Here is a 126778-nt window from a genome sequence, read left to right as displayed (position 1 = left end):
ACTGCTTGGACTCATTGGAGAAGATGTATGCAGTGTGGCTGCTCTAGCTCCAGGTATCACCTCACCCTTCCAGTAAGAATGAATGGCAAAAAGAGGAAGGATGAGAGGCAACTGCTGGCTGAATCTGTCCCATTGTTTGAAGAAACTAATGGCCGTTCTTGATATCATCACACCTTATCCTCACATCTCAGCCAGCACAGGATCACACAGGCACGCCTAGCTGCAAGAAAGGCAGAAGGGTGAGCCTTTTTAATTGGCACAGTGCCAGTTGTGGTAGACAGGAAAGAGGAGAAAGGGCGCCAGGTCAGCAACCAGTGGCTGCCTCTGCTCACCACGAGCATCCATCCGAGGCAGGGACCATGTCCCTCACTGGACAAGGAGCCAGCAAATGGCCGAGGACCAGCTGCAGTTGCCTGGGTTCGTCTGAAAGGTTTCATTGGGACAATCGTGGTCTTTGCTTTTTTGCTTACGTATTCTCTGCGGCTGATTTTCTTTTCCTGCAATGTCAGGTGAGAAGTCATGACCGGGACCTCGAAGTCCACAGAGCCAGAACAGACCTACAATCCCACCCTTTACAGGAAATGTTTGTCCAGCCCTGCGACCCACCTGTGGCTGGAACCCCCTGGGCCTGAACCAGAACCCGCCACTCCCGGGTGACCCCACGGTTTCCCAAACCTTCCTGCATCTCGGGCAGAATTACTCCTCTTGCTTATCTCCTGCGTGTTGCCTCAGAGAATCCCTGAGATAACCCACAGGAAGTGCCACATCCCTGCTTCAGGATCATATCTAATCGCTAGAGGCACAGGAGACATTTCCTCAGCCACGTGCAGTGGGACCTGCAATCCCAGGGCTGGGGGTGCTGAGGCAGGAGGATGGGGAGTTCAAAGCCAGCCTCAGCAACTTAGAGAGGCCCTGAGCAACTTAACGAGACCCTGTTTCAAAATGAAAATAAAAAGAGCTGGGGAGCGGCCCAGTGGATAAGTGCTGCTGGGTTCAATCCCCAGGACCAAACAACAAAAAGATATTTCCTTCTTGGGCACTTCCAAATTCCTCAGGGGAAGCAGAGCTGGCTCTGCCCGTCGGGGTGCCCGGATGGAAGTCTCGCGACTCCCGCTGGCATGGAGTTATCTTTGGGATTTTCACTCCGTATCAGGCAGGAAGGCTCAGCACCCGCTGCTCTCTGGCTAGTTCTTGCGGGTCCTCCTCCGCCTTCGTGGCTTGTTCTGCTTCCAAAACAGATAGACTTGTCCCTCTGACCCCTCTGAACTAACCCAGGAGCCTGAACGAAAGTGGCTCTGGACTGTACTAGGCCCTGCCCAGCCCGCGTAGCCGGCAGCTTCAGGATGACCATCCTGGACATCTGAACAGAGGACTCAGAGGTCACTCAAAAGGAGCTCCAGAACCCAGTCCCCCATCAAGATCTCCCCTTAGCCAATACAGGGACGGCCAATGCCACCCAGAACTGACTTAGAACATTTTAAATGACGTCTTTCGGGTGGTCTGCCCGAGAGATGATTGACACTGACCTTGTGGCGTGACCCACAGAGCTGGCCGCAAACCCCCACTTTCCCCTGTGACACCCAAGCAGCTCCCCTCTGGGGTAATTCTGCATCCGGAAGGTTCTGGAGGTTCACCACCAATGCCCCCGCCTGTTGGCACTTCTCAGCAGCAGAAAATCCTGACCACGGCGCTTCCAGGGCAGGCCCTGGACCTCCACGGTCCTCTCCTTCCTCAGGCATCTGCCCCGTAGGCACTGTCCCCACAGACGGGAGCAGCGTCAAACCAGCATCTCGGGTGGGGGCTCTGTGCACACAGAGGATCCCCCGAGCTCCTCGCGGGGAGATGGAGCTCCGGCTTCCAGGGGCTTCCGAAGGCTTTTAATAGAAAACACTTGGGCCTAATAAAAAGGCCTCTGCCTGTGTTTTGCTTCAGCCGTAAATTATCTGCTCCAAGGATCTGTCCAGACAGCTCTGCCGAGGCCAGGACTCGGAGACCCGGCTGGATTCGGCTTTGCTGCTGGGTCCAGATAGATTTTCAGCTGCTGCGTCCAAACTGCAGCCGGGGGACAATAAGAACAAAACTTCTTTTGTTCTGATGAAACTGTGTTTAATGGTCCCTTCCAGGCCGGGCCTCAGCGGACGCTCAACAAGGCCGCTCATTGAGACGCCCTGAAAGAGCCAAGCTGGGCAGGGCGCAAGGGAGCCCACGGGAGGGGCCGCGGCCCTTTGCTCAGCCTTGGTGGTCCCGCCACAGAGGAGAGCGGGCTCTTTTGTTTGTCTAAGACGGAAAAGGGGAAGGGCTTGGGTGAGGCGAGGACTGTCCCTCGAATTTCAATAATTAGTGCCTGTGAAGTGTTAGTGCCTTGCACGCACACACCAAGGCGCGCACGCACGCATGCCCGGTGACGCCAGACGTCGTCTGGAGGGACAGGGGTTCCCAGAAACTGCCCGGGCAGGTCCGTGAAGTGGAGCAACATGTGTGGCCTGCCCCGCTCTCCACCATGAGGGGAGTCACGCTGCCTCCTTTGTCTGGAGGCCTCGGGCTCAGGAAGACCCTGGAGCCCAGAGGGAGGAAAAGGCCCTGGGCACCGGCCACCCCTGCACTGGGCCAGGAGCTGGCCTCCTGCTCCACACCCCACAAAGCCCTGGTGGGCAGGGGTCCGTCACTGAGGGCCTCCAGGTGGCACCTGAAAGCCAGTGGCCACATGGACCAGAGACGGTCGCCCCTGTAATTGTCAGTGAGGTTCCGGGTGCACCCCGTGCCTCACAGGAGTGACATCTAGGTGGGTGTCCCACAGAGGATGTGTGGCAAGGTCTGGGGACGTTTCTGGTTGTCACGGTGGGAAGAGGGCATCTACGGGGCGGGGGTGGGGGCACTGCTAACGCACTGAGCGGCAGAGGACAGCCCCCAACAGCAGGGGTCTGCCCACAGGTCCACAGGGCTGGGGCTGAGAACCTGGGCTGGAGGAGGTGCCCAGACCCTTCACAGCACCCGCCGACCTCAGGGTGGAAGGACCTGGAGCCTCGGGGCTCGGAGGTCAGGGAAGGCCAAGTTGCCTTCTGACCCACAGAAGCCATCTCCCTCCCAGGCGCCTCGGGCCACGGGCAGCCTGTGGCTCTCAGAAGAAAGGCTTTGGGGTTCACCTGTACGTGGCACTAAATCTTCTTCAGTTACACAGGGAGACGGAGCCCAATTCACGTTACGATGTTTAACCGTCTCTGAGACGTGGAGCCGTGTCCTGTGAAGTCCGTAAGTGACGGGGGCTCACGTGCACCCTGCGGGGGCAGCGCTGGCCCCCTTCACCGGGCTCTGCTCGGGCTCAGCCTCCCCCGAGACCCCAGAGATGCACCTGCTTCCACCGCCAGGGACCGTCTGCAATGGAACGTGCGTCGTACTTGACACATTGATTTATTCACCACCCTCTGTTCCTCCAGGAAGCTCCGGGAAGGCTGTAGGGGAGGGTTTTGAACAGAGCGGGGTGAGATGCAGCGTCCAAGTCCCAGGCATGGGACCCCCGGCAGCCGCTCCCCTCGCTGCCTCTCGGCTCCACACCTGGGATCTCTCATCCCTTCCAAGGGAGTAAGAAAGGCCCCCCCCCCTGGGGTCCAGGGAGTGGACCACAGTGTCCACTGCTCTACGCACTCCTGGCCCCGAGACATGGTCAATGTGTGTTGGCTGCTTTGAGGGTGTAAGCCGCTCTTCTGCAGGCCCCAGGGGACCTGGAGTGCTGGGGACCACCCTGGTGGATTGTTGGGGCCCGGCCTCTCCACACCCACGGACCACAAGTCCCGAAGGCGCTGGTGAGGGAAAGTGGAAGGTGTCCGCCAGACACGCGGTAGTGCTTGATGGATGCTCGAGGAAGGCGCCAGGGTGAAGAGCACTTTGACGGTGAGGGAGCTGGGCTCCTAGAACCATCTCCGCAGTCGACTTGGTTTCTCTCCTGCATGTCGGGCCCACCCTGTCCTGCTGCCTTGACCTCAGGAGATGCTGGCTCCGCCCATTTCCTCCACCCACAGGGTTCTGGCTACCTCTGCCTAGACCACGGCAGCCAGGCAACCATCCCGGCCCTTCAAGTCCACACTGCAGGCCACACCTGCCCCACTGTCTGACTGCCCTTCCCTCTCTTGACCCACCCCAGATATCCAGCCGCCCTGACCCTTCCTCCAACGTCACCACGCAGACCACCCTATCAAAACAGCCCACTTCCCCTGCCCTCCAGGGGCCGCCCCTCTGCCCTACCTTTCCTTACCTGCTGGGCTCTCTCCAGCCCCAGCGAGTGGACAGTGACTTCCTCATCACCACATTTGTTAAAAACCTCCATAAACATTTCCTGAACAGATGAAGGCAGATACCCGATGCTTGACTGATAGATGGTCAAGGGCCCAGATTCCGAAGCCAGGCTGGCTGCTCTGGCCCCCCGGGGAACACGCCAGGCCCGTGCCCTGGGCCCCAGGAGCCTCGGTTTCCTGCTTCACACACGGGGGCAGCCCCACGGCTTCTGCTTGTGGCGGGGACTTGGGAGCACGCACAGATGCGCCACTGTGGCCTCGGTGGCTGCTGCGGAAGCTCCATTCGTGGGCACGTGCCCACCTCCAGCCCGCCACATACCCTGCTCACTGCCCGGCAGGGCCTACGGAAGTGCTGCCCTCCAACTGACCTTCCAAGGTGGTGGTGGGGCTGCCTCTACCTGGGCAGGTCCAGGCTCTGTGGGTCTTGCAGATAAGTAAGATTACAGTCCAGCAAGTGCACAGGGCATGTGCCCAGGGACACAGGACCTGAGAAGCCGGAGCCGGCCCTGGGTCAGAATCCTGCTTGACTCTCGCTGGGTCCCTTCGTCCCCTTAGACGTCAGCCCGTGAGGCCTCCTTCTCCCCCAGGGCAGGCAGGAGGCACCTGCCAACAAGGAGCCAGCCCAGGGCAATGCAGGGTGATAGGAAGAGGTGCCCCCCAAAACGGGCTGTCCACGGGCAAATCCCACGTTTCCTCCCTCCCTCCTTCCCTCTCTTCCTCCTTCTTTCCCTTCTTTCCCTTCATTTTTTAATTAAACAACGACAGGATTCCTTTCCTCCGGGCTCCACGGGGGGCGAAATCACTTAGCAACCTGAATTATTTTCAACTCAATAACTCCCCAGGCGTGGGGAGGCCCGCGCAGTGGGGAGCAGGCTGGCCAGCGCTCAGGGCAGGCCGGGCGCCGAGGCATCTGACCAAATGCCTCTCATACTTTCCCTCGCCCTGGTAAGGGCCTTTGTCTGGAGTCCACCTTCCTCTCCCTGATAATCCTGAGTGACTGCAGTCCACCGCGGCTGGCGGCTGGCTGGGGCTTCAAAGGCTCGAGGGCTTCGAATTCCAACCCTTCAACTACTCTTTCCTTCCTTTTGTGCCTCTCAGACACACCTAGAGAAGATAGTGGAGATAGAAATTCATCTCCAAATTTAAAAGAAACGGGGAGATGTGTTGCTGGCTGCAGTGATCAGTGGGTCAGGTCAGTGTGGACGGTTTTCAGCAGCGAAGCCGCATAGATCAGTGTGGTTCCCCGGGCAATGACAAGGTGGCCAGTTTGCTGCTGCCAAATGGTCCCCAGAAATGAGGCCCAACCCTGACCGTGGCCAGGCACTGGGCAGAGCCCTTCCTAGAAATACACACTCACTGAGCCTGGGACCACCCTGGAAGGCGGATGCCAAGACATCCAGTGGAGAAGCTGAAGCCCAGAGAGGTTAAGCAGCTTACCATGGGTCACACAGCTCCCTAGTGACCTGGGCCCCAAACATGGTTCGCTTCCAAAGCCTCCCTCCCTCCCCAAGTCTGTTCCTCCCACTGAAGGACTAACATGTTCTGAGCAAGGAGCTATAAATCAAGACGGAGTATCTACTTTGAAGTGCTGCCGTGGTGATTCAATGAGATAAAGGGCATGAGAGATTTGGTTCGTGATTCTGTAAGAAGCATTTGCCCATTCCTGCCTCTCCCACCTGGCAAGACACATTTGTAAATACCGAAGGCAAAGATTCAGACAGATTAGGGCTCAAATTGGACACACATCACTGACTGGCCGTGTGACCTTGACAGAGTCTCTGTCTTAACCCTTCCTGAGCCTCGCTTCTCCCTACCTGGGAAACAGGACCCTGCAGCCTGGGGGAGGGGAGGCGCCCAGGGTGGGACTCGGAGCTGGGCAGGCCCCGAGGCAGCTGAAGAGACCCGCAGGGACGTGACATTGGCAGGTGGAAGTCTGAGCTGCCCCGCAGGTGGCAGCTCTTCTCTCCCTGAACCCTGGCCACAACCCAGGATCAAAGTCCAGGTACGGCTCCACTTTACAGGTGGGTAAACTGAGGCTCGGAGAGGAGGAGTCGCTTCTCCGAGGCACACAGCAAGGGCAGGGCAGAGAGCGTGCCAACCCAGGCCAGTCCAGGGTACCACGACCCACTTTCCAGCTCCAGTGGTCAGTTGCTCCGAGGTGGTCTTTCTGCCCTGTTTCATTCAGTCTGCCTCCTACGCATCAGCCGCAGGGCCCCCAGCCCCGTCCTCAGACGGCACAGTGCTTGTCGGGCAGAAGATTCAGTAAGGAGCAGACTGTGGGGACCTCTGGGTTCTCCAAACACCCACACCCCACAACGCAGCTGGCCCACGAATACCCCCCAATAGGGAACAACCCCGATTCTTGGGCTCTCAAGAATGCCCGTCCCTCCGATGCTCCTGGCTGTGTGGCGGCCGGGGACTCTCTCACGCTAGTGAGTCATTTTAATCGTTGTCTTGGCAGAAACCCTCACCACCTCTGTGCACCGTGGAGGTTCCTGTAGTTCTACCTAAACGGCTAAGGAGGTAATGAACGCCTATCAGCTCCGCGGAGGCCTGCTAATCCCTCCAAACCGTAAATCATAGGAGGATTATTACTATCCCAATTAACACTGGGAGGAAATGGGGAGGCCAGGGGTGGCAGCTGTCCGTCCCACAGGCTGGGGCTTCTCCAGGGCATGGTGTCATTGATGGCCACCTCCCACCCAGGCCAGGGGCTGCCATGCCACCAGGGCTAGCAGGAGTCTCTTCCTGCAAACCCCCGCCATGCTTCTGTGAAGGTGCCTGGTGCTTCTCTGGGCAACAGGAGAGAAGGGAACAGTGGGCCTGCTCCCCCTCGGGACACTTCCTGAGGCTCCAGAGATCCAGGCCAGCTGTCCAGGTCCAGTCTGCTGCTCTGTCTCCAGGATGCTCGCCCAAGCGAGGAGCCACAGTGGCCCGGCCAGGCTGGGTGCTCCGAGGGACCTCTACCAGGAGGTGACTTCACCCGGGAGGCTGTGTTGCTTCTGATGCATCAACAGGACCAGCCAAACCACACTTCCCAGGGTCCTCTTCGCTAAGTGTCTGCTGTGACAGTTCCAAAAATGCAGGGGCTTAACCCACAGGAGTGTTTTTTCCCACGGTCCTGGAGGCTGGGCTCAAAATCAAGATGTTGGCAGGGCCGGATCCCTGCAGAACTCTGCAGGCAGGTCCTTCCGGCCTCTTCCAGCTTCCGAAGCCCAGTGAGACTAGCTGGTGGCTGCTGGCTCTGCCTCCTTCCCCAGCTGCCCACCGTCTTCCCTCTGCACGTGGCCAGGTCCAAATGCCCTGCTCCTCAGGAGTAACACAGTCCTGTTGGATCAAGGGCCGTCCTGCCCTGATTCTCCTCATTAACTCAACTGACTACACGTGCACCCAGACTACTTCCAAATCCTGAGGTTCTGGGGGTTAGAGCCCCAACATCTTTTGATGCACTTCAGAGAGATTCCTGGATGAGGCCTGGAGGGTGAAGTGGAGACTGGCTGAATTCTGTGGTTCCCAGCATCTCTGCTTATCCTTGACTTTACTTTCCAGTTTTGGTTACCTGCAGTCAACCATGATCTGAAAATACAAAATGGAAAACTTCCGAAATGAACAATTCACAAGTTTTCATTGCGAGCAGCTTGTTGACATCTCTCACCATCCTGTTCTGTTCAGTCCGAGAAGTGAATTGTGCCTTTGTCCAGCGTATCCGTGCTGTATATACTGCCTGCCCGTTAGTTGCTTAGTGGCAGTCTCAGGTATCAGACCGACTGCCCTGGTATCACTTGTGTTCAAGGAGCCCATATTTTACTTAATAATGTCTCCAAAGTGCAAGAGTAGTGATGTTGGCAATTTGGATATACCAAAGAGAAGCTACAATGTGCTTTAATTTAAAAAGATCAAAGATCATCAGAGGCATGTATGTACAGGAAACAGCATAGGATACATAGCATTTGGTACTGTCCATGGTTTCTGGCAACCACTGGGGCTCTCAGAGTACATCCCCACAGAAAAGGAGTGGTGACCATATCTGCTGGCCCAGCCCCTGGGTCCCCGGCAGCTGGGCTGATATTGATCTACCTTCTCCAGCTCCTCCTGCAGCTTTTCCAAACCCTGTACCGGTACGTGATGAGCTTCATGATGCAGGGGCCGGGACACCCTCCGCACCACAGTCAGAGGCCACAGGAGCTGACCTGGGCTTTCCCCCAATTCTCTTGGGCTGCAGCCCAAACCTGTAGACTGCAGCTTGTCCCCACTCTGCCTCTGCCCCCCTTTCCTGTCCGTGGTCTGGACCTTGAACCACTGTTCTGACCCGTGCTCTCGGAGACCCTTCTGCTTTGCACTCTCCTCCCAACACCTCCAGGCGCCGCACCTGCCCGACACAGCTGCTCTGCCTGCAGGTGTAGGGACAGAAGTACCCAGTGTCACGGCCCACAGTCTACCACCAATGATGGAAAGTGCAGCCCCTGCCTCTGGGCTGGTCCAGTTCTGCAGGGTGTCCACAGCCCGGAGCTCCTCAGGGGTCAGGCCAGGCTGGGATTGTGACTAGGGTCAGGCGGCATGGCTAGGCTTCCTCCTTTTACTGTCCTGTTCCCCGGCCCCAGCATGTGAACCAGGTGGCTCAAGGTCTGCTGGGGAACTGACTGATGCAGAGACATGCATGTCAGGAGAGAAGGGAACAGTGGGCCTGCCGAACAGCATGTCAGGAGGCAGACTGCGCTAGGTGTTTGGAAGCCAAGTCCAGGGGTATCCGTGAGCCAGTGTGTGCATTTTGGGGACTCACCTGGGCTGGGGCTACAGGACCCATGGGGCCAGTAGGTCTGGCCACCCAGGTTGCCCCGCCCACGGGACCAGTGAGGACTGGAATCAAGCCCACTGAGATTGTTGGGGGGTACAAACAACTTTGATCATTAACTTTTTATTTTGGAAACAATTTTAGGTTTACAAGTAAATTTGCAAAAATCATCTCAAGTTTCTGTGCACCCCTCACCCCCTTTCCCCCGGTTTGAACATCATCTCGTTCAAGGGCATCTGAGGCAGCTGTGGGAGCAGCTGTGCTCGGCCCCTAAGGAGCGGTGAGCTGGGGGGAAGGTCATCTCAGCTGAGGGGTGGGAAGGTTAGCCAGGGGGTGGATCCTGCCTCCCCCGGAGGGTGTCTGCAGAGGAGGAGCACCTGAAGAGAGCGGGAGCACGCTGTGGTCTGCTGGGCGCAGCTAGAGGTGGGATGGGGGGCGTGAGGCAGACCCAGCCTCCCGCAGGCAGGGGGACCCCTGGCCAGTTCTCAGGGTCCATCTTCATTCCAAGGGAATGAGTGAAGACGGAGTCCAAGAATCAACAAAGATACTAAGAACCTGCTGAGGACCCAGGTTCCCAGGACAGACTTGGGACAGGGCATGGGCTCAGCTCCCGGTTGCATCAGACCAAGTAGGTGTTCCTGGTGCAGGCACAAGGCCACCGGGAGCCTCGGGCCTTCCCGCCTTTCCTCCGAGCCATCCCAGGCCGACTCCACCGGCCTCCTTCTTCAGTGGCTGGGAACAAGGCCGCTTCCTGGTGCCGGGCCCTCCTGGAGGTGCCTTGGTTGTCACTCCCACTTGCTCCTTAGAAAGGAGCCTGTCTGCTCCCTGCTAAGCCTTCAGGGCGGGCGGTCCTCTTCCCAGCCCAGGTGCTCATGTGGATAGCCAGGGGACATCTGGGGAGGAGGGCTGATCTCATTAGCCAGTAAAGCAATTGGCACTGGGGTGTGAGTGACCAGGTCCCCTGAGGAGGGCCTACAGGCCACAGAAGAGCCACCGGGAGTCAGGGAGGGCAGGAGGGGACGGCCCCAGCACTGCTGGGACAGGGCTGACCTTGTTATCTCCAAGCACAGCCCCCGCTGCCTCCTCACCCTGCGGGTTCTCACCTGGCCTCCTCCGGCTGCCCCAGGACATCAGAGCCTCACCCTGGAGCCGTTGGCTGCCCAACTCTGACATCTGGGCCCAGCCACCCTCCAGGGCATCATCACCGTCATCCACGATGACCCCAAATTCCTAATGACAATCAGGGAGTGACAGAGGGAGGGGTGCTTCAAATAAATGGCCATGGACGTCTTATAATCACCGTCACGTAAAGTGTTTCTAATTTAGATATTAAATGGATGCCATACCCCCAAGTCCCCTTGTACCCGCTGGGTGGCCTTGAGCACTTAACTTCTGTGCCTGGGTTTCCTCCGAAAGGTGGGCTCATAACAGCCCCCACCCAGAAGGCTGGCTGTGAGGATCCCAATGGTCTGATCCAAACAGACAAACAAACAAATAAATAAAGGCCCGGTCACTGTGAGCTGCGGTTCTCAGTGCCCTGTTTTGATGGGGGGTGGGAGACGGGCCATTGGCAGAAGCACACTTGGATGCCATCTTCCTGGAAGTCTGTTGGAACGTGAGCGCAAGTCGAAACCTACCTTACCAGCTACGTCATCTCACCTGACCTCCCGACTCTGTGCCTCAGTTTCCCCCACTGTAAATGGGGCCAGCAGTACCTCCTGCCCGGGGCGGAGCAAGTGCTGGGTGAATATCATCACTCCTACTTCACCAGGGACTCTATTTTTCCAATTCTGATTTCAGCGTTACCTTTTCAATTCCTCAAATACTCTCTAACACAGTATTAGGCTGGCCGGTGTGGCAGTGCCTGGGCGAGCAAGGCTTCGGCACCACCTGTATACCTACCCCTAGGGCCGTGCAGCTCCTCCACACCCCGGGATTCTCTGAGCTGTTGACAAAGAAGGTGTCAGTTTGGAATGACATTCGAGGTGTGCCTGGAGTGAAAACAGGAGGAAACCAAGCAACGTGCAGGTGTCGTTCCCTTTTTTGTTTTAAAAAAAAAAAAAGTCATCAGGATCGGCAGGAAAATTCCCAAACAGCCCATTTCTGGAGAAAAGGATCTGCTTCCTACATTCACATTTCCACAGTTTTATCAGGAGGACATAGGACTTCTGTAATCTAAAAATAGCACCATCAACACAGCGGACAGGAGAAGGGCTTCGGTGGTGCTGCCTAGAGAGGGTGGGAGGACGCCTGGCCAGGAGAGATGGCCACAGAGGTCAAATTCCACTGCAGGGACCTGGAAGGGTTGTCGCGTACCGTTCAGAGGGACTCTCAAGTGCCAGCTGTGGCTTTACATGGGTGACCCGAGGGCCGGGAGATGGTCTGCTGGTCAGAGGTGCAGGCGATCAAAAGTGGGACCGCGGTGCCACCAGCCCACCTGGGCCACCTACTGAGATCACTGGACGCTCCAACCATGGTGTCTTTGGGGTTGGGAGGCGACAGATGGGTTCCTCCACCCTGGGGTGCCACCACCCGCCCCTCCTTCCCTGCCCCTCACACAGCATTCTCAGCCATGCAATGACACAGGCCCTCTGGGTCATGGGCACTGAGGATGTCATCGTGGGTCCCCCGGGGGCCGCGAGCGTGCTGAACCCTTGCTGTGTTCCTTACACCGCACCCTGGAACAAGCCTGTGGGTGGCGGTCAAGAACCTGAAGAGACTGAAATGACTCATCTCAAGCCACACAAATCAGAAATGGTGAAATTCACAAATCTGAATATCTTGGGGTTCCTGGTACAACTGTCAGAAACTGTAAACGCTAGAATTTCAACTCACTGTCTGTTGAAATCATCAATGAACAAGAATGTCCTTGCTGGAGAAGCTCTTCAGAGATTCATCTTGTTGCCCAACATTTTTACCAAGTGTCTTTGCCACCCAGCGACCTGTCCACCTGCTCTAGGTCCCGAGAGACTGCCAGGACTTGAAACAGCTCCAGCACCTCCCAGGACTTCAACTAGTGTTTTATTTATATCTTATTTTATTATTTTGTGTGTTTGGGGGATGGAATCCAGGTGGGTTCTACATTCCCAGCCCTTTTTTATTGTGAGATTTCTCACTAAGTTGCAGAGGCTGACCTCCAACCTCCAGTCCTCCTGCCTCAGCCTCCCAAGTAGCTGGAATTACAGGTATACACCACGGCTTCCAGCTTCAATCAGTGTTTTGAAGTGAATGCAAGAATGAGTGAGTGGCTGTGAACAAGGATCTTTCACATGCATTTGCCATACCGAAAGTTATACTTTAAAATTCCTGGGTCAAAGCCTAGTAGATGTATTTCGATGAGTTGGGAAAGGGAACACACTTGTCCTGAACATGTCTACACATTTTCAAAAACGTGGATGAGTGTACAGCAGACTCCCCCCCCCGACCCTATAAAACCTTAGTCTGCTGAGCTTCAGGTTTATCCGAAGCCTTTCACAATATCAAAACGATATTTCCTTATACTGGTGTCTAGAACTTATTCTGAAACAAGCCCAGAAGGTAAGATGGAGTGACAGGTGGGCAGAGAGATGGGGAGGGAGCTACGGGAGACAGCAACTAGAGTCAAATGTTCCTGGTGGAACCGGGGCTAGGGGGCTAGGGGTGTCGACGGTCTGATTTTTTTTTCCCACTTTTTTTTGTGATTTTTTTTCCCACTTTTTTATGTCTTTGAAATTGTCACCATCAAAAGAAAAAACACATGTGGACTTCTTTATGGAGCAGATCTTAAGGTGTGGCCTTAATGACTCATGCCGATGTCTATCTGTTAATGAGCTAACTGACCATAAACTCTGTGTTTCATCTTGTGACTCGAAAGAACGACAAAGGGAACCCATCCAGCAGGAGGAGGCCGGACCCAGACATCGAAGGGAACAAATCAGTTGTTCTTCTCTGGGCCAATGATAAACTTGGCGCCCTCGTGCGCTGGCCACTCCAGGGCGGAGACCTCGTCCCAGAGTTCTGCAGCCCAGTGAAGCTGGGGACCTGAGAGGCCCTCCTGGCTGGTCCTTGGCCACAGGGCCAGCCACCACCAGCAGCAGGACTCAGGACAACTTCTCTGTCTGTCAAGCTCCTCTCCAGGGCCCTCGCACCATGCATTGCCCAAGACTGGAATCTTCGGCAGAGAAGTCCACCCTTTCGCTTGCCCTGTGTCTTTGAAACTGGCCACAGATGACTGACTCCAAGACTCTGCTCCCACCCCCACCTCCTGGTGTCCAAGTCCTGTGTGACCCTTCCCCAGGGACCTGCTGGCTTGTGACTTACTTTTAACCAACATCAAGTGGCAGTGATATAGGGGTGTTCCACGCTGGTTGGGCCACAGGAGACCGTGGCTCTCCATGTGACCAGCTGCCCCCTAATGATGGGGACTTCTGGGGTTCTGTGCTTGGAAAGGTCCCACCGCAAGGACCTGAGGCCCTGGATTGCACAGCCTGGGAGACACCAGATCCCACCAACAACTTCAGGGAGCTAGGAACGTAGCCACACCCTCTGTGCTTTCAGATGAGACCTCGGCCCCAGCCAATGGCCTGACAGCAACCTTCAAAGAAACGAGGTGGCCGAGAGCAGCCAGACTGGCTGTGGACTCCTGCCACAGGCTGAAATCATACGCATGTGTGGCTCTGAGTCGTCCCATCTGTGGTCATTTGCTCTGCAGGAAAGCATGACTGATGCCTGGGGCTGGTTCATCTTCTGATTTTTAGTCGGTTTGAGCTGCTGTAACGAAATACCTTAGACTGGATTCTTTATAAACAACAGAAATGTGTTGCTCACGGTTCTGGAAGCAGAGAAGTCCCAGATGGAGGTACCAGCAGATTGGCATCTGGGAGGGCTATGCCTCATGGACAGTGCTTTCTGGGTGTGCCACGTGGGTGAAGGGGCACACACCCTCCCGCCAGCCTCTCCAGGGAGGACCCCAGCCCTGCGTGTCGCACACAGTTCCTCTAGCCTACGGCTCGGCTCTGCCTCCTGGGCCAGGTAACTTCTCCCCAGTCAGACCACAGCGCGGGCCTCACCTCCTCTGAGAAGTCAGCCCCAACTCCCTAGAGGAAGTCTCTTGAGGGCAGCCCTCAAGGTCCAGAGCACATGCCCGGATCTGGTGTGAGTGTGAGGATGGTCATCTGTGCACCAGGCCAGGCTGGACTCTTCAGGAGGGCAGGGCCACGTATCTCTGCTGCCTGTGGTCTCTCTGCCACCAAGCACAATGCCCCAAGGATGCTCACTGAGTGACCACTGCGGGAGCCACAGGAAACGTGCTGGAAAGCTCTGGGACATCCCAGAGGTGGAGAGGGGCTGAGTGGTCCCCAGCTGGGACACACGGGAGGCAGGGAGCCAGGGTCTTGCCGGGAGAGAACCCTGGAGAAGACGGGCGGGGCCGCAGGGCCATACTCGGAGCAAGGCCCCACTCACAGTGAGGCCCCTGGCCCAGCTGGAGGTGAGGACATGCGGGGCCTGGGGAGCAAGGCACAGCCCACAGGGCTCCTGAGGTGACGCTGGAAATGCAGCAGTGTGCACTGAGGTGTTTGTTTATTGAAAGTCCTAGTGGGAGACGGAGTCCTCGCCTTCTCGTCCTGGAGACTGATGTGGACTGAACATTGGGGTCACCCTGGTTCTGGAGCTCTGACCCCCAGGGGGTGGTGTTCAAAGAGGAGGATTTGGGGGAGCCGAGGGGCAGGGCGAGGGGAGAGCTGGTGGGAACAGTGCCCCTCCGACCTGCTGCCCACTCCCCACACAAGAGCCACACCAGCAGGCAGACGTGTGCTCCCACCTGGCAGAGTCCTCCCCACTCCCTGACCCCGCTGTACCCTGCTCCAGAACCTCCAGCCTCCAGAACTGGAGGTGCCCCTCTGTGGCCTGAGCCCCAGCCTGCAGCAGTGGGCTTCAGCAGTGTGGGGGGACCAGCATGGAGACCACCCTCCAGGCCAGCCTGAGGTTCAGGCGGGGCAGGGGCTCTGATTGTGCAGGAGCCAATCAGAGGGTGGCATCCCCACCCAGCCAGCCACAGAGACTGCTCAGCAATGGACACCGAACAGGCCAGTGAGTCAGAGCCAGTGCCACTCAGGCCTGGGCTGCTCTTTGGAAATCCTGGGAGAGGCATTTATTTCTGTCCCACAGAGTTGCTGAGAATATCAGGCACGAGGCTGCAGCCCTGACCACCGTCTTTCTGGGAGAGTGCCTGCCTGAGACGGCAGAGAAGAGCACTGTCCAAGCACCTGGAGACAGCCTTGCCTGAAGCATCTAGTCAGCAAATTTCAGTTACATGAGCCAATATTTGTTCTGTTGGGCTGTGCGATTAGGTTTTCTGTCACTTGCAACCTGGAGTCCTGCTGATATGCCGATACCCAAAGGCAGAACACACACACACACACACACACACACACACACACACTCACACTCACACACACACTCATACACACGGCCACCCTTGATTAACGAGAATGCATCACTGGGTGATTTTCCTGGTGGGTGGACATCCCTGGCACATCCCACCACCCACCTGGGCTGCAGGGATCAAGTGAGGTCTGCACAGTGGGTCGTTATGCAGCACGTGAGGGGCTGCTTTTGAAGCTGGCTTGGTGACCACACCTCCAAGATAGGCCCTCGAAGTTCTGCAGATGGCTATGCGCTGACCCTCCTGCCCAACAGGTCTGGCTCCTCTGGGAGGCCTGGGGCAGACCATCAAGGCCACCAGCTCACTCTCTGTCACTGCCATCCTTTGTCTCCCTTCGTCTTCTCCCCTTCTCTCCTTCAGAGGTGGTCTGGCTTCCCAAGGAGGAGAACCGTGGACCGGTTAAGGCTCAGACACGGAATCTGGAGTCATCCATCCCACCAGTGTGGACACCAAGCACCGACCTCCCAGCTGTGGGATCCAGGAAGGTTTCTCAACCTCCCCAGGATCCAGTTTCCTTTCCTGGGCTGTGGATACAATGATTCCTTTTCGTGGGAGTTTTGAAGAAGGGCCTGGCCCAGAGGAAGCACTGATGGCTACTGCTATAAACTTGACCCTCTCTCCCCAGGATGTTGCAGCCTGATTCTGCCACAGGGCCCATGGTCATGAGTGACCTTGAGGACTGAGGAGCATGCCGGCCCTTGGCCATGTCCTCGGGTGTCTCTGTGAGGTCATCTGCAGCATGCTCGTTGATGGCTTCACCCTCAAATGAGGCCTACCCCCAGGAAACACCGGTCTGCTCAGCCAGGTCCTCAGCCTGTAAACACCACCATCCGCAAGGTTCAAAGACCAGGGCCAGGTAATGACTACCCGTGGGCCCTTCCCAGGCAGGTTTCGGCTTGCTGCCCGGGCAAGGGCGCTTCTGCGGCGAGGCTGCAGCCCAGGTCTGAACTGCAAGGAGCGGTGCATCTCAGCCTTCGGCATAAGCAGCACGCAGGAGCCATGCTGTCTGGCTGTATCTCCAGGCTCGGCGTTTGTGAAGCAGGAAGGAACTGGCAGTCAGCGTGTGCCCTGCCGGAGGGCACGTAGAGAAGCCCTGAAGCTGCACGTGGCCTGCGAGCGAGTTAGAGCAGCGTGCCCTTGACACCGTCACCTGCATATTGCTGGGTAGGGATCTATATGGTTGGAGCTCTCCCTGTTCACGGGGAGCTCTTCAAACAGCCTAAAGTTCATGTAAAAAGCTCCACAGCACGTGACACCTGGGCACCACCCAGCCCGTGTCCTTGTGTGGAACCAGGTGAGTCAGCCCGAGGCTTTCAAGTCACGGAATACAGGTTTGGGCATAGGCTTGGGAGGGTCCTAGTGAAGCGCAGCGTCTGCACTTGACCTTTGTGTGGGTAAGGGGAGTGGTACTGGGGAGTGAACCCAGGGACAATCTACCACTTGGCTTCACCCTCAGCATTTTTTTTTTTTTTAAGATGGGGTCTCCTAAATCACTGAGTCTGGCCTTGAACTTGTGATCCTCTGGCCGCAGCCTCCTAAATGGCTGGGATTATGCGTGCCACCATGCCTAGCTTGCACCTGATCTTTTCAAAAGTGCGATGTGTAGTTCAGTTGCTCTTTGCCAGCCTCCTCTGGCACAGGAGACTGCAGGCCACGAGGGCTGGATGGGCCCTGATGGCCCCCTGCTGTGAGCACTCCACAGGCTCCTGCCGTGCCCCAGCTGCTGCATGGGGATCCTGACAGTCTGCTGTGGAGGTCGCCCAGGAGTGGACTCCTTACCCCACTCTCCTGGCTTTCAGAGCAGCACAGGGTGAGGGTGGGGACCAGCCCCCAGCAAGAACTGGCCACGTGCCTCTCTGCAGGCAGCTGGACGTCTTGGAAGGGGCCTCCTGCACCTGCATTATGCCTACTGTCCAGCCACTGGCAAGAAGACCACCATAACCTCAAATGTGACTTTATTAGCTGTGACCAGCACATAAGAAAATACAACCCCTCAGGTGGCATTCCACAGGGTGCAAGCACAGGGCCGCACCCCGGCAGCCGCCCAGTGCAAGACGCTAATTCAGAGGGGCATTTATCAGCACATGGCGAGGAGGACAGCCTTCCTTGCTGCATATGATGCCAAAGAGGGTGGGAATCGTGGAGCTGCAGATAAATGGATAAGGAGAAGGAAAACAGATCTGCGTGCGATTATCTCCCTGTCCTGAGTCACGAGGCACGTGAGTCCCAGGGTGGCTGTGATCTGCAGGCTGCTGGCCTCCGCTGCCAGCCTCCGCTGCTGCCTCCTGGTTTCTCTGCCTTCTTTGAAGACTCCAGGGATCTCTGTGGTGACTTAATTAGCGTCCAGCTCCAGTGCTCCACAGGGAATTGACCGTGAAGTGGCCATATGAAGCCGGCCAAGGAAATCCGCAGGCAGAGTCGGGCAGGGTCTCAGAGCAAACAGAAATGACCTTTTCTGTCCCTGGGTTTCCCCTGGCCTGCATTCTGCTACATAGGAGATGTGAAGGACGTTGAGGGGACCCTCCTCACTTCCCTCCCGCTTCACGGGCTGATCAGAGGGCAAGACCCCCAGAAAGGGTGTCACCCTACCACCACATGCTGCCCCAGCAATTGGGGTCTTGCAGGCTGACACTGAGAGAGAGTGGCCTCAGAAGAAGGGGACAGGACAGAAACAGGAAGAGTGTCCAACAGTAGAAAAGGCTCCCTCAGGGAAGCTGGACTTGGTGTGTGACTAACAGGCCCTCTCTGTACCCCTCCCGGAACCTGAAGTGCCAGGGCTGAGTGACATGCCCCTCTGTCCTGAGTATGTGGCCTGCTTCCTGACCAGAGCACTCTAATTCCCCAGTGAGGCCTCTGAGCCAGGGGCCTGGGGCTCTTCCCGCCTCTGCAGCTGAGCTCCAGGAGTGAGGGCCCCTCCACCCACAGGTGCAGCCCCACCTGCCAGTACCTCCACCTGCGGGGGAGGGCGGGGCTCCTGCCCCAGGGGAACACCTGGATAGATGGATGCTGGAGTGTTGGGGACAGGCCCACACTCGGATCCCATCCCCCCACCTTCTCGCTGCAGACCCTTAGACAAGCTCCTTAATGTCTCTGAGCCTGAGTTTCCTGGCACCTGAAGTGAGGATGAGAATAGTGCCAACCTCCAACGCCCTTCGCAAAGACTCAGTGAGCTAGGGCGCACTGAATGACAGCCAGCCAGGGCCAGCGGGAGCCCCGGGGCACTAGCTTTGCTGCAGTCACCCCGTCAGAGGCTTCTGTGCTCCCGCCACCATGTGGCCAGCCTTGATCCAGCCCACGCAGGCAGAAGTGCTGCGCTAAGTGCTCTGTAAACAAGGCTACTCGGCGACTTCTTGCAGCCACCAACGCCGAAGACTGTTGCTATTGCCCTCAGTCAGAATTCATCTCACGGCAGAGCCCAGGGGGCCTGCAGGATGGGGACAGAGCATCCTCTCCCAGCACGCGTCTCAGCACAGTCTTCAGGCCCTCAAACCCGCCCTTCCTCTTGCTCCCCATCTATGCAAACCAGCTGTCCTGAGTGGTGGCGGGAGGCCTGGTGGGGAGAGCCCATGCTCCTTACTCGGGAGAGAAGCCTCCCCCAGCCTGCGGCCCTCTGTCCCCTGGGCCCGTGCACTGGAACCTCGGACTGCACCTGGACTTGCCCCGACCCCTACTGAACTCCACTTTTATTCATTGGCGTCTGCGGCTGGGGAGCTGGCCCGCTCTCCAGGAGCCTGGAGCCAGTTTTTTGAAAGAGCTGCCAACCCAAGTCCCCACTAAACTCAGGAGCGGGAGGAGCCCTGTCACCGTGGGGCGGTCTCCAAGAAGCTCACCAGCAGCAGGTGTGAGCACTCCTCTTCCTGCCTGCTGTTTTCTCCCCCAAAAGTGACCTGTCTGGACTCAATGCTAATGAGTTCACGCAGAAGGTCTGAACCACAGAGCATGTTTCTTCACGAAACCGACGTGGCGCTGGCAGGCAAACCCAGGGACGGGAGCCTGCAGGGGTGTGGAGTGCAGGAATCACGCTGGAGGGACCATTGCATTGGAGGGGTGCGCAGCGTGGGCAGCACCTTCACAGGGAGGGAGAAGCACGTGGAAATGGCTTTCAAGGTGGGTAGAGGAAAGCACAGCAAGAGGTCGACAGATGCTGACCCACCGACCCACGCACGGCTGCTCCGGAACAGAGGCTAAGGGCCAGTGGGCATCTGCGCCACCACATAAGGCCACAGGTGGGCAGGGCATCTGCACACGGCAAGAGGAAGGCCACCACGCCCTGACGGCAAGACCACAGTCAAGCCCTCAAGACTTTCTGAACTCCACATTTATTCATCAGCAAACTAAGAGTTCCCAAAACACCAGAAACGAGGTTTTCTGTTTTCAGGATCCCCAAACTCTCTGAAGCTGAGCCAGGAAAGGTGGGGGAACAGACTCACAGAAATTCAAAGCTCCGAGGTGAATTCCATCACACGAAACTGGTGTCTCTTCCTGGTGTCTCTACCTTATAATACAAAAAACAAAAAACAAAAAAACACAGCTTATAAAACAGCTTAAACACTCTAGAAACACACAGTATGGAAGGTGAAGTCCCCAAAATGTAACTTACTATGTTTTTCTTCCAAATTCCTCGCAGGTACCACTTTGTTCCTGTCTTGCTGTGGCACTTGCATGTATGCAAAACACAGATTGAATCGATCTTATATCCCTGAACACTGAGTGTCCGCAATGTTTGTTTGTTTTTGCTTTTCCAGATAGTGAGGGAACGATGGTACTGTGCCCATTTTTATGGACACCCAAAGCTTTAGAAGAGGCATCGAGAGCCACTAGATCCTCGGAACCAAGGGTGCTATTGAGCACCTACTGCATGTCTTTCTATTGTCAATGCATTTAGGCCCTATTTTATAGGTGGGGAAACTGAGGCTCAGGGAGGCTGAGACATGCTCAGAGCCATGGGCTAGTAAGGGGTGGGGCTAGAACCGGGATCAAGCACCTGAAGAGGAAGGCCTGCACCCGATCTGTACACAATTATGCAACGATCCAGAGAGAAGGCCAGGGCAGAGCGGGAGAGGGAACAGGGACCCAGGCAAAAGCCAGAGACACACCTGGACCCCTGTGTAACCACGCACAGAAGAAAACAGAGACTCTCTCTCTGGGCTGGAGAAATAGAGTCACTCTGCAGCGACAAGGCTGCCCAGCTCGATGAAACATCTTGCACTAGGTCCCCATCACTGGGCTTCACGGTCAGGGAGGGAAAGTGGCTCCCACTGACTGGCCAGGGCCTCAGACTCTGGGCCGATACCCTGGCTGTGGGGTCAGCAGGGTGGCAGGGCAGCTGTGCGGTTAGTTCTCCAGCTCCACATCTGGAGGGCAAGTGCCTCAGCATCTCTGAAACATGAGCTGAGCCCTGGACAGCCATCAGCCCTCAGAGTCCTCCTCTGTTCAACGAGGATTTGAACAAACTTGCTCCGGTGATTATCAGGAGCATGAACTCAGAGGGTGCATGTGCCTCCCTTAGCACAGGGTCGGGTACTCGATAATTGGGGATTCTCTGTTTTCTGCCATTGTTACTTCCTGTCCCCCTGCATGGTGGACCCTCAGTGCTGTGCTGGGACATTGTGACTCTGTCCTACTGGTCACAACTGGCTGGGGCCAGAGAGCCTCTCAGAGGTCAAGGAGCTGGCTCTGCCCTTTCTTGCGGCATTGAGCAGAGGAGTGAGGGGCTGAGCCACAGGGCTGTGTGTGTTACAGAGTGCTGCAGGCAGAGGGGAGAGCATGTGCAAAGGCCCTGAGACAGGAGAATATCCGGTGTATTTCAGGACCAGTGAGGAGGCCATGTGAGTGGAGAAGTTTGAGCAGAGGGAGGTGGGAGAGATGGAGTCAGAGGCATGCCCTGAGAAGGAGGGAGGCTGGAGATGTCTTTACAGTAATTTGGAGATTACTGGTATCTGGGGAAGGGGCTCTCGAGCAGAGCCAACCAGTTCCACCCCCCCTGGAGCCATCTCCAACACTGCCCTTAGGAAACACCACGAGAAGGCCCAGCGGTCAGTACCTGCCCCCAGCCCTATACAGGCCGAGCATCCCCCGCCACCCTCCCGGCCCCCAGTAGACCTCCGATCTGGGGTCCTCACATTTGGCAGCAGGTCCTCATTTGTTTGGGGCTTGGACTGACTTTCTGAGCAGCTCCTCTCGGCAGCGTGTGCCTGTTTACCAAGCCTCAGCTGGACGTGCCTCCCAGGGCTGCTCCGTTTCCCCAGCATCTGTTCAGCCGATTTTCTCTATTTATTTCTCCAGTAGATGATCAGGGTAAAGGCAGGTTCTGTCCTATTTCCACGACTCCCGCTGTGAGTGCCAAGATCTCATAGAGATAACAAGGGGCGATCAGGGCACAGCAGAGCAGGAGGCTCCGAGTCTCCGCACAGCAGCCCTGTCGTCCCGAGGCGGGGACCTGTCTGGCCTCTCTGCAGGACATCTGCCGACGTGACCACCAACCTCTGTTCCCTCTTTTGCTGCTCATAGCCTTCCAGCAAACCTCACCCCCACAGGACAGCCCTTCACTTAGTCCCGGGGTTTCAAGGTGGGCCTACAGCCTCTGCCCCCACCCCAGAAACAGGTCCCCGGCCAGGGGAGGCCACCGACTTTGTTCTCTTCTCAGTTTGGGGGTTGGTTCTACAGAGGTCACGTGCCCCAGCCAGGCCAATGCACATGGTCCCCGAGATTTCCAGGACAACCACGGGGGGGAAGGCGGAGTCTCTGTTGGACTGCTATAAGGTGGCAAAGGGTGGACTCAGAGCGGCGGTGACAGTTGCAGTCACCATGGTGGGGAACCTGCCTGAGAATAAAGACACATGAAGAAAGCCAAGCAGAGGGCTGGGGACATGCAGACCCCCGGACCTGACAGCAAGACTGAGCTGCTGGCCTCGGCTCGGCCTGCAGTTCTCGGCCTGGTCTGTGCTGGTTTCCTGTCCCTCACTCAGCAGGGACAGGCCCTGACTGACTCACATACACACGAGGATTGATGGACAGACAGAAGAAACGGGGGTGTGATGGTAGCACAAAAACTGGGCAAGATGAAAAGCAAGAGCAGGGAAATGGGTGAGAGCCCCTGGGGAGGCCCGGCAGCTGTGTACTCTGGGGACCCCAATCCTCCCTGCAGCAGGGACGGCCCTGCCTGATCCAGCCACCACCTCTTGGTCCCATCTCCTCTTTCTCCCCCTGGGGCCCACAGCCTCTATGTCCGTTTCTTAGGCTGTACAGCCAGTTGCCCCAAAGACAGCAGCTGAAAGCAACCCCTGCCAGGGCTGGCCATTCTCCAGGCTGGAGCTGAGCCCGGCGGCAAGGCTGCCATCTCCGCTCAGGCCAAAGCCAAGGCATTGCCAGCCACGTTCCCACCTGGAACTGGAGTTCTGTCCCAAGTTTGTTCTGGAAACTGGCACGATGCAGTTGCTTGTGGTTGCAGGACTGTAGTTCCCGGGGTCCTTCGGGGCTGTTAACAGAGAGGCCACCTGTGTTCCTAGTCTCATGGCTCCCTCCCTCTCTAGCCAGGAGCCATTGATTCCTCCTTCTTCCAATTCTTCCAATCCCTCTGTTGTCGCTGCCAGCCAGAGACAGGGCTCTGCTCTTCAGGGTTGTCCTGATTAGATCAGGCCCTCCCAGGATCACCTCCATATCCTGAGGCCACCTGACCTGTGCCTTTGTTAAACAGCACACCTTTCACGGCAGAACCAACACACCCGACTGACTCAATAACCAGAGAATGGGAATCTTGGGGGGCAGCACTGGGATCCACCTCCCACAGCTTCCTGCGGTTCCTCAGACACGCCCAGGGGCTCTCCCGCCAGGCCTGGCACATGGTGCTCCCTCTGCAGGGGAAGCTCTTCCTGCAGGTAGCCCCGTGGCTCGTTCCCTCCTCCATTCCAGTCGGTGCTATTATCCCTCGTGGAGAAGGCTGCCGGAGCTCCCGGGGGACACTACTCCCCAGGCCTGGGCTGCTGTGCTCTCCTAGAGCCTGTGAGATGCTGCAGGCTTCTGTCTCTCCCCACGCTGGATGTGAGCCCTGGAAAGAGGCGTGTTGGTTCTCAGAGACTGGCACAGAGCAGGCACCCAGTAGCTCCCTGTTGGATGAGAGAGTGAGCACAGCTCTTGGGTTGCTTAACAGCCTTAAGTACGATTAGATCTTAGACCCTGGGTCCTCCTCGTATTGACTTGCTGGCCCTGGGCTCCTGGGAGGCAGAGTGAAGCGGAGACCAAGAGGCCAGGGGCGGGAGCAGACTGCCTGGCTTCACGTCCAGCCCTCTGCCTCCCACAGCCTGTTGCCTCACCTGCAAAATGGGGACCCCTGAGTGCCTCCCTCCCACAATCTTCAGGTGCTCACGAAAGCAACCCTGGTGCCTCGCCTGCCATCCTGACGAAAGCCATAAGGCGGCACTGCTTCACGCCCATCAGCTGGGCAAAGGACACTGCCAGTGGCAACAGGACCCTGGTGCTGGGAATGCATGGTACAGTCACTTCAGAGATCCCCGGGGCAGACCCTAGTGAGGCGGAGCCGCGCACTCCCGCGTGCTGCCTGGGGACAGCTCTGGGCTTCGCAGTCGCACCTACCAGCACGTGTGTGCTTCATCTGAGACCTGTGGGCACACTGTGCGCGCTTCATCTGGAGACCCCTGGGCACACTTAGCTTTTGCCTTTTTGACAAGAGCCACCCTAATTGGTGGGAGGTGAGGCCTCACCGTGGAAAGGCAGGATAGGAATCAGCGAAGTGTCCATCTGTGGGTGGGTGGATGGATAACAAACGTGGTGTAGTTGCACAACGGGGTACTGGTTAGACTTTGGAAGGAGGAACTCCCGTCACTGTGACAACGTGGATGAGCCTGGAGGGTGTCCAGTGAAGTGAGCTGAGCACAGAGAGACAAGCACGTGTGGTCTCCTCCCACGCCAGGGCTGAGAGACGGGCCCTCCTGGCTGGGGGCGGCTGCGAGACCCCGGGAAGAGGGGCCAAAGGACAGGGAACTTCAGGCAGACGGCAGGAGCGTTCCAGAGACCCAGTGAACACCAGGGCGACCACAGTCCCCAGGGGCCCTACTGGACTCTTAAAAAGGCCTGCAAAGGCGATCTCACTACAGAAAAGGTCAATGTGTGTGATGGACAGACATGAACTGCTCAGCGGGGCCCTTCTGTGGCACAGACATTTCTCAAGATAACGTTGTGCACAATAAGCAGACGATATTTAACTTCCCATTAAAAATAATGCTTTTTTTCAATGGAGGGTGATTCATGAACTGGGGAGACTTCCACAGAGAGCCCGTCTGCGATGTTAAACAGCCACGGGTGGCAAGCATCTTCCTGTATTGAAGGAATCCTTGGTTTTCACAGGTACATATTGAAAACGTCATGGATGGAATGATTCAATGCCGGGGGGCGGTGTGTGTGGCTCAAGACAACCAGGTGGGAGGGAAGCAAGTGAGGGGACGCATGGACTGAAAAGTGTGGCCATGAGTGGACAGTCACGGAGACTGTGTTGGGGACCCTGGGCCTGCATGTGGGCTCTCTCTCTCTCCAAACAAATGGACCCCATGCCTCTGTTCATAAAATGACCCAAGCTTCCAAATACATGGGTGATATTTTTTTAAAATTAGATTTAAATTTCCTTTATTGATGTGCTTGACGTCCCACATGCTATTATTCAATCGCTGGCTACGGAGAGTAGGCAGATAGATGGACCCATCAGTACGAATCACCCTGACTCTGGGGCAATATTGTGCAGCAGCCTAGACCAGTACTTTGTCACTCGCTTCTCTCTGAAGCCCAGGGATTTTATTTATACTACTTCTCAGAGCCTCAGCCTTCTCCCTTGTGCAAAAGGGAGGAGGTGAATGATATTTTGTGCACAGAGCAAGTGGCTCTGACCATCAGTGAACTATTTGCTGTTATTACCAGATGGGGATGAAACCCAATGACCAGGTCACAGAGATGACCCCCGAGCCATCCAGTCAGCCAGCCTCTCCCCTGCTGTCTGTCTGCCAGGGGAGCACAGCCTGCTGCCCTCCTGGGGCTTAGGGTGCAGGAAATGCAGACAGGTGAGATGGGGAGCCAGGAGGCAAGACCTAGCAGGCAGTCCAGGGACATGTCCAGAGGGCATCTGCAGGATGCAGCAGAATTAGCCAGGGTGGACAGGGAAAGGAGGAGAAGAGTAGGAAGAGCAAAGGCCAAAGGGTTCCAAGCTGCTGAGGAAGGCCAAGTGCTAGGCCCCTGGAGAAGGAGGATGATACCAGGGGTGGGTGACTGACAGGGGGAGCCAGGCAGCTGAGGGTGGAGCCAGAGGGCCACAGTTGGCGGGGCTTGCTTCCAGTCCTGTTCGGACACTCCCCAATCAGGTGGCTATTTTATGAGAGGCCTGTATCATTCTTATAATTTCTTAAAAGCCAAAAAGAAAACCAAAAAACCCACAAGAGAAAGATGCCTTGTAAACCCTCAGAAAGCAGAGAATGTATTATGGGGTTTTCTCTACTTTTCTTTCAATAATCCATAACATTTTAAATGTCACTCACATCTGCTAATGAAACCACCTCATTTTTTTAATATTTATTTTTTAGTTTTAGGTGGACACAATATCTTTATTTTATTTTTACGTGGTGCTGAGAATCGAACCCAGTGCCTCGTGCATGCTAGGTGAGCGCACTACCACTTGAGCCACATCCCCAGCCCTGAAACCACCTCATTTAAATGTAACCAGTGCCATGTCCTCCCGACTGGTTCGTTCCAAGGGCCTCATCCTTGTTGACCTCCTTTCCCGCGTGTGTGTTAGAGGTGCAGATGACAATCGGATAATTGTGCCTAATTTAAAGGCTTCCTACCCAAGCGGCCCTCAGACAGGGTTCAGGGGGGTGGGACAGAGGTTGGAGGACAACGGTCCCCTAGTGAGACTGGGGAGAAGCGCTGGTGGCCTGCAGCATGAAGGAGCTCCTTTTGGGGAGGGCGCAGCGGGCTGCGAGAGGCACGACGTGTTTTTTGGTTCCTTCTCACAGTCGGGGGCCCGGGCGCTGATTTGAAGCAGGGGTTGTGCAGCAGCCACTGGACTGGAGCGGGGCTCTGGAGTGGAGGCAGGACGCCTGGCGGGCAGAGGCCCTGCTGCAGCTGCTGGACGGACTTGCCAACCCACTCCAGTGAGGCCCTTTCAAGGGGCACCTTGCAGTCTCTCTGCAGGATGGCAGGTGTAGCCTGGGCCTCCTCCCTGTGCCCCCACCCACCGCACGTCAGACTGAGAGGCCGCAGCTTCTGGGTGAGTCTAGAGCTAATGACACCAAGGGCTCTGCCAGAGAAGAGGGGCCCAGAGATCTAGTGCAGGGAGAGGTGGGGAGGCCGCCAGCTGCCGAGCCCGCGTGTCACCCACTCGCCTCTCTCCTTCCAGGGCCTCTGTTTCTCTTTGGGGTGATCAGTGAAAGACCCCTGCCACAGGGCCCTCAGCTGAGAGAGGAGAAAACTGAGGCAAGAGGGGGTAATTCTGCCACCAAAGAAACCCCACAAAATGGCCACAACCATCTAACCCGACCCCTGGAGGTGCCTCGCACCCTAAAGTCAGGAGCATGAACCTGGAGTCAAGGTTCCCTCCCACGCTGACACTTCCTGGAGGTGCAGTCTTGCACAGAATCATGCAGTCTCCCCAAGACTCGGTTTCTGTCTGTGAAACAGGGATAATTCACGTGTGTGTGTGTGTGGGGGGGGGGTGCTGGGGATTGAATCCATGGATGCTCTACTACTCAGACATAGTCCTTTTCTATTTTGAGACAGGGCCTAGGATTCTAAGTCTTCCGGCCTCAGCCTCCTGAGCAGCCGGGATTACAGGTGTGTGTCACTGGCAATGGGGATAATAATGTTGACCCCCTCGGGTGCTGATTTATTCTAAGTGCACTTTGATGCTGCCAACACAGCCCAGAGTTCACCCGCTTGTCCTCGACTCCTGCCTGCCCTTAGACTGTGAGGTCCCTAAGTGCCAGGACTCAGCTCCTCATCCCCAGGAGGTGGCATGCTGAGTGCAGGACCGACAGTGGGGGGTAGCCAGATGGTGATACTGTCAGGCCTCAATACAGCACATGCACATGGGGACATGCGGGCAGACACCAGTACCAACACAGGGAGCCCATTGTTTATGGTCAGAAATCAGTTTTAGGTTCAAAACTATCAAATAACCAGGAATAGAAGGAAAGAAGAGTTCTCTGGAGTGGGTCTGTGGCCCGGTGGCTCTTCTGTGGCCAAGCCCAGCACTCATCCATGTAGCGTGGGGGTTTCACCTCTCTGTACTGTCTGTCCCCAGCACCAGGACTCCTTTCCTGGGTTTCAGAATTCCCACTTTCCGCTCTGAAAGTAGGTAAGGAGTGGCTCACCAGGTCTGCAAAAGAGGATGTGGAGTTGCTAGATAAGATACACCCTGCCTGGGTAAATATAAATTTCACATGAACAACAATATTATCATTGAGTAAAATGCTGTCTCAACGACTATGTGGGAAGAAGTTACCCTTTGAAAAAGCATTCCTTGTTTATCTGAAATCCAAATTTAACTGAGTCACTGTATTCATTGTGCTAGGTCTGACAGCCCACAGCATGGTGGAGGTGCGATTTTGACCCAGGCCTATCTGGACAGAGTGGGCCCTTCTATGTTCTTGCAAAATTAGGATGGCCGCATGAGGAACTTCCTGGGGTTAAGGGAATTAGAGGAAACGCTTAGTGAAGAGGGCTTGGTAAGCCCTCAACTACTAGAAACTGGAGTTGCATTTGCCTCACTTACAGATAAACCCAGGACTTGGAACTGCTTCCCGCACGAAGGTGGATCTTCCTGTCATTAGTTCTTGTTGTTGGGTGCTGGGTTGGAACCCGGGCCTCGCACACACGAAGCTAATGCTCTAACCAGGGAGCTACTTTCCAGTCTCATAACTGGTTTAATGAAAATTTGTGGAAAACACTTTCCCTAAATAGTCTCCTCCCCAGAAATAGTATCAGCTCAAGGACGCCCCAGTGGGCTGGAAAGTGCCGCCGCCCAGGTGCGTGAGTACACAAACACGTGCCACCGCCCTGCGCTGCTGCCGGAGCATGCGTGGCCCCGCCCCCCGCTTCCGCGGAGTGCGCATGCGTGGGCGCCCCTTCCCTCCAAGGCCGTGGGGTGCGCATGCGCTGCACAGAGCGCGGGAGCGGCCTGCTTGTGAGGCCGCATGGCCTCTGCGTCGGTGGGGCCTGGGGCTTCGTTCTTCGAGGTCTTGGACCGGCACCGGGCCTCGCTGGTGGCCGCCCTGAGGAGAGGTGGCCCGGAGGCCGGTGTACAGGGGACCCGCTTGGCCTCCAGGTAGAGGATCCCACACGGCCCGAGCCGTGAGGACCCGCCCGGCAGCCCGGCCTCCTCGCCCGGAGCTCCAGAGCCGACGGCCGGTGCAGGTCTGCTCTCCCGGGCGCTGCAGTGCCCGCGCCCCGCTCCCGGGCTGGGCACCCGGCCGGTGCTGGCTAGGGCCGCCCGCACCTGGATGGGAAGGCGAGCCACGAGGTGGCACCCGGCGAGCTAACGGCCCGGTCAGCGAGCCCCAGTCAGTGAGGCCGGCGGCGGCGTGTCCCGGCTGGGCAGCGCTGACCGCGTGCAGATTTAAACGAGATTCATTTAAAGTCAGCCACAGAGCTGGGCGCCAGCGGCGCGCACCTGACAGCACCGCGACTCGGAGGCTGAGGCGGGAGGACCGCCAGTGCGAGGCCAGCCCCGGCAACGTAGCAAGACCCTGTCGCAAATAAAATACAAAGAGCTGCGGTGTAGCTCGGGGTAGAGCGCCCCGGGTTCAACCCCAGTGTCCAGAAACCCCACGGGGACTGCACCCCAGTGGCCCTTAACAGGGGGCAGGTTCACTGGACCGGCCTCCTTGGAATCCGCTCCTTCTTAGCTTTCTTCAACCATTTCTTCATCTTAAACAGTTGCTTTTAAGCCCAAACCAACTACCAAAAACCCCACAAGCAAACTAGTTTTACCAAAGGACTTACACTGAGGGGGGGACTCGGGAGGGTCCTGCACTGCGGGCGTAGGTCCATCCCAACAAAGGGGCTCACAGTATCCTACTATGACTTCTTTGCCTTTCAGGCTCGAAAAATAAATGAGATATTTGGGGTAATTTTGACCTCAGAATCAGTATTAAATGTTTTAAATTTTACTTTCTGTTCTGAATTTTATTCTATGTATTTTCAATAAAGACTCCAAAGTTTCTGTGGAAAATTAAAGTTCTTCAACATTTTGCCCATTTTCTACCATTAATTTGATTCCCCTTTCTAGACAATATGCTAATGTTATTTCTAATAGAACAATTTTTGAAGCTGATGGCTTGTGAAATTAAAAGCCAGCTGACAAGATATGAGGCCGTGTCGTCTTCACATTTCGCTGTACAGTGGCATATAGTAGTTGCCAAATCAACCATTTAGTGCAGAACTCATGATTTATTCTTCTCATGGTAGTAATTAAACTTCTTTTTTCAAGCAAATTCAAAAGGGCTGATTTTAAGGAATGAGATAAATTAGGGAGTGTGCTACAAAAAAATGTTTCTTTTGAAATATTTTTGCATTACATTTTTGGGAAAGAAATTCTGAACCAATATTATATCATTTTAAAATAATGTATTTCAGGCCATTAAGTTTATATTTAAATTCAGCTTATATTTAAATGCAGATTAAAGTAGGCGAATATAAGTAGATAAAAATATACTTGTAAGTTATATCATTAATGAAAAAGGAAGAGATCACTTCAGTTGGTAATTTGAGAAATGAAATTACAAGCAAATGAAATAGTAACTATTGTAAATTCTATTGTTTTAATGCAGTATTGATAGGAGATTTAGCAGAAGAGATCATTACCGACATGGATTTCCAAGTCTTAAAAAACAACCAATGATCTGGAGGCTGAGGCAGGAGGATCATAAGTTCAAAGCCAGCCACAGCAAAATCGCAGCACTAAGCAACTCAATGAGACCCTGTCTCTAAATAAAATAGAAAATAAGCCTGGGGATGTGGCTCAGTGGTCAAGTGATCCTGAGTTCAATCCCTTATACCGCCCCCCCCCCAAAAAAAAGACAACCAATGAACCAAAAAGTTACTTTAGTACTAATAGAGCAAACATTACATATTGAAAAGCATACTTTACAATTAAAATTGAATCACTGTGTTTACTGTTTCAGTGCTGAGGTTCTCGCATCTATAGAAAACATTATGCAAGACATAATCACAAGCTTGGCAAGAAATGAAGCGCCTGCCTTCACAATAGACAACAGATCCAGCTGGGAAAATATAAAGTGGGCATTTTGCAGTTTTATTTTTAAATGTATCGGTGTCATTCTTTCAATGTATTTGATTTAGAATTCTAGTTATTTTTCATTCTTTTATTGCCTTTACCCAGCCAAAAAAATGGGAATACATATCATACAGGTAGGTTGCAAAAGCTATAAGTAGGTGTAAAAGATAAGGAAAAGAGGGGCTGGGGTTGTGGTTCAGTGGTAGAGTGCTCACCTAGCATTCATAAGAAACTGGGTTCGATCCTCAGCACCACATAAATGTAAAAGATAGTGTGTCCACCTAAGACTTAAGAATAAATATTTTTTTAAAAAAAGATAAGGCAAAGAAAAAATAAGGTTAGGAGGAAAACAGGCACCAAAAGAGGTTAGAATTTCAAATGCTGGGACCTTGCTGAAAATAGGCATCAGGCTTGGATCTAAGCTTCCCAGCAAGTGGGGAGGGGATATTGTGGGTAAGGTTCTCATCTGCACTGCAAAAGCAAACCCTTACTCAGAGCGGCCACCAGTCCTGAGCTCAGGCTGAAGTCAAGTGTCCTGAACGTGGAGCCCATTGACCAGGCTGCCTCCTGATGATCTACTGCTGAGTCCAAGGGCTCCATCTGAGTTAGCACCAAGTGATAGAGTGTTTTTCTTTTTCCCAGCCTGTAAAATCTTCTCTACTGAATAAGGAAAAGCAGTACAAGAATGGTTCTCACATCTGAAAGAGTTACAGAAACAGAACAAAGGGAATTTTGAAACTGCTTAGTTACTATGGCCAATATAATTGATGTAGACTGTATTCTTTTTTTTAGAGAGAATTTTAATATTTATTTTTTTAAGTGGACACAACATCTTTATTTGTATGTGGTGCTGAGGATCGAACCCAGACTGCATGCATGCCAGACAAGCACGCTGCTTCCTGAGCCACATCCGCAGCCCTAGACTGTATTCTTTTGAATCATAGTTTACATAATATTTGGAAAGATGGATCTTATCTAGCTTCAAAGCAGATGACATCTGGTGTCTTTGCTTGGTGCCTTCTGCCACCTTTGGAGAGGCTTGGTGGTTCCATTTAACAATCTAAGATAGATGTTATTTTATGTAATGTCGCTTTGTGGGCAAATTAGAAATAAAATATTTCAAAACTTATTGAGTCAAATTATTCAATGAATAAATTATTAAAATGAGTAAAATTATAGTCAAATTGTGAAATACTTGAAAACATTTTACATATACTTAATGTCTTCCCAAGAAAGAAGTGTACACACACACTCCATAATAAAAGGTTTTTATTTAAAACACTTTATCTTATTGCTGTATGTCACAAAGCTAATTACCTAATTACCACCTGGACTGATCTTAGCTCACAAACTAGGTCTATAAAATTTTAGTGCTTGTGTCAAGAAGAAATGTGGGGTTTAAATGATGTTCCCAGAAGAGAACATTAAATGTGTATTGTTGGGGGCTGGGATTGTGGCTCAGTGGTAGAGGGCTTGCCTAGAACACATGAGGCACTGGGTTCGATTCTCAGCACCACATTAAAAATAATAGAAAATGAATAAAATAAAGTTTAAAAATGTGTATTGCTTGGTGTTAAGAAGTTAAGTAATTTTCATTTTATTCCTTTGCTTTAAACAAAATTACAGGTTTGAAGATTCTGTTGGCCTTCAGATGGTGGCTCACTGTACCACAAGAAAAATCAAAAGTAATTCTCTAAAATCGGTTAAAAAATTTGGTAAGTTGATCTTTCTTAGCTTTGAGTGATGAATAAATAAATTTGGTTATTTTCTAGATTTTTGTTGTTGCTAGTTAAGGGAATTTACTTGGTTTATGATTCAAGATAAATGTATTCTCTCTGTTTTGCATCCTCAGAGCAATTAATTTTATATAATTTTTCAGGCAACTATTTTATACTTAATTCTTTATTTCAGAAAGATAATTTTTTAAATGTTAGGAATGGTAATTGTGGACAATTAAGATTCTTGATAGCAGTGTCTTTAAAATCAGTAAGATAAATGGCAAGCAAATTGTTTATTGCATTTTATCTTCCAGCTCTAATTCTTAAAATATTGTCCATGATTTATAAATTAGTACAGAGCAACACTTATGCAACTAAAAGGTAAGTATATTGTTCTGGTAAAGTATTTTTTAAATGCAACATGAGATTTAGTTGGATCAACTTTATTATCTCTTTTGAGGAGTCATATAAGACTACCTTCTGGGGAAGAAATTACTTTCTTTATATGTTGTGTTTCATTCCGTTAAAGTTTTCACAGATAGCACTCCAATATTTGTCATATTCCAAAAGTACATGGTTAATTAGAAATGTGTGTTTTAAACTTTCATAGAGACATCTATTATACTGACAGCCAGCTCTTTGGTACTCAGACTGTCGTGGACGACATTATCAATGACATTTCCTGTATGCTCAGAGTGCCAAGGAGGAGTCTGCACATAGTAAGTGGTACTCGGCACAAAACTTTTCATCTTTTTCTGTTTTACATATCTATTTGAAATAGTAAACCCATTATATAACATAAACATGATACTTAAAGAAAAACAACAATATTTTACAAGTTAAAAGAATGACGCTGTTTTACAGTTTTGCAGACAAAACCTTCCCATTTTAAAATAAGATATTTGTATAAAAATTACAATAAAAGTAATCTTTGCCTTATTTTGATATCATTTGATATTATATTTTTCTCATAAATTTAATCTTCCTTTTAGATGAATGGATTAAAACAGGTAAATTATCAAAAAAATTTAATTCCTAAATACCTTTACACATTTTCTCCATATCTAAATTTCATCTGAGGTAAAATACAAATAATTTAGAAAGTAACATGAAGAATGCTTAGCAGCATGAAATATCATAGTGGAAAAGTTTTCAAATACATCTATTATCTTTCAGTTATCAACATCCAAAGGGCTAATTGCAGGCAATTTAAGATACATTGAAGAAGATGGCACCAAAGTGCATTGTTCCTGTGGCGCAACAGTAAGCATCCTTAAGGCTTCAGGTCACTCAATTTTGAGATGTATCTTATTTCTAGCTCTGTTGAATAATTTGGAGCTTACGATTTTTAAATAAAAAAGGATGGAAGGATGAGTTAGGTACATGCTATATGGAGTTGCGTAACACATAATTGTATGCCAATTGTCAGATTGAAATAAACATACATATACATTCTCCTTAAAAATGTACTGTTAAGCTGGACATCCTAGTGGTTCAGGAGGCTGAGGCAGGAGGATCACAAGTTCAAAGTCAGCCTCAGTAATTTAGCAAGGCCCTAAGCAATTTAGCATGACCTGCCTCAAAATAAAATTTCAAAAGGTCTGGGGATGCAGCTCAGTGGTTAAGCACCTCTGGGTCCAATTCCCAATACCAAAAAAAAAAAAAAAAAAAAGAGAGAGAGAGAGAGAGAGAGAGAGAGAGAGAGAAAGAAAAAAAACATACTATGACATTACAGGTAGAGTGTGGCTTACCCATTTTAGCAAAGTTATTTACGTAATTTCCATAAAAAATTACTGGTTCTGAAACTAATAAGTTTAACACTAAACCTTTTGCTGGGCTCTGGTACATAGAAAACATGCAGTACTGAACCAGCACAGCAGTTTGGATGGGTGACCAATTAGGACAGCGGAAAGATGATGGCCATGAGACCCACATCAGGACATTTAATTTCCTCAGTCTCCGCTTAAAGTCACATATCTACAATGCTTCCCAGAAGTCCTCCCTGCTGTGAAGTATTGTAGCTTATGTGTCTGTTTTCTTATTGAGGGATTCATCTGTTTTCTACTGTTTCCTCATTGAGCAATAAGACTCTTGTGACTGGTAGTCAAAGAAAATGAAAATATAGGATTTTGTAATAAATTCTATCATTTTTATTATTTTCCATTTAAAATAAAACTTGTCTTTTATTTTAACTTAGGCTGTTGCTGTGCCATCTAATATTCAAGGAATTCGGAGTATCCTTTAAGTGGGAAAGTTATTTAAACTTCTGGAATGTTCATTCATTCCTTTGATAAACCAAGCCTTCATAATATTTAACAACAATGTTAGACCCTGTAGCCATCAAGATGAACACACACAGTCCCTGCTTTTTAGTACTGTTTTAGGAGCTCACCATTATGTGAGAGAGACATATCTAAATATATGGGAAGATATGTTTATATATTTAAAGGTAAAAATCAAAATATTCTTTCTACAGCTATTTTTTTAATTTTTTTATTAGTTGCTCAAAACATTACAATGATCTTGACATATCATACATTTGATTCAAATGGGGTATGAATTCTTATTTTTTCATGTGTACATATTGCAGTATCACATTGGTTTTACAGCCTCTACAGCTGTTTTTTAATTGATCCATATGGTACCATAAGATAGTTGATTAAATTGAAATACTCTCATCTTCAATTTATCAGCCTTAATTTCACAGATTTAATTACGGATGCAAAATTTCTGTTAATTGTAGAAAAAGATGCAACATTTCAGCGGCTCCTAGATGATGACTTTTGCAACAAAATGTCTCCATGCATCATGGTCACGGTATAGTAGCTACCTTTACTTCACTCCAGGACTGTGGTGACCCGTGAGGGATTCCTAACATTATCTGTGCAATTTGGGCCACATTCTATTTTCAGTACAATGCATTGTTTGGGGTCATAGAACAGGAATGTCTACAGTGTGTATTTAAACATCCTGAACCTAACCTGGAAGTGATGCTCCTGACCTGTTCATACCCATGATCTTGCAACACCAGGGTGAGCCTGCTGGACCCTCAGCCACCCTTGCACCAGTCTCACAGTGGCTGTCTGTCTGTCTCATGTCAGTACTGGGGCCTGGAGAACGGATGAATGAACTGGGCTGTTCTTTTTTTCCTCACACACATTTGTATACCATTAATTTCATGAATTTAGTCAAAAAGAGCTTGCTATTTTTAAACACCTCTGTGCTAAGAACACAAAAGCATATTTTATGATTCCCATGGGTGAGATAATATGCTGGGAACTATGGCATTGTTTAGCAAAAGGTGTTTGCTAGTCCATGCTGCCCTAACAGAATACCACAGACCAAGGGGCTTAAACAACAAACCTTTGCTTCTCATGGTTCTGGAGGCTGGGGAGCTCCAGATCTGGAGTTTGGCAAGGGCCTGCTTTCTGATTCACTGGTCAGTCATCTTCTCAACAAGTCAAGAGGAACTGTCTAGGCTCCCTTTCACAAGGGTATTATTCACATTCAGCCCATGGGAGCTCCATTCTCATGACCTAGTCAGTTCCCAAAGGTCCCACTTCCTAGAACCGTTGCACTGAAGGCAGGGGAGACAGGTAGTAAACATCCTGCTATAGGTAATGTGAGCGGAATCCATAAAACTGGAGTGATTTGATGAAAACTGCTGCAGTAGGAAGGCAGGAGGTGGAAGTGAAGCTGGGCTCTGCACAGGTGGAGTGACTGCAGGGGAAGAGACAGGATCATGTTCTGCTCCCTTATAAGCTCTTTTCCCAGCTTCTGCTTTTATAGATCTGTGTAAAATCCTAGTTCTTTGAAGAAGAAAAGAAAGCTCTTCTACTTAAAATTCTTCTGGCTTATTGGATTAACAGTAAGTATGGTGTTTGTGAGGTACGTTTGTGGGAGCAGTGAGGAGAGCTGCCCTGGAGAGGAAAGCAGGACTTTGGGCAGCTGGGCAGAGTCCTGAAGGCCTGGACAGTCCCAAGGAGGCATCCTGATTTAGTGCAGAAATACCAGGCCTCAAAAAGTTTTTGAACTGGCCAGGAGGGAATTGACAGGATTAGTGTGATAACGCATCTGTTAGATAGAGATGACAGGAGTCAGGGAGCTATCAGGAGGCTGAGTTATCTCATGTGAGGATGAAAGGGGCAGGACAACCGGGAAACGACTGGATCAGAGGACATTTCAAGGGACTTGGTGACCACTGGATGTGATGAGCCAGTCAAAATGGCTCTGGTATGTGGACCATCACTGTAGTATCACAAGGATAGCTACAGGACAAGAGGCAGGAACACCCAGCTGCTCTTCATGAGAGATCTTGATGTGATTTTAGAAATAAAAACTTGGGGTGACAGTTGAAACTCTTGGTGGCATCTGCCTAGTGTGAAGTTAAGGGACAAGAGTGAAGATGGAAAGTACAGACTGAGAGCTCATAAGCAATAGGCCATGTTATGGAGCCTGAGATGGACAGTCTCTCGTGGGTTGTCCTACGCCTCATTCTTTGGCTTAGTCCTCTTCTTTCAGTTCTCAATGCTGAGAGGCCATGTTTGTCCAGCTGTAGACAAGCCACTCCAGACAGAGAAAGCTGCAGTGGCTCTGTTCAGCCCTGGTTATTGGAGATGCACATCAAGCAAGGCTCTTGTCCCACTGGGTTGAGGAGAGGCGTAAGAGTGCTTATAAAGAACACAGGTGCAGGGAGGGGAGCCTCACCCAGAATCCACTGTTTTTGCTCTCTGCATGCAGCCCACGAGTCCTGCTGAAATACACATGAATGCAGCCCCACCCTGGTGCCACTGGTGTCCACTGATGACTGCCATTATGCCCACAAGAAGCTGACCGGTGGAGCTGGGATAGAGGGTCAGGCTAGGAAGAACCACTTAGACCAGATACTATTGGACTCCTCTACTACGTCCATCTTTTCCCCAAGGAAAAAAATGAAAAATGCACTACCCTTCACTAAGTACTGTGACCACCAGGAACACTTCACCTAATAAGAGTTCTCACGTATTGCCATTGTCACATATCAACTTGTAAAGACTTTGAACAACTCTGGGAGATCTGTAGTCATAACCTCTGCTTTAATAATAGGAGTTACAGTGCAGGGAGGTGTCTTCCACAGGCCTGTGGCTGCTCAGAACTAGGGCTGGAATCAACTAGCTCTGTGTGGCGATAATGCCAGAACTCCTAGGCAGGCATGTTTACTGTGACCTTACAGATGGAGCTAGAGCATTGATACTGCCGGGTAGGGAGCAAATTCAAACTCAGCTCTCTGCTGCAAGTCCATTTGTCATGGGAACGTAGGCCCTGCTTCCTCCTCTGCCCCATTTCATTTGGATTTCTGCTTTTCTCCTCCATTATTGTAATGCTCTTTAAATTACTTTTCTACATTATTGTTTAAATGACTTCATATTATTCCAGCATGCAGGGTTTATTAAACCCCAAAATTAAACCAGGCACTCTTCTAAAGATTTTATATTGTAAAGTAATTTCATTTATATAATAACCTTTTAAGAGGTTACAGAGTCCTAAACTACAGGGAGGTTTCCATACTCATTCACCTTTGTGCCACTGGGAAGAGCAGAGCCACGTGCCAGCCCAGACTGACTGACTCCGGAGCTGGTTTCCTGGTGCTGCCCTGTCCATTTCCCTGCTGTTAGATTTGTGGGATAGTTTTGTTTTTTGTTTTTTGTTTTTTTCGTTTTTGCCATTTTAAGTATTACCACAGTGGGCATCTTTAAGTGTGTAGGGTTTTTATTACTTCTGTTTCTGCTAAAAATATTTCCTAGGGCTGGTATAATTGAGGCAAAGATATGAATGTACATGGGCTCCTTCACCCTGCACATATTGGACATTGGTTCACTGTGAACACCAGTCTTCTCCCATCTGAAATTCAAGGTGGGAGGTCTCCTTTTAAAATTACTAACCAAATAAGGGTGTAGTTGTACCCATTCATCTTACTGGAATTAAAATACCCAATACCTATCTTGCTTTTAGGGAAAGGGTGTACCTGATCTGAACACAAGGCTTTTAGTCAAGAAGCTGTGGGACTCCTTTCACATTCCTGTTTTCACGCTAGTAGATGCTGATCCACATGGTAAGTTATCCTTGGACTATTTGGAACAACAATCATAATTAGTCATATTTGTAGTTGTGTTTTCCTGCTTTTAGAATACTTTCATCAAAATATTTTAAAAATATGGTTAGATTAAAGTGAAAGAATGTAATCATTTAAGGCAATTTATATGACATATGAGATGGAGAACCACAAGTTTATTATTGGTAGTGTCCACAAAACTAAAAATTGCAGATGTTAGATAAAATATGAGTGCAAATTATTTAACCTGTATTATATAAGACTAATTTTAAAGTTAACTTTTCTTTTAACAGGCATAGAAATAATGTGCATCTATAAGTATGGGTCTAGGGTGAGTATAGAAAAGTAGTTTTCCTTTCTCCACTATTTAGACATTTTACATTCATTGGGATGATGTGCTTACTTATCACCCCTAGTATGCAAAAGACCTCCAGAATGGACTCAGGAACTAACGTCCCATTCCAGGATCTTCTGCTGTTCAGTGGCTGGGAGTCCAGCCTCCAGCATGACCAGTACACACAGGGAATAGATGAGCTGTGGGCAAAAGCCATTATCATCCTGCACCTTCCAGCCTACTAAAGTACCTGCAAGGTCCCAGGGTAACAATAGTGTCTGATCACCAAACATACTCTGAATCTTACATCTTGAATTTTGACTTTGGGATCCCTTTTCTTCCACTATAAGGAGGAAGGAAAACACCACTAAATTTCACTACTAGTCTGCAACAACCATACATCAGGGCTTCTCCAAATGTGTCTCTAGCTATCAGCATCCACATCACCTGAAAATTTGCAACTCTCAGTCCCCATCCAAACCTACTGAACCTGCACCTCCATGTGATTCTGATGCCTGGTTAAATTTACTACAGATAAAAAGGATGGCAGAGCAGGTGGAGAGACGGAGTCACAGTAATAAATGCAGATCAGAGAGGTTAATTTGTAGTTTGCTGCATAAAAAATTAATACAGAAATAATAAACATTTCGGTGCTTTTCCTTAGAAAATGATTTGTCTATGAAAACCAGTATGCTAGTTTTCTGCAAGTTAGCCTCACCTAACATACTTTTGCTCTTTGTTTCAGTCCATGTCTTTTGAAGCCCACAACCTCACAGTTCCAGCTATGAGATGGCTTGGTTTACTCCCTTCTGATATTAAAAGGTTATTCAGTATAGCAGAAATAGGCCATTTAAAGTGATTTATTGTGATCAATAACAATAGCCTGAAAGTCACTTGTAAGGAAAAGCTCTTAATGTTGTTTTTAATTTATATTGTTCACTATGATTCAAGATTACTAATTATGAATTTAATTCATCAGTGTTTGCACTCTAGTACTAAAATACTTAATGAATAAGTTTAGTTAATTATAACACTTGCAGATAGCTACAAATTTTTATTTTATGGTTAAAACATTTTATAATTTTTTGTACTTAGAGCATAATACATGGATTCTAATTAAATGGTGATCATTGACAATATCATTTGCCATATGAATCAATTTTTTTATCATACATTTAAATTTTTATCTTCATAAGAATCTCATTTGGGGATGATTTAAAATTTGGGAATCTCAAGTGGGGCACATTTAATATATATTGTTCATTATAGAAAAAAATTAATAAATAACAAGATAAAAATCACCTACAGTTAAACAGCTATGCTTTTGTAGATTTTCTGTGCACAACCATACTTTTTCACAAAGATGTGATCATACTGTACTGTTATTTTGTGTTTTTCATACAGCACAATGTGATGACTTTTCCCTACCAATACATTTCTCTTTATGACCTCATTTTAATGTGTCCTACTACAAGTTCCAATTCTGGATATTCTGATGTTTGTGTGGGCAGTCCCTCATAGCTAGACACTTAAGTGGTTTCCAGTGTTGATGGGTTCCTTAAACTAAACCTTTACCAGCATCTTTAAAGAAACCCTGAGGCAGAAAAACCAGAAGAATTGGTGGCTAAAAGATTTTACACATTTTAAGAGTTCTTCTTTTTTTTTTTTTTTTTTTTTTTTTTGCACTAGAGATTGAACCCAGGGCTCTTAATCACTGAGCAATATCCCCAGCCCTTTTTATTTTTTATTTAGAGACAGGGTCTTGCTAAGTTACTAAGGCTGGCTTTAAACTCTGGACCCTCCTGCCTCAGCTTCCCAAGCTGTTGGAATTACAGGTGTGTGTCACTGCACCTGGCTGGATAGGTTGTTTTATTCTCTCTGCAGAACAAGAGCCAGTATATCTCTCCAGCATAAGATAGTAACACTTTTTTCCTTTCTGCTAATGGGATAAATTTTGAAATGTTTCTTATTGTTTTAATTTGCCAGTGAAAATGAATTTAACATGCTTATTGGATTTCTTTAAGCAGTGCACCCCTTGATTACAGGTGCTTGTTTCCTAAATTGGGAGCATGAACAGATTTGGGGTAGACACTTATTACAAAATGAGAGAATGACAGGAAACCTTTCTCTTTTTTTTAACATTTACATCCAGTGAATTAAGGTTTTGTTTGATTTGATGTTAATGTGTCATGACCACAATGCCTTGGAGGTGATCTATTTGTATGAAGGCCATTTCTAACACTAATTCAGGACACATGATCTGCTCGTTTTTAAGTTAGAGGGCCTAGGGAAACTCTAGCTGCATCTTATAAATTCCACAAGTGTCCTCAGAACCACCCCAAATATATATACAAAGGAGCTATGCAAACACACTGTAAGGGAAATGCTCTAGGTCTCTCTCAATCAAATTGTCACATCTACCCAGAAGCTGTCACTGGCAAATGGTCATAATTATGGGGACATAGAAAAAGACTGAAACCAGAGATCCCTTGAGAAATCTAGAATTTGTGACTTCAAAAAGTAGATTTCACCCTAAATCCCAGACCTCTCATGTTCTATTTTTAAACACATACCAAGATAAAATTTTTTCAAAGTTAAAACTAGATAGGTGAGTGAGTGAGTGTGTGTGTGTGTGTGTGTGTGTGTGTGTGTGTGTGTGCGGGCACTCACATGAATGGGAAGCACTACACAAACAATGTCCTCAATGAATCACAAACAAGTAAGCACCTGTTGGAACCTAATGTCCCTCAGTGAAATGCAGCTTCTAGCCACCCCCAGTGGAACTCACGACTCTGAATTCAATGCTTTGGGATGCTTAACCACACCTTGTTCAACTGCCCTAGTATCACATACACAGTGCCAGTGCTGGGGGCATGTGTTTAATAACAAAAGTGTCTTCCTGTCATCATCCTGTGATGAGAAGAAAGTAAAATGCTTAGGATTTATTTACTGTAGAAACAGACTTCCACTACCTGCTTGAAAACTTGCTGATCTAGGATTCAACAGGGTTGTATTGATTTTCTTATCTGTCATTTCTGAGTTTTTGGAAATAGTACAGTAAATACAAGCAAAACATATGTGTGATGGGAACAGACTTTTTTTTACTGATTTTTTTGCATTTATTTTTTACCAGGCTGAATGTACCTAGAGATAGTTTGATCCCACTGACAAAAAGGGATCAAGGGAAACTTGACAGCATCCTCAAGAGACCTTATATTACTTGCCAACCATTTTGGAGAAGAGAAGTATATGGTGTTTCTTTTTGAATTCAAGTGTTGTATAAAGTTTAACTGCCTTTTGCTTTAATGGTGGCTGTTCACATAATATTTTGAAAACATACTTGTAATTTTATATAACCAACAACTAATGTTATTGTGGTTTGGCAGTAAATAGTTGTTGAAATGGAATCATGTGAAGGCTAATAGATGAGGTCAGCCAGATGCAGCTGATCTATTTTTACCCTTATCATGGTTATTTACCCTTTGTTGATGGCCCTATCATAGTTTATGAGATTAAAAAAAATGAAAAAAGAAAACATGAATGGTCCCAGACCATGCCTCATTACTGCAGCATCTGTTCCGGGTATTCTCTCCTCTGATGGTTTCTCCTGTAGCAGCTCAGGATATCCTGGCTGATCCTGAAGACTATTGTTGTGGTTGTGAATAATAAAAAAAGTCAAGGCTGATTAGTTTGTTGAATTAACAGAACTGCAGCAAAGAACTCTGATTTTGTGATATTTTACCTCTTATTGGCAGATGGAAATAATGGCAGAATCTAAAATGAAGGCAGAAATCCAAGCTTTAACCTCCCTGTCGTCAGATTACCTTTCCAGAGTGTACTTACCCAACAAGTTAAAATTTGGAGGATGGATATAAAAGCACACGTGGAGGATGGAAGAATCTGTTTTCCAGAGGCCCTTCATTAGTTTAACTGGCAAACACTGTTGTGGGAAGAATATGTATTTGTAGTTCCGTAAAGGTAAAGGCAAATAATTTCCATTAATTATATGTTTTGTCAAAATAAGTGCTTTACTCTTAATTTTCTCTAAAAGATTTTATGTAGGGCTGTGGTTGTGGCTTGGTGGTAGAGTGCTTGCCTACATGTGTGAGGCACTGAGTTCAATTCTCAGCACCACATATAAACAAAAGTCCATCAATAACTAATAAAAATTTAAAAAATATAAGATTTTATGTAGACTGATTTTTATCCTATCCTCTAAATTATAAAAGAATTTTGATTTTGACTTTTAAATTTTATTTGGAAAAAATGTTTTATTTGAATAAAAGTGAAATATTTGTCTTCTACAATATAACTAATGTAAGACATGGGATTTTATTAGTAACAAAAATAACAATAGTCAATATGAAATGTTGCAAAGAAATTATAGCATCTGGTAGTTTCTTTTTACATTCTCTTTTGCCTTCAAGAATTAATTTACTTGTAAATTAATTTACTCTTTTGTCCTCAAGTATTAATTTACTTGTAAAACTAGTAATATTTACCACGAAATAATACTTGGATTGATGTAGTCCTCCATGCTTTGCTTTACTTTGGGACCTACTTTTTTATTGACTGTATTATTAGAAAATTTTTCTCCAGGGGTTGTTCATTATTGCCCCAATTCAAGTCCATTATTCTTTAGTCTAGATCTATAGAACAAAGAACTTCTTCAGTTTTAAGATTCACAGAAGCTTCAAATTTTAATAGGTGCTTCTCCAACAGTAATAATGTGATCTTTTCCCTTTATAAACTTACCTTAATTTTGATATACATGAGTTTTATGATTTTATTCTGTACTTACAGTAGATCATTAGCTGCACCAAACATTGCTAGTGAATTCAAGCAAGAATATGTATTTATATCAGTACATAAATGTTGGGTTAGTGTATAAAGATAAATGGTAATAATAGATAGCATTTCTGAAGTCTTAGATGTGCCAGTCACTGCTCACACATGATCTCATTTCATTCTCCAAAGAACCCTGTGATTACTCAGCAATTACACCAGGGTTTATAGGTGACAGCATGAAAGATGTTACTTGTCCAAAGCTACAGTCACACTAGGGGACAACAATACCATCCACCTCAAGAGCAGCACCAGGTACAGAATATGCAGGCCAAAGGCAAATTGTAAGTGGGAACCTTTGTTCTAAAGTTAAGAATCTCAAGAAAATAGCATAGGGAATTAAACCAAACACAGGACCCTTCTTAGCCAGGGGTTCTGTGTGACTGCACGGGCTACGGGATGGCCTGCCTGAAAGGCTGGAGTAAGGGTTAAGCAAGTGATAACAATTTAAAAATACTTTGCTGGCACTTGGTATGTGCCAGGTATTTTTCTATGTGCTTTGCAAACAATAACTCATTTCATACTTACACCCCTAGGAGCAGGTACTTTTTATTATCATCCCCATTTACAGATGAGAAAATAAAGGAACAGAGTTTAAGTAACCTTTCCTAGGATCATATAATTAATAAGTAATAGAAGCTGGGCGTGGTGGCACATGCCTGTAATCCCTGCAGCTCAGGAGGCTGAAGCAGGAGGATCGCAAGTTCAAAGCCAGCCTCAGCAAAAAGCGAGGTGCTGAGCATCTCAGAGAACCTGTCTCCAAATAAAACACGAAATAGGGCTGGGGATGTGGCTCAGTGGTAGAGTGCTCCCTGAAAAAAAAAAAAGATGAATATAGTCTAGACTTAAACATGAGAGTCTGGGTAACACTACTCTGTTACATGTAAAGTGCTTCACATTTGTCCTGGCATGCACCCTCTAGGTGAAGGTCTGTGATTCTTATTGTTGTATGCCAAACTAAGGTCCCCCTGAGGACATGTGTATCACATTAACAAATATTTTATATTCCCTGGACACTTGAATATCAGACATTTCATTTGAGAGCATTTCTGGTATGCTGTTAATTTGACTTGCTTGAGAGACTATTAAAAATTTTAAGCATATTATTATAAATTTCAAAGTTTTTCTTTGAATTTATACCATACCTAATACCTTAACATGTAACAATGTCACTGAATTTTGACAGATTTTATAAAGGAGGTGTAAAGGTCAGGCGAGTGTCGGAGGAAGAGACCACCAAGAGACCATCTCATGCAACGGCAAAGGGTTTATTGGTCAGCATGCTGAGGCTCAGAACTCACTTGAACAGAGCAAAGAGAGAGAGCCCTGAGCCCAGCTTATGCAGAGCTTATATACTTTTCTTGGAGAGGGCAGGGAGAGAAGTTACATTTTGCAGTTTGGCAGTTGGGGACAGCACATTCTGGGAACAAGATTAGCAAGCAGTTTCTTAAGATTTCAACAGTGTTTTGTTGAGCATACAGAAAAATGGAGTGACAAGTACCTGTTTTATTAACCTTTCAGAGGAAATTACTAAGTTAGAAATCTATTTAACTCACAAAACATCTGCGTTAGGATACACTGTCAAAAATGGGAGTGACAAATATATAATATTATTAAATATGTTGTATATTAAACATACAATATTATTAAAATTTGAAAATGATTTTCAGATATATTTCAGTTCAGATAAGAAATCTACTCACTTTTTTTTAAGTGAGCAGTAAACTAGTACAACAAAAAGATGTCCAGTCTTTTCTTTTTTTTCTCAAGTGCTCATAAAGATCCTTGTAAAAAAGAAGCTGTTTGTAATACTCATTTTCTGAGAAATTTAAACGATGTAGGTATCTGTTCAGTGCTATTGAAGAGAACAGGTGCTCTCAAAACTAAGCCATATGTACATGTACACTAAAAGCATCTTCAACGGGATGTTTTTGTAGTAAAATATTGAGCAACTCTCACTTTGGTTTGCTAGGTAGACTTGGGTTCACCATTCCCTGGTGTCCTAAGGTCACAAAAACCCCCAAATAAGCCAAGGTTGCCCTCTGCTGGCAGAAGCTCATTGTTCTCTCATCCTTCCACTATTTGGGGTAGAAATTCCTTTAAAATATTTTCAAGTCATTTTTTTAAAAAGAAACAGAGTGGAACAATCTGAAACACAAAAATAGAGATTGGGGAAAATCACAAGGAATTATATGTTAAGTACTTCTTGATAGGAAACCGCTTTGAATGTCCCAATTCCTGGTACAGATAACACTCAGTGTGTACACTTTGCAAACAAGGTGTTTAGAAATCTTAGGCCAAAATATTAGAACTCTTTAATTAAAATTTCAAAATTATATAATTTAAAACGTAAATAATTTATTCTAAAATTACAAACATACTCAGTTTCTATTCATCTAAAAACAGAGTATAAACTATCATTCATAAATATCCACCTGTGTAAAAACGGCAGAAAAGTTTGCCAATGTGAATGATGACCACAATAAAAATTTAATTTTAATTATTTTGCTTTAAAATTATTTTCGCCTATATAGTCCATGGATACAAATTTTATAGATCTTCCCTTCTAGGGGAAAAGTGAGCCGCCAGCATTTTGTCATCTGTAAGTAGTCAGATGTGGGAGCAGGCTGCCAGCTGTCCAGTTCCACCTCTGCTCCTGCCCTGTGGCTGGGAAAACTGCAGTCTAATCTCAGTTTCTGGCACAAATGTGGGCTCTCCGACGGAATCTGCGCATCTGCGAGTACACCAAGTTCCCACGGATCCCGGGGATGCTTGAGGCGGTCACGGCATGCAGACCAGGCCTAGTAGTGAACTCGGCCGAAGGTCCTGTGCTTCTCTGAGTGGGCACAGTGGACATGGGTCCAAAGGACCCACAGCTCCTTCTTAATTCAGCTCAAGGTGGCCCCTCTTTGGAACTTAACTCCTGCACTGGGCCCGGCAGAGCAGACGGACGGAGTCAAAAACGGAGTCACCAAGCTAAAACTTGTCATGTGACCTTTCAGAAAGCAAGCAAACTGAGGTCACGGCCAAGTGTCCTAGATGGCCAGCTTCAGTCGGCATGATAACGAGGCTCCCTCCGCCTGGACGCCCGCCACACCAGCAGCCTAGCCTCAAGCAGTCGGCCGCTTTCCGCTCTGCGTTCGCGAGGCTCACCCCACGCCGGCGGCAGGACCCCCACCTAAACCCGCAGTCACCTTGTCTCCCGACGCCTTGACGTTTCCACCGAGCGTTACCGGTGGCAGGAGCCTTCGAGTGACATCGCACGGGCAACCTAATCAAGAACCTGGACTCCAGGCCGGTTATCCCCCGAGGGCGGAGAGGATCCGCGCAGGAGGTCTCCCCCAGCAAGGTCCTGGACATTAACTGGTAGTAATCAGACCTTTGCTTTTTTTTTTTTTAGACTTTTAATCACGACAAATACGAAAATTAATTCACAAGCCGAGAGTTAACTACCTTCCACTAGCCCTGTCGGCCAATTTACAAAAGCGGTTGCTTGGCAACATGCCGCGCTTGGCCAATTTACCGCCAATTCGCAAACTGCTAATGTAAGTACTTCCTCTCGACGTCAACGACGCTTTTGCGCTTGAGCCACCGCCCCGGAAGGAGGAGCCGATTTCCTCAGTGCTTTCCGGGAGAAACCGGAAGTGGCTCCGGGACGCATGCGCTGTCTTTCCGCGGTAATTGGGGCTGTTTCTACCACCAACTCGAGGAGACTCGGGCTCCCGGTGTTTCTGCCCGGGCTACCTCGCCAGTGCTCCTCCGCGCCAGAGCAGGTCTGCAAGGCTCCTCGGGTCCACCCGCTGCCCCCCCCCCGGCTGCTCGCCGCGGCGACTCTCAGGTAGGCCCCGAGCTTTCCGTTGCAGCGCCTCGCAGCCCGCGGAGGCCGGAGTCCCCTGAGGGGTTCGCCTGGCTGCAAGGCCGAGGCGCGAGCGGCCTCTTGGCCGAGCTTAGGCAGAGGCTCTGCGAAGCTCTGCCGGGCCGGAGGGGGCCTCGGGGGTCGCCTAGGGCCTGGTCTCGTCGTTGCCCTTGTAGGGAAACTGAGGCCCCGGGGAGGGTCTCCCGGGCTTAATGGCAGCCTTGTCGCCTTTTCCTTCCATCAGGCACACGTCGCCTCTTAGCAGAAGCTCTCCTGACCGGTCCTCTGCACAAAGGCCTCCCTCACAGGTTGCCTCGTCGCCCTTGCCGCTGTCGGAAGCAGGTCTGTTCCTCGGTCTTCCCTGCCGCGCGTTTCCCCCAGCGTGTGCGTTTGCACTCCCCGGACCAGGCTCCGTGCTGCCGGACCGCTGCGCCCGGGGAAGGACCCAGGCAGCTGCGTGCGCTCCTGGAGCTTGGGACGGACCAAAAACCAGAAAACGCCAATCGGTACCCGGCGCCGCCACCAAAACAAGGGGGTGTGGCAGAAAGTTGGAAATGTTAAATTAGGGAAGCCGCCGAGGGGATGATTTTTAAAAAGAACAGGGCTGACAGCTTCATGGAAGTCCAACTTACAGAACGTGAATTTCCCAGCTAAAGGGTACATTTTGACGAAATTGGGAACATTTCCATCACCTCAAAACGGTCCGAGGAAGCAGCTTTTGGACTAGAACGTGAAGATTCAAAGGGAGGCAACTGGGGGCTGGGGGAGGGTGAGCCATTCGTTGGGGTCTGAAGAACCATTGGTAGGATGCACCCTGTGTTCAGGGCAGAAGCAGCCAGCAGATCTGTGGCTGGGGTTCAGCAGGGAAGAGATTGACACATTGGGTACCTGCCTTCTCAACTTCTTGGGTTCCCATTGCCCAGCACAGCATGTGGCTCCTACTAGGTGATAAGTGGTTGAGTGACTATTACCTAGAGTCCTGTAAGTCCATCCCTAATGGCAACCTGACTGTTGGGGGCGGTGGGGTCAGAAACAACATTTGTTAACAGCCTGTTGTGTTTCAAGTATGATGTGCTTGACCTTAACTTATTACTCTGTGAAATAGATATCAGTGTCTTTATGTACAGTTGAAAAAGTCAGGACTAAAGAACTTGCCCAAAGCCACAAAACTGTTCCCAGACCCTGGTTACAGAAGCCCTGTGATTCCTTCGCTTGTTTGATCCTGCAGCTAACTGATGCTTCAAGTGCATCTCTACATCTTGGAGCAGAGATGCAGTTGGCAAACACCATGTCCTTTCACAAGGTTGCCTTCCGAAATGTCAATATGCCCATAGCTGTTGCTCTGACCTATTATGTTTTCACTTTGTTTTTTCATCAAGCCAGGGAACTCAGATGTCTTCCCCAAGTTCCTTGCAGTTTCTCCATTCTCTGTTGTCCTGTTTAAGGATATTGCCCTCATTAATCAGTATGTCACTCAGCCATTAGGCTTCTTTTGGAGAGATGACTGATGTGGTAGACTTCTGAATGTAAAGATTTGCTAACCAATTGAAAACATAGTATCAAAGTATGTGAAATCTTTAGGAAATTATGCATAGACTTTCTCCTTAGAAAGGAAGAAAAAGAAGGAAAAACTGCTTTTTGTACTTAGTATGTGCTAGACACTACACTTTCTGCAAATTCTGATTTGATCCTTCTTGCAGACCTGGAGAGTATACAATATTTTTTCTCTGTTTGCAGTGAGAAAAATGAGGCCTGGTGAGATTAAGGTTCCAGCTTAATCTGAGTGGCAGAGGTTCTATTCAGACTCTGGTGGGCCTGCTAGTTATGCCCTGGAAAAAAACTCAGTGGAGATTCTTCTAGGTATATGTCTGTGACCTAATGCCAAACCTTTTGGAATTCAAGTGGACCAAAGTGGATTACTTTTTAAAAACCACTAAATATAGTTGTTGAGTCCCTTCTAGGACTGGTTGTTTTTCTAGGTGACTTCATGCAGATGTTGACCTGACCAGAGCACAGCACTCGGAAGAAAGTGAACTCCCCCCAGATAGGGAACTGAAACGTGGGGATCTTCTGTCCTTTCTGTTGTATATCTCTGGTGTGGAGCTTAGTGTCTCTGACTATTTAAATGAGCAGATTTATTTCCTAGCTGGTAACTGAAAACTGCCCTGGTATACCATGTCAGTATTGGTTCATTAGTGGTGACAAATGTGTCATACTCTATCAGATACCAAGAATAGGGGAAACTGGATGTGAGGCATATGGAAATTTTCCTGTCTTTTTGGTTTTTCTCTAAATCTTAAACTGTTCTAAAATAGAAGGGTTTTGGGGGGGGGGGCGGGGGTACTGGGGATTGAACTAAGAGGCACTGAGCCACATATTTTATTTAGGGACAGGGTTTCACTGAGTTGTGTAGGACCTCGCCTTTTGCTGAGGCTGCCTTTAAACTTGCAGTCTTTCTGCCTCAGCATCCCGAGCCATTGGGATTATAGGTGTGTGCCCCTGTGCCCCTCATAAAGCTTAGTCCACTTATTGCATTTTTAGATCTCTTCTGAAGAGAGGAGCCTGGCATGAATCCACTATTTTCTTTCTGTGACTTAAGATCTTTATATATTGCCTCTTAGTGGATTTTATTACTTAAGAAAGGACCTGTCCTTAACATGTTGCATTTTATTGTTTAGACACAAAATGAGTCTGTTCGGAACAACCTCAGGTTTTGGAACTGGCGGGACCAGCATGTTTGGCAGCACAACCACAGATAATCACAACCCTATGAAGGTACTGCATGAGGCCTCACAGGGTTTCCTACATCTGTGACCTCAGGAGAAACAAATGGCTGGGGATCCTCCTTTGGAATGAAAGCTCTGGAATTTTGTCTAGCCCAGTTTTCCTGAACCTTGGAGCCCAGAAATACCTGAATCCTGGCCTAGTGTCCAGTTCCTCTTGACTTGTCAGGTCTCTATAATCACCCAGGTGCCTGTGAGAAGTGCAGATTCTCAGGGCCAAGCTGAGGACTGTTGGATCAGCATTTCTGTGGGGTGGGAGGTGGGTAATAGATGTGAAGGATCACTTAGAGCAAGAGGTAACTGGGGGCCACCATGTAGAAAAGGTTTGGGGTCTTTCATTTAGTGTGCTGTTTATAGTCCCAGAGGGCTTAGTACTTTCCTTGGCTTATTTGATCAAAGTAAGGGAAGGTCTAAGTTCTTGAGACAAGGAAAGTCCACCATGGCAAGTTCAGTGAGAAAGAAAGCAGTTTTGACATTGTGATGATGTGTACATTTTAATATTGACTTTCCCTCCCCAGGATATTGAAGTAACATCTTCTCCTGATGATAGCATCGGCTGTCTGTCTTTTAGCCCACCAACCTTACCGGGGAACTTTCTTATTGCAGGATCGTGGGCTAATGATGTGAGTGCTTCTTAAGTGCATCTTCTCTAATCCTATCTTGGTATGGATAAAATTGGCTTTTCCTTAACTCCAATCTGTACCAAGTGAGTGGATCAGAACTAAGTCTTAGTTCTTATATACATGGTCTTTTTCAAGAAACTGTGAACCCTTCTGAATGGAGATATCATTATGCATTGCTCAAAATTTCCTACTCTAGTCCAGTATGTTAAAGCATATTCCCAAACCAAGAGTACCATTCACTGAGAAGAATGTTACCCACGTTGATGCACACAATTTCTTTCTTGGTGTCCTGAAAGTGCTTCAGGCCTGTGTTCAACTTTAGATGATAGCACCAATCCTGCATAAACGTTATAATTATCCATTGTGTACAGAAAGAAAGATTAATCATAATGTCCAAAAAAGAATGATAAAAGTTAGTAGAATAGTAAGCACAGGATGTGAAGAGGGTCTTCACAAAAGGAGTAAACTGAAACCATTTAGCCACATTTATATCACTAAGAGACAAACTTACATGATAAATTCTTTTTTTCTACCCAACAAAACATTTTAAAGACTAATAGTACTGGCAAGGGTAAGCTTCAGCCTTTCTTGTACTGCTAGTAGTATGCAAATTGGAACATTCTGGGTAGTAATTGGCAGTATTTCTCAGAGATCCTTAAGTCCCATTGATTGTCCTAGAACTTGAGAAGGAAATCTGATAAGGAATTAGTCCTTACATAGAGAAGCACTGTGTGCTTATTGTGTCCATGTTATGAGTCAGGATGCTGAGGCTTAGGAAGCAGAACAACTGGCCTGTTTTCCACGAGTGGTCAGCCAGGGTGCACAGGGAGCTCAGGGCTGTGTCACTGCTGCCTGACAGTACCTCATTAAAGACTGACTTTGTGCTAGTGAAGATGTGAAAGGTTTTGCCTTCAGCAGTGGTGACAATTATGTGCTCAACAGATGGAATACCACTTTCAAGGTTTCTGGAAGAGCAAATTGGCTTACAGCGGGGAGATGGGGCAGGTGGGGGATGAGGGAAGGACTAGGGAGGAGGGAAGTCAAGGTTGGGCAAGTTTATATGTAGTTTTTGTAAAGAGTGGTGTGCTTTTTGATTGGTTGTTTTTTTGTGGTGCTTAGAGATTGAACCCAAGACCTCATACATGCTAGGCAAGCACTCTATCCCTGAGCTACATCCCAGTTGTGAACTAGGAGTCATGTTTATGACATCTCCAAGTAAATTGCATTACTTTTATAAACAGAAAAGTGAGGTAAAAGTTAAAGCATTCAGAGTAGAAAGGTAAATTTCCACTTAAGTTTTGATTTTCTAAATAGTTATGATTGATAGTCTATTCTTATTTATACATTATTTATTTAGTTTTGCAAAACTGGGTATTGGACCACAGCCTCTACCACTCAGCTATATTCCACCCTTTTTTATTTTGAGACAGGGTCTCACTAAGTTGCCTAGGGTTGACCTTGAGCTTTCTTTTCTGCCTCACCCTCCCAAGTAGCTGGGATTACAGGAGTGAGCCTCTACTTCTGCTTTAAAAGATATCTCGTATATGTGATGAGGAAATTACTTACAGTTTTACATGTAAGCAATAGGATTTGTATATTTTAATAGCTTAGAAGTAGGAAAATAGCTCCTTCTATATGCATTTTGATGGCTTTGTTCTTAAAAGTTATATGATTAGACTAATAGAGGAGTTTGTATAAATTATAGGGGGCTGGTGATATAACTCAGTAGGTTGAATGCTTGCCTTGCATGCATAAGGCCCTGGGTTCAATTCCCAGCACCGCCCCCCACCAAAAAAAAAAAGAGACACTATGAACTATTAACCTGTCTCTTTACAAATTAGAACAAATTAATTAATTAAAAAATTGTACCCCATCATTCCTGGATAACAGTGCTTCTAGTGCTTCACAAGTTGCCTCGCTTGCTTTAATTGGTCTTGTTCTTATAGGTTCGCTGCTGGGAAGTTCAGGACAGCGGGCAGACCATTCCAAAAGCCCAGCAGATGCACACTGGACCCGTGTTGGACGTCTGCTGGAGTGATGTATGTTCCAATCCATCTCCCACATTCTCTTCTACGTAGAGTGCTGTGTGACACACAATAGTTTATAACACAAACACAAGTCAGGTGTCCCGCATCTGATATGCTTGATGGTACTGAACAGTGAATAGTAATTCATTGTCACTCTTAATGTTAGCTTCAGTTAGATACTCTCTCTGGAAGCTTTGCTTGCATTAAAGCCATTTGTTTTGTTGATATGTTTGTTTTGTTTGGGAGGGGGTATAAGGGATTGAACTCAGGGGCACTTAACCACTGAACCACATCCCCAGCCCTTTTTGCATTTTATTTAAAGACAGGGTCTCACTGAGTTGTTTAGGGCCTCACCATTTCTGAGGCTGGCTTTGAACTCGTGATCCTCCTGCCTCAGCCTCTAGAGCCACTGGGATTACAGGTGTGTGCCACTGCGCCTGGCTGTTTTGTTGATATGTTACCTAGAGCAAGAAATTATATCATTTCTTGAAACCTTTCCTGTATCTAAATACACCATAAGCTTATGGGGTTTTTTAAAAATATATTTTTTTAGTTGTAAGCGGACAAAATACCTTTATCTTTATGTGGTGCTGAGGATCGAGCCCAGTGCCTCACACATGCCAGGCGAGCTCTATACCCCTGAGCCATAACCCCAGCCCTAAGCGTATGTTTTAAAATCAGAAATTTTATTATTCCAGAAATACCTAGAGGGGGAAAAAAGAATACTTTCTGTTATTAGATATTTGAATTGTATCAGTTTCAACTTCTTTCTCCTCCTAAGATCCTGAATATAAGCACTTGCACACATTTATTCTGAGCTTTTCTTTTTTCTTATTTCTTTTTTCCTCTTCTCATATTTGAGGAGAGTGTAGTGATGAAGGGACCCTTGGCAAGGCAACAGATGGGAGGCAAGGCACCTGTGCTGCTGCCTGGGAGGGACCACTGAGCTCTGGAGGAGCTGCTGCTGTGGAGGGCTGGCCACCTTGGCAGCAGGTTGGCTCTTGCCCGTTCTCCTGCCCCTGCTGCCTGGTTCCTGAACCCAGCAGAAGCAAGAGGCAGGTGTACATGACGCTAAGGAAACCAGGCCTCCAGGCCCTTTCCAGGCTTTGTTCCTGTCTTTTCTGACCAGATTTATTAGGTTATTTTCAGACATTTATTTATTAGGTATATAATAAAACTGAACCTTTGAGGTCTAGCTTTGTTTTGAGGAACAAAGACCATGTTCAGTTGTGGAACAATCCCTCAGCCCCAGATGCCCTCCTGCCCTTCTGTAGTCAGATCCTTCCCAGCTCTCAGCTCCTGGAAACCACTGATCTATTTTCTGTCCCCAAATGTTTTGCTTTCTAAGAATGTCATATACATGGGAAACTGTAAGACTGGAAACTGTAAGTCTAGTCTCTCCCTCAATCTGCTGCTTCGGAGGTCATCCAGGTGGGGGGCATCACTTCCTCCTCTTCATTGCTGAGCTGGGATCTGTGTGTGAGGTTTTCCTGTCTAGTCATCAGATTGCTCTGCATCTAAGGTTTATGGCGTCACCACTGTAAATTCATTCATGGAATGAGGGACAGGCTTCACCTCTTTTTCAGATGGAGAACTGGTAGCTTCAAAGGGGAGAAATTTTTGCCAAGGAAGAGTGGAAAGTCTGTGAGCTTTGACGCTAGAAGTGAAATAGCCTAGGCCAGGGGTTAGCAGACTCTGGCCGTGAGCCTGAACAGCCCTTGCCTGCTCCTGTGAGTGCACTTTAATTGAGCCCAGCCTCATGCATTCACGACAGATGCATGTAGCTCTTTTAAGCAGTGCCAGGGTAGGCCTGCTCCGTGGCTTCTGTTTCTGAGTGTATCATTAGTCAGTGACTGCTGGTGCTTTGAGCTAGTTTGCACTTTATACCAGCGATTCTTATAAATTAGTGTAGTTTTATCACACATACTTTGGAGTGCCATTAAACATAGAGCTGAACAAGCTAACTGTGTGTGTGTGTGTGTGTGTGTGTGTACATGCGCTAGGTGGGGGCGGGCGGAGTAAGTGTGGCATATGTTTACAGTTGGTGAATCTCGGTGAAATGTTTACATTTATTTATTTTTCTGGCATTGGGGACCACTGAGCTGTATCCCTTCCCCCTTTTTTTGTTTTTGTTTTTAATTTTGAGACAGGGTCTCACCAAGTTGCCAGGCTGGCCTCAAACTTTTGGTCCTCCTACCTCAGCTTTGTAAGTTGCTGGGGTTCCAGGCGTGCACCCCTATGCTGGAACACTTTGTATTATTATTGTAATTTTTCTAAAGGCTTAAATTTCTCAAATAGAAAAAGATTTTAAAAGTAGACCAAAGTTGCCTTTGAGGGATGAGATTTAGTTTTCATTATATAACTTTTAAGTGTTATTTGGTAGATTTTTAAAATATTCTATTTATATATTATTTCTTAGGTCAATAAAATATAAAGCTAGAGCTGAAAGTGTGTTTTGTTTATGACACTGTGGCTTGCAGTATAGTAGCCCCCAAATAATTGGAAAAATAAAAATTGGAAAACAAATGTTCAACCTAGTATCTGAATTTACATAGATTTAATTTTTCTCCATTTTGTTTTAGGATGGGAGCAAAGTATTTACAGCATCATGTGATAAAACTGCCAAAATGTGGGACCTCAATAGTAACCAGGCAATACAGATTGCACAGGTAACATAAGCCCTTTGCAAATCAGCATGATAGGACTGCTGCCCAGGGTTGTGATGATTGTAATAATTCCCTGCTATAGAAAAGAACAACGAGAGTGTACAAAGTCAATCAGATTTAAGTGTACTAGAAAGTTCTTAGCACAAAAATAATGGTTTTTGGCCATTTTTTCTTGTTCGTAGTATTTTCCTAGAGCCTTTTGCATGTGTCTTCCCTATATTTGTGGGTGGTGCCATCAGGAGTTAGTGGTATTAAAACCTATAAAGACAAAGGCTAGAAGTGTTCCTCAGCATGGCCATGTGGCCTCCCCACACCTGTGTGTGACTTGTCTTTCACCAGCTGCGTTGGCTCGCTTGTTCTTCAGGTGTTTACTGAGTGGCCATGTGCCAGGCACTGTCTTCAGGGTCTGGAAATACTGCCTCAAGTAAGCGGGACGCCTCCACATGCCTACAGAGCTTTTGTAGCATGTCTAGCTTTTGTAGCAGGCAGGTTCTCCCATGAAGAATGCCAGGAAGGGGCAGCAGTAGTTATGAAGGCAGGCAACCTGCAGCTTCAGGGCCCGCCTAGGGGCATTCACAGAGCCTCTTGGCAACCGCGTGTTTTCAGGACAGCATTGTGTACTGAATTCCCAGTGCCACATGCTGGGGCCTCTCCATCTCTCCTTGGTACATGTGTAAAACTGGCGTGGTTCTCACTAGCCATTTCTGCATATCTCCCCAGGGAGGGTCATGCTGTCACTCTTAGTTATCAGTAAGTCAAATTGAAGTTTGTAAAATGGAAGGTGGGTATATGCTCTTGTGTCAGATGGACTACTTTTGGTCCTGGGGAAACACTGAAATATCCTTTGATAATTAGTTCCTTTTCTGCGAATCTCTAGAAGTGTTGAGCACATTGTTAGGTTACATTGATCTGCTTGTTTTTTATCTTGTTGAAAGCATGATGCACCTGTTAAGACCATACATTGGATCAAAGCTCCAAACTATAGCTGTGTGATGACCGGGAGCTGGGATAAGACTCTGAAGGTGCAGTATGCGAGAGGGAGTGTATGGCCCCGGCATGGCAGACCTAATTCTTCCCTGGGTAGATTTCAGCTTGAACACTCACACAGTGCTCCTTTTGGCTTTTAGTTTTGGGATACCCGGTCATCGACTCCCATGATGGTCTTGCAGCTCCCTGAGAGGTGTTACTGTGCCGATGTGGTAAGGAATTTTATTTTCTTTAAAATACCAAAATAGCACTGGGCACAGTGGCTCACACCTGTAATCTCAGCGGCTCAGGAGGCTGAGACAGGTGGATCTTGAGTTCAAAGCTAGCCTCAGGAATGGCGAGGTGCTAAGCAACTCATTGAGACCCTGTCTCTAAAGAAAATACAAAATGGGGCTGGGGATATGGCTCAGTGGTCGAGTGCCTCTGAGTTCAAACCCTGGTACCTCACCACCACCAAAAAAATAGCATTTTTTTCCTTCTGGCATCCTGCAATTAGTAGGTAATTGAAAAATTCTTTATTAATAGATGGGGGAGAGGTATAGTTCAAATTACTCTAGTCACCTAAGTTGGTTTAGGGGTTGCATTTGTTCAGAACTCCTAAATACTGGTGGTCACTTTTTAAACATATGCAGCTAGGTATGTGCCATCCTACTGTGAATTTGTTGTGAAATGGTAGCAAAACTTGTGGTTATTTTGTGATGTGATTCCAGTTTTCACAATCCTGTCTCTGAGATGGAAACCGAGGTGCTTTTTCCATCTGTTAGTCAAGAGCCAAAGTTTTATACCAAGTATCCCAGAAATTCCACTTTTTAGGAATTTATCATGAGAAAAATGATGGGTACAAATGGTCTTCCCTTGACATAATGTAGTGAAACATTAAAGGTGACCGGTGGACCTACATGGTGGGCATAGTTAACCACGCCCCCTGAGCTGTGGCATGTTTGAGGGAACACGAGGCAGCCACTGTAATGTTCTCGGATAAATGTGAGTTCCTCACCGATTCTCATAAAGCACAGCTTGAGTGGAGGACGTGGGTTTCACAGCACAGTGTAGACACACAAGGCTCAGAAGACTGGAGTCGAGTGTGCCGTAGTGTTAGCTGTGAGCTTTTGAAGGCCTGGTGTAGGTGATTTTCATTTCTTCTCAGTTCCTCAGAATATTTCCTAAATGTTCACATATTTTACGGTTTTTAAAAACAAGGCTTAAATATATATGAATGTTCTGCCTACAGATAGATTCTCTAGGTTTTCGTGAAACATTGATGCCATTGAATAGTTAAACTTTTAAGAAGTTGAGGTTTTCGTGACTAGAAAAGCCCGCTCCTTCCTGTTCAGTGTCTGTTTCCCTCCATTCCGTAGATCTACCCAATGGCCGTGGTGGCGACTGCAGAGAGGGGCCTTATCGTGTATCAGTTAGAGAACCAGCCCTCTGAATTCAGGAGGATAGAATCTCCACTGAAGCACCAGGTAAGCGAAGCCCGTGAGGAAGCATGTGTTGAGCACCTGCTGTGTGCAGGATGGTGCTGCATAGAGGACAACTGTATCTGCTTTAGAAGCCTGGAAGTTACCTAGGGAGTAAGTTTAAGGAAACAAACAGATGTTTGGTGAGTAAAAGCCACCCATCCGTGGGTGAGCCCACCTCACCTGTCTCCTGTGGGTGGCCAAGTGCTGCTGAATAAACTACACACCTGCTGGGTTGGCTCCCGGGCAGTTCATCACTTCCAGCCTCAGCTCTGCCTTCATCGTGCACGCGTGGTTGCAAGGCCCCCTCCAGCTTTTGTACTCACCAAAGACTGTGTCTCCTTAAATCCCTGGAAGTAACTGCCAGACTTTCCAAAGTAGGGGCAGCCACACTGTATGCAGTGGCTTCATCTTCCCACTGGCCACAGGACTGCTGGGCCTGCTTCTCTCTCCTTAGGCTCCCTTTAGCCTTTGTCTCAGTGATTGAATTCTCGTGTTCAGAGAATAAAGGAGGGTCCTTGTCTTCCTCCTACTGGATTTGTGAGTCTGTGAACCTGCATCCTTCCCTGCCTCCCCTGTCAGGTGGGGTTCTTAGGCCAGTTCTATGGTAACACCCCTTGCCCTGCATCTTAGCAGGAAAGATGATCTATTTTCACTGTCCGGTAGCTTCTGGCTCTTAGTTCTTCACCAAAGGGTGCCCAAGCCTGTGCGTCCCTCCACATAGATCTCCCTCACCCCTGTCCTCCTACAGCTCACCTGCACACTTGTTTCCTTTTGTGGTCAGGTGTCTTGCATGGTCTGTGTTTGTCCCCTTCCAAACTTAACTGATGACTTAACTGAAACTCTGGTGTGACCCCTGCTCAGGTCTGCTCATGAGCCACTGGGCCTTGGCTCCGTGCTGCCAGCCTCTTCCTTGTTGGCTCTTTGCTGAATATTGAGATTCCCCCCTCTTCTGCCTGTGCGACCGCCTTCCATGCCAAACTCATCTCCCATTCATCACTGTCCACAGTCATGCTTGCAGGCTAGAGATGTGGGTCCCCAACAGACCCTGCTACTATGCTCCTGACAACGACACCCACACTCCAGTAGCTCCCTTGTTTCTCCCAGAGGTCCCCATCCAGCAGCACCCTCTCCAAACCCAGGACCCCTTTGTGCATCGCTTTTCAAATATTTTCCTCTCCTTGGGATTCTCCTTGGCTGTGGCCCTCAGTGCCGTGGTGCATGTGTATACATGTAAACACCGGCAGGTCTGGACCTGCCCCTTCCACCACTCCTTCCCTGTTCTTCCTGATGCACTTGTTCCACATCTCATTAGGTGGGACTCCATTTGCTTGGTTGTCTGAGATGGAACTAGAAGTCATTCTTGATTCACCCTCCTTCCTTTTCTACTCTCCTATCTCATTTATCACCAGGCTCCCTTACTTCCACCTGGGAACTATTTAGAATCTGTTCTTTTCTCATTCTTCTACCACCATATTTGATCTAAGTCTTCTTAGCACTTAGATCAAAACTTTATGACATTGGCTTGGCAGTAATTTCTTGGGTGTGTTACACCAAAAATATAGGGAACAAAAGCAAAAAAAAAAAAATGAACATCTACAAAACAGAAAGCTTCTGTGCAGCAAAAGAAGCAATCGGGTAAGAAGGCACCTACCAGTGGGAGAAGACGTCTGCCGGTTACGTATCTGTCCGGGGTAACATTCCAGAGTGTGTGAGGAACTCCTGCAACTCGAAGCAAAAAAAAAAAAAAAACTGCCCCGGTTTGGACTGAGTCTTAAATGGACATTGCTCCAGAAAAGACATGCACGTGGTCAGCAAGTGTGGGAAAGGTGACCACTATGGCTTCTCCCTGGGAGATGCAAGTAAAAGCACTGTGAGGCATCCCCTTACACCTTTGGGACCACAGTTACCAAAATGTGAAAAGACCAGTCAGCAAGGACCTGGAGACGTGGAGCCCCGTGCACTCCTGCAAGGCTGCAGGGTGGAGAAACCATGGTGGAGACAGCACTGCAGAACCTGGCGGTCTGACCCCTGAGTGCTCACCTACAACCGTGGGGCCAGGATTCAAGCTGTGTGTTCACTGCCATAGTCACCAGCCAAGTGAGTGGCTGCAGGAATCACGGTGTGCATGCCGTGAGTACTCTTCATCCACACGAGAAGGAGGGCGATCTGCCTTGGTGACAGCATGATGAGCCTGGAGGATGTGCTGTCTTCACACATTGTTCCTTTACGTAAGATCCTCCAGCATCTCCCTGGCTTCCTGAGACGCAGTACAGTGGCCTTTGTGGTCACCTGCTGCGCAGTAGCACACCCCAGCCTCTGCCTTCTAACGCTTGTAGCAGTGCATACATATCAGGGTTCCCCCTCCCCTCAGCCTTTGGGAACTACATCTCTCCTGGCAGCTTCTGTGGGATCTGCTTGATAAAAAAAACATAATTATTAACATATTGATTATTCACATTAATGCGTTTCACTGTGATGTTTCCATACATGCACACGCTATGCTTTGATCATGCCCACCTGCCTTTTTAAAGGATATGATGCTTGTCTTCCTACATCTGGCTCATTTCATTTACCATGCTGTCCTCGAGTCCTTCCATCAGCTCGCAGATGACGTGATTTTGTTCTTCATGGTTGACTACTTCTCACATGCTATGTTTTCTTCATTCTTTGGGTGGTAGGCACTGCGGCCAATTTTTGTCTCGGCCACTAGTAGTAGTGCTGCAGGAAATGTGGCAGCTCAGGGATGGTTCTGCATGTGGACGTCATTTCTCTTGGTTAGATCGCAGCAGTGATATAGCTGGAGCACGTGATAGTTACAGTCTTCGTTTTTAAGCAGCCTCCGTCTGCCTTCCATAGTGGCTGTGCTAGTTTATGTTCCCTGCAGCAATGCATGAGGTGCCTTTACCTCACACCCTGACCAGCATTTCTGATTTTTTGATAATAGCCTAAAATGGTCAAGTTCATTGAGATAAAGAATAGAATGCTGTGTCACTGTGTAGCATGTTCAGTTTATATATCGAATGCTGTCCTGTCTGCTGTCTCCACCCTGTTGCCCCCTGAGGTGGGCCTGGCCGGCACTGCTGCCCAGCTGGAGAAGAAGAGCCACACAAACACAGGTCATAGCAGTACATACACAGCTGTGGGGCACTAGCCTAGCTGGTGATGGCTGCTGATCCAAGGGAGCACCTGCCAGCCCAGCAGGGCCAGTGCCTGCATCGGCCAGCATCCCCGGTATGCTCCACTGGGGAGAATATGGCTTCCCAGGGTGGCAGAGGGAGAAGGGACAGTTGCAGTTAGTTGTACAGTTGGGTCACAGAATCGCGTGGCAGTTTAGAAGCTAGAAAGCAGTGCTAACGGTGCAGGGATGCCTTCCTCATGGCAGAGTGAGGTTTCTGGTGACTGTCTTACATTTACATAGTGGTAATGTACTTTTTTTTTTTTTCTCCCCAAACTTTAGCATCGTTGTGTGGCTATTTTTAAAGATAAACAGAACAAGCCGACTGGCTTTGCCCTGGGGAGCATCGAGGGGAGAGTTGCTATTCACTACATCAACCCCCCAAATCCGTAAGTGGAATTCAGTCAACTGGAAATTTCACTCAAGATTTATTTTTTAAAGGGAAGACTTAGATGTGCCTTTGTTTTTCAGTGCCAAAGATAACTTCACCTTTAAATGTCATCGATCCAATGGAACCAATACTTCAGCTCCACAGGACATCTATGCGGTACGTCTCTAGAAACTTAACTTTGACATGTAGAATCCAGACCTGGAGTGGGCTCACCAGTGATTACAGGGTCAGAAAGGACACATCCCAAGAGCACTGAGGAGCCTCTTATGTGTTCTCTGGGGGTAAATGGCTTCTGCATTGGTTTCAGTTTTCTGTTTTTATGAACATATAGTCTGATTTGTTCTTAGTCTGTTTTGAAATGCAGGCTTGAGACATTTAGGGGAGTGTCTCATACCTTCTTCATGAGAGGGTGCTGGTCAACAGTTTTCATACACAGCCAATAATAGATTGCTCTTTACTGATAAAGAAGAAAGGCGCTTTCCTGAGATGCGCATCCCTGTGGTGCTCCTAGCAGATGCACACATCAGTTCTGTGCCCTGGAGGGGGGCAGGGTTTAGCTCTGTGCCTGCAGTTGGTCCAGGAGACGTGGGAGTGAGAGACGACTTTGCCTTCTGCCTTCTGATTCCTGCAGGAAGTAGGTGCTGGCACGGACCTGCTTCTCCACTACGCCTGCCTCTGCTCTCACTGTGTGTCGTCCTCTGCAGGTAAATGGAATCGCATTCCATCCTGTTCATGGCACCCTGGCAACCGTGGGATCCGATGGGAGGTTCAGCTTCTGGGACAAAGACGCCAGAACAAAGCTGAAGACTTCCGAGCAGTTAGATCAGCCAATATCCGCCTGCTGCTTCAACCACAACGGGAACATATTTGCTTACGCTTCCAGCTATGATTGGTCCAAGGTGAGGGTCCCCGCCTGTTCCCCGCGCTGTAAGGCAGTAGAGGCAGGCTCTGGCCAAGGCCTGCACTTGAGCTGTGACTTTGTTCTCCAGAGTTGCTGTTGTCCCCTTGGGAAGATCCTGTCACCTCCCTGTCAGGGGAACTCGTAGGCCTGCCTTTAAGGCTGTGTGGGTGCAGTGCAGGCTTTAGTCATACCCGCCCAGGAGGTGCTCCGCCAGTGTAGGCCGTCGCCAGCTGCTCTCTCCTTAGGCACAGAGGCCTGGGCATGCAGGAAGCTGGTGTCTGGGAGCTGGGGTGGTTCCTGTGGTTTCTGGAAGGGTCATAGGCCAGGGCATTGAGCTGTCACCTGGGCGGCCCTGGTGGTTTGCTCCTTGGCAGGAGAAGTCAGGAGCTGTCAGGGTTCCGCCTGCCTTTCCAGGCCTCAAGTTTGGTGGTGAATCGCAGGCCAGGGCTGCATCCCACAGGGGAAGGAGGGGTGGCATGCTGGCTTCCCTGCCTGCTCCTATCGGCTTTGGAGAGCGCAGCCCTGCAGCTCGTGGTTCTATCTCCCTCACCTCTCGCCTCGCCTCTCGCCTCTCACCTCTCTGCTGCAGAGCAGCTTTTGAGCCCTTTGCCACCTGACCCTTGCTCCTGGTAGGGAGGTCACCAGCCTCCATCTTCCCTACCCATCTCCAGCTCCCTCCACCCCCGCCACTTGCCCCCACGTTCCCCATTATGTTCCTTCCTATCCCTTCCTTGACTCCTTCCTTGTCCACCAGAAGCTGCTTTCTGTGTCGGGCACAGTGGTGCACATGCTCCTCCCTCGGCCTCTCTGCTGCTGCTCTTTGCTGCTGTGTCCCTCTTCCTACCGCTGATCGGGCCTGTCATGCCAGCCTTCTTCCCGCCTCGGCCAGGTTCTGAGGTGCTCCTGCATGCCCGAGGCCCCAGCCCTGGCCTTGTGCACCCGAGGCTCCTTGGTTCCCACATGGCTGCTAACCTCTCTCCCCACAGCACTGATCTCAGCCCGGGCAGCTGCACCCGCTGGTGCTCCTGAGGTCACCTTAGTTTTGCCTCCTCAGAAGAGTTGGGCAGTGACAGGTTCTGTCTCTTCACATGGCTGTTCTAGCCTGTGTGTGTCCCCTCTTTGGGCTTCTTTTTTTTTTTTTTTTTTTTTTAAGTAACCTTATCGGTATGATTGAAGTGGAGCATGCAGCACACATTTAAAGTGCACAGTTTGATCAGTTTCGACATCTGTAAATGCCTCTGAAACCACCTGTCAAGATAATGAGTGTGCCATCTTCCCCCAAGGTCTCCACCTGTGTGCTGACTCCTCCCCCCTGCACACACTGAGCTCTGGATCTGCTTTTTGTCACTGTAGACCCACATGCACATTCTAAGATTTCTTGTAGTAAGAGTCACACACCACACACTCTTTTCCCCCGGGTTCCTTTACCCAGCTTAAAGGTTTTGAAATGCACTGTGCTGTTGGCACATGTCACATCACTAATCCTTTCATTTTCCATGCCAAGTAGTGTTCCATGTTGTGGACACACCGCCATCCCTCTAACCACAGCTTCAGCTTTGCAAGAATGTGGACTGGCTGCTCCACCTGGCTGAGGTTGTGGTCTGGAGACCCCTAGCCCTGGCCATGGGCTCTGCTCTGAGTCTCCCGTGCCTAACCCAGCAGCTGCATCACAGCTGCTCCTTATAAGCCACACTCAGGGCTCTGCGCCGTACAAACATTTAAAAAAGTAGTAAAGTGAGAAGGCTTATCTGCTTTGAGTGCTCCTTAAAAACTATATTAATGCAATTTGTCCAGGCCGTTAACATCAGCTCACAGTGGGGTTGTGTAGGTCACAGTCAAGTTATAAAAACACCACCTCAGGAGTTTTCTGTATTCTTAGCTCAACCACTATTACTATTAGCTCACTGCTTGACTGTAGCCATTCAGAAAGCTTCACTTTATGTTATGGTGAACATCCAGAACTTTCTAAGCATACCTGTTGGGAATGTCATTACAGCACAAGTGGCAGAGTTTGTGAGTTGTGACCACCTGTCTCTCCCAGGCCTGTGCTCACGTACTTTCTTCATAGTCGCCTGCCTTGCCCTCCCGCTTGGCTCTACCTAAAGGTTGGATCTGCTGGTGTCCCTGACCTCTTGACAGTCTGGCAGCTGCCATTCCTTCCTGTGGGGTGATGTTCAAAGTGGTCGTCTGGCATTCCAAGCCCCAGGCAGTGTGTCTCCCCCACCCCAACAGGCACACAACCCTGGGACCCCTGCTTTTCTCAGCTGCCCAGGGCCAGCTGCACCCTCCCTTAGGTCAGAGCTATCTTGACTCGAGGGTGTAGTGGTATTGCCCGTAGTTATGTGGGACGCTGTGGAAGGACCTGAACCAGGCCCTTAGCCTTCTCTCTGAGGACTTAAGCTTTTAACACATGACTTCTCCTTCTCTCTCCCTTGGTTTGTTCTGTTCCAGGGAGGTTTTGCTTCTAGCACTTAGCACAGGAACCAGCATATAAAAAGGGTCACAGAAGTTGACTGTTGTCTTTTAGTAAAAGATCCTTATTTTTTTTTTCCTCTTTAGGGACACGAGTTTTATAATCCCCAAAAGAAAAATTACATTTTCCTGCGTAATGCAGCTGAAGAGCTAAAGCCCAGGAATAAGAAGTAGCAACCTGAGACTTCTGGTTGTCCAGAGTTGTTTTCTCTCCGCTCTGAGGGCCCCAGCTATGGGCACCTCGGCCATGGACGTGGATTCCAACCCCTGGAGGAAACAGGTCACTGCTGAGCAGGTCCAGCTGTCCACGGCAACTTGCCGCCTCTGTTCCACTACTTGCTGCAGAGTTTTCTTGTAACTCTAAGGGGGACAAAATTATTATAGAAGTTAGAGTCTTGTGGGCAGTGTCAGGTATTTTACTGTGCTTCCTTCAGCAGCATATGTGTTAGAGAATTTTGGGAAACCAACTATCAACCCTGTATTGTATTTTGTAATAAAATATTTTGAAGGTTGCCGCTAGCTCTTTCTGTCCTTCTCCCCTGTCCTGCCTGCCCTGAGTCCTCAGCAGTGATTATCCTGCTCAGCATCAACACTGGGCTGTGAGTTATTTTCACCCATCTTGGGAAATGCAGAAATCTCGCACCTTAGAGAATGAATCCCGAGCTGTGATCACCCCTGCCCTGTGGCATGTCCTAGTCCCTCCATGTGTTGGCAAGCAGAGTGGAATGGTTTTCCTTTTGCTTCCCTTTAGCATTCCCAGTGCTACCCGGCTCTACTGGATAGTTTCCTGGCCATTCTGAAGTGGGAACTGTCCTCTTCCTAAGAGACAGGACTTTGGTGGGCTGCCTTGCAAGACCCAGATGGGTGGCATTTGTGTGGTCTTCAGGTTAAAACCAGGTCCCCTGCGTGGGAATTGCTCTGAACTTGTGCCCCCAGTGGTGGTCATGTTGAGTGTTGCTCTTTCACTCTGGAAACGCCCTGACTGGTAAGTATCCAAAATGAAACTCGGTGTTTGTTGTTTGAGGCTGTTGTACCCTGTGGTTCCAAGCACTGAGAATGCCATGTTGCTTTGGGGCTGCTGACTGTGGAGATCTGACATCAGTACTGTTCCAAGATGGATTTGCCTGTAATCCATGCTTTAAATTCTTTGTAGATCATGAATAAATTAGACCTGTTAACTCTTGGCCCCTGTTTTTCAGCCTGCAAATTTTATTTTTTAGTGAGTAAAAAAAGTGGGTACACAGGGCCTGGTGGCCATGCCTATAATCCCAATAGCTTAGGAGGCTGAGGCAGGAGGATCACAAGTTCAAAGCCAGCCTCAGCAACTTACCGAGCTAATTCTTCCCTGTGTGAATCAGCCCTGTGGTTTTATGGCCCTATATATATGTGAAGATGGAGCAGGAAGCAGAGATTGTGTGGAGAGATCCAAGCTTGATCATCTCCATGGCCAGCTTTACTTGGGTCTTGTCAGCTTTAACTTGGTGCATCATTCTTTTAAGTTTCATCATTCTTTAAGGAGCCAGTGACTGGCTGTGGTTGAAAATGACAAGTCCAAGCCATGAATCTGTTAAGTGGTCATTTTCCAGGATTGGGCCGTGCACATCATCAAAGGGGGGATAGTTTTTCTAATTGGCAGGTTTGAAACATTTGCTTAAATCCAGGATTGGACTTGGGCTGCCAGAAATCCAGAGTGAAGGAGCTGGGTGCCCTCAGGTGGGAATCGTAGTTTAGACACCAGGGCTCATGTCTCTGCCACCCAGAATCTGGAAATAAAGTGTGACGAGCCAGTGTTTGTTGAAATCATGAAGCTTCTTAAAGTATTTGCTCACACATTTCCTAAAACGTACCTGGACTCTTCAAGGAGCTTCCTCGTCCCTGCAGGCACCTGTACTGAACGTTGCTTGTAGTAGCTGCTGGGTAAGTATTGATACTTAATGCTCAGATTTGGAAGGGGCCAGGTGCCCTTGGCTGCTGTGATAAAGGTCAGGAGTTGTTCCACCACTGAACCTTCACCCATGACCCCATTGAGAACAGCTGCACCTGTGGAGCCCCGAGCCTCGTGCAAAAGACTTGAGTTCTTTCATTTCATGTTTTCAAACTTTTTTTTTTTTTTAAGAGAGTGGGAGAGAGAGAATTTTTTAATATTTATTTTTTAGTTCTCGGCGGACACAACATCTTTGTTTGTATGTGGTGCTGAGGATCGAACCCGGGCCGCATGCACACCAGGCGAGCGCGCTACCGCTTGAGCCACATCCCCAGCCCCTTTCAAACATTTTTATTAAGAAAATTCACAGCATTGAAGAAGGGGGAGAGATGTGACAGAGACACCCCGGGCTTGTGGAATGTGGACTCGCCTCTCCCATTCTTGCTGCCAGGCTTTCCTCTCACCCCTGGTTTACAGCACCACTGCCTTGGCAGCTGGTCAGCACGGGCTGGTGCCCAGAGCTGCAGGTGAGACAGTGCTGGGCGAGGTGGTGGTGCAGGTCTGGAGGCGTGGGTAGGGGACAGTGGCAGGGGCATGTGGCCTTGTGAAGCCTGCCTGAAAGCCCACCCGTCGCGCCCTATGGGCACATACACCTGATAGTCTGGGAGCCAGGGGCCAGCTGACCCCTGCCTCCCAGCCCCCCTGGAGATCGCTTCATGCCAGAGGAGCTTCTGGGGGAGCAGAGCACACACTCGTCCATGTGGAGTGTGGAGAGCTAATGATAGCGTTCCCCGGCTTGCACGTTCAGCCGCCTCCTCCCTGATTTTCACTTACTTTTCTTTAAATTCACCCTAAAAAACAAAGTGTTGAAAATTTTAGTCCCCAAGGCAACAAACTGTGAAGAAGTGACTACTAGGTCAGGAGGCTCTGCCTTGGCAAGTGGGTCAGTGCTGGTGTCCCAGGAGAACGGCTCCTAATAGGAGGAGTGTGTTCCCTGCCTGCAGCGTACGCTCGGGCCCTTGCCTGACAAAGCAGCAAGGTGCTAGCACCTTGAAATTCTCTTCCTCACCTCCAAACTGAGAAATTTCCTTATAAATTGCCCAATTTGTGGTATTCTTTTACCAACACAAATAAACTAAGACAATTAACTTTTTTAAAACGTAAAATAAATGTCAAGTTTGTAGAAAAAAAACATGGAAAACTAGGATCTTTGTGTAAAGTCAGGCATAAACACAAGAACTGATACAATGAAAATAAACAACAAAGATGAGACCTGGGACGAGAGAAAATGTGCCAGCTGACAGCATCCTGGGGTCACCTCACTGGAGAGGTCTGTCAGCTGATGTCATTCTGTCTCAGCTACTTGATGGAGCCCATCTCCAGTTCTGGGAGTAATTCCGGAAATTTTTTTTTCCTTGTTTAACCAAAATCTTGAGTCTCCTTTGAAGGAGGGGCTCTGTCAGGAGTGGTGGAATCACAGCCCACTGTGAGTTCCAAAGTGAATATAGTTGTGGCACCTGGCATTTAACTACAAAATAGAGCCACAACAGAGCCCAGACCCTGCCGAGGAGCATCACTTAAGGCAGCTTGCGTGGCCGCCTGTGGTGCCTCTGTTGCCTTTGTGTCATGGACCTTGATACCCATGGGTGGGATTTTTCTCGGCCTGTTGTTTGGGTGGTTTAGATGCACTCTTGAAGTCCCATGGCCTCTAGTCGCACCTGCAAATGGTAGCAGAACTGTTTCTTTGCATTCCTCCCAAAGAGGGGGCGACCAGGGTGGTGGCTGACATTGATGATGTGGTATTCGGCACTTGCATATGCTCCTGGAGTGGATGCCTGGCAGCAAATCCCTCCCCTCACCACTGTGCAACCTGGAGTGTGTGATTGGAACCTCTGAGCCTCAGTGGCCTCAGCTGTAAGACAGTCACAAAAGTTTGCTGTCTGTAGTCAGCGTTGAAGCCCAGAGGGGGGCTCCATGGCTGGCCCATGTCTGCTGTTGCCAACATAACTGCCAGATGGGGTGGCGCCTACCTTGGTTGTCCTTAAGAATTCCCGTAGTGGAAGGTGGTTTGGGTCAGGCCAGCAGATGGCGCCAGTGAGCCCGGTGCCAGGACTGGAGCAGGTGCTGGTGTGTGGTCCCAGGACACTGGCAGTGAGAGTCATCTGCCTGGCCAGTTTGCTGTTGTCACCAAGCTGACAAGATATTTGAAAAATGCCATTGAAAGATTGTTTTTCCTGTTGAGAGAATATTCTTAATACTTTGTAGAATGTTTGGTGGCCTCCTTGGAAAATTGAAAGAGACAATTTGTCAGAAGTCGGATTCCTGATTTCTCTGTTTCATACATAATGTCCCCCTCATGAGTCTCCTTGGGGACACGGGAGCCTGGAGCCCACTGGGGCTCTGGGCACTTGCTTCTCTGAGCACTGTTCGTGACCTGGTTTGGGAGGAACCATAGGAAATGCAGATCTCTGTTCCAAGCCATTGTGGTCATTCAGGGCAAACAGAGTCATTTAAGACGAGATTTAACTTTGAAGGCACCGGAGTTGGTTGGCCTAATGCACAGCAGACTCAGATCTTAGTACAAAAACTTGGTGTAAAAGTCTCCATTTTTATACCAGTTGGTTACATGTTGAAATGCTGATGTTCTGGATAATAAAATGAGAATTTCCCCTGCTTAATGTGTTTTGTGTCACTATAACAATCCCTGAGACTGGGCACTTTACCAAAACAAGAGGTTCATTTGGCTCACGGTTCTAGTGGCTGAGGTCCACAAAGCACCACAAGAAGCCCAACTGCGACACACGCTGGTGGCGGCATCGGATGGCGGGAGCTCAAGGCAGGTGAAGAGGGGCTCATGGACAGAGAGGAAGCGTGGGAGCCCTGAAAGCAGGACTTGCTTGGCAGCATGAGGTGCAGCCCCAGGAGCGACCCTCCTGAAGGGCACTCATCCCTTCCCACGCCAGTGGCCTCGGCTCTCCTGCCTCCCAAGGATCCAGCACCTCAGCCCCCCATGCTGAGGCCATGCCCCAGCACTGACCTTGGGGGATGGAGCACAGCTGGACCACAGCAGTGCGCTTCCACCCTAGCCCTGGGAGAGCTCCGTGACCCACACACTGGCCTCTGGCCTGGGGAGGTCTCACCACTCATCCCCCAACTGTTAGCACGCGATGCACGATCTTGTAAAAGCAAATTTTTGCAGAGAACTATTCACATTTTACTTCTGAAACTGGCAGAGTCAGTGAAATTGCTCCTGTGTCGACTTCTTAACCGTCGCTGACTACAGGGAACTCTTGGTGAAGCGCAGTGTCCTCTAAGCCACAGGCGTCCTCAGATGTGCTGGATGTCAGGACTCCAGAAGGCTTGTGCGCTCCATTGTCACGGCTGCAGGGCCGCTGGACTTGGGGTTGAGGTCGAGCCTGTGTGTACCCTAACATCCTCGCTCTGGCTCTGGCTCCAGGGCACAGGGACAGCCGTGTTGGCACAAGCTTCCGTTTGTTTCCTGTGAGGCGCTGGCTCGACACCCAGAGAGTGACGGTTTCACCCTGGGAACTTCTGCTGTGGTCAGCTGTTTCTAGGTTTCACCTACCACATGGAGATGGGAGAGGGCAGGGACCTGGTGGCTGCAGCTCCTGTGACATGAGGTCACTACAGGCAGACATGGAGAGTCAACCATAGCCGTGCGTGGTGCGTGTGAATATTTTGACACCATGTCCCCGCCCCCACCCCACCCTACCCCACCCCACCCCCAGCTGGTACCGAGGATTGAACTCAGGGGCACTCAGCCACTGAGCCATATCTCCAGCCCTATTTTGTATTTAGAGACAGAGTCTCACTGAGATGCTTAGCGCGCCTCACTTTTGCTGAGGCTGGCTTTGAACTCAACGATCCTCCTGCCTCAGCCTCCCGAGCTGCTGGGATTATAGGCGTATGCCACAACACCTGGCTGATAACCATGTTATTAAGGGATGATTGGCCTACAAAGAGCTATATGTGTTTGAAGTACACCATTGGATGAGTTGGGAGGTGAACATGCACCCATGAAGCTGTCACCACGATCTGTGAATGTCGTCCCAGGACACGAGGAACATTCTTTAAGATGAGGGCTGATCTCAAAGCCAGAAACCCCAGGGCACACTGGCTCAGCAGCAGACCTGCTTCTGAAGGGTTGGCAGCCTGTACTTGCTCTACCCTTGTCCCTCCTGGGGTAGGACAGGGAGGCAGCCCGGCAAGGAGGTAGAAAGCAGTTACCAGCGGCATCCACAGGACATCGTGCCATGCTCACTCCGTATCTTCATTTCCTGCCCCGGCAGAACCACAGCCAAGTGCCCCTGAGTTCAATCCCCAGTACTGAAAAACAACAACATGGGGTCAAAATATCTAACACACACGGGCTGTGGTTGACTCTCCAGGAGTCCCATCACTACCATGCAGCCCGAGGGCCCATTGGACAGCGCCGTGGTCCTCACTCAAACTTACCTAGCTAATGGGGGCCAGCAGGGACTGACCCCAGCTCTCCAGACCAGCTTCCCCGCTGTGGCCACCTTCACCGAGGAGACTGAACTCTGGTTCTACCGGCTCCCTCCTGGCCTTGGGCACCTCCACTGTACGGAGCTTCCCATCATCTCTGTCTCTCCAGGATCTTTCTGGCTCCAGGGCTGACCTTGAAGACAGGTGCGGAGAGAATCCCTGAAGTGTGGCGCCTCCTGAAGAGTCTGGGGCCTCTGGTCCCTCAGGTCTTGGGACTTCATGTAAACTGGTCCCTGGGCTTCTTCTGTAGGGCCACTCTGAACAGGGCAGAGGGTTCTGTCTAACCACTGACACTTGCCAGCAAGCCGCATTGTATCGGTGATGCACTGGGTTGTGGCCCCTGCCTCAGATCCACAGGTCGAAGTCCTAACCTAGAACAACCCAGATTTTGGATAACAGCCTTCAAATAGGTAACTAAGTTAAACAGGGTCACTAGCAAGGCCCCCATCCAACAGGGCTGGTGTCCTTCTACAAAGAGGAAATGTAGAGGACAAGGAGGAGCCACCTGAAGACGCCAAGAGAAGGCGGCCACCCACATGCCCGGGAGAGGCTGGAGGAGTGGCCTTGCCACCCCCTGGGCTAGGCCTCCCGGTTCCAGAATTGAAAAGCAGCAAACTGCTGTATTGCCAGGGGTCGGGGGTGCTTGTCACAGCAGCTCAGCTGAGGCCTGGTCTCCCGGGGCCTTTACCCTGCCGCTGTGCGCCATGGTGTCTCCACCTGAGCAGACCTCATCCCTGCGCCTCTGCAGGGCCAATCACAGCAGGCCCTCATCACCCTGGAGGACAAGCTCTGCCGCCTCCGCCTCGGCTCTCACCGAGGACTCAGCATTAGCTGTGGCCACACTGAAGCCATGACTAGCACCTGCTGGACGGGCTCCCCCTGCCCACCACCTGCGACCTGTAAAGGCTGAAAACTCAAGTGTGTAGCCTCCAGGAGAGACCCCTGCTCCTCTCCCTGGGTACAGCCCAGCGGGGGCTGGTCATCTTAGGGTGACCACTCACTTGACTTCCTGGCAACTGGTCTCAGCTGGAGAGATCCTGGCTCTTTGCAGCACTTGGTTTTCTTAGCAAGAAATGTCTCCTCACAGAAACCAAAGTGTCCAGGTGCACGGCCAGGGGAAGCAGCATCGGGCGGGGCCTCCAGAGTTTCTGCCTGACACAGCCCTGTCCCCTGCAGGCACATCTATCCCCACTGCCCATCCTTCTTGGGAAAGATCCTGGGGCATGGGATTCACTCTGTGGACAAGGGACCAATGAGTTATTTCCCTATCCAAAGGGAGGGCAGCTTTCCCCACTCTCTTGTTCGACTGCAGACTCTCTTTGCCCCTGGGCCTAAGGAGCAAAGCTGTATTCGGTAGTTCCCACCCGAGTCCTACAGGGTCAAATGCAAGGTGCCAGCAGGACGCTCCTTCAGAGACCTCAGGAGAATCGTGTCCCACTTCCTATGGGTCTTTGTGGATGCTGCCTGCTGAGCCTGAGTCCACGCTGCTTAAGCCTCTCGCCTCTTGGTCAGTCTCTCCTTCCTCCTGGGCCTCCTGGGGAATCCAGGGCACCATCTCCAGATCCTCAACGTCAGCACGTCTCTGGAGGCCCCGTTGCCACAGGTGAAACATTCACAGTCCAGAGGTGAGGACCTCTTTGGAGGCCAGGATTCAGCCTCCCACTTGGGTTGGTGTCTTTCTTTGCAGTCAGAGCTGATTAGGTGTCAGCAGTATTTGACAGCAGGGGTGTGGCCTTGAGGGTACCCTGGAGGGTAGACAAGCCTTTGGCCCCACCAGCAAGTGTGGCCCACTGTGGATTTGGGCCTCAGTGCTTGATAGGGTGTGTGGGTGCCACGGACACTCCACTCAGAGCCCTGATTAGGGAGGTGCTCTCCTGGCAAGTCCTCGGCCTTTCTGGTGTCCACTCTGGGGACATGTCTTGGCCAGCAGAGTGGTTGAAGGATTACCTCGTTCCATCTGGAATTGTTTATTTGGGTCCTGCTATTTCCCTGGGGCTCTTGGCTCCAGCATCCAGGGCCACAGGGTGGGGCAGGTGGCTGCCAAGAGCCTGGTGCCTGGGTGAGCTTCCTGGAAGTGTCTCTAGGGCAGCATCTTCTGCTGGAAGCAGAGCAGGCAGAGCCACAAGTGCCAGGTGCCCGGGAGGGAAACCCATCCCTGGGCACTAGCAACACAGTGACACAGGCGGCCTTCACTGTGCAGAGTTCTCTTGTGGTCACTTGGTGGTGGTCGGGGGGTGGAACCCCTGGAAAGCTGGGGCCTCTGGGGAGTGGCAGGCAAGTGGGCAGAGGGAGGCAAGCTGGAGGGAGGAGGCTGCAGACCCTCCCTGACAGAGGGGTTCACTGAATGGCCAGAGGAACTGACCTCAGCAGGTCCAGTCCTATGAAACAGTGGGTCTCTCTGCTCCTTTGGTCTGCTGGGAAATAGGAAATGTCAGCCTGTGTGACTTGGGCACCCCATAGCACCAGGGAGTGAAAAACCCCAAAGCTGCAGGACAAGTGAGAAAGAAAGGGGGGGTGCAGCACAGCCCCATCCAGAGAGGTCCCTCGCAGGACCCAAGGGACCTGGCAGATGGCATCTGTGTTCTGGGGCCTGAAGAATGGGAGACCAGAGTGTCCTGGGTTACCCGGTGGCCGGTGGAATCCCCAGGCCCTTGGCGGTGGAAGACGGAGGCAGAAGGAGGCACTGGAGTGGCACAGCTCCAGGAAGCTCCACTGGCTGTGGCTGGCTGCAGGATGGAGGGCACAGCCCGGGCTGCGAGGGCATCCGGATGCTGGAGAGGCCGGGAAACTGTGGGCTCTGCTGAGAGCTTCCTGCCAGTGCCCACCGAGACCCAGCCACTCTGGCCCACAGGGTAAGAGAACGCGTGTGACCGCAGCCACAGGGGGCTGATGCAAAGGAGCCCTTTCCTGGACCCACAGAGGCCAGCGCTGCCCTCAGGTCTCTGAACTCCATGGACAGATCTTGTCTTCACCAGTTGGAGCCCAAGTGAAAGAGGACCCTGTGAGCACAGGTAACAGCCCAGCGCTTGGTGGCACCTTGGTCTCGGATGCCACAAGAAGTCACAGAGGGTCTGTGCCACAGGTAGCTGTCACTGTCGCTGACAGTGTCTGCTCCACCACACTTGCAGTCTGCGGGCAACCCAGCACCGCTCCTCTTGTCCCTAACACACAGAGGGGGGCTCTGCTGCGCCACGTGCCTGCCGCAGCTTGGCTGCGACCTTTTCCTTTGCCAAGTGGGACATTTTCAAGTGTCAAAGCCATGGTTCTGAGAAGGGCTCTCAGGTCTCAGGAGGCTGCCAAGAGCTCCCTGGCCCAGGGAGACCCCTGGGAGGAGGCATGGGCAGGTGAGGCTGGAATGGAGTGCTGGGCGGAGGTGACTCTGCCCCCAGCCTGGGGTGAGAGGGAGCAAGGGCTGGAGCCAGGTGGGCAGGTGCCAGCATGCAGGAGGCCTGCCGGGGGTGGGCAGGCTGGCGTTAGCTGGGTAGCGACTCATTCCAGCTCCCAAAGCCCTGCGAAGAGGTTACTGTCATTACGCCCAGAGAGGTCCTCACCTGCAGTATGGTGAGTGCAGGGGATGGGCTGAGGCCACCCGCTCTCTGCCCTCCCTGCCAGGTGATAGGTCCTCTGCAGCTGGGGCTGGTGGCTCTGCAGACCTGGGCCTCGGTCCCACCCAGGCCCAGCTTTGGCTTATAGCCCCCATGCTCCTGGGTGCCCCCTCTTTGTTGGGTTGGTGTTTTACCGAGAGACTCTTCTGGGACTGCATTTGAGTGGAGGTGGCCGGCACACTCCCCTCCTGCAACCTGTCCCCAGCTTTGAGGTGAGGAGGAAACCTGCATTGCTTTTTCCATCTGTCACAGCCCAAGGATCTGTCCTCAGGGGAGGAGACACAACTCCAGAGTGGAAGCCAGGCAGCCACCACTACAGGCCTCACCCAGGAGGGTCCAACTCAGGGCGACATACCTGCGGACTTCCCCTTCCACCTCCCCCGCCCAGCCCAGAAGACACTGATGTTGTCCCCAGTGTGCAGAGGAGCTGAAGCTTTAGCGGGAGCCAGCTCAAGGTCATGACTGAGGGGGGCTAAGGTTAGAGTCTAGGCTGACTCCCAGCCCACCACGCCACCTGACCCTGAGCAAGGAAGGTGGGGAGGGAAGATGTGCTTCCAGGCCCTGCCGACTGCTGAGTAGCAGCTATCCAGCTGCATCTCCACCGCTTGGGAAAGCTGCTTCTTGTCCCCAGGGACACCTGCCTGACAGTGGCCCAAACACATAACAGGGTCTGGTTGTCAGTGTTGGGTCAGCACAGGGTTTCTCAGTCTCAGAATTACCATAATTTGAGGCCAAATAATTTTTGCTGGTGGGGGAGGGGTGGGGAGCTCCTGGATTGTCAAGGTCAGCCTCCCTGACCTCCGCCCTGAGGCGGGGGGTGTACTCCCTCTCCAAGTCCTGACCACCCAAAACAACCAGCCATTGCCAAATGTCCTCTGGCTTTAGTGTTTTCGGGACCAGTGTCTCTGGATCTTGCCAAAGCATCACAAAACGTTGGTCACAGCTTCGGAGGTCCATCCAATCTCCAGGCAGAAAGAATGCCCAGGGACTGGTACCAACAGCCTTTCTCTCTCTCTCTCTCTCTCAGCAGGAGAGTGGAAGCCTTCAGGGGCCCCATCAGACTTCCACTTGGATACACTGGCCACAGCAGGGTGACATGATATGGTCACCCCTTTCCACAAGGGAGGCGGGCAAAGGAACTCTTTACTTTCCCACCCTCTTGAGCTAGTGGGTGGGGAGCAAGGGGAGGGGCGGGGGGGGGGAGACTACTGTCACCAGCCCACAGGGCCCGCCAGGGCTTTTATAAAGGGGCTCTGTCTCCACCAACATCAACTGCCAAACTGGCTGTGTCCACGTGCTCAGGGAAGTTTGCAGGAGGTACTGATAACGGGGGAGACTTGACCTAAGCCGCTTCAGTGGGCTGAGCTGAAGTTCTAAAGAGCAGGGGCCTCCTGGGTCTACCAGTGGCCTTTGGATCTGGTTTGCTCAGTGCCGTGCTTGCCCTCAGGCCTGCCTCTCGCTTCCTGAGGGGCCCAGCCCCTCGTCACTGGTCCCCTCTCTCATTCTCAACTTACCAGCCTTTCCTGGGTTTATGGGACATATTTCCCTCCGACTGAGAAGCCAGGGGAGCCCCAGCAAGAACCCCCAAGTTAGTGGCCAGTGGTGGCAGTACTGCAGGGGTGGTGTGATGGGTAGTGGGCCCCCCTGTGCCAAGGGCACCCCCGGCAGAGCCAGAGTCTTCTGCTGACCATGTGACAGGTGCTATAATTGTCTCCTGTCACAGAGGGTTGTGGGCGGTGTCCAGGGGCCTGGCTGTAGCCTGCCCCATCCCTTCTATCTACTCTTGGGCAGGCTGTTCATGGCCATACCATCAAGAGCCATGTCAGGGTGGCGTTCTGACAAATGGCCTTTGCCACCATGGTCATGGGGCAGGCCTTGTGGACTCTGAGGGTCCGGGACTAGTGAAGCCCAGAGGCTGGTGTGTCCTGATTGTGTTGAGAACGATCTCTCCCAGGTCCTCTGTGCCCAGCAAGGAGATGACAGTTCATGACTGGTGGGTTGGGCTGGCTGGGGACGCTGAGGGCCACGGAGTTGTGCGCCACCCTGGAGTCCTGCCCTGACTGCTGCTCCGCATGGCTGTGTGGGCAGCTCACGTAGCCTGTCTGAGGTTCCACGGCTCAGCCCCCCAAGTGGGGAGACGAGTCCCCTTCCAAAAGCTGTTTGAGGACAAGATGGGATTCTGCACTGGACCTGCCACATTGACCTCAGCAGCCTTGCCCAAGGGATTTTGAGCCCCAGTCCGCTTCTCTTGAAAGTGGCTCACAGTGTCTGCTTATGGCAAAGGTTAAGTCACCTCGTCCAGGACCTGCCCCTTCACAGGCACTCAAAGGTGCTGACTTCCATCATTATTATTATTATCAGTGACATGTGAGGAATTGGCCACATAGCTGTGTCTCTCACCTCCGAGCCTTTGCATTCTCTGTTCCTAATATTTCATGGCACTGACTCACTCTTGTGACCATCAATTCCAGATGTTGTCCTTGGCTTTAAAGGACACTGTTCACTCTTTGCCTTCTCCCCTGCCCCTTGTTTTTGCACCCTGTTCAGAACCTGCCTGGGGAAATTTACCTAAATATAAACACTGCCTGATATTCAGTCAGTCATTCATTCGTCAGCTCGTGCATCCATAGAGTCATTCGTTGTCCCTTTGTCTCTTCACCCCTTATATAACATGGGAACCCCCGCTTCCCACTTGCTGTATCCCTGGGGCCTAGAGCTCTGTGCATTAATGAGTACATGTTTGGATGAATGGCTGAGTGTTGGTGAACTGGGGATGTGGGGCCACCTGACAGGTGGAGAGGCTGGTGACTGATGCAGGAACCCAAAGGGGCCAGGGGGAGGAGTGTGGAGGAACTGTCCTGGGGCAGCTCCTATTTCAGACAGGAGGCTCCTCCCTGCCCAACCCCCTCCCCCTGCTGCAGCTGCTGATGCCCTGTGGGGCAGGGGAGGGTTGGGAAGGTGACAGTGCTGGGACTTGTAGGGGGCTTCAGTCAGGCCAAGGGAAGGCACTGAGACTGTTAAAGGGAGCCAGCAGGCCCAAGATCACACAGCAGGGCAGCCACTGTCTTCCTGGGCCTCCAGGAGGCAAGTCAAGGTTACGATTTAATCAGTTTTCCAAGAGCTTGGAGGGGCTCTTGGCTGGTCCCCAGCTCTCCTGGCCCAGTTCATTCCATCCTGAATTCACTCCAGAAGCACTGTCTGAGGGCCTCTGTCGCTAGGCCTACAGCTTGAGCAACACATCCACGGTCCCTGTTTTCATGGCCCCACCTGGCAGGCCAGGAGATGCTCAAACAAGCAAGCAAATGTGTACGTGCTGGGGGTCGGAAAGTACAGGAGGGGAAGAAAAAGCTGGTGAATGGCAAGTGTGAGGCACAGGCTCCAGAGGCCAGAGCTGGGGAACAGCAGGCAGGAAAAGAGGCCAGACAGAAGGCTGTGTCTCCAGTACACTTTCACAGACTTGGGGTCCCTTTCATGTGAAGGGGGCTAGGGTGGGGCCACTGGGTCCAACACAGCCTGGGCAGAGAAGAAGCTGGGCAGACACTGGAAAGATAGGGCTGAACCAAGTAGCCTCACTGTGCCCCTCAGCCATGGGGGGCCACTTTCCACAGATCCTACCTCTGTCCCACTGTGTCAAGAGGATGCCACAGGGCTAGGACCAGGAGGGACCCCATATACAGCTGCAGCTCCCCATTCGCACAGGTCCCAATAGCAGTGCCTGGAGATGCACAGGATGTAAGCCCCAGACCCAGCTGCACAAGATGGGGGTGCTGAACCAGGGTCCTTCATGGGCCTGTAGTGACCTCAAAAAACCCAGAACTTCCTTCCAGGCTGTTGCCAAGCTAAAGTTTGTAATAACCTTTGAACAAGGTGCCCTGCGTTTGATTTTTACATGGGCCCCAAGAATTCTGCAGATGGAACTGCCTGGTCCCAAGGAAGCTCCAGGATGGGCCTCCTTTTTATGTCTGGGGACAGGGACAGAGAGAACAGGGATAGCCCTCTGCTTGCTCTTCCCTTAAAGGAGCCCCAAAAGAATCCCTAACACCAGCCCCAGTGGGGCTGGCTGGAGCTTTAAAAGGCCCAGACCTTTCTGTACCCAGCTCACCTTTCAGGGGTGGCCTCTGGGACCACTGAGCCCAGCTCCACTGCAGCTCTCATCTAATTCCTCCGGAATGTATATCATGTATTTACTGTTTAATTACTTCTTCACAGAAGCTCAGAGGGGCCAGGAGGTGTGCTTTGCTGTAGCCTGGTCCCAGAGGGCTTGTCCCCTAGGGGCCCTGATAAATACTCCTCCAGTGAAACTTTTAATATGATTATGCTGTTGGCCCCTAAGTAGCTAGCTAATAATCGGTTACATCTAATCCATGAGGGCAGGGCCTGGGCTGTGGGTCTGGGTACGGCGCCCAGTACTGGGTCTGGCGCGTATGCAGCAGGTACTCAGCTAAGAAGCCCTGGTACGCCCGGCTCCAGGCACGCCAGGGCGCGGTTGGGCGGGGCCGGAACTACATTTCCCGGCGGCCCCCGCGCCTGGGGGCGGGCCCTAGATGGGCGGGGCCTGACGACGGGGGCGGGGCCGGCTACAAAGCCCGGGGGCGGGCGCCTGGGCGCAGAGTCCGCGCAGTGCCGGTGCCGAGCGCAGCGCGGCGCGCACGGCGGGAGCGGCGCGCGAGCGGACGGGCCTGGCGGCTGGACGGGCGCCCTCCCCGCCCCACGCGCTCCTCGCTGCCCCCCATGAGCGCAGCCCCGCGCGGCCCAGGTCCGTAGCGGTGGGGCGCCCCCTATGCTGCTGCAGCCCGCGCCGTGCGCCCCGAGCGCGGGCTTCCCGCGGCCCCCGGCCGCCCCCGGCGCCATGCACGGCTCTCAGAAGGACACCACGTTCACCAAGATCTTCGTGGGCGGCCTGCCCTACCACACCACCGACGCCTCGCTCAGGAAGTACTTCGAGGGCTTCGGGGACATCGAGGAGGCCGTGGTCATCACCGACCGCCAGACCGGCAAGTCCCGCGGCTACGGCTTCGTAAGTGTCGGCGGCCGCCCTCCCCCGCCCCGCCCCTCGACGCGGCCGGGGCGCCGAGTCAACTTAGGAGCTTGCCGGCCGCCTCGCGGGGCCGCCGGGTGCCGCGCGCCCGCACCTGCCGCCCGCTCCCCGCCCCCACCGCGGCCCGAGGGCAGACCGCCGGGTTCGGTTAGGACGGAGCGCCGAGAGGGCCGGGCCCGACGCCCGCCGGGGCTTTTCTGGCGCAGCCCGCGGGTCCACTGTGCCGCGGGCCCTTGGGCCTCCCCCACGGCCCGGCAGCCCCTCAGCCGCCCCGAGTCAGCGTCAGTTTAAGTACAAACGACGGAAGACACGCTTCCTACTTCTGAACGACTGGAGGGTGCCGACTCCTCCCATGGGGAAATTCGGGGGCCCCACCGGTGGGCCCGCCAGGCCGGATCCCCCCCCCCCCGCCCCTCGCCCAAGGGGTTCGTTTTTTTTGCCCTGCTCCCAGGGGATAGTTTCTGTGCTTGAAGGCAAGATTTCCCAGCACTTGAACTTTGAGGGAGGAGCTGGAATCCAGGGGGCAGCCTGGGGGAGGGCCCTGGGCTGGGGTCAGAGGGCACTTGGCCGAAGGGTCCTGAGTAACAGGTTCTAGGAGGGAGGGGAGAGGGGAGGGGTGGCCTGGTGCCAGGGTGATCTTCTGCCCCTTCCCCAGTTCCTCAGCTCAGCAGTGGAGGTCCTTGACCATCTCATCTGTGCTTCTCCAGGTGACCATGGCCGACCGGGCAGCAGCTGAGAGGGCTTGCAAAGACCCCAATCCCATCATCGATGGGCGGAAGGCCAATGTGAACCTGGCATATCTGGGTGCCAAGCCCCGGAGCTTGCAGACGGGTGAGAGCTGTTTTCCTTCCCTGCTCTTCTCAGTTTCTATATTGAGTGTTGGTATCTGCTGGGTGGAAAAAGGCCCCCCCTTCCCCGGGAGTGGCAGTCAGCTATCATGTGCCTGCAGGACTGTCACAGGGCAGTCACCCCCAGCTAAGGAGCTTGGCCCCTTCTTAGCAGTATGTGGCCCTAAGGGACAGGGTGGGGAGGGTACATCACCCCAGTTGTCAGCCGTCCTTGCAGGAGGAAGTCAGCCACAGGGCTGAAGGCCAGGAGGCCAATACAGAGAGGCTGCTGCCACACGGGGCCCTGGGCCTGCTTTGGCCAAGTGTTGGAGGTTCATGAGCGGGGCTGTGGTGGAAGTCTTTGTGTGTGGCCTGCATGGCTCTGCCTCCCTGCGTGTGGGCTTGGGTACCTTGCATGTGCAGGCAGTGTCCCTCACTGCTCTCTCGTTCTAGGCTTTGCCGTTGGCGTGCAGCAGCTACACCCCACATTGGTCCAGCGTACTTATGGGTGAGTCAATGTGGCTGGCTTGGTTGGAGATGAAGTGGGTCTGAAAGGCTGGGGAAATGACAGTTTTCAGAAATATGACTGTTTTGGGGGAGAGGAGGTAGGAGGAGATCTATTGCATTTCTCTATCCCTGGCAGAGGTCACACCACAGAAAGGGGAGCATGAGCCCTGGAGTCTCTGCCTGGTGCAACCCCACTCCCCACCTGTGGTTGGGTGACCTTGGGAGGCTTAACAGGCCATCTGTGTCTAGGTTTCTTCATCAGTACAATGGGGATAACAGCTGTCTGGAAACTGTAGGGTGTACCTGGAGCAGGGTGGCACTCATTCCATGTTTGTTGATAGTGTTAGGGACAGTGGCCTGGGCTGTTTCCCAGGTACTCCTCTGACCTCCAGGGCTGGAAAGGTGGTAGCAGTGGGTCACTACTGACCAGGCTCTGATTTTTGTGAATGCTGCAGCAGGTGAGATGTGACAGGGACCAGGTATCGCTGGTCTGAGTGGGCCTGGCCTATGGGCCTTTTGTGACTCATTTTGGAGCTTTCTGTCCTATCTTTTGTCATCCTAAAAAGACTCCCACATCCCACCTCTCCCTGCTGATGTCTGACAAGACCTCCCAGCTGGGTGGGGAAGGACTTGTGTGATATATGGGTGCCTAGGACACTCCACCTGCTTGTATTTCCCAGCACAGTGATTCATGGGGGCTGTTTGATGTTGTTGATGTGGTTGGGGTACCTGGGAATGGCTGCTCCTTAGACAAGGTTGCTGTTTTTTAAAGCTTTCTGAGTCCAAATTCTGGCCTCTGGATTTTGTACCTGAGTCTCGTGCGCACGCGCATGCGTTTGTTCACACAGTTGAGGCTGGGGCCTGACTCAGGTTACTCTGCGTTTTGGTAGATTACATGACCCAGGGCAGAGTGCTGCTTGCCCACCTCAGGGGATCTTGCCCTGTGAGGCAGCACTGTGGCTCCCTGGTGGCAGAATGTAGCCTGGACCCTTCCAACATGCGCTCCACCCTCAGCATCTGTGTCCTCCTGGGAGGGAGCTTGGAGGACAGAGTATGAATGGTTATGGGCTTCCTTCTCACACATGGAGGTTTTTCATACGTTCAGAGCCATCTTGAAAGCTGCCTGGGGACACCCTAGCCTTTGTCTTCATCCCAGGCTTTCCTCTGGGGTTGAGGCCACACAGGGAGGGCCGTCTTGGCTTTCCCTTGGCCTGCTGTGGTCCAGGTGCCCAGGCCTGGGCAATGGCCTTCACTGCTCAGAGAGGAGGATGTGTGACTTAGCACCTGCCGGCTCCTGCCACCATTGGGCAGGGCCTTCCCCCAAGGCCTGGGCTCTGCTTATCCTTGCAGCTGCCTGTGGGACCCTAGAAACTGTCAGCACTCGGCCTCTGGAGCCCACAGACCTAGGTTCAAGTCAGGGTCACTGCTTACCAGCAGGGTCCAGCTTGGCCAGTAGCATTCTTTTCAGTTTTCTCGTCTGGGAAGTGGGAACAGTGCCCTTTAAACACAGCACACTCCCCACACAAACTTCTGGGGTCATAGCTGGTATTGTCCTTGTTTTATAGATGGGGGATACTGAGGCAGAGACAAGTTAAAGAAAGAATAGCAACCTGTCCAGGAAGTATCCGGGATGAGGTTTGATCCAGGTGGCTGGCTCTGGAACCCACTCTCTTTGGTTGCTCTCTTGTGGGAGTAGGAAGGGCACCCTAACTTTTCCCCTTGCCATCTTGAGCCTGTGGGTGCCACCTGTCTAGGGAGTTAGAGGCTCTGCCACAAGTCTCACTGCCTCATGCTCGCAGCTTCAGGCAGCACCGTTAGGTGTCTAGACCGCGGGACTGGCCATTTAATCTTGTGACGGGGCAGAGGCCTCACTCTATTTGAAGGTTGCCAAGGGATGGAGACCCACATGGATCTTCTTGTCCAGTGAGTGTAGATGCTGGGAGTGTGCTGCCTCCTCTAGGCACTGCCAAGACCCAAGCCTAGCAGCCGGGAAGCCCCTGTGATATGGCCGCAGAGCTGGTGTGGGGTCAGCTGTGAGCTCCAGTTGCTGCATGCCCCTGGCCAGGCTGGAGAGTTGGGCTGTCAGCGTCCCCTTTGTTTTTGCAAACAGTTGGGCCCCCGGGCAGAGCTGGGCCTGACTCAGCAGTCAGTTTTGTTGCTTGGGGCTGGCAATGGGGTGGCCTGCAATGGCCTCGGGCACCATGGGACCTGGATCCAGGGTAGTCAGAGTCTGCAAATGCCTCGCTGAACTTCTCCCAGACTTTTCTGGCCCCAGTCCTGAGCCTGTGACAGCTCTGAAGATTCCACCACCCGCTTTTAGGCTGAGCACTGCCGCTCTATTGCCTGCCTGGTCGTACAGGGAGCCAAGAAGGACTTGCTGTGATTAGAGAGCATTCCCAAAGAACTTCTGTGCTTGATTGTTTGCCTGGGTCCCCTTTTAGGCTGCTGTTTTAATTTGAAGGGGTCCTCTTGGGACTTAACACCCTGTGTGATCCTGCTGTGTAACTGTGTAGAGGCCAAGCCCCAACACATGGAAGAGCTGCCTGGGGTAGGTGGCAGGTGGCTCGTGCCAGCCTCTAGGTCTGGGCGAGGTCACAAGAGGAGGCACACTGCTGCAGACGACCCACCCAGGGTCTTTTTGGGCTCGTAGGACATACAGTGGCCTGCAGGCAGGAAAGGGGGTGGAGAGTTTGGGATCATGTGTCCAGGCAGAGCACTAGCCTGGCCTGAAGGGCTATCTGTCTACTCAAGACCAAAGGCATATCAGGGGCTGAGGTTTATGCCAGGCCTGGCTGGATTTGGAACCTCTCCTGGGGCTATTTTAGAAGGGCCAGCTGCTTCTCTGCAGGTCGCCTTCCCTGTTCTTAAGAGGACCTTGCTGTCAACTTGACATCCATTCACTGAGACCTTTGCTGCATACCAGGTGGAGAGCCAAGTCCTAGGGGTCTGTGATGACGGTGCAGGGTCTTGGGGCTGCTGGGCATAAGGCATGCCCTGTGTTGGAGTTAGAGCTTGCAGGACTGTCCCAGCTGAAGGCCAGGCCCAGTTTAGTTCTCAGGCTCCTCCCTATTAGGGTAATGGGGACAGTGACAGTGCCAACTCACTGGGATTACTTGAGGACTTAGCTAGCACCCATGTGCAGAGCTCATTGATCAGGGCCTAGCCCCAGGAAGCCTGGGGTTTGCCCCACATTGTCTCAAACAGCCTACAGTGAGGTCTGTTGACTGGTCTGCCGCTGTGAAGCAGCTTGGAGCCATGGGAGACTTCTGGGGCTCACCACCAGGGTTAGCCCGAGACAGGGATCTGAGCTCCCTTCCCCAGCTCCATACCTCCTGGTCATGTGGCAGCTCTTGAATGAATGAGCCAGACTGTTGGCCTGTGTAGATCCCTGGCATGTGCCTCCCCACTGAACGTGTCACTTTGGTGACCCCTGCCTCCTCCACATGAGGGTGCCTAGTGCCCAGTGGAGACATGTGGCCCTCACCGTCACCCAGCCGAGGGCCTGAGCAGAGCACAGGTGGGGATGGAGAGAACAGACAGAGCTGCTATGGAACCATCTGCACACCCGGTGCGTGCGGGTACCTGTCGTGCAGGAAGGCCTGGTCCCTGCTGGATCTCAGGTGCCCACGTCTATCTCTGCTGGCGTGGCCAGGGCTGGTGCTGAGCACAGTTGGACAGGAAGCTGCTGTGAGTGCCTCTGTGAGAGCGAGCAGCCTGCGTGGTGAGCGCAGCTGGCTAGGCAGACCTCTGCGTGTCAGATACGAGATCTGCAAAAACAGCACGTGCCAAACTTGAGGAAGTCCAACCTGGGCCTGGTGTTCAGGTCCCAGCCCTGTACATTTCCTGCATGGGAAAGTGCATTTGCTTATGTGGATGCCATCCTGGGGAGGGAACATGGGCCCCCTTTGCACCTTTAAATTTCTGAGGAGTCTTATGATTTCATAATACAAAATGAAAAATAAGGCCAGGACGGGGTTGCAGGTGACGGCAGGGTGTGTGGGTGGCTTTTCATGGTCTGCTGGGGAAGGCCTGCTGGGGAGGGGTGAGGTGGTGAGGAGGTTGCCCCGGAGGTGCCTGGGCGGAGTGCTCCAGGCAGGGGAGAGGTGTGTGGGCAGCAGGCCCACGGGTGGGGTGGGCTCGGCTCAGAGCCGACAGGCCATGGGGGCCTGGCCCTCATGATTTTCCCTTGGGGTGTCTGTTGGGGTGTCTGCTCACTGCCTGCACTGTTGCTTCCTGTTGGCATCTTGTCTGGAGCAAGGCGTAGGCTGCACCTGGCCCTCCCCACTGGCGGCCCTGCCGCACCTGTTGTTTGTCCTCAGCTGCTGACAGAAGTCAGCCTGCAGGCGTTCTCGGGTTCCTCGCCAAGGCTGAGTTCCTCGCCCGCCCTGCGGCCATGCTAGGGCTGGGGAGCCTCTTCCGGAAGCCTCAGGCAAGGGGCCCAGGCCTTGGTCCCATGGGAGAAGTCTGACCACAGGCAGCCACCATGCTGTCCAGAGCAGGGAGCGGCACTAGGTGGGCCAGCCCGCACCCCCATGGTGCTGTGGAGGAGCAACACTGCTTCCTGCTCCCTCTGGAGCCATGTGGGTGTGACCCTGGCTTCCCACCTGGTCCTCAGGTAGGCTCAGCATCCCCACTCATGCTGGGCAGACATGCTGGGAGCCTGCAGTGTGCTCCTCTTGTGTCCCCTTGTGTTCTGGCCAGGGGCTGTGTGCTCACTGGTTAGCTCATCTTGTAGGGGTTTGCTGAGAGAGACCCTGTCTCAGCTTGTAGTTACAGCGCCCCCAGGAGGTACATACGTCTTAGCCTGTCTGAGTGGATACAGGTTGGCCTCTGTGAGGCAAGAGGCAGCCAGGCTATGGAGGCAGAGGTGGCTGGCAAGTGGGGTCGGGGTGGCCTCAGCTTGTGTGGGGCTATAATGACAGGCCCAGGGCACTGGGACCACACTGGGTGGCCTGGTCCTCGCAGGTGCCGAGCAAGGAGGGCAAGTGGACTTATGTTTGTGTTTAAAGCAGCCTCTGTCTGCTGGGTTGGGTCTGGACTGCTGAGGGCCCAGGTGGAGGCTGTTGGGGACAGCCCAGTCATCTGGTCATGAGACAGTGGTGCCCCTAGCAACACTGGCTGTGGGGAGAAATGGTGGGATTCTGAAATATGTGTTTGAAAGGTAGAAGCTTCCAGAGCAAGTGGAAGAATGTTGGACTGGCTTTGATGACGGGGACCATGGCAGGGCATCTGGGATGAGCAGCGGTGGGACGTGGCCAGGGTCAGGTAGAGCTGCTGTCCAGAGCCTGGTGTCGCGCAGAGGGCACGGATCTACCACAGATGCCTTCCCAGCTTGCCTGGCCTCTCTGTGGGACCCCAGAGAACCCGAGCGTCCCATGGCCCTGGCCTGGTTTCTTGCCTGCCAGGAGGCTGCACAGAAGGCACCCCCTGCCAGGCCTGGAGGTGCCGCTCTAGCTGCTGCCACCTTGTTCCTAGCCTGGTGGGACAAGACCCCAGAAGCAGAAAAAGTGAAATGGACTCATTTGCCATTTCGTTTTTATTTTCAGAGGTGGCTTCATATGCAGGAAATGAGCCCTCTTGGGCCGCGGCCAGTTATTTTTCGCTGAGAGTTTTGCTTTGAGTGTGGCGGGGCCCCCGCTTGTCTCCTGGGCACCATCTGCACTGACTGTTGCTCACAATGCCCTTGCCCACTGGGTTCCCAGAGACCACTGCTCAGAGTCACACGTCCTCCCCTGAGGGGCAGCTAGGATCCAGGGGAGAGCCCACTGTGCTCTGGCAGCCGTGACCAGAGGATTGAGGATTGTCCTTGGGGCTTCACTGGCATAGCCAGAGTCTGGACCTGTGGCTCTTGCCCTGGGACCCTGGTCTCCATGGGCTGAGTTTGCAGGGTGCTGTTGGTGAGGTGGGAGCTCAGTGGAGACATGGGCCTGTTGCCTCAGCGGGAGGTAGAGACAGAACTAGTTGTCCCCTCCTTAGCTGCAGCTCCTCTGTCCCTCCCAGAGCCCAAGTAGGGCCCCCCAGACTTGGCCTGGTGCTGTTCTGGTACTAGGGAGGTGGAGAACCCAGGCTGTCCTTCCCCCACCCACCTGCTAGCGGGGACCCTGTCCATGGGCCGTGGACTTATGTGGACCAACTCCTGTCTCATCTGGGCGCCTGAGCTGGCCCTGCCCATGTCACCTTCCCAGGGGTGCCCACTTCTCCTGCCTGCAAAAGTATGGGACTGATCTTCTGGGACACACTGCTGACATCTTGCACATGTGGTGAAGGGACAGTTTTCATGAGAGGGCAGGACTCAGGGCCACAGGGTTCCAGGATAGAAACCTCCAGAAGCCAGGAAGGAAGGGGACGGTGGTGTCTCCTGCCTTTGACATGGTGTCCTGGCTGGGAACAGTCTGTGGTAGCAGGTTCTGTGCCCTGTGGAGAGCACCCTGAGGTGGCAGTGGGAGCCTGTCCCTGGAAGACCATGCAGGAGCCTCCCTGTGGGCCTGGGCCACCTGACCTTTGGGTTCCCTGCATGGAGCCTGGCTGCCCTGGCCGCTGGTCTGCTGCTCCCTCCAGGGCTTGCTGGCAGCCACTCTAAGCCTGAGGCTGATCTTGAGGAAGAGGAAAGGCCTGGTCCGTCCAGCCTTCTTCAGGCCAGAGGACGGGGTCGTTGATTCTGCCTAGGTCTGGGGCACACCCAGCAGTAAATCCTCATGCATCCCCGTGGGCTGGCCTCTCGTGGAGGCAGCAGTGAGGGCGTGTGATGCTGGGTGGGCACTTGACGGGCAGAATGAAGCTGGTGGGCCCTTCCTCCCCTCTGGACCTGCCGAGCAGAGCCTTGCTGCCCCCACCCCACCTGCTGGCCGCAGCTCTTGGAGGCTAAAGGCTTTCTCTGTCATCTTGGGCTGGAACTTCTGGCCCAGGAAGCAGCTAACAACCCGGGGAGGCTCCTTTGCTACTCAGGGGCCTGCAAGTTGGTTCTGCCCCAGATGCTCAGTACTTGGGACATGCTGTTCTGGGCACTTGGGGCACAGAGGTCAAGGCAGAAGTCTCATCCTCTTGGGACATGTGATGCCCATGGCCATTTGAGTGGCTTCAGATTGTAAGAAGAAAACTTAAAGTTGGGAGTCAGGGAGGACCCTGAAAGGTGAGCTTTGAACTGTGGAAAGAACCAGCAGGTGGAGAAGCAGCAGGTGCCAAGGCCCTGGGGTGGGAGGAAGAAGTGGACCAGGTCTGGGGACAGGAAGAGCCCAGGGTAGTGGGAGTGTGCTTGTGGAGGGAGCAGGCAGTAAGGGGAGATGAGTTGGAGAGAGGGGTTGGGGCCTATTCAGGGGCAGTTTGAGTTGATTCTGCTCCTGGGGAGTGACGAGTTCTGGAGGTCTTCTAGACAGCTGCTTCGCTGGCAGGTGGGGAGGCGGTGGTGGGGGCCTAGCTGGAGAAGTGGAGGAGGAGGGGTAGTGAGGGTGGAAGCAAGGGTTCCTGGTGGGTGGGTGGGGTTGCAGCAGTTGGGGAGAGGCTTGGAAGTCGGATGGGACCTTCCCTGGGGCAGGAAGATGACAGGCCATCATGGCCTGCAGGCCCTGGGAGGACAGGCCTGCGCATGGAGTTGCTGAGGTTTAGTGGCAGGACGGCTTGTGCCCCAGGCCTATGCCCTTCCCTGCACGTGAGGGCCAGGCACAGGAGGCTGTGGCACCCGGGCCCTCCTGAACCTGGGTCAGGGTGTGAGTGGGTTCCCCTGCGCCAGGCAGGACTTGGCCTCTGACCAAGGCCCCAGGGCCAAGGCTGCCGTCTCCTGACTGGTGGCTTCTTGTCTGTACGCGTGTGCTCCTGTGTGTGCACGTGCCCTGCCTCAACACCCCGCCTGCCCTCTCCAGCCTCTGGCTCAGGCATCTGTGACTACAGCAGCAGTGACAATGTCTCATGCTGCCCATGGCATGGTAGTTTCTGGTATGTGCGGCAGAGCTTTCGACCTCTGCACTAGTGACATTTGGGGCTGGAGAGTTCTGTGCTGTGGGGACTGTCCTGGGCATTGTAGGATGTTAGCAGTGTTCTGGCAACTGTCCCCACCCCAGCTGTGACAACCAGAGTTGTTCCAGACCCTGCCATTTCTCCTGGTTGGAAGCCACTGCCCTCGTGCAGTCTGTGGCCCCATAGCTAGCCGCAACGGGGCTTGTGAGACCATTCTGCATCATGGAGGTGGCATGCGAACAGAGCCAGGCCGGCCAGGAGAGACTGTGGGAGCCCTGTCGCTGCCCAGGCCTCACGGTCCTCACCCCTGGCCTCCCTGGCCTGGGCTCCTGGCACGGCACAGTTGGGCCCCCTCCCATTCCTTCCTTTTGTTTTGACCCAGGCCTGGGCCCACCAGTCTTCAGGGCACAGGTGCTGTGCAGCAGGTGGGCAGTGGGTGGACTTCACTCGGCCCCTCCTTTGTTGTGTGGTTTGGGCCTCTGAGCATCTTTTTCTCTCAACAAATGGGGCAGAGCTGCACCTGTTCTGGGCTTTGAGGATGAAATATAAGGCCTCGGGCTCCTCGTGTTGGTGGGGCTGACCTGAGCTGTCCCAGGAGGCACAGCCGAAGACACACAGATGCAGGGTGTCCCTGGGAGCCAGGGACGTGGAGGCAGATCCCCTTGGATGGCACTGGGCCTTGGTAGAGGTGGTGGGGCCAGTGGCCTGTGAGTGCTAGAGCCTGGCTCTCAGCAGTTGGCCCTGTTCTGAGAGGCATTGCTGGCACGTGACTGGGAACCAGGACCTGGGCCACCTTGGCAGGTCCTGCCCATCTGACTGCAGTCTGCAGGAGGTCCACCCCTGTGTGACTCAGGGCCTGTGGCCAGGTGCCTTGCCTGTGTTTGGAGGAGGTCTAAGCTCAGGGAGGAGTGTTTCCAAGGGTTCCAGAGCAGGTGGGCACCAGGACTGCAAGGCAGCTGGTGCAGTGTCAGCATGGCTGCCCTGTCTCTCTGTTGTCTCTCTGCTCCCAGCTGGGATCCTGCCTCCCACAGGCTTACCCTGCCCCTCCAAAAAAAACAGCTTTTGATTCCTGCTGGGGGTCATCCAGGGAGCAGGGGCAGTGCAGGGAGACAGCAGCAGGCCTCTGGTGAAGGCCAGGGTGGGAAGGGCCTGCGGGCACTCCCTCCCAGGGAGGGCTAGATATGCATGGGGGGCATGTGCATGAAGGGTGGCCTAGTGTTCTTGTCAAGCCCCTCCAGTGCTCACACTTGCCCCTGCCTTAGACTCCTCTCTACTGTCCTCTGTGGCTTCTTATCCTCAGGTCTCAGTGTGGTCTTCCCACCTTGGAGGGGCTTCCTGTCTCTACAGCTTGCCGCCTCCCAGCCCTCTGCCCTCTCAGTTCCTCAGAAGCTCTGGCTTCTGGCTGATGTGCTTTGTTCTCCCCACCCTGGAACCGAAGCCCTCGAGGACAGGGTCCTATGTTCCGCTGGTCCAGGCAGGTGTGTGGGAAGGTGTCAGCCTGCCTCAGGATCTGAACTCAGGCCTGAGCCATTCAAGGCTTGAGTTCCCTTGGTAGAGGCAGGGTTGGACTGCAGAGGAGCCCGGTGAGGTGAGGGCAGGCAGGCACCTCTGTGGGGGCCTGGCAGAGGCTGCCTGAGCTCTAGACAGTGGCTGCAGGATGTCTTCTGTGCAGGGCCCAGGGTGCTGCCTGTTGTCTGTGTGTGTCATTGCAGCCTCTGGGGGAAGGCAGTTAGCATCTCTGAGCATGCTGTGGCATAGGGACCTCCCAACAGGAGCTGGGGTCCCTCAGGCATGGGGGCATGTGGCCCCTGAGCCCTGGCATGTTTACCCTGCTCTGCTGCGCTCCCCTGCCATGCATGTACCTGCACTGGACACCCCTCCCTACCTCAGGTTGTCCCTGGCCTGCATAACCTCACTGTGGCAAAAGGGACATGCTCTGGACTCCACTGTCTTGACCAGTGCCGTGGCAAGTGTCCACAGAGCTGTGTGGCTACTACCACTGTCTGCTGCAGAAGTCTCAGCCCCCGGAGGAGACTGCTGGAGCCCCTCCCCCGGTTCCCTGCTCCCCAGCTCTTGTCTGATTGGCCTCCTGGGCCATTCATGCACATGGACCCATGGGAGATGTGGCCTGGGCATGCAGCTTTCCTCACTCAGGGTGGCCCTCCAAGGCTCTCCTACGTGGGGCCCGTCACTGCTGCAGATCACACCTCCTTTTGCCAGTCCTGAGGGAGTGGGTGCTGGGGCTCTTCCTTCCTCCTAATCTTTCTTTCTTTTGTTTTTGTTTTTTTTTTTTTTTCCGCACCAGGGATTAAATTCTGGGGCGCTTGACTGGTGAGCCACATTGCAGCCCTTCTTATTTTTGAGACAGGGCCTCACTAAGTTGCTGAGGCAGGCCTTGGGCTTGTGATCTTCCTGCCTCGGCCTCTGAGTGGCAGGAATCACAGCTGTGGCCACCTGTAAGAGTTGGAACCGACATGCCCCCAGCCTCCCTCATCTGTCCTGTGTCCACCCTGCTCAGCAGGGGAGTCAGGAGTGGTGTGCACTTGGCCTTGTCTGGGACACCTGGAGATGTTCTGCATAAACAGCATCACAGGTGTGCTGCTGACTGACCTCAGCAGTGCAGTGTGTGCTCTGGAGGGATCTTAGACACTGCTCTGTTCCCTCCGGTGACCCGGGTTTTTCATGTAGCACCCTGGGGCTGCCATCGTGCCCTCCCAGGCTGCCAGCTCTGTTTGGCCCAACGCATCTGTGTGGCCTTCTCATGGTGGCATCTTTCTGAGTTGGTCCGGGGGTCGGGGCTCCACCTGGGGCACTTTGTCCTGGGTAATTCACAGGGGCACAAGTGGAGGAGCACTGGTGCCATGGTGGCCACGTCTCGCCTTGACGTGGTCGTTCTGCGCCTGACACTCAGAGCATCTTGCAGTGGTGCTCTGTGGGCGCTGCTGCTGCTGCACAGGCTGTGAGGCCCAGGTACGCACAGCAGCTGGGCAGAGCCGCACCCACCAGGGCAGCACCCTCTGTCTGCCTCCACCTCCCTCCTGCTGGCCCTGGGCTGCCATTTCCCCCTCCCATGGAGGGCTAGGGCCCTGTGCCCAGGACACAGGGTGATATCTCCAGTGCTCCTGCGCAGCAGCCTGGTATGTGGCCGCCCATTCTCTTCCCCTCCTAACAAGATGAGGGTCAACTGCTCCTGGGTGAGGAGCACTTTGTGGCTCGCCACCTGTGGCGGGTTTTGCCCTACTGCCTGTGGGATCGCCAGGTGGCCGTGCCCCGGGTCTCCCCGTCCCCTCATTGTCGCAGTCCTTCTGCCTCTTTCTCCACCTGCTGTGCGCCCCTTAGCAGGTGCTCCTCACTCCCACCTTGGCCAGTGCCAGCGGGGTATGAGTGCACTGAGCTGGGGACAGGCAGGACAAGCAGCCTGTGAGGGTGCCCTGGGCAGGCCGTGGGCTGGACTTGCTCCAGGCTTGCTGCCGGGGCTGCCTGGCGTCTCTTCGACCATTCTAAACATCATGCAGGGGTTCTGGGGGAGGCAGGTGGGGCGTGGGGTGGCTCAGCTGGGAAGTTCTCCCTGGGAACAGGAGCCATGGGCCCTGCCAGGCCCCCTGCAGGTGGGGGGCGTGTGGGCACGCAGACTGGGTAGGGTTGCTGGTGCCGATGGTGCCGCTGGGGGATGAGGAAGAGGCTGGGGAGGGGCCCACTGCGTCCTGCTCCACCTGGGCCCTGAGTCTCCCCACTCTGCCTGCTGGCCCTGACTCTCTGCTTGGCCCACAGGCTGACCCCCCACTACATCTACCCGCAAGCCATCGTGCAGCCCAGCGTGGTGATCCCGGCCACGCCCGTCCCATCGCTGTCCTCGCCCTACATCGAGTACACGCCTGCCAGCCCAGCCTACGCCCAGTACCCACCAGCCACCTACGACCAGTACCCATATGCCGCCTCGCCCGCCACAGCCGCCAGTTTCGTGGGCTACGGCTACCCAGCCGCCATGCCGCAGGCCCTGTCAGCCACGGCCCCCGCGGGGGCCGCTTTTGTGCAGTACCAAGCACCGCAGCTGCAGCCTGACAGGATGCAGTGAGGGCCGTCCCTGCTGCAGGGACTGCGGTGATGTTGCCCACCCAGCAGACACATTCGGGCCAGTGGCCGGCCGAGCTCTGGGCACCACCAGCACCTGTGCCTCCAAGACCCCCTGGCACGTCCAGGCGGCGTCTCTTCAGGTTTAGGTCCCATCGTGCCTTGAGGGGGACTTCAGGATGGAGTGACCAAGTGGCTGTCTGAAGAGGCGAGTGCAGGCCTCTCGCCCCTGGCCCGCCCCCAGGCCTGGCTGCCCCCCACACTCCCGGTGCCGTGGGCCACACCGACACCCTTTCCACCGAGGTGCCTTCTCAGGGAGACCTGGCAGGGAGAACCCAGGACTGTGGCCGGCTGCTGTGTGGGGACCGCCCTCTTCCTCGAAGCCGCTTCCTGAGCGGGCTGCCAGGTCCCCCCAGGTGCCAGCGACGTCCCTTTCAGTGGACACACTGCGCCTTTTCCTGTTCTTTGTTTGCTACTGAGCAATTCCAGAATTTCAGTCTATTTTTTCAACAGACACTGCTGCCACCAAGAACCCAGAACCTAATTTTGACTGAGAGACTTGTTTTTGTTGATGGCTCCACCCAGAGACAATGACAGTATTTCTGCGATACAGTGTCTGCCGCCTGCCGGTCTGCCCCTCGGAAGGCAGGCATCATGGGACGAGAGGGCCCTCCTGGGCAACTGTCCGCTGCCTGCTGGGCTGGTGAAGTGTGTCTGGCCACCTGGTGAGTTCTCAGGTGTCTGTCACCACTTTGTTGCCGCGTGTCTCCCTGGGCCCTGCTCCTCCCGCCCGGGAGTGCGCGCCAGCTGCTGTGGGACAGGATGGTGGCAGCCCAGCCCTCTGAGGCCCCTGCAAGGCTCTGAGTGCAGGTTCTGCACCCGCTCTCCTGTCGTCACCTGCTGCACGCAGCCTGGAACGCACCCTTCCTGCTGCTAAGAGGCGCAGTGGGGGCTTCTGGTTCGCTGTGGCAACTCCTGTGGGGCCCGGGACTGGAGGGCGAGGGGCTCCCAGCACGGAGGGGGGCCCCCAGCAGGCGGGCAGCTGGGCTGTGCCTTTGGCCTACCTCAGGGAGCCGAGTGGCCGGTGTCCCATGGCACGCCTGGAATAGAGAAAGCCCGGAGGTGAAGGTAGCTAATGTTATGGTATTTTTATTAGAATGTTCTGATTATAAAAATAAAACTTGTTCTCTGTAAGGAAAGTTGGTCTGTAATTTTTCTCTTAAGCCTAGTGGCCCTGGGGGCCTCTGCCTCTGGCCCTTGCAGCCTGGGCATCAGGGTGACAGAATGAACACAGCCCCAGAGCGCCTTCTTGGGGGAGAGGCAGCCTGCCCAGGCAGGTCCCCTGCAGGTAGGGTGGGCGGGGCACTGCCATCCTGGCTGCACAGGAGGCCTGAGTTGGGGGTGCCTGTGGGAGCTGCCTGGGATGCTGCACGGGGTTAGAGAGGATGTCCGAGCATCCCCAGAACTCAGAGCCAGGGAGCAGGGTGGCCGTGCGGGGAGGCAGCAGGAGTGGGGAGGACGTGGACCCTGCCCACTGCAGCCGCTTGCTCCTTCCTTCCCTCCAAGAAACGTGCGCTGGTCGGTGGGCAGAGTTCTGGGGAGGGTGGTGAGCAGAGCATGGTCCTGCCATCAGGGTCTGTGAGGGGCACACAGGTCACTGGGTCAGCCCGATGGTGACCAGCCCTACGAAGGAGATACTGAGAGGCCAATGGAGAAGGGCGGGCTCCAGGCAGAGGACAGCAGGCACAGAGACTCGGAGGTGGGACCCGTGGACCAGGAGGCCAGTGGAAGGAGGTGAGCTCAGGGAGGTGGTAAGGCTGGCGCTGGGCCCACTGTGGGGTGTGTACACGGACATGCCACCCAGTTCCCTGGGCACAGGGTGATTGGGAGACCCAAAGATTTGTGGGAAGCCTCTGAAGGGTGGCAGGGCAGTGTCACAGCAGAAGGCACAGAGGGTCAGCAGGGCACTCCACACGAGGATCACCCAGTTGCTCCCGAAAGGAGGCAGGTCCCAGCCATGGCTGAGGTGGAGGGAGGCTTGGACCTCTCTCCAGGTGCTCGTACCCCAGCCTCACAGGCAGGGCTTGAGCCCTGGACAGGTGCAGCTCCAGCTGCCCCTCACATGTCATAGTGGCCAGGCCAGACACCACCCCCATGGCCCTCCCCACCACCACACCCCACGTGGCAGATCCGGGGTTTCTGCCTCCTGAGCCTGTTGGGAGTCTTCTCCAGCTGCGGGCCCGCCACCTCCCCTCACTGTCTGTGCTTCATGTCACTGTCCAGAGCTTTCCTCTCCCCCAGCCCCAAACCCTCCTTGGCTCCCCATGGCCCTTGAAGTGGCCGCCGCCCTGGCCTCGCCTGCTGCCCGCCCCTCGCTCGCTCACGTCCAGCATCAGGGCTCCAATCTGTTCCTGGACACACAGGCAGATCCTGCCCCAGGGCCTTTGCCTGCTGGCCCCTCTGTCGGGACCCTGTAGCTTCACCAGCTGAGCACGCTGTCAGCTGCTCCACTTAGTCTGTGTCCTCACCTGTCCTTGCCCGCTCCTGCTGGAGCAGGGACCAGGAGCTTGTACCTTGTTCGCTGCTCAGCAGGGAACCTGGTGCTGACATAGGCTGAGGGGGTGTGGACTTGGTCTGAAGGCCAGCAGGCCACAGGGGTTCTGACAGGACAGGTCCAGCAAGTACCAGTGAGGGTTTAGGACCACCCCCTGGGTGGAGGGTGCCTGGCTGCCAGTGGGGAGAGGTCTGGACACACGCTGGAAAGCGCAGCCTCGAGGCTCTGGAGCAGAGGCACAGGCAGCGTGAGGAGTGGCCACCACCACTGAGCCCTTGGTGCCTCCTGAAGCCCACCTGCTGGCCGACCCACCTGGGGGAGGGATGAGAGTGGGTGCACAGTGGAGTCCACCGTCAGTGCCGCAGGGTCGCCCTTGATTGGCCCTGGGCTTGGAAATCAAAGAAGTCACCCGAGGGGGGAGGATGTCGGATGGACCTTCCCCACCTGCTTCTGGGGTCCTTGGGCTCCCCTTTGGCTTCTCTCAGTTGGTTCGTCTCTGACATGCAAATCGCCCCTCTGTAGTTCAGGCCCAGTCTCTGTCCAGAGGCCTGCAGAGGCCACATCAGGTGGAGTCTGTGGGCTTGCTTTTCTCCCCAGGGCCCTCCCTGCCCTTCCCCCACACTGAAGACCCACGGCCTCCCAACTCAGAGCAGATAAGGGCATGAAGTGCCACGGAGGGGGTTGTGGGCACTGCCAGGGTTATCGGGAGGGCCACTCGCGGCTACTGCATTTCCTGTCCCTATCAGCCAGGGGCAGCCTCTGATATAGGCCTTCAGGACGGCCTCGGGTCTTGGGAAACACCCTCTGGGTTCCAGTACTAAGGACCCTGGATGGGCAGACTCAGGAGAGAGGGTTCCTGAGGTCACCTGTGCTGAACTGAGGTGCAGGGCCACAGGACGCCAGTGAAACCTGGCCCCAGCCGCTGACGGTCGCAGGCTGGCCACCGCCAGGCACTCACAAGCACTTTCCATGGATGGTCTCAGTTGCCCTCAAGAGCCCAGGTGACAGCTGGGAACCGAGACATGGAAGAGTGAAGTCCCTGCACGGTCCCAGGAGGCCTGTGGAGGCACTGCCCTAGAGGTGAAGGGCAGGGGGACCTGGGAGGCCCTGACCCCACCCAGAACATGGTAAGCCCTGAGCCTTGCAGTGCAAGGGGCCACGATCATCCGCCCGAGGGCCGGGACGTCCTATCCTCCGCTGTGTCCCTGGCAGCAGCACAGTCCTGACAGAGCAGGTGTCGAGTGGGTGTGGGCTGCAGGGCATCCTCTCCTGTGTGCCCCTGACCTGTCGGCCTGGCCCAGGTCCCACAGAGCTAGGGCCAGGAGCACAGCCAGCCGCACACCGGGTGCACGGGGTGGGGGGGGTACACACAGGCATGGTCACGCATGTCCACACCGCCTCACGAATCTCCTCCTTCGCCCTGACGCACTCAGGCACGGTGAGCACTTGCAGGTGTGCACATACGTGTGTGTGGAGGCTGACACGTCGAGGGCCAGCCTCCCTGGCTACATGCTACCCGAGAGCCATGTGTCTGAGGCCGGAGTGGCAGGAGGGAGGTGGAGCTGAGCCTGTCAGGTGGCACCGAGGGAGCGGAGAAGGCAGGGCAGGGCTGGCGCTGACCCCTGTGCCCTGCTGGAGCCTCTTCCTTCTGGCCAGGGGAGTGAGCGCTGCCACGGCCCAGGGAGACCGGACCTGGTGGCAGGCCTGACCCTGGCGGCCCTGTGCAGGCCCGGGTGGTTCCGCCCCGTTCCTGTCCCGCCTGGGCTTGCTTGGGGTGAGAGTCCCTATGGCCTGAGCCCTGGTTGCCATGTAATGGCCTGCTGTGCTGTGTGCCCCCAGGTCCCCACCCTCTCTGGCCCTGCTGCCCTGAGTTACCCCCAGGAAACCACTGCTTGTGGGGCTTGTGCAGCAGCAGGGCCGCGGGGAGGCCACGGCCACGGCCACCCTGCTGGGCCGGGCAGGGGAGCCCTGAGGCCTGTGATTGGGGGTGGCTCCTCCTGTCTCAGGAGGTGGTGAGGCTCGGGATGCGGAGCCGTGGCAGTGTGGCTCGGGTCACCGCCCACTGGGCCACCTCTAGCTGTTACCCTGGAAGCTGAAGGAGGACACCCGGGGGAGCAGGACCAGCCTGGACGTGAGACCCGCGGGGGCAAGGGCGGTCACAGGGTCCCGAGAGCCATCCCATCTGTGGCCTTCCTGTCCCCCCACTGCCAGGAACCTCGCCTTGGAGAGGAGAAAGGGCTTCTCCACGGCCACTCTCAGGGGTAGCCACGAAGGGCCTGGGCTGGCCACAGCGTGGGAGCCACACAGCGGGTCACCTCTGTGCTGCTGGCCTGGTCACCCTGCCCGCTGCCTGGGGAGGGCGTCCCTCCTTCCTGCTCTGAACCTGGGTTTCTTTCCTGTACAGATTAGGTGATGCCTGCCCAGGGCCCAGCGCCTCCACGGGCAGCAGCTCTGGGGTTCTCAGGACAAGAGGTTCAGCGGGCTCAGTGGGCCACCCCGCCTGCTCACAGTGAAGACTCTCGCCCCAGCCCCTGGTTCAAGGCTATTTGCACACCCCAGTCGGGGTTGTGAGTCAGGCTGGGACTTACACTGGAACCCGTGGGGGAAGCTGAGCTGGGGACAGATAAGCCCAGAGCTATTGGGGGAGGGATTTGTGCATAGGAAGAGGCTGCCCAGAGGAAGCCTGCCAAGGGACAGTAGAGCCAGGAGTGGATAAGAGCAGAGATGGGTCTTGGTGACATCTATGGGGCTCCCTGATCCCACTCTGCCTGAAGGTGGACCCTAGACTTGTTTATTACAAAAGCTAATGTTCCCCCTTTCACTTAAACCTGCCTGACCTGGTCTTTCAATCCCATGTAACCAAGACTGGACCTATACAATCTCACACAGTGTGTGGTACTTAGAATTAGGTTTAGTGACATATAACAGAAAATCCAGAGTACTGATGTTCATCTGTTTGTCATGTGAAAGAATTCTGAGGTGCACAGTCCAGGGCTTGGGTGAGAGCGGTGTGGCATCGGGAACGCAGGCTCTTATCTTCCCAAGTACAATCTTAAAACATCGTTTCCTTCCTCAAAGTCATCTCATGGACCCAGATGGCCACGGGAGCTCCAACCATCGTGTCCAAGTTCCAGGCAACAGAAGGAAGGAGGAACAGCCAGGGAGGGGGTGCCTTGTTCCCACTCTGTCTGAGCCTAGGTTTCTTCCCTGCACAGATTAGGTAGTGCTGATCCCCTGGGAGATGAGCTGAGCCATGGTCAGTTCAACTGTAAATGGGCTAATAACTGTGGTCCCCTACCCCCAGAGTGTCACAGGACAACAGGACCAGTCAGGTGGCACTCAGTGGAGCCTTGTGTGGTGTTGGGTGGAGCCCCAGCCCCACAGCCAGCAGGAATAGCAGAACAGGCAGCAGAGGGGAGGCGAGAAAGTGCCACTTGGGCCCTGTGGTTCCCGCAGGTGGACCAGGACCTTTGGCCTTGTCAGACACAGCCTCTGCCTCAGCCTTATCCCTGGGCCTGTGCTGTCCCCAGCCTCCTAGGACTCAGGAAAACCACTGTCCCCATCCGTGATCCCTAAGCCTTCTCAGCATCCTATGGGCGCTGCCCGTGCCCACTCCACAGCTGGGGAAACCAAGGCAGGGTCCAGAGAGCAGACTGGTGGCCTCCTGGACCCGAAGCCACGTGGTCTTCCCCAGGACCCGGTGGGCCACCGCCTGTCTTCCGTCTCCCCACTCTAGAGCCAGTGGGTGTGTGCCCCCCGCGCCCCGCTGCTGCTCCTGCTGAGTCACCTGTCTGTCCCCTGGAGATGTAAACACCAAGCAGGCTCCAAGCAGCAGGTTGGGGCTGTCTAGTGAGGGTGACAGGGCGCTGGGTGTCACCCGGGGCATGCATGAGGCTGGCACCTGGCCCTGCAGATACCTCCTGGGCCTCCCGCTGGGGCCGATAGGGCCACCCTGCTTATCAGCCTCTGCCTGCCCACTCCCGGGCCTCAGCGGACCAGTGGGCTGCACCTCAGAGCCCAGCAATGGGGGACGCCCACCCGGCTGAGCGCCACACACCACAGCAGCCCGCGGAAGCCTGCCAGGGACACTGGAAACGCCGTGTTTCCCCAGGTCATGAAGCACGCTCCAGGGCGACTCCCAACTAGACACAGCGTGTTCCAGTAAGATGACCAAACAGGCAGTGACCAACACGAGTGTGGAGAGTCAGTAGCCGGACGGGGCGTTGGGCAGCTGAAGGGGGCGCTGGGCAGCCACGGGGATCCTAGGCAGCCAGAGGGGGTCCTGGGCAGTGGGACAGGGTGCTAGGCCGCCAGAGGGGGCTGGGCAGCCAGAGGGGGTCCTGGGCAGTGGAACGGGGCGCTGGGCAGTAGGACCCGGGGCCTCACTCTGTTCTTAACCAGCTGAGAACTGGAGCTGGACTGGGAGTCGGCGTGGGCTGTTGGTCACGTCACCACACACTCGGGCAGCTTCTGTGTCCTGCATGTGCCCTTTTGTCCCCTGGGTTGAGCTGGGACTGCTACTGCTGCTCCTCCAGCCACCAGGCTCCTGTCTCTGGTGTCCTGCTCCATCTTAAAGCACAGGGCGGCCTGTGCTGTCCCCTCACCCCACCTCCATGACCCATGTGAACTGGCTCTCCAGCCTCAGGTCCCCCTCCTCCCATGTCCCTCGCCCCCCATCGCCCAGCCCTGCCCTGAAGTCACCTTCAGAGAGCCTCGGGGACTCCTCGTCTGAGTGTCTCTCTATGTCCTCGGGCTCTGACGCTCCCTCTCTGAGCCATGTCCCTCTGCTGCGGTCACTGGGATGGGGGAGGGTCTGGCTGTCACTTGCTCCTCCTCCCCCGTCCCCACCGCACAGCCCAGCTGGGGCAGGTCAGTGTGCCCCGGGTCGGCCCATCCCTGCCCTGGACAGTGCTGTCCAGCTGGAGTGGGAGCTCTGCGGCCTCCAGGGAGGGGACGCTGCCAGAACCAGTCCCCCATCTTCAGGCAAGCCTGGACGAGCAGGGGGTGTGGCCGTGTCCCCGGGCAGCAGAACAGGAGCCTCAGAGAGGCAGTCTGAGCCAGTGTCGTGGGGGAGCCTGCCCAGGCCACACAGTGAGTGGCGGAGAGCGGGACCCAGCGCAGGACCCAGCCGGGGCCGGTGCCAACCGTGTGCTCCCGGCCTGCTGCTGGCACCCACTGGTGGCACCCCACTGGTGGCACGTCCCCAGGGGAGGGCCCCGGGGCCCTGAGGACAGCATTGTGGAAGGGCATGCGCGTGGAGACGTCTGCCATGGAAGGAGCGTGGGAGCAGCGGGCGCTGCCCACTGGAGCTGCGCTGCCGCCTGAGGTTGAGCGCCGGCTCCTAGCAGCCCCCACCTCAATTCACTCAGCCTCCAGCCCCAGGCTGGGGGAGAGGGACCTGCCATTGAGGTACAGGTGTGTTTGATCAACTCCCCCATGGATGAGGCTACAGAGGACCCTCCTGCCATTAAGCCCTGGGCAGAGGGAGGCCAGAGGAAGGCTGTTAAGGAGGAAGAGTTGGGGGGGGGAGATGGAAAGCCCAGAAGGGGCGGGGGAGGGAGGGGGATGGGGAGGGCTATGGGGAGGGAGGAGGGGGAGGGGGAAGGGGAGGGAGGGGGACCCCTCTGGGCAAAGCCAGCCTCGCCTGTGAGGTGGTCCCCTGGGAAGGGACAGTCACTCAGGGGCTTTGGATCAGCATTCCTGTGTTTGAATCTGCCTCCCTTTCCTTACCAGCTGTGTGACCTTGGCAAGCCACTTGCCTTCTCTGACCCTCGTTTCCTCATCAGTAAAGAGATACTACTACAACCTCATGGTGCCCCCGGGACACAAAGCAGAGTGGGCACCTAGGGCCTGATAGAGGGAGAAGCATGGACCCCAGCCCTCTTACGTTCATCAGTCCTGGATGCCAGCATCCTCCCCATCTCCCCCCACTTCTAAAGATACCGGGGTCTCCCTGGACCAGTGCCACCCCCGATGGCATCCGTCCCCTGCTCTCTGGCTCTAACCCCAGCTGGACTTGCGAAATCTGTCCAGACCCAGAGATGCCTACGGCAGGCCCAGAAGGGGCCTGGCATCCCCCAGAGCAGCTCTAGGTCCTGGTCACCCAGCCTAAATGTGGCCCTGCCTTTGCCGCAGGGACCAAGCTCCGGGAAGGCTGGCCCCGGCATCTTGCCATGAGCCATGGTGTTCGGCTCCCCTGACTTTTCTTAGGTGCCCCCACCGCCTGCTTTTCCTTTGCTTTCCCTGGTTTCTTGAGCCGTGAAACAGCCCCTGCCCTGGGTCACTGAAGAGTCCACACTGGTTACCTCCAGAGCTCTCAGAGTTCAGTGTGACGATGATTTTTTGTTAATCCACTTGGGGCAGCTGTTTTGGGGGGATGTGGCCCTGCCCCCTTCCCACTCCTCTGTGTGGCTCTGAGATTTCTCCCCAAGCCTGGCATGGGGCTGATTTTATTAACTTAAACTGGGTTTAATAGGTGACACTTGCCGGATGTGGTGGTGCAGACCTGTAATCCCAGCAGCTCAGGAGGCTGAGGCTGGAGGATCGCAAGTCCAAAGCCAGCCTCAGCAACTTAGCGAGGCCCTAAGTAACTCAGCAAGACCCTGACTCTAAATAAAATATAAAAAAGGCTAGGGGTGTGGCTCAGTGGTTAAGTGCCCCTGGGTTCAATCCCTGGTACAAATAACTAAATAAAACTAACAGAGCAGAATCAAAGCACACAGGAACAAGATGCCACTTCACATCCACCAGGATGGCTGGGACCAGTAAGTCCCACTCGCTGGGGATGACACAGAGACAGGAGCCCTCACCCACTGCTGGCAGGGATAGAGAACTGAAAACCGTCTGTCCGGAGCTTTAAGTGATTAGACACAGAACTGGCACATGACCCAGAAATTCTGCTCCTAAGAACACATGCCCGAGAAATAAAAACACATCCATCCCCAACCTGGACTTCACTGTCCTGAGCTGCACTGGGCTTAACATCCCCATAGCAGAAACCACCCAAGGGATACACTCAGTGTGGTGGGCCACAGAAGGAATATTATGTATCCATGAACAGGAACTTAGTACTGATAGCTGCTCCCGTGCCGATGAGTCTTGGAGACACGTTGCCCAGTGAGAGAAGCCAGTCACAAAGCCTCTGGTAGGACTCCATTTGTGTGAAATGCCCAGAATAATCAAATTCACAGAGTCAGAAGTAAAGGAAGTAGACGGGTAGAGTTGCTTAGGGCTGGGGCAGGTGGCTGCCGCTCACCAGGAGCTCCCTTCAAGCAGGCATCCGGAAGCCAGCGGGCCAGAGCTCTGAGGACAAGGGGACTCTGCGAGAGAACACATCAAAACTGGGGAGGGGAGGTCTGCAGGCCCTGCACTGCGACTCCCACCCTCTGTCCTCCCCCTCCTCCTCACCATCTGCACCCAAAGCCCCCGCTCAGCTGGAATCCTGGGATGGAAGCCAGGGAGGTCAGGCACGGCCTGCATCTCGCCCTGGCTGGGGACATGGGCCCCGCTTGGCAGAGGCCACAGGAGCCAGGGAGGAGGCGGGTGGAGTCGGGGGTCCACCATGGGGCATCCCCAGGCCACACTGGGAGCCCCAGCCCCGTGTGAGCAGACAGAGCTGGTCGGCCCCCCACCAGGCCTCTGCTGCCACTCCCCAGCCTCTGCTTCTGGCCTCCGTGACACACACCTGCCCCAGCGTCAGGTTCAGCACAGGACAGGACTGTGAGGGGGCCCTTGGGGTCAGGGTGGGCTGGGCGGAGGGCCTGGAGAGCGGGGACTTGGCACTGTATTCTTATCTTTGTTTCTAGGGACACCCCAAACGTGTGTGGCTCTGTCCTTACAAAACCAATGAAGACCAAGAGCAAGTGCTATGGTGCAGTTGGTCCCTGGCGGCTCCCAGAGGCCTGCAGTCTGAAGAGCAGTCCCCTCTAATCCCGCCCCGTCAGGTTGGATTTGTGGCTCCAGATTTCTTCCCAGCAGCCGGACATTTCCAGAAAGTTCTAAGTGGGAGCTCGCTGCCTTCAGCCTGCCCTTCCCTGGTGCCCCCGCGGAGTCACAGCCCTGTGCCTTCCCTGAGCTGCATCCGCCCCTCCCACCAGCAAGGATCCAGCAAGGAACAAGGGGCCCCTCTTGTCCCCAGGCTCTGGGCTTCCGGGCGGAGGGAAGAGGACACCCGCAGAGGAGGAGACCCAGGTGGCCTCTGGGAAGAGTCACGGCCAGCAGGTGGGTGAGGCCAGTTGGTGGGAGGCTGAAGGCTGGATGGTGGCCGGGTGGGTGGCAGGCCCCCTCCAGAAGACCTCTGGGGGACAGTGGTGGGAGACCAGGAGGAGGAGGTCAGCCCGTGGGAAGTCGGTGCCGGCCTGGGCGGGCAGGGAGCACAGCAGCTGTGCAGGGGCCCTTTGCCTGCTGTGGCCCCGGGCCCCATGGCCAGCTGAGCCCAGCCCCAGAGTGCTGGCCATGACGGCTGTCCTCAGAGGCGCTGAGCTTGGGGTGCTTTGTTAGGCAGCTTATGGTAAAACTGAAACAGATGGCAGAGAGATGCAAGAAAGAACCTTCTAGTATAGATGAACAACAGTCAAAGGTTCTAAAATGTCTTGGGGCCCAGCTCAGATGCACCCGAGGTCCAGAGACTGTTCCCTAAAACTTCATTTTTAGAATTGATCCCTCCCCTGGGCCTTCCCGCGTGACACGGGCCTTCAGTGCCGGGTCCCTGCTCCTGCTCAGGCAGTCGGGAGTGGGGACAGGGTTTGGAAGCCTCTCCGCCCTGGCTAGGGACCAGGGGCACCTGATCTTGCAGCTCGGCCCTGCAGGGCACAGGCCACGGGAGCCAGGGGGGAGGTCGGTGGGCACCAGCAAGCGGAGGACGCGTGGGCTTGTCACTTGTAGAGGGCGCCCAGGGTGCCTGCCTCGGGGGGTGGGCCTAGAAAAAGGCCAGAGGGTGAGCCACAGGGAAGTTGGACAAGGGGAGCAGGGGGAGGAGCCCCCTGACCTGAGGGGACTGTGGCGGAAGGGCCAGCGGGCATGGGGCGCCACCTGGGGCTGGGCGCAGGGAGGCGGCGGGGGCCACTGCGGGGCAGGAGGCCGGATTCTGCGAGCTGACTCAGGGCTCACAGGGCCTGTGGCCGCTGCACACATGGGTGACAGGCCAGGAGCCAGGGACAGGAGTTTGTTTGGAAGGTGGGTGGGACACAAGCTGGGCCAGGGAGAGGGGACTTGGTGGCTCAGAGCTTTCCCGCCTGAGTACCTGGAGCAGGAACGTGCCTCCCGGGTAACTGGGAAGTCCACGTTCCCTCCTGACCTGTGGCCAAGCACGGCGTCGGGCGGCCCGGGCACCTGGGCCCAGGAGGATGGGTGGCCTGGGACAGCACCAGGTGGTCAGCCAGGCTTGCTGCAACTGCTGCCAACCTCCGCCTCCCTCCAGGACTGGCCTGGAGACCCTCGGCAGGCTGCGGTAGCTGCTGCAGGGAGGGTGCCACGGCCCCTCACCCTGCCTGGAAGCCGAGCTGTTCCCACGCCCGGGGCCTGGCACCCAGAGGGCATGTGCACCTGTGCATTCTGAGTGCAGCATCTGCCACCCACTGACCCGCGTGGCTGGCTCTTCAGGGGAAAGGCCCTGGGCGCTGGGGAGCCCAGCTCGGGCTCAGGCTGGCCTGGACTCGGCCTAGGAAAGGCCCGTGGGCCCTGCTGGGGAAGGGGTCCTCGTCTGGCAGGAGGGGCAGAGGCTGGCAGAGTGGGTGAGAAGGTGCCCCTGGGGTCTCCTGGAGGCCCGGCAATGCTGTGGTGGACACACTGCTGCCTCCAGGGTCCTGGGGGACAGCCTCGCTTCCCTTCAGGCCGCAGACTCCAATTTTGACCATATTTGCCGCCGAGCTGTGTGGCCCCCTGGGCCGTGGTATAAATAACAGTTATTTGCTCTGCCTCCCAGTGAAGCAGCCTCCAAGGAGCCCGCGGCTCCTGTGCGCGGCAGTGCAGTTGGGGACATGGCCCTCCGCAGGGGGCTGTGTGGGGCTCCGCTGGGCTGGGAGGGTTCTGGAAGTTTTGACTCATCTGTGGGATGCTGGGGACAAGGGTGTGGGTGTCCCTCTGCCCAGGGCAGCCTACAGAGTGAATCGCCGGCCTCCAGAAACTAAGGTGAGGCCACCATCCTCAAGGGTGGGCCTTGACCTGCCCCTCTCCACCCGTGGTCCCCGAGGCCGCTGCCTGAGCTCCCACCGCTGTGCCCAGGTTTCTCCTGGGAGCCAGCCTCCTTGCTCCCAGCCCCGAGTCTCGTGGGTCCAGCTCTATACTGGAGAGGCGTGTGACCCAGAGCTGGTGAACAAGGACACTGCATGCTACCAGCCTCAGAGACTGGCTTAGGAATGGACACACGGCCCTGTAGAGACAACGGGACAGGCTCTTTCCACAGACATTCACCTGGAGCCTGCAGCCCGAAGCAGCTAGGGCCACCTCCTGGAGGGTGAGCAAGGAGCAGCGCAGGAGGCAGCCATAGAGAAGGCAGAGAAATCAAGTCCTGAGAAGTGTTGAGGCTGCTGGATCCAGCTGTTCCTGAAGTGCACCTAGGAGAGGGCCAGTCATCTTTTTTCATTAGACTGGTGGACTGGTCCTGACTAAATCATGACTAAGACTGTTATGTCACAGCGTTAGGTAGAACTCCATTATGACGTGCTCCAACCAGGTCTGCAGTCTGAGTGTCTCTCAAGCTCCGAGTCCTTAGTAAAGGCTCTGGGGAAGGATCCATTTATAGACCCATTGCTTCGGCAGGTCACGGTCCCTACAGGCCACCCACCTTCCTTCTTATGCTTCCCACATGATCCTTCAGAAAAGACCTCTCCATTCTCAGCCTCCCTCTTGCTGCCTCCAGCTGGAGAACACTCTTGAAGGTCCATAACCTCAATCACATTTGCAAAGTCCCATTTGCCATGTAACATATTCACAAGTTCCAGAAATTAGGACATAAACGTCTTGGGGGGCATTCTCCACACCATTGCAGTCTGACTTGGGCTTTCTGTCATCTGCAATAGAAAGGCTTTTGATTGGTTTGCTCTCTTTTGGAGATTCGTTGGACTTGATTGGTTCACATAGTTGAAGTCTAGCATCAGGAGTGGCTGGATCCAGCAGCTCAAACACTGCCTTAAAGACTGGATTCTCACCATTTCTTGCCTGTTATGTTATTTGGGGACTTGGGCTCCACAGATGGCCCCTAGCTTCCACCCTCTGGATTAGTCTACAGGAGAGAAGATGTGCCCCTTTCCATTGGATCCTAAAACAAAGTTAATCTCCTTTTTTCTTGCAGGAAAGTCTATTTCTGTTCTTAAGCTCCTCACCTGGGTCAGACTCTGATGCTCCCCTTGATAATCTCAGAATCACTAAATATTTCCCCGAGTGACTGTACATTGAGCCCAAGGATTGCCCTTTGTTCCTGCTGTGTGCCGGTGACAGTCGGGAGGGGGCAGTGGGAGAAGTGGGTGTGGCCACGGTGGGGCCTGTGAAGGGGGGTGACAGGCGGGGCCAGTGGGCGGGGCGGCACTGGGGCCACCTACCTTGGAAGAGCTGGCGGGGAGGCGACAGCCTGTGTCCACCCCTGGAGCGAGACCCGCTGGGCCGGGAGGAGGTGGGAGCGGAGGCCCAGCAGGGGCCGTGGTCTCCCGCCGCCCTGCGAGCCGGAAACCCGCGGAGGCTGTGGACAAGCAAATTTCTGGGGTTTGGGCGCTCCCCCGGGAGCCCCCAGCACGCAGGGTCACACGTGCAGTGGGTGGCTCTCACTTCCTCCCGCCTCCGGGAACAGCGCCGCCGCCGCCTTGGGGTTTCCACCTCCGCCGGCTGCGTGCCCGCTGCCCCTCCCCGTGGAGGGGCCCCGGTTGTTCTTAGGAGGAGCCGGGTTGCGGGGTCCGCTCGGGGTGGGCAGGGTGCACAGTCCCCACTGGGGCGGGCCCCTTCACGCCCTTCCCGCCGGCCCAGAGCCCCGCTGTCCCCTCCTGCTGCTCAGGGACTGGCCGGCTCCCTCTCCTGCCGGCCGAGTGGGCCTCCTCCAGCGGGGGTGCCCGGCGCCGTGGGACCCACAGCATCAGGTGCTGTGGGTGCGTTTCTCCTCCCGCAGCCCAGCTCCCGCGCAGGCTGCACGAGGTTTGTGTCCTGCGCCCAGCGGGGTCTGCCTTTAGCACCAGCTCAGCTTGCCCTTCCTGCTTGGTGCGGGCTCCTGGAGCCAGTGGGGTGTGCCTTCCTACCTGTCCCCTGGGAGGGGGCGGAACTCCTTTCCAGTGGGCTGAATGTCTGGCAGGATGGCTGGTCAGTGTGGCCAGGCTCCCCAGAGGGTCATGGCCCCGCTCAACGGGGCACACGGGGGCTGGGGAGCACCTCCGGGCAGGGGGGCATCACTTGCTTGATTCTTCCCCCAGTTTGTGATCCAGCTGGACCTCGGCTTCTGGATGGTTTTCCTGTCATTTCAGGGGCCACATATGTCCCATGCCAGCCTGGGAGAGCGTTGGGGGGTTCCCCCTTCCCCCAGCTTTGCTCTCTCCTGCTCACGCCTGTCACCCCCAACTAGGACCTGGTGCCTGCTCAAGGTCGGCCTGCTCTGGACTGGGGAGGTGGGAGGGGGCCCCCATGACCCCTCTCCATCTGCCTCACCTCTCCTGTCCCTGCCCTCCTTCCTCCCCACCCCCTCAGGGAGAAGGACCCTGGGCCCGAATGGGGACAGTAGCCTGCGGGGTGGGTGGAGTAGAGACTGGGCAAGAGTGGGTCCTGCTGTGGGGAGAGGGCTGCCTTACAGCCCCATCAGCCCCATCCGCCCCCACTGAGCTCTTGCCCAGTGCAGGGTCCTGGGGGGAAAGCCAGAGTGCACTGTCCTTGCCGGAATGACTAATTCAGCCTGATACGGGCCACAGCCAGTGCTGAGCCCTCCTGGCTGTGCTGTCCCCACCGGCTGGGCACTCTTCTCCCCCACCTGCTGCAGGCTCCCTCCTTGCCCAGGGCCTCCTGGTGGCTCCAGGCAGCTCCCTTCTCTCTCTTCTGTGGCTCTGGTCACACTCACACCTGCCGTCCCTCGTGTGCCCCTACCTGATACAGCGATACCACTCATATGTCCATCACTGCTGGGCCCCATGGATGCCAAAGCTTGGGGCGGGCATCTGCCTGCCATTTATTTGCCGCCCTCTGCCCTCCGCCCAGGACCTAGAGAAGAGCCTGCCACCTGCTCGCTGCTCAGCAGGTGTCCCTGAGCACTGCACCCTGTCAGCTCCTGGCTGTGGGTTGTCCTCCTGCTGCAGGGGACAGATCTGGCTTTTGTGGGGCTTGATGTTCAGACAAATTTGGGCCCCATCTTTAAGGACCTGGAGATGGAGTTCTGTACAAAGCCAGCCTCGGGCCTTGTGCCTCAGCTGAAGGTAAACCCGCTCCAGCTGAACGGAACCATGTCCCAGGGACAGAACCGCGTGCAGAGGAGCCGGCTGCAGACGTGGGGAAAAGGGCGGGAGGGTGGGGATCGGCGGGGATCAAGGAGTGCTACAGAACCCGGGGCTCAGCCAGGAAGTGACGTGAGGGACACGTGTGGCCCTGCTTTCCCGGGGATCTGGGAAGAGAGCCCAGAGAGATGACCGGTTTCAGCAGGACTGAACCCTCTGCCAGCCGGTGCTTTCCCACTCGTTGCTGGCCCCCCACACCCCCGTTGGCTACCAGGAATGTGTCACCTCAGTCTTGGGGTCCCTGGGAAGGCTCCTCAGGCCTGGCTGGAAGCTTCCTTCCTCCCGGGCCCTGGGTGGGAACCTGCCCTCCTGCAGCCACCGCCAGCCCCTTGCTTCACAGATGAGGCGGGGACAGGCTCCTGGGCCTGGGCCAGCAGGCTGGTGCTGCCCTCGGTGACTTGAGGACACAGGCCTGGATCCAGCTGCTGCACAAACTGCTCCTCCACCAGCTGCCTAAACCCTGTCCCTGGGGAAGGGTGCCCTGGTCCCAGCTTGCCTGGGATCCGGGCAGCCCTCTTGGAGGCAGGTGGAGCCAGTGCCTGCGACCTTTTCTCCTTGGCTCTCAGTGGCACCTGGCTGGAGGAGAAAACCATGGCTCAGGTGGGTGCCTGACGTGCCAGGACCACTCAGCTACACCCTGCCATAGCTGCCACCAGAGCCCATGTCTCTCTGCTCTAGAAACTGCTGGGAACAAGGCCTGTCCTCTTGAGTAGTGCCTGCACTGGCCCTGGGTGTGGTGGGCACCATAAGCTTCATGCTGGAGCAGTGGCTGAGGTGCACGTATGAGCCCCCTCCCCTGCGAGGTGGGCCAGCCTCTGCATGGCTCTGGTATCCTGCATAGCTGGGCATGCAGCGGGTGTCCATTAAGTGCATCTGGAGTGAACTGAATAAACAGGCGCCCAAGCTTTGGGGACCGTTCTGCTTTGCACTGTAGCTTCTTCCCAGATCAGTGCCCAGGCCAAGCACAGGGCCTGGCCCCCAGGGGGGTGTGGAAAGCTCTCTGAGATTCCTGGTGACTTATCACAGACCTTGCCTTCCAGCCAGTAAGCTTGGGGTTTCCCGGCTTGTGGGGGCCTCTCCTTCTGGCTTCCCAGCTCTCCAGGGCCCTCTGGGGCTCTTCCCTGCCTCAAGGCCTTTGCTCTCGCTGCCCCCCTCTGGACATCTCCTGGGCTGGCTGCTCTCCTCCCTAAAGATGGCTTCAGCTCAGGCACCTGCAGGGGCTTCCTGGGCGGCCCTCAGCATGGCGCTCAGAGCTCCCTCTGCCTCTCCCAAACACCTCCCCGGCTTGTTGGGGCTCTTTATTTCTTTTCTTGAGTTTTGCTTCCAGGGCCTTCAGAATGGAGGAGGGAGGGAGGGGCCCAGATGCCTAGAGAAAAACAAAGAGGAAGGAGAAAGTAGAGAGGGAGGGAGGGAGGGAGGGAGGGAGGGAGGGAGGGAGAGAGAGAGAGAGAGAGAGAGAGAGAGAGAGAGATGAAGAAATGGAGAGACCAGAGGCAGAGACAGGAACAGAAACTGAAAGAAAAGGGAGGAAATGGAGAAAGAGTGGTGGGAGCAAGGGGAGGGGAGGAGGAGGCAGCGGCCGTCTCCCTCGGGGAGCGGGGACTGGTCGGGGTTGATGGCGGTGGCCGTGGTGCAGCCTTGGCCTGCGCTGGAAGGTGGAGTGTGCAGGCCTTGGGAAGGTCTCCTTGGGAAGCCCGGGAGCGCGGAGTACCCCAGATGGAGTCCGGCTAAGGCAGATCCGCAACGTGCCCTCGCTCTGCAGCCTGGTCAAGGCCATGAGAGACAGGAACGATGGGAACCGTCCCTGGTGGCAGGGTGATGCGAGATCGTGGAGCAGAGGACTGGAGGGGCTCGGTGGCAAGGTGTAATAGGGCCGTGTGGCCTGGCGAGCTCTTCCATGCACCGGTCCCTCGGTGTCTGCAGACAAATCCTGCAAGGTCCCTGCCCTGTGTTTGAGGAGGAAGAAGGCACCCCACACCTGGCTTCCCTGTGCCAAGAGGAAAGGGGCCCACCTCAGGGGACACTTCCTGTGGGCACGTGCCTCTGTCCCCTTCTACTGGCACCGGCCTGTGCAGGCACACAGGGGCTCAGCTGGTGGGGGGGTTTCCTGGGCGCCTCCTGCATGGGGCGGGGGTGGCGTCCATCCTCCCAAAGTGAAGGACACAGGAACCTAACCCCATGCCACCTGTGGTGCATTAGGAGACTCTTCTCACATTTGTCACAAAGCGCTCTCTCTCTCTCTCTCTTTTTAAAAATTCTTCAAGAAATAAAAGGCCATGCATGCACATGCCTGCTGCCACTGCCCGCTGGGGCTGCACCTCCTGCTGGGTCTGCACTCCCGAGTTGGCAGCTCTGTGGGCCCCACCCTGTGGGCACCACCCTGTGAGCACCATTAGCCAGCTTGTGCCGTCGCAGGGCTTAGATTTTCTACCTACAACACATTGGGGTGCACAGATGAGGGTTGAGGGTGGGACCCGCCGTGGAGGGAGCAGCCCACAGGCCTCTGTCCTGCACCGCCCGTCCCTGGTGCTTCAAGTGGAAACCCCCGAGGACCCCAAGAGAGAGCAGGTGGGCGAGGGGAGGAGGGCGGGGGTGCCCTGGGAGGCGCAATCTGCCACTGTCCTAGGGATCCTCACGCTCCTCCCACAGGAGTCCTGGTCACCATGGCTCAGTCGGCCATGGTGTGTGGCCTGAGCCCCAGGGGTGCTCAGAAGGGCCCTGAACTTGGGTGATGCTCTCCTGGCCCCGTCCTGAAATCCTTAGTGACTCTCCAGTGAGGGACTATGCGTCCCCTTGTCCTCAGACCTCACAAAGCCACCGCCAATACCCAGAGAGCCCTTGCCCTGGGCTGGCCCCGTCCTGGCAGCCTCTCCCTGCACCATCTGTGAGAGGCGCCTGGCGGTCACCCACCTGACTCAAGCGGGGACACTGAGGCTTGGGAGCGGGCTCCTGACTCAGGCCCCACCTGCGTGGACTGTCAAATCTGGCCCACCCCCCTTTCTCTCAAAACTGAGATCAGAGAGGACTCGCTGGAGGGGACCCTGCCCACGTCCTGCAGAGCCAGGTTCCCAGCTGTCCCAGCCAGGACCAAGGCCACCAGTCTGTGAGTGCCGAGGCCTGTGGGCCTGGCGGAACTCCTAGCGACACCCTCATCTCCCCTGGGGCTGAGGGACCTGTCTGGGGCAGGGGTGAAGAGAGCAGCCGCTTCCTGTCACCAGAGACCTAGGCTGGTCCTCTCACGACCTGCCTCTATATTTAGATCTGGCTCCCAGGCTGGGTGTGGCTGGCCTGCGGCTGCTTCCGCCCCAGGAGGGAAGTTTCCTCCTGTCTCCCCCAGCCCTCTGGGCCAGCGGGGCCACTGAACAGGGTCCCTGGCTGCCCTGTGGCCACCCTCGCAGCCACGTGGGTGGGCAGGAGAACCCAGGTTCTCCCAGGGCTGCTGAGTGTCCCCTGAGCCCCAGGCCAGACAGGGCTCCTGGCCGCATGGGGCTGCGCTGTGGTGTTCTGAGGTTCACCCTGGTGTCACGCGAGGAGAAGCAGGGCCTGGCCAGCTGGAGGTGGTCTGCAGTGGTCCAGAGCAGTGGTCCTGCCCTGGAGGCCGTTCCTCTCTCCAGGGGACTTGGGCAGTATGGAGGAGGAGCCACCAGCATCCAGCAGGGAGGCCAGGGGTCGGAGCTTGGTCCAGGAGAGCAGGGGAGGTGGCCAGGTGGTGGTGTGCAAGAGGGGGGCGGGCCTGGGTGGGTCCTGAAGGGAAGCAGCAGCCAGGACAGGGGACTGCTGGGAAGGAGGGTGAGGGGTGAGCTTGGGAAGAGGGTGACAGTGAGCAGGGGCTTTGGTGACCAGCGACCCCTGGGAAGACCCAGAGACCACTGTAGAGGAGGGAGCTCTGAGGTGGGGCGGGGACAGCTTCTGCATCTGAGACCCAGCACGTGGCAGGGTGGATGGCAGAGGGGAAGTGGGCTGGCCAGAGGCTGCAGGGCTCTGCAGGAGGGGCCTGGAAGAGAGGCAGCAAGAGCCCCGCACAGGGCCCCCAGAGGCCGCACTGGGTCTGACCTGGCTCTAACTGGCCAGGACTTAGAAGAAATCAGTTCTGAGGCTCCGTCTCCACCCTGTGTAGTAGGTCAAGGCTGCCTCTGAGCCCAAGGGCTCCGGGCAGGGCCAGAGGAGGGGTGTGGAGCCCCAGGCTGTGCAGGACGGATGAGTGACTTGGCATTCTGCTGACTGTCCTGGGGCACCCCGGGGCCAGGAGCCTGAGTCCAAGGACAGGAGACCCTGAGGCCCCAGCAGGGATCCCACCCACTGGGGTTCCAGCCCCATGCTCAGCAGCGCCCCTTGTGGTCGCCAGAAGCCACGCGGCCGTGGTGGAGAAGGCTTGGGGTCCTTGATGGATTCAAAGTGAGTCGGAGGCCAGAGGGAGGTCCCGGGCTCCCTGTGATGTAGACCGCAGACACCAAGCGTCCAGGGCGGAGGCACTGGTCACCAGGACCGCAGGTTGCCGGTCTATGGACTCGGCAGGGCCTCCCAGGACAGCCTGGTGGGGGCCGTCGCTGACTCGGAGAGGGGCGGGCGGGCTTGGCGCCTGACTTGCTTGCTGCTCAGGAACAGAAGCAATTCCTTTGGTCCCGCCTGTCCTTGTCCCGGGTCTTGGGGCACTGTGGTTTGTATGATGCAGGCTCCCTGACCCCAAGACCGCGTTGCCCCGGCTGGCAGGCGCTGGAGAAGCTCTGGTGGAGGGAAAACCTTCCACGGCTTCCTGGCTTCAACCCCTCGCTTCCTGTTCAGAAGGCCCTCGGGTGGCCCTGCCAGCTGTCAGCCTGAGGGACCATCCCAGAGGCCACACGAGGAACAATCCAGGGAGCTGAACTCGGGGCTCACCCACAAAGAAACAGAGACAGTAAACAGTTGCCCAGGGACACACAGCCTTGCAGGCAAGGAAAGAAGTGCAGACTAAGGCCCTCCCAGGTGCCGCCGGTCAGTGGGAAGAAGACATAGATCCCAGAGCGCGCAGGGGCGGGAGAGCAGGCTGACTTGAAGCTGACTCTCTAGGTAACAGCAGCACTAGGAAATTGTCACCTCCAGGCCAGAGTGGGGCCCGCATAGCCTCAGGGTCAGCAGAGTTCCTGGTGTCACTGAGAAGTGGGAGGAGGAAGACACAAGAAGCCCAGATGCCCTGTGCGTCGCCCTGAGTGCCCACGCGGTGGGAAGTGCTTGACTCTGTTTCCACCATTTGTAGATTGTGTCCTTGCTGAGTGACCAGGTGACATATGGAGTCCAGCCCTTCCTCCTCTGCCACTCAGGTGGAAGGTGGCAGGGCCGGGTTAAAGCCCAGGCAGCCCCACCTGCAGCCTGGCGCTCCTCCCTCCCCGCTGTTCCTGGGTAACCTGAAGGAGTTGTCCCCTGAAGAGGAGGTGACAGCAGCCCCGTGGGTGTGTGGCTTCCAGGATGCCACCTCAGAGGAAAGGGCTTCTCTCCCTCTGCCTGGCCGTGCGTGCAGGCCGGCCGCCCAGCAGGCACGCCCCGGCCTGTGGTCTGGAATGTGGACCCGCCACGGGAGACCTGCCGTTGGTGGCCTGGCCAGACCCGGCTCTGGACCTGGGCAGTGCACTCTCTCTTTGCTCAAGGACTGAGCCCTCAGCCCGCGGCTGCCTGAATGGTAGCTGGCCGCTGGCCTGATGCCCCGGTTCTCAGGGCTTCCCTCTGGCCAGAGTCCCAGGGCCCTCCAGGGGGTGAGTGCTGGCAGGAGAGAGGCCACTCTGGCACCTGAGGGAGGCCCGGAGGCCACAGCGGTGTGTTCTGAAGATGCCCTGCTCGGGCCAGAGCTTGGGGATCGCTGGCTCCTGAGAAGGGGCAGGAGGGGACCACCCTGTGGAACAAAGGCTGATGGGAACTCTCAGGGGCACGTGACTCTGGGTCTTGGGAACGCACCTCCCCATCTCTGAGGGACAGGGCTGGCTGGGGCGACTGTTGGCAAAGCGGCCCCCAGGCAGGCAGGGACCCCAGGATGCTCCCGCGGGACCAGGAGAAGCTGCTTCTTCCAATGACTTCTCTATCCTGGGGCTGGGCCAGCTTGGCGGCCAGGGTCTTTAGTACTGGCCACCACCTGCTTGTCCCTATATTGCCAGGTCTCTGGTTCACGGTGGGGACAGGCCGCGGTCTCTTCGGGTCCTGCCATGGGATTCAGAATGCTGACACTGCAGGTGGCCTCTCTCCGCTGCCATGAGGGAGCGTGTCCTGCCGCCAGCGATTCTCTTCTCCCTCTGTGGGCACTGGGGGCCTCCTTTCAAAATAGACATGTTTAACTATGAACAGAGACAAGGTGATTCATTTTAAAGAAAAATATGCAGCAGAGGTCAGACGGGACGGAGCGGGTCACTGTCACAGGGTGCTGAAGGTCTGCAGCTGGGAGTCACATGAGGGCCCTCCTTGGATGCTGGCGAGGGGGCTCCAGACCTGGGGGTGTCCCAGCCCCGCTCCCCGTCCTGCTCGCCCTCCCCTCCCCTGCTCTTCCTCCCCGCTCCTCGGCCCTCCTCCCTCCCCAGGGGCAGCGGGGGACACAGCCCTGGGTCCTTCTCCTCTGGAGGCTTTCCCTGGGCCTGCCCTGGTGTGGCCGCTCCATTTCCCAGGCTCCCTTGCTCCTCTGCCCTGTCACTTCCCCGGGGCAGAAGTTCCTGCTGGGCTGCTCCAGAGTCACCTGGGGGGGCTTCTTCCAGGTGTTCCCGAGGAGCCTGCTCCACCAGGTAGCCGACCCTGGGCCTGGCGCCCTGTCAGAGGCTCCGGGTTGTTCTGATGAGCGTCCAGGGCGGGGCAGCCCCTGGTCTGGACCTCTGCTCTCACCGCGTGGCCCTGCTGCTCCTCTTGCCATGTGCATGGTCACCCGCTGGCCCGCTCTCCGTCACTGTGGCCGAGGTCACCCGCTGGCCTGCTCTCCTTCACTGTGGCTCTGAGCTGGCCTGGGGTAGTGACCTCCAATTCTGCCCCGGGGAGGTGATGTTTCAGGTCCATGGACCACACTTGAAATGGAAGGGGCAGATCGGGGGCAGCAGGCCCCGATGGACTTTTTCCACTTTGGGGGCTGCGGGGCCTGCCAGACCCCACTTGTCCACTGCCCCAGGAGGCGGTCTGTGAGTGAACGGAGTCAGCTGTGTGCCTAGGAACTGAACTCACACATCCAGGTGCTGGACGTGTTTGGCCCACAGGTCAGTGACCCCAGTACAGACTACTGTTCCTGTGGTGGCACTAGGGGACACCTCTGCAGCCCTCTGCAACAGGCCACTGTCTTCTCTGAGAGGCCAGCAAGCTACTGAGGATCAGAAAGGACCAGCCACTTGCCCCAGGTCACACAGCCAGCCAGGGCCAAGCCGGGACTCAAACCTGGCTCTTCTGATTGCGGAACTCTTGTCGCCTGGCCACAGGGAGTCACTGAGGTGCTCAGAGCGGCACTTTCCCCATCGGGCCCATCACAAGGCACGACTCTGTCTCTGCAGCTGTCAAACCTCCCAGGGTCGGTGTAGGCTCGATGTGAGAGTCACGGGCACACACATGCACACACGGGCACACATGAACACACATGGGCACACACAGGCACACACGGGCACACATGAACACACATGGGCGCACACGGGCACACACAAACACACATGGGCACACACAGGCACATATGGGCCACACATGAACACACATAAACACACATGAACACACATGGGCACACATGGGCACACATGGCCACACATGAACTCACATGAACACACATGGGCACACACGGGCACACATGAACACACGAACACACAGGGCACCCATGGGCACACATGGGCACACACGGGCCACACATGAACACACATGGGCACACATGGGCACACATGAAGACACATGAACACACACGGGCACATATGAAGACACATGAACACACATGGGCACACACGGGCACACATGAAGACACACGAACACACAGGGCACACATGGGCACACACAGGCACACATGAAAACACAAGAACACACACGGGCACACATGAACACACGAACACACAGGGCACCCATGGGCACACACGGGCGCAAACGGGCCACACATGGGCACACATGGGCACACATGGGCACACATGAAGACACATGAACACACGCGGGCACATATGAAGACACATGAACACACATGGGCACACACGGGCACACATGAAGACACACGAACACACAGGGCACACATGGGCACACACAGGCACACATGAAAACACGAGAACACACACGGGCACACATGAAGACACATGAACACACATGAACACACACGGGCACACACGGGCCACACATGTTGGATATATTTCATTTGCTCCCCGGCTGCTGGGCACTTGCTTCGTGGGAAGAAAGCAGGACAGGGCGGGGCGTGGACGCAGGCCTCCGTGGGGTCCGGGTGCCCTGCCCTCCCCAGGGCTCTAGGCAGCCCCAGGTGGAGGCTCCAGGACAGACGTGGGGGCTTTCTGCCTCCCTCTGGGGTGTCCAGCTCCCTCTCACACTGGCCACGGCCCCTCCCTGAGAGCAGAGCTCCCTCAACCCCGTCCCCCGTGTGACTAAGGGACCGACAGTTGCAGGGGGTTTTCAGCCTTGGTCTTCGCGTCTCCCTCCTTCACGGAGCCTGGCTTGCCTGGAGGGGTCCCTGTCCCTGTCACTCATCTGGGAAGCACACAGAAGCCTTGCCCTCTTCCTGATCTAGAGAGCCGCCCCTCATCACGCAGGCTGGTTCCCGGCTTTAGCTCCTTCCTTCCCCACAGTGGACCCAGGTCCCTTCTACCCTCGGTTCAGCCACTCTCCGTGCCTTGGCTTTCAGTCCTGTTGCTTCATGTTCACAAAGTTGCTGCCACTGCTCCAGAGCTCCTGAACTTACAGTAGCAGCGTGAGCAGGACGGCAGGCTTATATCTCATTGGCTAGAACCAGGTCAGGAGGCTACCACCTGCTGCAAGGGAGGCTGGGAAAGCCAGTGTCTGGAAGGGGCAATGAGAGGGCTGGGAGGAGACCAGTGGTGACTCATCCATCCACAGGGCAACCCGTCACTGGTCCAACAAATCTGGCAGTTTGGTGGCAAGGCAGAGGTGCGAGTGAGACGGGGTCTGGTGGCCGGGAGCTCTGTCCCTGGAATAGCCTGCCCCATCCAAGGGCACCCAAGCCCCTGTCTGCCCCCTCCTGCAGCCGCCTCTCTTTCCCTCCGACCTGCCCTCTGGCCTGGGGTCTGGTCCCTGGCGCAGCGTGGGTGCCCGACAAGCCCTTGTGGAGTTAACGGCTGCCCCGGGAGGTGGGTACCACTCTCAGCCCTGCTTCACAGACGTGGGACAGGCCCAGACAGACCGGCGACTTGCTGTGGTCCAGTGATCCTTGGTTGGTGGAGCCTGGAATTGGGCCTCAGGGGCTGGCTCCAGAGCCCATGCATCCCACCCCTATAGAGCCCAGTGTCCACTGGGGCCGATGGTGGAGGTTCCCCAATCCATAGCTACCAGCTGTGTGACCCAGGGCAGCTGTCTCTACCCCTCTGGGCCTTGCTCCCTGTCTGCACAGAATAACAGCCTTCCTCCCTGGGGCACCTGAGCATTCTAGGAGGTGGGCACACGCCTAACGTCCAGTAACCTCTTCCACTGCTTGATGGACAGGCTGACCAGGCCCAGGGGGTGCTCAAGGTCGCAGAGGCTGTGGGTGCAAGGCAGCCCTGTGTGACTCAGAGCCTCTGTCAGGAGCGAGCCCTCCTGGTGTGGCCAGCTCCCAGGCCATTCCCGCTGCTGGGTGGCAGGCCAAGGCCGGGAGGGGGAGCTGGGTGGCCACATGGTCACTATTTGCCTTCCTCGCCCTGACCTTGCCCACCTGGGTGGAGGTGCTCTGGGACCAGGTAATGGGTGGGCAGGACACCTGGCTGTCCCCTCCCCAGGCCCCTGCTGTGCTGGCCAGGGCAGGGGCTAACTGGCCGCCCAGGGTTGAGGGTTTCTTGGGAAACTTCCTTTCAGTTCTAGAACCGGTGAGTCCTGGGCAGAGCTCGGCACGTCCGTCACTATACCTGCAGGGGACCAGTGGACACACTGGAGGGACGGCAGGTGCTAGAACAGCCACCTCCAGACACGCCCCTCCAGCCAGGTGGCCAGGGGTTCTGTCCCCAGCCTGACATTGGCACAAACAGAGCCAAGGGAGTCCCTGTCCTGCCCCATCCCAGTGACCCCACCTCTGGGGCCTCTTTCCTCTTTGACAAAATGGGCACAAGGACGGCGTCCCCTGGGGATGTGGAAATCTGACGAGAGGGTGAACCAGCAGACGGAGCAGCATGGAGCCATCGGCGCGTGACTGTCCCTTAGGTGCCTGCTTCAAAGCCAGCTTCTACCCCTCTTGGATCCCGACCCCGACAGGCCCTTGAAGGGCCCGTGAGCTCTGACCACATGGCCTCCGCTCCCCCTGCTCCTGGCCCACGTGCTGGTTGGACAGATGGCGCTCCCTGCCCCGTGGCCTTTGTGTGTGCAGCTCCCTCTGCCTGGGGCACCGGTCCCCTTGCCCAGGACTGGTCCCCTCCCCTCTTTGTGCTTCAAGTCTGCCCATGTGCAGAGGCCTTCCCTGTCCCCCTTCTTTGTGTGTGCAGCTCCCTCTGCCTGGGGCACCGGTCCCCTTGCCCAGGACTGGTCCCCTCCCCTCTTTGTGCTTCAAGTCTGCCCATGTGCAGAGGCCTTCCCTGTCCCCTTATTTGAAGGGATGTCTGTCTTGGAGAGACAGGTCACCTCTGGGCTGGCTCGCTGTGGCCCTAGCCTGGTGCCTGGCCTAGAGGGGAGGGAGCTCAGAATGTTGTTGGGTGGACGAGCGAGTGGACATCACCTGCAAGTCCCTGGAGGCTGCAGGCAGGAAGCCCCTCCTCCTGAACCTTGGTTTCCCCCAGGCCACAGGCCCCGAGGAGCACCCAGCTGCCCGGGCTTCAAGAGGCACCCAGAGGTGACCCTCGCGGGGTCTGTCCTCCACCTGGCCAGGCAGACCTGGACTGGCAGCCCTGCTGCTGGGACCAGGTGCCCCCCCCGTCGCCCTCCACTGGCCCTCAGGACCCCCACACTCCCACAAACCAGGACAGGCTGAGGGGGCGTCTCTGCTGCCTGCCCCTGCCCCCTGCCCAGCGATCCCCTCCCCCTGCAGGAGGCCCCTTGGAGCAGCGGCTGATGGTCATGTGTCCACGGGCCTGGCTCTGGCGGACGGGCTGCCCCAGAGACTCCGGCACGGTGTCCGCCTGTCAAACGATTCCCTGCCAGGTTCTGCAGGAATTCAGAGCCAGACGCCCTCTTAAGACAATACCTCTGGGGCCCGGGGCCAGCCCCAGGCGCCCGCCGCCGTGCTCAGCCTTATATAGGCAAAAGCTAGGGGCTCCCTCTCCCTGTCTGGGGGACATCTGCCACCACACTGACCCTCAGAATCTCCTGCCTCCAAACCTACCGCCCAGGGCCGAGGGCCAGAATGAGGAGGCCAGGTGGGCAGCAGTGGGCTGCCCTGCCTGGCTGGCCCTTGGGCCCGCTCAGAGCCTCCTTGTGTCCTGTCAGCTGGCAGCCTGAGTGGCCAGGCCGGCACAGGCTCTTACCAAATAAGGCCTGGGCAGCGGGCCTGGGCAGGCTCACATGCGGGCAGCCGGGCTGTGGCGGTGGCCTGCCTGTCCGTCCCTCCACCCTGGGCTGCCGCCCAGCCAGCTGACCCTGAGAGCGTTTGCCCTCAGGAGGCTCCAAGGCAGCCCCAGCCGAGGGGCAGGCCAGACCTCTCAGGGTCCCCTGGAGAGGAGCCTCGGAATGTTCATCTGCATCTCTGAGAGGGCGAGTGGAGAGAGACCCAGGGACCCCAGGGACCCCGTGCAGCTGGGAGCCCACCCCATGCCTGGAGGGAGGGACGCAGAGAGGGCGTGACACTGGCTAATGAGGGGCCTGCCCTGCAAACCCGCTCAAGCGGCCCCCAGGGAGCCATCCTGCAGTGTGGTGGGGACAAGTGTCAGGAGCTGCTTCAGAGCAAGGTGCCCGCGTTGCCCGCTGACGTCTGACAAGCAGCTGTGCTCTCGCAGCCTCAGTCTGACCACCCTTCAGACGGGTCCACCGCTCACTGTCTCCAGGTGGCTGCGGGGATCCAGGGGGCCGGATACGTGGGGCCCCGGGGGCTGCCTGAGCGTCGGGCCAGACCCTGGGGTCCTGCTCTTCCTGGAGCTGGAGAGCGGGGCTCTGCCTGATCCTGGGGCTGCCTCTTTCCGCATCCTGCTGGGTCCCGGGTCCCTGCCACTCCCAGAGCCGACTGTGTGGGGCAGTGTCCGCTCTCGCCTGTGTGTGCGCGTGACGGTGTGCGACGGTGTGTGAGGGAGTGTGTGACTGTCTGGGTGTGCCCCTGTGTGACCATGAGTGTGTGGGGGTGCGTGCCCCTGTGTGTGTGTAAGGGACAATAGAGGCACCGCCGTGGAGGTGGCTGTCCTGAGCCTGGCGGGCGAGTGACCCTAGAGTGTGGCCCTGCCGGGCCACACTCTAGGGTCTGGTGGGGCCTGTCTCGGCCAGCTACTCAAGAGTTCCAGGAACTCGTGGGAATGGGGACCCCTGCCAGGCCCCAGAGTCCCTCGCCCAGGACTGGGGACTAAAATTGGGGACCTTGGTTCAAAAAGGACCTGGGCTTTGAAGAGGGCAGCAGGAGGGCGTGAGGGCAGGAGGCCCTTCTGGGGGTCCTCGTCCCACTGAGTTGGTCCGTCCCGCCCTGACCGGCAGCTTGCCTGTGTGACCTGGGCGGCCCCCTGCTCGGGTGGGTGTCACCAAGGCTGCTGCTCGGCTGGATTCATGGGGACCCCCAGGGTGGGCAGGGCGTCTGCAGAAGTCTGTTCCCTGTCGTGGAGGTGGGAGCCCAGGTGGGACACACGGCCCTGATAAAGGGCGCTCTGCTGGGTGGGCGGGTCCCTCTGCGGGGCGTGTTTGGGGCGTGGCCGGCAGCGTTGGCAGGACAGTGCGGGAGGCTGTCACACCTGGGATGTCCCCATGGCCAGACAGGCAGTGGGCAGAGCCGCAGGTGGGCAGGGCCAGCCAGCTCCCGAGAGCCCTGGAGCGTCCTCCCCTTGACTCGGCCCCGGGACCTGCACTGCTAGAGGCAGAATTTCTCGGTTGTCACCGGACCCCCCCAGCCCTGGACCCTGCCCCCGGGGGTCACAGCTGTCCTGTTGGAACCTCAGGGATCCGCTCAGAAGCTCCCCGATCTGCTCCCCGATCTGGGCACTGGGTTTGGCTCATTCCCAGGGTCCTCAGAACCTGGGACAGTGTTGGCACAGAGGGACAGGGGGCCCACAGCCTTCCTGCACGGCTGGAGGGGGGGGACACCCCCGTGTGGGCAGGACTGGGAGCTGGTGTCCACCGAAATCTCCGCCGAGGCTGGGATGGAGGCCAAGGTGACCGACAGCCGTCAGCGTTTCCCTCGTGCCACACCTTCTTCCTCGTTTGTGAACTAAGAAGAGGACACTTCCTGGGAGTGGGCGGGGCTCTGTTCATGAGCCACCTGCTGACACCTCTGCTGCCCTTGGCAGTTGCTTGTTCTCCAGTGGACAGAGGAGGAATGTGCTCTGGAGACAGTTAGCTCGAGAGCCCGACCCGGCTGCCATGTCCTCCTTATTTATGTGGTGAGGACCCCCCGCCCGAGCTGGTGCCGGGTGTGAAGAACAGAGGGAAATGAGCTGAAGGATGTCCTGCTCATGTGCATCCGGCTCAACTTTCTGTCTGACAAATGAAGAACTGAGCACCAGAGAGGTCGTGTGAGTTATCTAAGGCCACACAGTATGCATGTGACTGCTGGTTCAGAATCCTTCTTTGGGAATCTGGGTGGGAGTTTCACCCCACTACTGTGTCTCCTTGACTGCTCAGAGTTGTGCGCTGATTTATGCCAGCCAACATCTTGGAGCCTCGGATTCGGGTACCATGGGGACCCTGACCACTGGCTCCTATGGTCACTCAGCAGGTATCTGTTGAGCACCCATCCTGCGCCAGGCGCCGTCTGGGTGCTGAGACACAGCCACAAGGAGCCCTCCTGTGGGAGTTGGCGGGAAGTGGCAGAGCAGGTCCTCATCTGTCCTCACCTGCGGGGACAGGTCAGTGGCATGAGGAAGACAGGGTGACAGGGTGAAGGGAGAGCAGCACGGGGGCCGGGCCGGGCCGGGGGAGAGCCGAGCCTCTTCCTGTGCGGCCCGCCTTCTGCACAGCCGTCAGCAGGTGTTGGGCACCAGCTGATTCGTGTTGACCTGGTCAGCTCTTCCCTCCCCGGGACCCCCAGGGCCACCCAGCAGGCAGGGGCTGCATTTCACAGCTGAGCCAACTGAGGCTGAGCCGGTGGCGAAGTCAGGAGCCTAAGATCACGCCTTTTCTTTTTTTTTTTTTTTTGCATTGGGATTGAACCCGGGGCACTCGACCCCAGAGCCACACCCCAGCCCTTTTTGTGCTTTATTTAGAGCCAGGGTCTCACTGAGTTGTTAGGGTCTCACTGAGTTTCTTAGGGTCTCTCTGAGTTGCTGAGGCTGGCTTTGAACCTGCAGCCCTTTTCCTCCGGCCTCAGCCTCCCGGGCTGCTGGGACTTCAGGCCTGCACCACCGCGTCCGGCTCAGGACTTGCCCAAGCTTTTAAGTACAGAGGGGACAAAAGAAAAGAGAGAGCGGGCAGGGGACAGGGCAAGAGTTTGAGGGCCTCTGGGCTTCCTGGACCGTCCCTGTTTGTGTGCAGGGCAAGGCCTGGCCCTCCTCAGGCTTCTCAGGGACGCTCCCAGGGGCACTTCCCATTGTCCTCTGGGCTCCCAAGACCCCAGGGCACGAGGCAGCTGCTGCTCCTCCTGGCGATGGCGGCCCTGCCCTGGGGCTGGCTTCCCTCTGAGCAGGAGCGGGCACCTTGGCAGCCCGAGGGGCTATTTTTAAACCTGTCAGCTGGCTTTCATCACGGCTGCCGTTACTTCGGTGGAAACTGCAGGTTCTGCCAGCCTCTGAACCCGCTGCCTGGGAGCAGAAGAAGCTCCCGGGGGAGGCCAGGGGACACCAGCGCTCTGTCCCCAGGGGAACCCTGGGGAGGGGGCAAGGGTGTCGGGCAGAGATCCTGGAGTTGGGCGTGCTCCCCAGGAGAGACCGGCCGAGGCAGGAGAGTCCAGAGCAGGCGATCCTGGTGGCTGTGGGCTCTCGTGGCCTGGGTCCCTCTGGGGTGACAAGGTGGGGGCCTTCGGCTGCGTGTGAGGCGGGCTACCCGCTGCCTCGTGCTGTGTGCCAAGGCACCCCAGAAGTTAGCTGCTTCGGACACACAGTGCCACCAGCCAGCACTTCAGCTGGCACCGGGGCTGGATGGCCCTGGCCTGAGGGTCCCTGCCTCTGTAGTCAGTGGTGACTGGGCTGCAGGCTTTGTTCTGGCTGCCGTCCAGGGTGGCGGGGACAGCTGGGCCAGGTGGCTCTCTTCCTCTGCAGATCTGTCCTCCCAATGGCCGCGGGGCCTGGGAGAGGGCTGTGTCCAGGCTGCTCGAGACCCTGGGTGGGTGCAGCCTCCCCTGCTGGGATCCAGCTGCAAAGCAAGTCCTCAGGCCAGCCGGGGTCCAGGGATCACCTCCAGATGGGGGCAGCAGCACAGCCACCCACAAAGGGCTGCGGCTCCAGGACGAGGAGAATCGGCACCATTTAAAAATCCGCTGGGCACCTGGGGGCCCCGAGGGCTCCCACCCGTAGGTGGACGCGGGGCTGCTGTGAGCACGGGGAGGCCTCGCCCGCGAAGCTCTTGGTACAGTGCTTCCTGCAGATGGCGCGGCGCTACCAGAGCGTCAGGAGGACCTTGAGGGGTGACCACTGCCGCCCATCCTGGGAAGTGTGCCCAGAGACACTGTCTGACGCCAGAACCCGAGTGGCAAGAAGCCAGCAGGACCCGGGGCCTTGTTGTAAATGCTTCTTCCACCCTCTGCCTCAGTGCAGGGACACAGTGTCACACTGGGCACAGGCACGCACACACGTGGGCACACGCTGCTCGCAGGCACCTGGACTGACCTGCGCCTTTCTCAGTCAGCCTGGGCCTCGGCCTGAGGAGCTGGGCAGAGTCCAGCCCAGGGGACAAGAGACCAATCACCCCATTCAGCCACCAGGTCCTGTGTGACCCTGAGCGTGCTCCCTGCTGTCTCTGGGCCTTGGTCTCCTGACCACAAAATGACCGCCGTCAGCCTTGGTTTGAGATGCCTGGCGGCCCCAGGTGGCTCAGGGGCAGACCAGGTACAGGCATAGCCAGGCCAGGGACAGGGACAATGACCTGGTGCAGGGCAAGGGAACCACTCTGCTGGCTGTTGGGAGGCCCCGCAGCCCTGGCGCCCGCCCTCCTGTGCACCGGCCCTCGCTTTACCCGGTGGCTGCTGCCTGCTCTGTTCCAGGGCCAGCAAGCTGGCCGCCCCAGGCAGCTGTCCTGTGGGCTTGGGGTTCACTCGTGATGAGCTGACCTGGCTGCTGGTGTGGCCACCTGGACCGTCAGCCCGTCATCTCTCCTGGGCAGGGAGCGGCTGTTGTGAGAGTCCATCTTCTCCTCAAGGTCCTGGCCTGGGAACCGCTGGGATGTCAGGTTGTGATTTTTACCAGGCTTCTGCCGGTGCTCGCCACTCGCCCTGTGGAGCCTGGGCTGGGAGGGTGAGGCCGTGGGCCTTTGGATGTGCCCTCTTCCCCGGAAGATGGCCACGGAGGGGACAGTCAGCTCGGGCCCCCAGACTGGGCACCCCGTGAGCTGTCCCTCCCCTACAGGAAAGCGCTGTGCTGTTTTGCCTCCTGGCCAGGAACAGGGCCCATGTCTCTGTGTCCTCCTCAGTGGAGCCGGTCATGGGCCAGGGGACACCCAGGACTGCATGCTCAGGCAGCCCACGTGGAGGTGGACCCTGGATGGCTCGGCCAGGGCCCAGGTGGGAGTCACTGGCCCACGCTGGCCCAGGAAGTGGGACGGTGAGGCTCCCCACAGCGCAGCAGCTGGTGGTGCAGACGTGGAGCCGGGTGGGGGCCGAGCTCGGCTGGACACGCCAGTCCCTGACCTCACAGCAGCCTCCTGGGCCAGGTGGGCCTCTTGTGCCCAACTGGCAGAGGCGAACCAGGGGTCACCAGCCTGAGGGCCACCTGGCCTGAGGCTGCGGCCCTGACCTCTGGGCCTTCTCTCTGCACCGTCTTGAGAGGGGACTTGCCGCCCAGCCACAGAGGTCACCAGGGCGCTTT

The 126778-nt window shown here is 54.5% G+C and overlaps 3 protein-coding genes across 5 annotated transcripts; all 3 read left to right on the top strand.

The window, feature by feature from the left end:
- Nucleotides 1-28698: 28698 nt before the first annotated feature.
- Spo11 (SPO11 initiator of meiotic double strand breaks) lies at nucleotides 28699-42818 on the top strand. 2 transcript variants are annotated; one of them, XM_076849146.1, is made up of 13 exons: nucleotides 28699-28829; nucleotides 30688-30801; nucleotides 32427-32515; nucleotides 32833-32899; nucleotides 33129-33237; nucleotides 33695-33781; nucleotides 34716-34752; nucleotides 35226-35335; nucleotides 38510-38609; nucleotides 38903-38940; nucleotides 39689-39765; nucleotides 42077-42188; nucleotides 42699-42818. In XM_076849146.1, the coding sequence occupies exons 1-13, from the start codon at nucleotides 28699-28701 to the stop codon at nucleotides 42816-42818; spliced, it is 1191 nt and encodes a 396-aa protein (XP_076705261.1). The 2 variants fall into 2 exon arrangements, with proteins under 2 accessions (XP_076705261.1, XP_076705262.1); XM_076849147.1 differs by lacking the exon at nucleotides 30688-30801.
- A 3786-nt stretch (nucleotides 42819-46604) lies between these two features.
- On the top strand, nucleotides 46605-66316 carry Rae1 (ribonucleic acid export 1). 2 transcript variants are annotated; one of them, XM_076851920.1, is made up of 14 exons: nucleotides 46605-47082; nucleotides 47189-47626; nucleotides 47889-47986; nucleotides 50323-50419; nucleotides 50946-51050; nucleotides 52997-53089; nucleotides 55660-55746; nucleotides 56679-56765; nucleotides 56871-56942; nucleotides 58089-58196; nucleotides 61651-61757; nucleotides 61840-61915; nucleotides 62464-62658; nucleotides 65220-66316. In XM_076851920.1, exons 4-14 carry the CDS (start codon nucleotides 50330-50332, stop codon nucleotides 65304-65306), a joined length of 1107 nt encoding a protein of 368 aa, XP_076708035.1. In that variant the 5' UTR covers nucleotides 46605-47082; nucleotides 47189-47626; nucleotides 47889-47986; nucleotides 50323-50329; the 3' UTR covers nucleotides 65307-66316. The 2 variants fall into 2 exon arrangements, with proteins under 2 accessions (XP_076708035.1, XP_076708036.1); XM_076851921.1 differs by lacking the exons at nucleotides 46605-47082; nucleotides 47189-47626; nucleotides 47889-47986 and adding an exon at nucleotides 49294-49504.
- A 13494-nt stretch (nucleotides 66317-79810) lies between these two features.
- Nucleotides 79811-94780, top strand: Rbm38 (RNA binding motif protein 38). The gene is made up of 4 exons (XM_076851919.1): nucleotides 79811-80205; nucleotides 80934-81057; nucleotides 81507-81561; nucleotides 93282-94780. Exons 1-4 carry the CDS (start codon nucleotides 79969-79971, stop codon nucleotides 93583-93585), a joined length of 720 nt encoding a protein of 239 aa, XP_076708034.1. The 5' UTR covers nucleotides 79811-79968; the 3' UTR covers nucleotides 93586-94780.
- Nucleotides 94781-126778: the final 31998 nt, after the last annotated feature.

Source organism: Callospermophilus lateralis, chromosome 3, assembly GCF_048772815.1.
Source record: "Callospermophilus lateralis isolate mCalLat2 chromosome 3, mCalLat2.hap1, whole genome shotgun sequence".
NCBI classification, from domain to species: domain Eukaryota; kingdom Metazoa; phylum Chordata; class Mammalia; order Rodentia; family Sciuridae; genus Callospermophilus; species Callospermophilus lateralis.
The sequence above is the reverse complement of the archived record's forward strand: the minus strand, read 5'-3'. Positions and strand labels throughout refer to the sequence as shown.

What these genes read in the sequence shown, in the direction of transcription:
- Spo11 (XM_076849146.1), top strand. Translation starts at nt 28,699, where the DNA reads ATGGCCTCTGCGTCGGTGGGGCCTGGGGCTTCGTTCTTCGAGGTCTTG. An exon ending in CAAGGAGGAGTCTGCACATA is followed by an intron (nt 33,238 to 33,694) that starts GTAAGTGGTACT and finishes ATTATCTTTCAG; the next exon opens with TTATCAACATCCAAAGGGCT. An exon ending in CTCCCTTCTGATATTAAAAG is followed by an intron (nt 39,766 to 42,076) that starts GTTATTCAGTAT and finishes ATTTTTTACCAG; the next exon opens with GCTGAATGTACCTAGAGATA.
- Rae1 (XM_076851920.1), top strand. Translation starts at nt 50,330, where the DNA reads ATGAGTCTGTTCGGAACAACCTCAGGTTTTGGAACTGGCGGGACCAGC. An exon ending in AGGCAATACAGATTGCACAG is followed by an intron (nt 55,747 to 56,678) that starts GTAACATAAGCC and finishes TCTTGTTGAAAG; the next exon opens with CATGATGCACCTGTTAAGAC. An exon ending in AATCTCCACTGAAGCACCAG is followed by an intron (nt 58,197 to 61,650) that starts GTAAGCGAAGCC and finishes CCCAAACTTTAG; the next exon opens with CATCGTTGTGTGGCTATTTT.
- Rbm38 (XM_076851919.1), top strand. Translation starts at nt 79,969, where the DNA reads ATGCTGCTGCAGCCCGCGCCGTGCGCCCCGAGCGCGGGCTTCCCGCGG. An exon ending in AGTCCCGCGGCTACGGCTTC is followed by an intron (nt 80,206 to 80,933) that starts GTAAGTGTCGGC and finishes GTGCTTCTCCAG; the next exon opens with GTGACCATGGCCGACCGGGC. An exon ending in TTGGTCCAGCGTACTTATGG is followed by an intron (nt 81,562 to 93,281) that starts GTGAGTCAATGT and finishes CTTGGCCCACAG; the next exon opens with GCTGACCCCCCACTACATCT.